The sequence below is a fragment of the Fringilla coelebs genome (assembly GCF_963513975.1).
Source record: "Fringilla coelebs genome assembly, chromosome: 1".
NCBI lineage: Eukaryota > Metazoa > Chordata > Aves > Passeriformes > Fringillidae > Fringilla > Fringilla coelebs.
The window spans coordinates 52,422,785-52,533,505 of NC_140028.1; the positions used below are offsets into that span (position 1 = coordinate 52,422,785).

General features: G+C 39.3%; 3 protein-coding genes across 6 annotated transcripts; all 3 read left to right on the forward strand.

Moving 5' to 3' along the window:
* The first annotated feature begins 4,467 nt into the window (after positions 1-4,467).
* On the forward strand, positions 4,468-19,389 carry NDUFV2 (NADH:ubiquinone oxidoreductase core subunit V2). The gene is given in 10 exon segments (XM_084207836.1): positions 4,468-4,508; positions 4,510-4,579; positions 4,582-4,647; positions 5,693-5,755; positions 11,465-11,527; positions 11,612-11,728; positions 13,319-13,487; positions 14,669-14,778; positions 15,515-15,591; positions 16,501-19,389. Coding segments are annotated over 10 exon segments (855 nt in total). The 5' UTR covers positions 4,468-4,482; the 3' UTR covers positions 16,595-19,389.
* Positions 19,390-22,367: 2,978 nt separating this feature from the next.
* On the forward strand, positions 22,368-81,800 carry ANKRD12 (ankyrin repeat domain 12). Of its 3 annotated transcripts, XM_084225246.1 has the most exons (13): positions 22,368-22,632; positions 33,835-33,870; positions 41,569-41,706; positions 48,032-48,179; positions 55,679-55,825; positions 56,861-57,061; positions 60,280-60,422; positions 61,975-62,122; positions 64,523-69,219; positions 75,299-75,397; positions 77,515-77,658; positions 80,137-80,232; positions 80,555-81,800. In XM_084225246.1, exons 3-13 carry the CDS (start codon positions 41,620-41,622, stop codon positions 80,738-80,740), a joined length of 6,096 nt encoding a protein of 2,031 aa, XP_084081372.1. In that variant the 5' UTR covers positions 22,368-22,632; positions 33,835-33,870; positions 41,569-41,619; the 3' UTR covers positions 80,741-81,800. The 3 variants fall into 3 exon arrangements, with proteins under 3 accessions (XP_084081372.1, XP_084081371.1, XP_084081373.1); XM_084225245.1 differs by lacking the exon at positions 33,835-33,870; XM_084225247.1 differs by lacking the exons at positions 33,835-33,870; positions 80,137-80,232; positions 80,555-81,800 and adding an exon at positions 77,896-80,122.
* Positions 81,801-83,927: 2,127 nt separating this feature from the next.
* TWSG1 (twisted gastrulation BMP signaling modulator 1) lies at positions 83,928-106,918 on the forward strand. 2 transcript variants are annotated; one of them, XM_084216609.1, is made up of 5 exons: positions 83,928-84,052; positions 86,033-86,198; positions 93,177-93,276; positions 96,870-97,136; positions 104,708-106,918. In XM_084216609.1, exons 2-5 carry the CDS (start codon positions 86,076-86,078, stop codon positions 104,887-104,889), a joined length of 672 nt encoding a protein of 223 aa, XP_084072735.1. In that variant the 5' UTR covers positions 83,928-84,052; positions 86,033-86,075; the 3' UTR covers positions 104,890-106,918. The 2 variants fall into 2 exon arrangements, with proteins under 2 accessions (XP_084072735.1, XP_084072736.1); XM_084216610.1 differs by having other exon boundaries at positions 83,987-84,052; positions 86,071-86,198.
* Positions 106,919-110,721: the final 3,803 nt, after the last annotated feature.

Genomic DNA, 110,721 nt, shown 5'->3' on the forward strand with positions numbered 1-110,721 from the left:
AGATTGCCTCAGTAAATTCTGAGCGTGGGATGCTACAGGCTGTAACCTCCTCACTGGCTGCATTAGGTCAGCACCCTGAAGCCCACATTACAAATCCAGAGCCATGCCACAGGGACTACTGTGAGGCACGGAGCCTGTGAAAGCAACATTCAGACTCCTATCTCTGCCAACACAAGATGTGAGCTTCACAGGCACTGTGGGAGGAAGATATAAATAATAAATGAGCTATATAATGACAGCTAGCTGTACCTAATTATAGTTCTAGTTGCCCTTTTGAATAAAGAAAGTTCAAAGCTGCTGGAAAAAGAGGCTGATACCTTTTCTGAATGGTGTTTGAACTTCAGAGATTATTAACATGAAAAAGTGAGGAGATGCCAATGGAAGCCACACCAGCCTGTCATAGCCTTGGTGAAGAGAGAAGCAATGTCTCTAACACCAGTTTATTTACACATCAAAACATCCTTCATCTTAAATTAATATTTAGCCTGAATACAGAAGCAAAGCAAGAATTAAAATTAAATTGTGTACATTATCTGGAAGATGTTCTTCCTTACAGCTTTTGCTACCTGACTTGGGAGACTAATCCAGGAAAGTAGCTCTGCAGGCTCTGTACACAGGGAGCACAGGGGTCAGTTAACTCCAGAAAGAGTGCAGGTGTCCAGCCTGGGCATTTAAGTATCTAATGCTAAAGTGTGTGAATGTATTTACCTCCTCATTCCTCTCTATTCATTCAGAAGAATTTGTTCCTAGTGCCCTTCCTATGCTTCAAATCAGGGATTATGAATGTCCGATCACTACGAATTGAATTTTTCTCACATTAGGAGAAAAACACAGCCCATGGAATAGGATGCCCATGGAATTGGTGGGCTTGTGTTCTTTTCCAGCTCTTGGTGACTTCTTGTGGCTTACTGGGAGTCAGTACACATTTTCCTTACATTTTTCTATCTCTAAAATAAATTCAATAATTCCTAATCACATTTGAAAAGAAATCTTCATCTTTGGGTAACAAAGTTTTAATTACATACTATGATTATTTTATTGCCAGCACAAGTATCTATCTTTATGGGTACATTTAAGTTATCATTACATATTTCTAAATAATTTGAGTAGTGGCTTGAATTAGGATTCTTTTTAAACTTTAAGTGCATTTACACTTTCATACAGAATATGAAATGTACTTTCACATAAAAATTAAATTTAAACTGCTGCAGCATATTGAAACAACTGCATTTGTAGAAAGTCCAAATACAATTTCAAAGGACTGGTAAAAGTGCACAATGCCTTTGGGCAAATAGTTAACAAAAGTAATTATGGGTTGTTTTTATTCCATGTTCTATGCGCCTTCTCATTTTCTTTTCAGTCTCTGTTCTCTTGTAGTTATTTCTCTAAAGAAAAACGTACTGTGAAAGTGGTTCCATGTGCAATCTCTACACTACCCATACAGTCATCTTTTGTTGAAGGAGTTCCTCTGTGATGCTAATAAATACCCATTTTAATTTTTACAGTTCTTGGGTGAGTGTGTTAAGCAAGCAGGTACTTTGCCTCTACTTTGCTTACAGAAATGGGTCTCAGGTCATATTTTACACAATTTTTTCTCTTAGTACATATAATTTTTTGATTAATTAAAGCTAATCTATCAAAAGGATAATAACATTCATTAATCTGAAACACTCCTGGGTAAAGAGGTCAGTTTTCTGTACAGCACGGCAACATGAAGATTGCAACTGAGAATGCTTTGTTTTCCAATGTTTTATGGTCTTAATTATTTAATATCATCTCCCGTGTTTGTCCCTGGTGTTTTTACACTTCCTAAAATAGATCTCTGTACTGGTTAAATCTGAACATACTAATGCATAATTTTTTATATTTTTTTAAAGACCAGAGAGATCTTAATAGCCTTTATTTTTTCTCTTTTACATAGCTGACAGCAGAGCTCATTAAAGTTATTTTAATGGGATAAAAAGCCTCTGATACCATTTGATAGATTTTCAGTTCTCTCCAGATGACTTGCTTTCAAAAGAATCTCTTTGAATGGCTTGCCAACATTCACAGTCCCCACACTGCAAATTACGTACTATTTATATTACTTAATGTTAGAGCATGTATTTGTGGAGGCCCCATCCCTGGAGGTGTTCCAGGCCAGGCTGGATGGGGCTCTGAGCAACCTGGCCTAGTGAAAGGTGCTTCTGCTTATTGAAAGGGGGGTTAGAACTAGATGATCTTTAAGGTCTAACTGTGCTATGATTCTATGATTCTAAAATAATAAAAAACTAGCATTTTCATGTATGATTGGATAATATTACTTGTATTGCTATGGCTGAAAGTACTACTTTTGAATGTCAGAAAATATACAGTGAATGCCCATACATATGTACATGAATAATAAGTTAAAGATTAATGAAAGCTGATTTATTTTCGTATTTCAAAATGGAGAGTAATGTAACTGCCATTGAATATCCCTACTATTATTTACATTTAAGTAAAAAGCTTGAAAGCAATTATTTGGCATGATGCATACTAATAAAGAAATCAAATGGAAATTAATTATTTGATTGTGAGTGAAAAAATGAGGTTTATGAGCAAGTAAACAGTGAAAACAAATCAATGAAAATATCAAATACTGGTAGCAGTACTTATATTACAAATGCTGATAGTGTCTGTCAGCATTGAGGAAATGATGAATAAGCAGCAGGAACACAACCACTGACCACAGTGAACCCAAGTGTGAAGAGCAGTAATCTAATCAGAGCTAGTACCACATCCTGCCTGATCCCCAGTGCAACTGAAAAGTATTCTGTTAAAAGGACTTTAATTACAATAACAGCTCCCAAGTATATCTGTGCACATATGTACATACTCCTGTAGGTATACATACAATTATCTGAAAGAGTAATAAATATCCTAAAATGTCCTAAAACATGCAATGTTTCATGTTTTGGGTTTTCCCTAGAGCTATCTGTTGAGATGTACTGTGGCACTTGTGTCCCCATACACACAGGTTTCTTTACAGGAAACATTTTTGTCCCAACAAGTGCCCTGACGGATCATTTTGTCAGTAAAAATTCATGCCATAATCGTGAAATCTTTTTAATACAATTCAGTTTGCTGAAATTCATGCCATAATAATGAAATCTTTTTAATACAATTCAGTTTGCTGTAGCAGAGCTAATCCTGCCTTTTTGAAAACTTATACAAAACAAAAGAGGCGCTCTCAACATAAGTAAGGAGATGAAAAAGGAAGTCAATGCTTTGGATGAAGGAAAACACTGTAAGGAAAACTGAATTTTTGTTCTGCTGTGTACTTATTAAAAGTAATCGTTACTCACAATCAACTTGCAAATCATCAGAGTTTTAGTAAAAAAATAAAATATGCATGGACAGATTTTCAATGTGAAACTAATGAAATTGATTATCTACCCCACTGAAAGACAGAGTAGATGAGAGGGTGGGGACTGCAGGGGAGATTCCTCCTCAGAGGGAAGGAGGATATCGTAAGAGATGTTGGAACATCAGGTGATGCTTTGCCAATCTGGAATGCTGAGTACTCATTGGAATAAAAAACTTCCTCTTTGGCTCCTATTCGAAAAAACGTGAATTTATTTGACAGACAGAAACTGACAATCTCCACACATATTACAGTTATATAACTGGGACAGTTATAAAGACGAATTCTAATAATAACTGAGAAAAATAAAGCATGGAAGAAGGCCTTTGAACCTATCCTTTGTTTGCAATTAACTTTTATAAGTCTTAAGTTGATTTAGGGAGCATTTGAATTAAATCTTTAAGGATGTTGCTTTTTGACAGGAACTTTCTGCTTGTAGTTAAGCCTTAAAGAGTTTTGCAATAATAACTTTTTCAAGTATAATTTTAGAATATTGCCTGTAGTACGGATCTTTGGAAAATATAGCTTTAGAATAAACAAAAAGGAAACATGCAGCTTGAGAAAGGAAGATGGACATCAACTCAAGGACTAGTAGTCTCGACCAAGGGAAGGTGGACATCACTGTTATGAGATTTATAGTCCTTGCAATCAAAAGGTGGAGCCACATCTGGAAGCTGGACTTCACCAGATGAAATACTCCGTCCTTCTTTCAGAAACTGGGATACTCCTTTGGGGATGTACATCCTGAGAAAAACTAAATCACAGTAGTGTATAGAATTGCGATGTAAAAATTGGAAATAGAAACTGCTGATGAGTAAAAAAACTGGAATAGAAACTGCTGAGAAAGCTTATGAGTACCCCTATAAATAAATACCTGTAAACCCCAACTATCGTGTGCAGTTGGAGGGAAAACTGCCTCCACTGTCCCCAGCGCTGTTTTGCTCATACTTTACCATATTAACTAATAAATTGATTGCTGCTTGAATATTGGCCTAGTCAAGCTTCTTATTTATAACCCGCTCCGGCCGGGATCCCCGCAGGCCGGGACAGCCTCCGCTCCCAGAGCGGGCACGCGCGCTGCGGGCGCGCCCCGGCGCATGCGCGCTGCGGCTCTCCTTGGCGCGGCGGCGGAGGGCGAGCCCGGGCCTCAAGGAGAGGGAGCGGGACCGGGACAAGGAGGAGCAGCAGGAGCAGCAGGAGCGGGGATCGCCGCTGCCGCCATGCTCCTGTGCGCTGTTCTGCGCGCCGCGGCCGCACGCTCGGTAAGGGCTCCCTGCCTCCGCCGGCCGGGAGTGGGAGAGGCCGCGGGACAGCGAGGAGGCCGCGGTGGGGCGGGGGGGAGTGGGCCTGGGGGTAGGGCGGTGCCTGGAATCCGAGTCTGTGGACCGCGGACCCGCAGTGCCGGCTTTTCTGCAAAGATGGCCTGGTCAGCTCAGTCTTTCTAGCAGCGGATCACGCAGGTGCACCCACAGTGAAGTGTCACGGGACGGTTGCAGCCTTTCCCTGTCATATGACCTGTCCCATCCCTGGGAGCCTTCAGTGCCAGGTTGGATGGGACTCTGAGCAGCCTGGTCCAGTGGAAGGTGTCCCCGCCCATGGAACAACGTGATCTTTAGGTCCCTTCCACTGTAAGGCATTCTGTGATTCTACATTAGAAAGCTCAGAATTGCTGAACAATTAAGTATTAAAATACACATAATTTAATATAAAATTAATTTTTAATAGAATAAGTACTTGCAGTAAAATGATCAAATCTTACTAATACCGGCCAGAATCTAGAAATCTTGATCTGTTCTGGCATGTCAGAGACCACAGAGAATAGGTGAACAGAACTTGCATATGGGTCTGTGTTCTGTTCATTCTTCAGGTTTGTGTTTACATTTGCCCTCCTGTGTCTGTTCTCAGCCTTTGGTTCGATAAAAGCTGAAGAAGCCTGCAGATGCTTACTGGAGAAGAACTTCAGTAGCAGTGGTGGTTTCTGCAAACTTTATAGCAGATAGCATGTAAAGTCAGAAATTGGGAAATTCTTCATGAAATGTTGGATAAGAATTTGTGTTTAGGGCGCTTAAATTAAGCAGTAGCAGAGTCAAATCCTTTCATTTCTACATTGTTACTGGTCAAGGCCAGAGTGGAGAGATTTGCTCTCCTGATAGTACAGTAGAGCCCTTAACAGTCTCTCCTAGACTTATTGTAAATTATTAGTGATGGCAGGAGAATTTGTGGCTTACGGTTAGAATGGAAATCAGACTGGTTCTGAAAGCAGCCACTAGCAGTATGTGCATTATTAACCCTGTGCTTTACTTGTAGGCAAGACAGATCCGATACTTGCATGGAACAGCAGAGCGCAATGCCACTGGAGCCTTATTTGTGGTAAATAATCTGTTTTACTGTAAGGGGGATGGGTCAGAAGGGTTTGGCATGGGCTTCTTCAAATCTGCCTGACAGCTTCTGATGGGCAGAATTTTGCTATAGAAACCTACTGGCATTTACAAAGAGGGTTTTTTTAAAATAGAACCTACTATTAGAGTTGTAATGGAGTTTTATTTTAGGTTTTATTTTAATTTCTGGCTCTTGTGTTTCTTACCTTAAATAGTGAAAATGCTCCGTAATTTGTATGTGATTGCAGATGAGACTTTGCTAAAACTTTATTTCATTATAAACCAGTTCTTGTTTCCTTTATTTATTTTAGTTGAGTTTGTAATTGAATCTCATTAAACTTTTTGCAGGTGCAGTTTCTTGCTTTCTGAAATTTGCTGCAGAATTACCTGTGGGTTCAGGTCCTAGCTGTGTTTACAGGAATTGAGGCGTACAGTTCTTGTTCATGTTCTCTGTGATACAGCAGGTCGTACAATGAGTTGTAATTGAGGCCATTAAGCCCTGTCATAAAAGGCATAAACAGTCGTAGTAATTGAAAAAAAGTTAAAAGCTCTTGAATTTAAGTGTGTGAAGCAGCTGTGTTGTCTGTCTACCTCTGAAGAGAACCTGAAGCATCTCAAGAGAGTGTGTATTTTGTGCCATTCTGCTCCATTCAGAGCTTTAGCTGGTCTGCAGTTTAACAGCTGAATAATTTGGCATTTTCCCAAAACTTGGTAAAAATCAGCCCTTTACTAGAGAGTTGACCACTGTTGAAAACAGGTGCTCAGGATTTTTGGACACGTTGTTGTTATTTCATTTCTGCAGCTGTCTCTACAGCTTTAATCATAAAATGAAGTTAATAGGATCTCAGTATATGGTTTGTGTGCTTTTCCAGAAATCTGAATTAGAATTGGTGATTTACAGGGTGAGAGCTGGTGCTGAAGGAGTAGAGGAAATGCTGTAGTCTGGCAATTTAGGAAACTTCAAGTGTAGTTGGAGGTTGGTGAAGACAGGCAAAAGATGTCTTTGGCACCCTAATGGCTGTTATGTCTGACATATAACATAGCTAGATAGCTTTGTAAATTCAAGATTTATGTAATTGTTTAAATTATTTGCTGCAGGGAGGAGCCTGATAACAGTGAAAGGCAAGTAGAAAAGCTGAGTGCTTTGCAATGTTTATTTAATAGCATCGTTGATGACTTATTCCACAGCAGAATTTTTGCTAAAGGAGCATAAGAACTTGGTTTTTCCTTGCTGTTTTTTTCTCAGTTGTTGTTTTTTAATAAGGTAATATTTGTTCTTCTCTGAAGTAAAAGGTAATGGGAAGAAGACAGTTGGATGTCACTATATGTGTGTTTAATTGTTTGCCCTAACTAAATTCCAGATGCTACTTAAAATGGCATATTTCAAGGGAAACTTGTCCTACTAGTTTGAGACAAAGGCATTCTTTTCATCAACACCAGGTGCTCCTATACAATCAGAAAATTGGACTCGCCCTGGATTTCTGTAGAGGAAAAAAAAATTTTTAAGGTTTTGTTTGTTTGTTGTTTTTTTAATTACAAGCAGAAGTATCAACAGTTTGTTTAAAAATTGCTTGTGCAGGACTAATGGGAGTAACTCAAACCTGTTGTGGTGGTCCTCTTAGTATGTCAGTTTACACACATGGGTGTAAACTGACATACTAAGAGGACCACCACATGGGCTTGTTTTACAAAGCTTATTGCTGCTGCTTCTTGCACTTTTCATGTATAAATTCTGTATGTGAGGAAGGTAAATGCATGCAGAGTATTTGTGTTGTAACAGCAGAGGACAGGCTAGCAAGGGACCTGGTTATCACAAAATCTAGTATTAAAAGGCATTTCTGATTGACGTAACTGTGCTTCCCTTTGCAAACATGTTACATGTTAACAGAAACACACAGAAATAAATAAGAGAACTTCTGCTGAAATGCCTTGGTATTCTGAAACACCCAGAAAGAGCCTTTTTCTCAGTCATTAAACTGAATGCTATCACAGGCAGCTACATCACACTTCCAGTGAGAGGATATCAAGTACAAAATTAGGTAGATTGTTTGCCCATAGGAATGTAAGAGTGATGCTCCAAATCTCTACATTCTCATGGCTAGGGAAGGCCTGATTCCAAAGACATTTATTATGATTACCTTTCTTCATTGAAACATGAATTCTCTGTACTTGACTTTTACCTGATTTTAGCCTTCTTATCTAAAACTTAGCTCTTCTACTTTATTGTTTTCAATACACAGACTGAGTTTCTTTAACATATCAACAGCCCTGATGTGGGCTTTGTCATAGGGCTGCACAGGGGGTTCAGCACAAAAGGCTGAAGAATTGCTGTATTCAAGTTTTAGTTACTTGTGAAGTTGGTCAGTGAGATACTTGTGTTGAGACCACTTCCACCATTCTTTAAGTAAGAGGGGTTTATATCTTGAGTTCTGTTGGAGTAGTGAATGAAGGGTACTTTCCCTTTAGAGCAGGAGTAATACATATTTTTTCAGTGCTGATTTAATATGAGTTCTGAGCAGGTTGTTGCCCTAAACATTGCCCCTGCAGACCACCTAGTTCTCTCATTTTGGTTTACAGTGCTTTGGACTGGTGTTTACCACAGGCATAGGTCAAGTTTCAGGACAACATTTTTGCAGTATACGTGGAAATTAAATTATTCTAACTATTCTCTTGTAATTCTTCTGTGTTCTTTAATAATTTTCTGAGTCAAGAAAGACAGATGATCGGATCACTGGGAAAAAAGAAAGCATAATAATAAAATGGCCCAGGTCGATGTAGCAAAAGAATATGAGGTGACCATTCAGCAGCCTTAGTGGCTTCCATGGGAGTGCACTGGCATCTGTGGCTTGGGTAGCCTTTGCAGTGAAGGTGTTCCTACTTAAATAGGCTTTGTTCTGCAATAGAAATGTGATACAGTCAATGTATGAATGGAATGAAAACTTCATGTAAGACTTTGGGAAATTGGGAAGAGACTTGGAAAATGAGAAGAGACTTGGAAAAAGACTTGCATGAGGGGAGAGTGCAAAGAGAACAGAGCCGGGCTCATTTCAGTGGTGCCAGGTGACAAGACCAGAGGCAATGGCCTCAGAAAACATCAGGAAACACATTTTCACTATGAGGGTAACAGAGCACTTGCACAGGTTGCCCAGAAAGGTTGTGGAGTCTCAATTATTGGATAGATTCAGAAGAAGCACCTAGACACAGTCCTGGGCAAGCAGGTCTGGGTGTCCCTGCTTCAGCAGGGGAGTTTGACCCAGATGACTTTCCAGAGGTTCCTTCCAACTTCAACCACTCTGTAATTTAAAATAGCACTCTTTACAATACTGAGTTCTTATTTCTGATCTTGCTCTCTAGAATCTTTATCATAAAAAAAGTGGAAATGCACCCATGTCATTTAGGAGCATGTCGGTGTGTGCAAGTCTCAGATAAATGGCACATTGTCAGACAAATGTAAGACTAAAGAACATAGGAATTCCTAACTGCTCAGGAGTCCTAGAACTGTGTAAGCTCTTGATGAAAACTATCAAACTTTCCATGGCTTAGAATTAGATGAAACCCTTTCAGGAAAAGGGAAAATATAAAAGGTGGCATGGCTTATTTATTTCTCACTTCTGCTATAGCCTTTACAATATATTGTGAAACCTTGCTACAAATACTCCTGTGTTTTCCAGTATAAAGTCTTTATTATTCCTCTTCACATGTAGGGCATTTAAGGATATCAGTTTAGAGGTGATACACTGAAAAGAACAGCTGCTCCAGATAAAGAGGGAATTTTGAATAAATCAAATACATTTATTTGCAAAAGTAATTGAGATGAAGTACAGTTGCTAACTATCAAATAGCTATGGAAGGCAAAATAATAGCAAAATAGGAATGTAGATTTGAGAAGGAAAAGCTAAGTTATGGAAATACTTATCATGAGTTATGGAATTGATCTGTGCAGTTAAGACATGGAAAAGTCTGTAAGGGAAAAAAATAATAAAAGTTGTCCAGTATTTCCAATCAGTCTTCTCTCCATCGGCCTCTTTTTGAGAGCTTTTTAAACTCTTTTTTTACCAATAAAATTGGTAGAAGACACTCACCAAGACTAAATATGAGTCATCAAATCCTTTATTTGGAAGGGTCAGTCTGAAATGATGGGAATCATGTTTCTAAAAGCTCTTTTATGTTGTAAAACACACAATAAGCAAGAAATTAACACTAAATAAAATATTAGTGTGTTCAAAGGGCATCATTCATCTTTCTGTAATTCCTGTTTTTATAGGAAAGTCATCCTTGGTGAAGTATTTGTCAAAGGTAGTTTTATATTGGACTTGAAATGGTGGTGAGGGCACAATGCTTTCAAACTGATGGTGGCAGTCACATTGTCTGCTTTGGGATATAGACAGGATAAGCAAAGGTAATCCCTGGACAGACAAACAGATGTAATTGAAGTATTTGCCCTTTCATTATTTCCATATTAAAATTTCTAAATCTGAGAGCAGCTGTGGACCACACATGTTCTAAGTTCTTCACTGATGATGCAAACTTCAGTATGCAGGTGTCTTGGCAATGCTAAGGTTTTCATTAAATCCTTTGCTGCTTAGTAAGAAGAGTGTAGTGTGGCAACTGCAAAATCACCCTCAGTTACTGGAGGAAATGATGCAAGTGGAAGTCAGTGGAGGGGGCTACTTTGTTCTAAATACACTTCTCAAGCCTTTTATTATTGGCTAGTTGTGGATTACTTTTAACATCAAGCCTCAAGTATAGCTTGTATTTTCCCATAAACTTACCCTTTGATTTGCAATTTTCTCAATTTGAAAACCATATGAAGTTTGGAATTAAATTTAACTATAGGTATTTGAAATAAACCAAAATGAGCTGCTTAGAGACAGCTAAAAATTCTGTGCAGGAATATATTCTGGTGGAAAAGAACTCTCATTAGAACTAAGATTTTACTACAGGAAAATGTTACCTTTTTCAAGACCTCCAAATTTGTATTTTCTGAATATAGAAGAAATAATTAAAATTTTATGTTTCCCTAGAAGACCACCTTAAAAACAACTTATTAGAATACCTTATTTTGGAAATACTAATTCAGAATTCTGCTTCTTACATTTTGATTCAGAATTGTATGTAAAATGAAAATGTTGAAATCCATTACAAATCAGAATAATATATTAAAATGAATTAATTATGTGTTTGAATGTGCAGATGTTTTAATTCTACAGGAAACTTCTTGATGAATTGTGGAGCTTTTATAAAATTAATGTTTCTTGGTAAGGGGAAAAATGAACTGTTGTTTTAGTCTCTTGTTTATTAAGGTATTAACCAGAGTGTTCTTACTCTGCCTATTGTAAATTTGAACTTAATTGTCAAACTGTATTATTAACAGTGTTAAAAGTATGTATTTTGATAACAACACCATACATTTTCTCAATATATAATTTCATGTATTTCTCAGTAAATCATTTCTTTAATAGGAAGTAATGGGAATAGGTAATGATTTTCAAGAGTGATGAAATAATTATCAGTATTTTTTATAACTTTTCCAAATATATTTAATCACTTTAGTACTACGACATTTTTATGTGGAATACATGGTTTTTATTCAAGCAGCTCAACTGTAACTGTGTAATGAGAAGGTATTTTACAGCAGTAAATATGTCCTGAATAATTTTCTAACAACCCATTTTTACACATTTTTCTTCTTTTCTTGAAGCATAGAGATAGTCCTGAAAACAATCCAGATACTCCATTTGACTTCACACCTGAAAACCTAAAGGTATGCAGACAAAAAAAAAGTTCAATACACAGACTTCATCTTTAGAGCAGTACTGATTTGTTTTCCTTCTTTCCTTTAAACAAGCGAATAGAAGCGATCATAAACAACTACCCAGAGGGACACAAGTCAGCAGCTGTCATGGCAGTACTGGATTTGGCCCAAAGACAGCATGGATGGCTGCCCATATCAGCTATGAACAAGGTATTTAGTACTTGATTATCTTTCAAGCATAATTTTATTGTTTTCTTTAAATATCTTACGAGAATATTAACATTAATTAATGAAAGCTTACTAAAATGGGAGTTTACATTTGTATTGTGACAATTCCCTATGAGACTACATTTTTTAAAATAAAAGGGAAAACTAATGCAGAAAAACTCAGGGCTCTGTTTATATAATATTAGCCCATTGCTAGAAACTACAGGCAGAACAGATAAAAAATTAGATAAAACCTATTCAGATAGGCTCTTCTCCCAGAGTGATTGTAGAATTAGGAACAGACACTTGATTTTGTTCACTGCTGAATGTGGGGGTAGAAAAAAGGTAATGTCATTGGAGTTTTCTTCCTCCCAGATTAATGGCATTTCACACATTGCCTGGATTATACTTAATCTCTAGATCTGTAAGGACTCTGCAGAGCAGTGTTAGTGTAGTAGATGTCAGGAGTGTTGAGTAACACCTCACAGCAAGTGCCTGGAAGACTTGTCAGGTTAATTATTAAAATTGTTTCAAAATAACTAGGCAAACAACTACACTGCTCCAAAGTGAGAGGCAGCATGACAGTACCCAAATACCAAGAAATTAAAAAAACTGGTTTATATTCAAATGAATAAATCTGTTGTACTTTGTGTTACCATCTGGCATGCCATCAATTTTAAAGTGTAAAGTTTTAAATTCAATTTACGGTGAGGATTGTGAGCATTAGAGGAATGACTGAAGGAGGTAAATGAGCATTTAAAGAAAGGCAACTTATGTCTGTTACAGTTTCTACAGCATAAAATAAAGCCTCAAAGCTCCATTAATGCTGGCAGTGTATATTAGTTTATTTCAGTTTCAGGTTGATATTATGTTTAAAATGATCCTAAGGCTTTTAAATGAACAGATATTTTCCATGATTTGTTATTTGCCTGCTAGAGAAACTGGAATGTAAAACAGTTACACTATTGAAACCAGAGCTAGTTCTCAACTTGAGCAGTTTGCCAGGGTTCCATGTTAATGAGATCAGGGATGCTTGCACTAGAACTGGCTCCATGGAGATCATGCTCCACTCCCTACTTATTAGCTGGGACAAGAATCTGCAGATGTAGCCTGGTGTGTCATAGAACCTGAGGGAGACCTGCTCTGTATGAATTAGATAAGTACAGTACCAGCTTAAAGGTATTCCTTACCAAAAGGCTTCCATGGATTAGTGTGAGCAGGCTTGTACATGTTGGTTCATTGACACCGCCCAAGTGCAGTGTGAGCTGGAGCTGACAAGGAAAGCCCAAATCCAGCTGACTCCTTGCATCCCCTTGTGTCTGAGGAGATCCTGGAGGGGAGCTGACTCGAGCTCCTCGCTGTGCTGATCCAAAGCTTACTGGAGTTTGTGCTCAAGCAGGGCAGTGCCAGTCAGGTGTCCAGTCAGGTGTCCAGTCTTGGCACTTGGAATACATTTGTGCTTTGAAACCCACCCCCACCCTCCTACGTACCTGTTACTGCAAACAGGACAGGTGACTTCATTGAAATGGTTTGCTAAATGCCTTTACTGCTGCCCTCTGAGAATTCAGTGTAGCATGTTTTTGCCTGTCACAGGTTGCTGAAGTTTTAGAAATGCCTCCCATGAGAGTCTATGAAGTAGCAACCTTCTACACCATGTACAATCGCAAACCTGTTGGGAAATACCATATTCAGGTCTGCACCACCACGCCATGCATGCTGCGAGACTCTGACAGCATTTTAGAAGCCATTAAGAAGAAACTTGGTATGACACAAGTTTGTAATAGACTTCTTGTAATTTTTTTACCTTCGTTTAATGATACTGAAGTAAAATTCTTCATATAGTGGAAGAAAAAAAACTGGCCTTGTTCAGCTTCATAAGGTTCACATGGGCCCACCTCTATCCTGTCAAGGTCCCTCTGGATGAAAACATTAATTTTTGAATTCTCCATGGGAAAAGTCAATTGAGAATGGTGCATCATGGGTTGCAAGGAGTACTCAGGGGTTTTGTGTGTGGGTTGGGGTTTCTTCCTCCCTTTTGGGTGGTTATGGGGAGAAGAGAGGGTAAGATCAGCAACTGACAACTCTTCCCCTTCTACGAAAAGCTGTGTTAACTTTTTCTAAGAACCAGTGATAAGAGCTGTGGAACAGCTGCCAATTATCTGTCATTTCATATACTCTGTTGTCTGAAAAAGGCATATTTAGATGAAATGTCTTGTTACTGCGTAGAGCTTAATTTCACTGAAACTCTCAGCTTGAGAAATCAAGTCAGTAAGAATGATTCTGTAGTTTCTACTGAGACAGGCCTTACAACTTTGATTATGTCCAACCCCATCCTACTAGTAAATGGAGGAAAACTGCTTTTCAGCTTTCTTCCTTCCATAGAGTATTTTATAGAGATCAGATTCTGAGATGTTACTTGGACTAACTCACTTCTGGGGAAGGTCTGTATCTCTAGCAGTAGAACAGTAACATGCCATGGTTCGGTAAATCATCTTTTGTGTATAAACTTGAAAGTTGTTTATGAATTTGTAGCTAACAATGCTTGGATGTTGGATAATTTGGGAATATTCAACACTGTATATTAATGCATTTCCTATCAGCACATAACAGCTATGTGTCCCTATTTTTCCATTTTATTGTACTGATGACTAAAAATGTTCTTGAGTAGATCTGTTGTGTTTCTTAGAATTGTCATTTCATGGTTATTTTTCAGTGATTCATACCTGTAAATAAGGTCTCAAAAATGTATCTGAAAATTGACTTAATGGTTTATTAGAAACTTCTGTTTAATGGAAACATTTTGGACTCATTTAAGGGGCTTTAACTTTGCAAATGCTTTTAAGGCCCAACTACAAGTAATGCAATGTTTATGGAGTACTAAGATTCATGCTTTATTACTCTTGTTCATAACCACTACTGAGCCTAATTAATTTATTGGTTTAGGTATTAAAGTTGGGGAAACAACACCTGATAAGCTCTTCACGCTGATAGAAGTGGAATGTTTAGGTGCTTGTGTAAATGCACCAATGGTACAAATAAATGACAACTACTATGTAAGTACTGCATACCCTTTTTTAAAAGATTAAGCTTCTTTGCTGGCTTACCTGTATCTTCCAGTTGTTCCAGATTGTGAAGTTCTGGTCAGTTTTCCAATTCCTATTGACAGGAAGAACTAATTTCCTGCAGCATCTTTTAGTTTCTTGGCCTCTTGCTAGAACATTTCATTTGTATATGTGTATTTTTCATTTCGGTTACTGTCTTGATTATACAAGAGGAGTGATGCATTTTTGTGATTGTGGTCTGCTTGTAAATCTGGAATTTTTAAATAGGTATTTGATAAGGTTTTGAAAGCATTTTAAAGCAGTTTGTTGCAAAGTATGCACTAATTTAAGAAGTGTTGTCTTGAACTGTACCCAAAATCTTTTTGTTGCAGCTGACACCATTCTGCATGACACACATTATGTGTCATGGCATGTGTGTAGTGGCTAGGCAGAGATCTACCTCCCTAATACGAGGAAGCTGAAAACACAAAGCCTTGGCCTGCATCAACATTGTTTGTTTTAACATAATTTCTGCAACTACACATGAAATAAAGTATCAACATTAAAATGTCAGTAGACTTTTCCATTTTCTTCATTCTTTAAGCCACGTGTGTTAATGGATGGGATCAAAATTTCCTGTGCTAGGGTCACACTGATCTGATAAATCTGAAGTGCTGCATTTAGCGTAACTGATGACTCTCTCAGTTTTGTCAGTGATCTAATTTTGGTTTTTTTTTTTTTTTTACAGGAAGATTTGACCCCCAAAGATATTGAAGAAATAATTGATGAGCTGAAGGCTGGCAAAGCTCCCAAACCAGGCCCAAGGTAAGCTATATTTATAACAAGCTATAACATATAATTGCCTGTATTTATAAATTATATATTGTATTGGTCACCTACATGCAGGGTGATTCTTCTTCTGAGAAACTAAATTACTTATCCAGTGTTTTGAGTTCACAGCCTACTGCTAAAAAGCATTAATTAATTTACTGAACAGAAGTGCATGCATTCAAAGCCAAAACAAACTGGAAAGAACTGAGAATTTGCATGTTCTTGGTGACTGACCAGAGGAGCATGGAATGTGAAAACATAAATTCTGATTTTGTCTTAGTACTTAATAGGTGAATGATGTCACCTGTTGGAATTTTTGTCTAGATCATTTAAACCAACAAATTTCCTGTTGGTTGGCTGGTTGGTTAGTTGTTGGTTTTTTCCTGATTTCTGACAAAAACCAAAGATTGTAAGTTAGTGAGAAGTGTGTTACTGCTGAACTTATCTGTTATTTCCCACTGTTTTTTGTTAGCCCACCTACATTTGTGTCAATGGGGAAATTAATTTGACTTCGGTGTTACTTATTTCTGTTGTTTCCATAAAGATGTTTTGAGTACAAGAACAAAAATCTTAAAACAGTTACAGTTTCAAAAAAACACAGGGAAGCGCCTATAACAAAACTGTGATTGATAAAATTTGATGCTGCCTGCCAACCTATAAATGAATATAAAAGACAACAAGTGGTCCTAGCTTGCATTTCAGTTAAGATTTTTTTTGTCACTACTTGGATTTGGAACCCTTTCACTTTAACAGCTACATCACACTTTTTCTGAAGGTTGAATGTGAGCAAAACAAAAAATAGTGGCTGCAGCCTTAAGTCAGATTATGACTGTCTTCTATCCAACAAACAGAATCTGAGTTTTTATCAATACCAGCAATGAATAAACTGCTTTCATTTTTCAGGAGTGGACGTTTTTCTTGTGAGCCAGCTGGTGGCCTTACTTCCCTGACTGAACCACCCAAAGGACCAGGTTTTGGAGTTCGAGATGATCTCTAAGGATTTTTGTAATATAAGATGAACTGTCTGAAAAGAATAAAGTATCTTCAATCTCAGTAAAATTATGTACATTCTAATGTTTTGCTTTTAAAAAAATAACAGCAGTTAGACTTTATAACTTACTGTGGTTTTAACTACAGCCCAGTTAAATCACAATTCCAGATTATAAGAAAAGAGGTTCTGTAGACTTGTAAAGTGACTCCCTGAGCATAATTACTTATGGTCAATGAGAGATGAAAAGTTGCATCTTTTGACCTGTCATTGAAAATTCCAGCTTTTTCTAAAGCTCTTTAAAGAAGCAACAAAACTAAATTACAAATCTGGCAAATGCACAAGGAACGGAACTGAAAGGAGATCATCTGACAAAAATTCATCATGTTACTTTTATTGGCAATTTATAATCAAACAAACATACACAAACAAGAAAGGTTATCTGAGCTGTGTTGTATAAAAAAATCTTGTAGGTTCAGTTAAAAGTGGTTCTTCTTAAAGCTTAGTTCTTGTTAATATCATTCTGTAATCAGGAAAAATGTAAAGTCCCAAAAAGCAGCAGTAGTCTACTAAAAGTATTAATAGCAACAGAAACCAACTAACTTCCTTTGCAAGTTTATTTAGTACAGACAAGGTATGGACTTGGGGGAAGACAGAATATACGAGAAGAGTTCAACATGTGCTTAAGGATAATAATATCTGACACTGGATCTTTGATTCACAGATCCTTCTTTGACCTTATTACTGTGCACCAGCTACCTACAAGAACTAACCTGTGTGAAACTGAGGAATTTCTTTCAGTATAAAAAAGCTGAAGATAATTTTTAAAAAAATTGACTGCATAGTGACATACCTATGCTTATAAAACTGGGCATATGCTTTAGCTATATAGGCATATGCTATAGCTATATTTAGAAATAGCTATAATTTCCATGCAAATTAGGAAATGTGGACACATCAGTCACCTAAGACCATATTGTGTCTCTCTTCTCAAATCTTCCATGGAACTTGTATTACAATTGATGAGATAGATGAAGCTTAACTATATAATTTATAATTTTATTCTACATTATATTTAGTTTGTTTTGATAGTCTGATTAATAGTACTTCACCAAACTTCTCCCTCTTCAGCATTAAATTGTGTTTTTACAGATTACCTGCATACTGGCTATGTCATGTAGTCTATTCATGCACCACCTTTATTTCAGCACACTCTGTGAAGTTCCTTCACACGCTATTAAAAAAGCAGTATTAGTGTTGGTAGTTCTGGGAACATAATATATCTGTAAATCATTTGTATGAGAAAATTGCTATCTCTTCCATATTACTCTATTTATAAAATGAAATAATTGAATTGCCTACATATGGAAAAGAAAATTCAATAAATACATACAACTCATGAGTGAAGCAGTTTCCAAACAAGCATGAAAAAAAATCTTGTGTAGAAGCAGTACAGAACATAGTGCACAGGAGAAAATAGTACATGGATTGAAATCTTATCTGTCATTTAAAGCCTCTGAATGCTCTTCTGAAAGGTCACTCCATGTTTGTAATAGCCTCAGGCCTTGTAGCAGGCCAGGCATCTGGCACTATGTGGCACTTCTCTAGAGACATGAGATGAGGCAGACGGCATCTCACATCTTGATGCAAAGACAGACTCATTTCATCAGTATCCCAGTGACTTTGCTGTTTGTTCCATTTTAACAGCAAAACTGTTTTCTAGTTTATACAGCCTTACCTTATTCTAACCTTTGAAGTACATGTTAAATACAAGTGAGGATGTTGCATGTGTTGTGGAACTGTACTGTGCTACAGTTATTCATGGTTTTGTATGTAACAGTGAAATCCCATGGGATTGCATAATTGCGTTGAAGGGAAACATAGTTTTGGACATGCCAAGGTTGAAACATCCAACTATACAAAAACAAAGCTCTAGAATGCCCGACTCCACCCATTTTTAAAGCTGGACAAAATTAGTAGCCTTATCCCACTTTTCTCCCCAATGTATTGCATCTGCACGTGGCAATTTTGATGTCTGTCTCAGGAGCAGAACATGGACCTCCACAGTTCCCATATTTTGGAGATTGTTAGTGATGTTCCACAAACAAGCTGTCAGTCATTTTGATGCAATATGTGAGAATCTGCCAATCACTTGACTAGAATAGGATAATTTACATTATCCCTACTGCATGGTACAAATCTGATACATCAGTCTTCAAACTGAGTACTGGAGGGACAGCTACAGGACTGTGAAATGATTGTAGACAAGAAAATAACTATTACTCTTCTCTCTCATCTTACCCTCTTCATTCATCAATCATTAATATGAGGCTTTATGATCCTGGTTTCTCCTCAAAAAAGTTTGGGCAATCCTTGCATTAAATGGTTAAAAAAAATCATATCTTTCATTATTTCAGATTTTGTTGAAATTTGAACATTTCAAACATCTCATGTAGAAATACATATTCTGCATTATTTGTTACATGTAGCTGTTTGCTATATACAATAAATTATTTTCACAATGGTAACTTATGCAGGATTGTGATGAGAATTAGCAAGGTGATCATTATGAAAGAGTTCCAGAATAGTGCAAGAATTGATGCATCCCAGTTCTCTGTTCTGTTTCTGAATAGCTGTAGATAATACCTTGTGCTTGCTTTTACTAGTATTAAAAATGTGTATTTTACTATATACATGTGCAGTAGGGCATTTTTGTTAACAAATATTAACAGGACAGAATTTTCATTATCCTCAGTAGCAGCAGATCACGAATATTAATTCTAGGCAGTAGCACTAACCTGTCAAATACACACTTCCAATTCTGCAGTTTTCAAGTGGTTAATATCCTGGATTATAAGAGTACTGGGTGGTGAGTTAAACAAAAAATGAGTCGACTACTGCTCCAGTCCACACGCTCCTGAAACTGTTACTCCAGCACCAACAGATTCTGTATTTTCAGTGGTCATGTTTGCCTCTTCTAAATGAGGCAAAAATTAAAGAACTCACATATTAAGTCTCTAAAAGGGGAAGATAACAAAGTAAAAGAAACTGGGGAAGAAAAAAAGAAAAAAGACTACCTTGAGAAGATTTTAAAATAAGTAGTCTCGAGAAAGGAAATGTGATTTAAGACACAGAAGTACAAGACACCAAAAGAATCCACTGGACTGTGAGAGTGGGAGGTGATGATTCTTTTCTTTGGTGAAGACAGAAGGAAGTATGGAGTAATAGGAAATGCTAGATACCCAATGAAGTGTGTGATGTTGGATAACAGAAAGTATTTCCATGACCACCACGCACTGCTAGAAAAATGTTATCTGGAACAGTGTTCTGTCATTCAATAGGGAGAAGCAGTGAAATCCCATTTCACCTGTGCAGGATGTTTGCTGGCCCCACGGGCTGACCTGCCAGTTACCTGCTAGAGGCTGGTGCACACGCTTTCACCTGTGTGGCATCCTGCAAGTTCTTATGTCAGATGTTGGTACTGCAGTCTGAAATTTTCAGTCCTTCAGTTACTAGACTGAATTCAGCAATGACACAGTTCAACCAGACGCTGGACCTGTTTGTCCTAAGACCAGCAGTTCACAGGGCTGGTGACACAGGATGGGAGGGCAGATCAAGGGCAGTCCTATGCACACCAACACAGGGCAGCTACAAAAACATCTTGCAGCTGTGCTAGATGTAACAGGGAGGGGCTGCTGGAAACAAGGGCAAGAAATTAATGTAGGGGTAGCAACTAGCAGTCAACTGACTGATACATTTCATTAGTCCAAACAGTAGCTCTTACAAAAGGCTTAAGGGAACAGTATTTTTTCCAGTTACTGACAGATATTATGATCAGATCTTAACATCTCCTGCTGCAGATATTGCTCATGAGACTCCTTCCCCAATACCTCAGCTGCTGGTTATGAACACCTAACACACACCAAATTTCTGGAATTCCACACTACTCATGCACAAGGACCAAAATGCAGTACCACAATGCAGGCCATACCTGTATCCTGTCATGTTTTACAGTGTGGAACCATGTGTAATACCATGAAAAGAGAAATTACTCTGCCTTTGCAAATTGCTCTTACTCCACTTACGCTGACATTCCATAGGCTGCCCGCTACTCAATGAGTTTTCCACTTCTAGAGACAGCCTCTGCCATTAACCAAACACAAAAGAATATGAAGGCCTTTGTGACACGGTCACTCAGCTGACAGAGCTGTTCCTGGCTACCAGACAATACCCACTGTACACTAACAGAATCAAATTAAAGTGAAGGCAGGTGCTTTACAACACAAATTATCTGTACCAGCATTTGTACAGGAAGATTGTGAAAGCAAATGAGAGAAGTTTGTCTGAACAGTAAACCGTGGAACATGGGAATATGAGAGATTTTTGATGCTATCTTCTATCCATGCTGGTACATCATGGGGGGCAGATCAGAATATACGGTAAGTCCACATAGTAGGTGTCCTCAAAGTTATCTTTTGATACTGAAAAAACCTGACTTTTCTGATGAATAAGAAATATTAAGGAATTTCTATCCAGTAACAGAATAAAGCAATTCAGGAGCAGAGTGACCACGGCAATTAAAACTATGCTAAAGGGCTTTGTTTAAAGCTGCCATGTCAAAATACCACACCTAGCAGCCCTTCAGCACCTCCCAGAAGCGAACTGGGAGCATTACTCGAGAAGCCGTAAGTACAGCACCAGACGTGTTCTTTCAGTCCTGCCACATACTACTGTTGTCACAAGCAGATGCAAAACCTTTCACGAGAGCAGATGAATGACCCTCTTCCAAAGGTGCATCTAGGGCTGCATCGTCAGTCAACACCGTAACCCCTTAGATATGACGTCTGGCTCATTTGTGCAAGCAGGGCACCCCCAAAATAAACAGTCTGGAAACCTAGAAGTTGTCTCGTTCTGCAGCGGCGGGCGAATGGGAATTGTGCCTGTGTGGGGGGTGGGGGGACGCAGCACTGCCCGGACCCCCAGGGGCGGCGGGATCAGCATCCCACAACCTTTCGCGAAAGCGAACGGCCACCCCGGGCTTTCCGGCACCGCGCCACACGCACCTGCGTCCGGGGGCTTCTCCCAAAAACTGCGGGGCCTTTAGCCGCAGCCCGTCCGAACAACTAGCGCCCGGAGACGGGCCAGAAGACAGCATGGAACGGGATGGGCAGCGCCCGCCGCGCACGCGCACAGCGCCGGATAGGTAAAACTCACTGCGCCATCACCGCCGGAAAAACCCCTCCCCGGGGAGGGGGCGGCAGCGCCACGACGGAGCGAGGCGAAGCGGGACGCGCTGGTGGCTCTAGGTCGGCTCCCGTCCCGCGGCACGGACCGGAAAAGCTCTCGTCCGCCACCTCGCCCCGTGACCAGCCGGGCTCGCCGCCGCCATTTCCAGAAGGTTCCAGCGGCCGCAGCCCAAGAGGATGCGCGGCTACCCCCAGCAACCCCCCCCGTCGCGCATGCGCAATGCTCGCGCCCTAGTCCTCGTCCCAGCCCCGTCCGTGTGTGGCATCCCGCGAGCCCGTTATTTCCCGTCGCCCTGCGGGCGTCCGCGCCCGTCTCCTTCGGGATGCGGACGGCACTGGGAATGGCGAGAAGCGCTGCGCTGCCCACCCCGCCCCGAGCGCTCTGTCGTTGGCAGCGGCACCGCTCGCCCGCGTCCCGTGCCCTGCGCGAGGCCCACGTGGGCGGCGCGCGGCCAATGGGAGCGCCGCTGGGAGGGGGGCGGGGGGAGCCGAGCGGCGGCGCGGGGTGTGAGGAAAGGAGGGAGGGAGAGAGGGAAGAAGGGAGAGAGAGGGACAGAAGGAAGGAAGGGAGGAAGGCAGGCGAAGGAAAGGAAGGAAGAAAGAAAGAAAGGAAGGAAGGAAGGAAGAAAGAAAAGAAGAAGAGCGGGCGGGGTGTTTGCAATCCCCGGAGCCGCGGCTGAGCCTCAGCCCCTGGGCACTGCGGGCGGCACTCGCTGCCCTGCCCGATTCCCCGCGGCCGCGCCGTCCACAGAGACAGCAGGAGGAGGAGGACGCGTCCCGCTGCCGTGCTCCCGGGAGAAGGTAAGGACTGGAGCGCACCTTCCCGGCGCGCGGCGGGGACCCCCGGCCCCACCCGGTGCCCGCGGGGTGCCGCCCCCTTGTCCCCGAGCCCGGGGAGCGCCCACCCGGTGCCCGCCTCAGCGGTGTCACCGCTGCCGCCGTGTCCCCCCGGGCAGCGGGCACCGCGCCTCCCCGCCCTGCTCCGTCCGGCCGCGCTGTCAGCCCGTCAGCGCCGCGGTGGGGGCCATGGCCGCCGCTGTCACAGCCTGGCCCGCCGAGCCTGGCCTCTGCCCCGCCGCCCGGCGTGAGGGGCCCGCCGCCTACGGCAGGTTTCCGCGGGAGGCAGGGCCGGGAATGTGCGGGGAAGGTAGTGAGGCGGCACGGGCGAGCGGGGCGCGGGTGCCGAGCGCGGCATGGCAGTGTACACACACATAGCACACAGACACACACGCACATAACGCACACGCCCCGCCTCCGTGTCGGGAATTTCGGCTGTTCCCTGCAGCCTCGGGAGTTGCTCCGTCGGTGCCGGCCCCGCCGAGGCTGCCTGGCAGCTCGGCAGGATAACGCGTTCCCTGCCTTCCCTGCCAGCGCCAGGCAGCCGCCGATGTGGATGAAGCGCGGCAACTCGCGCTGAACAGGTGACAGCAGGCAACAAAGGAAGGGCAAGGAATGAGAGAATGCCAGGCTCAGTTGCTCAGTTCTTCCTTATAATTTCTGTCAGACTCTCGAGGTACCAGTGATAATATTCAGTCTTGTTTGGTTGGGTTTTTTGTTTTGGTGGAGGGTTTTTGGGTTGGTTTTTTTTTTTTTTTTTTTTTGTCTTTTTTTTCCCCCTAAAGAATGTATGCAATAAGAAATTAAAGGATGCTTTTTTTTTTTTTACTTTAAATTCCCAAATAAAATAAATATTTTGCATAATCATAGAATCAATTAGGTTGTAAAAGACCTCTGAGATCGTTGAGTCCAACCTGTGACCAAACACTATCATGTCAAGTAGACCATGGCACTAAGTGCTGTGTCTTGTCTTTCTTTAAACACCTCCAGAGGTGTTGATTCCACCACCTCCCTGAGCAGCACATTCCAATATCAGTATTATTATTTAATATCGATATTATCGGGTAGAGCCCCTGTGGAAATTGCCTGGACGCTGTCACTGTGTTCCACACCTTTCTTCTGCAGCCCATGTGATATGGAAGAAAGGGAATACTGTGCCCCTCAATTACAAGGTAACTGATGGAATAAAAAAAATCTTGATTGGAGAAAAGTAAGTGAGTGAGTGGTGATGCTTACAGGAGCAAAAAGCTATTGGACAGATGTGGAGCAGTCCAAATGTACTTATGTTCCAGGAAAAAATTGTCTAATTTTGGAATGCTAGGAAAGGGTGAGATCATCATGTCTATAAGAAATGATTAGCTATTATTAAAATAATTCATTTTGACAAATTATTGACAAGCCTTGATTTGGAGGTTGGGGGCACTTCCTTCTCTCTAATTTTGAAACAGCAAGGGTGTGGGTGTTTTTCAGTATGCAAGTTGATGGTAGCTTGGTTGTCCTCAAGTCTTGGTTACTTTAGGTAGAGACATGGTGAGCTGCTGTGTAGGTGCTGTGTAGCTGCAAGGAGCCTGGGCTTTCTTTTCCTTCTTCTGCAGTAATCCTTTGCTATAGTTCGCTGGGTAAAAGTCCCCAGAGCAACAGATCTTCAGCAGTATCTGAGATGTCAAGGTGTTTCAACTGTTCTTTTTATTTGAGGTTTGTGCAGGTGTTGGTATCTCTTGCTTTTGTTCATTCTTTGAGGTGGAAATTCAGACTCCCTGCTGACCTTGTGACTTGATCAGCTGGGGACCTTAATCTCACCCTCTGTGGATTTTGTAGGTTTCTCTCAAGCTTGAAAATGCTCTGTTCAAATAAAATTGTAGGGTTTGAGGTACAGCAGAATATTTCTCTGGGAAGGTAGTGGTGAACCCATTGACTGTCTATGTCTTTTTACATTCCACCTTCCCCTTAATAGTTCTAATTTACTGTTTTGCAAGCTAAAATGTCAAGGAGGACCAGTGTTTTTCTTGGCACTCGGAGGACGATGATGGCTTTCTTGTGGCAAAGTTAGTTTTTCAGTGTGTGGTGTGTGAATCCCTTTTCCTATTTCCATGCTTTTCTGTAGTAATCACTTAGTGTGGGCAGTTGATCAGAGAGCCTTTGGTTCTTTCACAAAGATGACAGCTCAATCTTTCAATTATAAATATTTCTGCCTTTCTATTGCCATCTCTTTGTGTGTTCCTCTCCCACCCAGAGGATTATTCAAAATTGTTTGTGAACTCAGAATACTACAGACATTAAAACTTAGGACAGATGTTGTGTAAGAAAGCAAGCCCCATGCCACAAACTGAAGTCTGTGTGCAGTTTCTTCCAGCAGGCTCGCACAATTGGTGACTTCTTAGACGAAAGGGTCTTTGAATAAGCAGGCTAAATGAGTGCTTGTGTGAAGCTTCTGTGTTTGCTTGGCATTAGTTGCAGGAGGTACTGCTACGTTACCACTTAACCATGGGATTAAAAACATAAACTGAAAGTTGAATATGTTTACAAATCAGTGGTCACCAGTCATTCTCAAAGAATAGTTTCTTTGCACCCTTAGATGTCTGTTTAAATTGCTAGAAACTCCAAAAGCTGTTGCAGCTTTAACTTAACTAGGTGCAACATCCTGGGCATCCTTTTTAGCGGAAATGTAGGCACCTAGAAATGACTGAGCTAGAACTTCTTCCTCAGTATTCAGAACTTCTTCCTCAGTATTGGGCATACAGGCAGGAAAAAAAATTGTATTTGTTGAACTGATTTAACACGTTTAGACCATCTTAGGCTGATGAAACTGCCGGAGAGACTGGTGCAGTAGGTCCTCTTTAAAGCTGGAAAAAACAATTGATCACAAAATATGTAATGATTAACCTGCTACCACACTGTTAATATACACACTCAGAACAACCTACTTTTGGCATTTTTTGGATCTTACCTTACAAAGTGATGGGCTGGGCATGACTGTTTGGTGTTTCTTCTTTTCTGTGTTCTCTTGCAGATGGATTATTATAAATGTTGATTGGTCATTTAGTCTCCAAATCAAACTATTTTTTTAACTACATCATTAGACTCTACTTAGACTCTAGTGACAGATGGTATGAAATAAATATTAGCACAAACTCAGTCTTGCATTTTGTGTTATTACACTGAATGATTTTATTAACAGAATAACAGAAGTCAGAGCTCTGCTAACATCTTTAGGGGTTTTTTTTGTCAGTTCATTATTATTCCAGAACATAGAAAAGTCTTAAAAGTTCTTCTGTAAGCTTACAGAGGCAGTTGAAGACCTTTATTGCCACCTTGCTTAAAGACTAAATATTCATGTAGAGACATGAAGCCCTTGAGAGTATGACTTTGCCTTAGTTTATTTTAGATTATTTCCCTGGTCTGAGGAAGGATCTTTATGTCGGCTGCAACTGCTTTTGTCTTTCGCAAGCAACATATCAATAAATGCTCCTCAGTTCCATGGCTTCTACACAGAGTGCTCTAGGTAGTGATAATGTCACAATTGGGTTGATTTCACACTGGTTTATGTTAAGAAAAGCCATTAGCAACATTAGAGACACAATTAGGGGCTATATTAAAGGCAAAAAGTATAAATGCACTCTGAGGAAGTAAACTTTGTATATTTTCTTCTCTGGTCATCTGCTTTCTACCCTTGAGTAGCTTGCTGGAGATAGCTAGAGAGTATTGGAACAACTCTTTCCTTGCCTTATATCTTACATTCACAAAAAGCATCAGGTGGAAAGCAGTTTTTCTCCTCCTCTCTGGGCTTCGGAATGTATTCAGTGCAACAAACCCCAGATAACCCTTACACATTTCCAAGTGTTCTGTGGTAGATCTTAAAAAGTTCCATTGTTTGATGACAGCAGAAATGAGCTTATGTGTAAAGATACGGTTTCCCTTCTCTTTCTAAGCCTTTTGCATTACTCCTACTTAAGAGGTATCTGGCTATAAAACCTTTCAAGCTCTGTTGGCCAGATAATTTTCTTAGCTGGTTTGTGGAAATGTCTTCCTTTTGTTTGTTTCCTTCTATATTGTGTGCAAGAAACAACTAACTGACAGAAACCCATCTTTTGTGGTGCTCTGTACTCTTCAGCAACCTACTAATCTGGGTTCTTACTACTAGTTTAACAATTAAGGGAAAATGGGCCTTTCATTAGTGTTGTTCTCTTTCATGTGTGGGTAATGCTAATCTATTCATCTTTTGACTTCAAGAAGAAACAGGTGTCTTGACACCCGTTTTACCTTTTTTAAGCAAATTTTTAAAAAATCTTGGTTTTTGTCTTGAAAATAAATTGTTCTTTGCTTTCCAGTCCCTTCGATTCTCCAGATGACATACTAAAACTTCAGTGAAAGTCAACTGCTGTACTCACTGTAGTTTTACAGCCCTAAATAGCTATACTTGTCTGCAAACAGTATTCTTCTGGTTCTCTGTTTCCACTCCATCTGTTCCCTTGCTATCTCTTTTCCCCCGAAGAAAGATTACTTCTGTAAAGGAGCTGGCAGATTATTTTGTTGTTATTTTTGCGAGATTTGGTGATGGCCAAGAGGTGGCAATAAAGCCTGTTGAATATGTTGCATGTCTTCACGATTTAGCCAGGACAAAAACTTCTGTTATCCATTTTGGAACCCATGAGTAAGCCAAGATTGCTTTCTGTCCTGCATCTACTGCTTTAGATTCTTCCTATGAATGGTAGCACTTCAGCTACCTGCTTTTCCTGTCCTGAATCTTGCTATAACTCAAGGACTGTGAGTAGGTGTTGGCACTTGATCTGTTCTTAGCCTGTGAAGGGCCTTTGTGTGTGTTTTAAGTCATGTTCTTTCTGGCAGTGCTGCAGATAAATTGTGGATTTTCTTGGTTTTAGATTGACAGATTATCATTAGTTTACGGAGATTTAAATAGAAATTATTGAGGCTGTAGTATTAATGTATGCCATAGTTATGAAGGCTCTTGTCTTGGAGACCTGTAGGTTTCCAGAGGGAAAGTAGTTTCCTCTGGAAGGATTGAAAATTGGTTGGCAGTAGTTTGCTTATTTTATGTTTTTATGTTATCAGTCAAAGCACTGATAAAGAGGCTTTTAAGTTTTATTCTAGTAGATTCTGCATATGCAATAATCTTTCTTAATTGAAAAATATTTATTTAGCTACATCTTTAAGTAATAACCTGTAGATCAAACCTGACATTTACAACTCCACTTCTCCATGTGGTTTAAAGAGTCTATCATATTAAGCTAAACTGTGCAGGTGTTTCCTTTGAACCCATAGCTCATCCTAAAAAAGACTCAAGAGGAAGCACCTGTGAACATTCAAATTTATATACTTGTAGATTAAATGGATTTTGCAATAAGTGTTTTTGGCTCCTAAGAGCCAGAGTTTTTGGGCCAGCATATTCTTTTATTTCCCTGGAATAGAATTCTTCTTTGTAGAATCTCCTTTATTTTGAGAGACTATTGAGAATAAAGGGCAATCCCTTCAGGCACTCTGGAAACTTATCTATGTCTGATTCTAAGAGGTGAGGTTGTTTTTACATATAAATGTTTATTTTGATACCTAGGTCTTTTCCTCGGTAGGAATATATTTGCATTTTACACAGTTGTCCTGATACGGTTGGAGTATGGCACCCATACTCACAAGATGCACCAGTTCTTCTGGCCAGCTATGTGAGGATTTGTTAGAATAAGTGCTGTCCTGACTACGTAGCATGAGTTTTTGGAGAATGTAGAAGACGCAAACCTTGTCCTATGCTGAATGTGTCAGCAGGAGGAGAGAACAGCCCGTAGCCATCCTGCTGCCGAGGTAAAGAACATCAGCTTTTCTGATTCATGGGACAGAATCATGGACCAGCTGAGGTCAGAAGGCCCCTCTGACCATGTCATCTAGTCCCTCCCAGGCTCCCTGCAGGCTCAGCTAGAGCAGTGTGCTTATGGTCATGACCAGTTGAACTTGGAATTTGGCCCAATAGTGCAAGGAAAATATTATGTTCTAATTTTAGTTAGTCTGTTGAGATTCCTTACTGAACTTATTGTTGAAGGCTTGATAAATTTTCAGCTGTTGTAGTTAATGTGTTTTTCCTGTTTTTCCTAATTTAATTTTTAATAGTCAGAGGATGCATTCTTCTTGTACTGCCTGTGTGTGGTAGTCTTGTAAAGCTGTGGTACGTTCTACCAAGTTCTGCCATACAGATTCTTAATTAAGTGATTAAAAAAATATTTCAATTACTGATTAGCTGGTTGCATAAGTAAGACTTCTTTGGTCGTTATTTCTCCTGTTAAAAATGCAGTTTCTGATATTTCTTTTTAAAGAAAGACAAATGCATCTATGTCTTCTTTACATTACTTGTGCTATAACGTAATGGAAAAAGTCTCTTCCGGTGCTTGACTCTGAGTGAGCTTGTGAGTGAGAAACTGAAAGTGAAACAGTCTTATTTTCTGTTGCTGAAGGAGAAATACAAAAAGTAGCTGAAGTATAATCAGCAATAAGACAATTTATTCAGAAATAATTTGAATATTGAGAACATTTGTAAAGGAACTTAGTCCTTTTTTTGATCCTTTGGAATTCTTTAAAGAAGAAAAACAATTCTTTATTCAGCCATTCTATTTGGTTTTTTCCAATGATTCCTTGCAGAGCAGTCAGTCTGTATATGAACAATAATGGTAGTATCCTCCATGAAAAGACAAAGGGTTAATCTGAGAATAGAGAAATGCACTTGAGAATAATGCAATACTGACAAGTGTCCTTCAGATTAATCTTGAATTCTGGCAGTAGTTCAGTTCCTTACTGGCCCACATGAAGGAATGCTGTAGAAATGGTAGAAGTGGTTCAGAAGGAATGATGCCGTTGTCACTATGTGGGAACCACTCCTGCCACACTGAAATGAGGGTTGATGTCTGACTTCTGAAAGGAAGATTTGTCACAATTCTGGGCAAGGCAGTGCTTGTTTGTTTGTTTGTTTGTTGATAATGCCAGGAGATAACCAGAGATAACCCTATTCCTAAACGTTCACTTCTTACATCTTATCCTTCCCATTTTGTGGTAGGGAATGTGTGTCTATATGCATAAAGAGAAGCTTCAACATGAGTCTCTCAGAATCAGGGAGGAGTTTCTGCTTTTAAGTAATTCCTAACCATTCTTTAATGAAAATATCATCAGGTACAAGTTCCACAAACCTCCAGCTTTTGTACTTTAAGCTGTTCAATTTAAAATCAGTTTTTCCATAAAATGTAAATACTTTCCATGCAGCACTTTTCTTGGTTACTGAGAGGAAATGATATGATTGAATGGATAGTGGTAATAGAATGGTCTGCCTTTTTTTGCAAGATAATACTGGCTTATTGATAAAGATTCTGCCATTCCTGTGCAGTCTGGGATGCCATTGCAATATCAAACATCCTACTGTTTTAGGCCTTTCTAGAACAAGTCGCCTTTTTCCAAGCCTGTTGTGAAAGTTTCTAATTACTTAAGACTATGATTTTGCAAGTTCATTTGTAATATATGTATCCAGTCTACATGCTTCACTATTAAGCAAGCCCACAGCCCTTCAAAAACTCTGAAATAATGGAGAATGCCATCATCTCAAACTGGTAGAACTGCTGTTCTGAAAGTTTGTCCTGAATATAGACATCTGTACTATTTTTGTATAAATCAGAAAGTACTTATTGTAAAGAGAATTCCTTGACCCTGTGTGTTCCTTTTACTAAACAATATTTAGGATTTCAGACTTGTGAAACTGTTTCTGTTCAAAAATTTAAAAAAGAAATCATGATATTAGATCTTACTTTCTTGTTCCTTCAGGTACCTTCTCATCAGTGCCTTCCTTTTCCAACTCTCTGTTTATATAAAGTCTTTCTAAGGGATCCCTGTTGCAAAGCAGCATCTTCCCTGTTCACATTTTTTCAGGGTTGTGCCATCCTGCCTGTTCAGGCCGTGTTTGTCAACACTGTTTTTTCACCCTAAATAATGTTATGTAAACAGATTAATTCCTAAGCATTTATTTTCTTTAAGTAAGGAAGGAGTTCAGCATCCTAGAAGGGAGCTGTACAAGAGTTATCTGGGAAAAGAATTCATTTCCTCCCTCCTTCTTTTGCTTTCTGCCTTTTGTCAGCACCTTACAGGGCTTTGTTGGCGGTTTCTTGGTGTCTTCTTTTGGATGGGTCTTGATACAGAAGGGTTTATGAAAGTTTAGGGTCTATGAATCTAAATAATAATTTGAGAGTGTCCCATGCTTTGAAAATTACCTTTTTGGATACTTGGTCTTCAATGCTGCTATGAGATGTTAAAGCAGAGACTACCACACTTTTTTTTTTTGTTTGTTTGTTTTAGTACTTTGCTGTTCAGTTATCCATGTGGAAGAATTTTAAAGGTCATTTATAGATATTTGGGATCCTTCTTCTTTTCCTCTGTCATGCTCTGCTAGTAGTTTTTAGGTCTTACATGCCAAACAATATTTAGTTGGCTAACATAGCACCTGCAAGGATATTTTGACAAAATGTTAGTTTTTATGTGTTTTTTGCAGTGTCTTGGAAAGACATAAACAGTAATTAATTCCATATGAGTTTAGAAGTGTGATACCAACAAACTGCTTTGATTTTTTTTTTTCTTTTTTTTTTTTTTTTTTTTAAATCTTGATGAGTGGAGTGACATCTGCAGTGGGAGGATCTCAGAATCTGTTTGAGACTGGAAACTTCAGAGAAAGTAGAGGAAGGAAAATGGGAGGAGTGTGTTGCAAAAGAAGTAAAACGAGTGCTTCTTGTCTGTATTTGCATGACTTCTTGCTGTTTTCTACAGTGTGGCTAACCTTTACCTTCTGTTGTGCCAGAAATGCTGTCTGCTCTGTATTAGAGCAGCACTGCTCATTTGCCTCGCTGCACACAGCAGAACTGCGCCATGAATTGATGGGGTTTTGGATGATATTCCACTTTAAATGATAAACTGTATGAATGTCTGGGGATAAATACATTTGTGCAGTCTAGGTTACTGCTCTAAGAAGAGTCCTCTGGCAAAAGCTGAAAGAAGTTCTGTAACTTATAAGAAGGTTACAGGAAGAGAGGGTCTCATGTTGAAGGAAGTTGAACACTGACCCTGAAAATTACCTGTTTTCTGTCTGTTTTGGAGTTTGTGTGAGCTATGGACTTTCTAGGAGCACATGCTAAGTGTTTTCCTCACATGGGCATATCTGCTTTGAGACTGTTTGACCTTTTTCCTTCTGCAGAAAGAGTGGTTGCTTGCAGAAGTTGAAAATTAAGTCAATAGTAGCTATCTAACCAAGTATTGACTACTATCTAATGCAAAAGAATCTCAAAAATAAAGTCTTGGATGTTACAAATGTGGTAGTTTGGTCAAACTCACTTAATTTTTTCTTCCCTTCATTCTTTCTGTCAACCAAATTTGCCATCTGTAAAACAAAGGAAATAATGCATTTTCCTCTTCCAGCAATATTGTGAAAAGAAATTAATATTCATGAAGGGAGATAGAGCACTCCTGGTTTGATTTATGAATAGTAATTTCTTTAGAGTTGTCTGGGATAGATGCTGCTTTTTATTTAGGATGTTGCTTTGGTTGTATTTTTTTTTAAGGTATGGTAGATGTTTTTGTCCCTTTAAGAAGGTAGAAATCAAGACTGAAATAGCAGGAACCATGTTATGAGTGAGAAATAGATTATCTTTCTCTAGGAGCAGGTTTAGCCACTTGCTGCAGCTGTTTGTGGTTGTTGGTTCCTCAGAACTTCACCAGGTTGTCAGCATGTTGGTTTCATTCTCACAAGTAGATTTTGGAATTTTAGTTGAGAATTTGTGAAGCAAGTTGATTTATATTTAATATTATGTAGTTGCAAGAAAACCTTTGGGAAGATATGCAGGCACCTTTAAACTTGAAGCTTGTTCATGTAGCACATCTCTAAGACATACTGGGGTGTGGTGTTTTCAATCAGTGAATAGGATTTTGGAAATTAAATCTTGGGCCAGAGTTTTTTCTTCTTCCACAGTGAGCTGCTTGTGAAGTGCTGCTGCATGATTTATAGGCGCCTACAGTTAGGAAGTTTCCATACTTCTTTTACTGTGTTTTCCTGCTCAAGTTTACAGAGACCAGGTTGAGTTTGTTAAGTTCAACTGAAGTTGAAAATGTCTGACTGACTAGATAACTGAGACTTAAATGGACCTCTAAATGTCTCTTCCCCTCAACTATTCTTTAATTCTACGTACAATTAAGTTCTTGTATTCTCTGATAAATATGTGTTTAGTTAAAATAAAAAAGGAGAAAAATCTTACTAAAGGTTGATTAGAAAGCTATAAATTCAGTCACACTTTTTATTAGAGAATGTTTGTTATAAGGAAGTTAACACATCTAGCTGCTACTACTACCAGAGAAATCAACTGAAGTGTGTTGTGAAATCTGTGGAACTTGACACTTGAAACCAAGCACAGGTAAACTCAGGCTCTTAAAATAGGGATTATCTGTAGGAGCCCAAGAAACTGTATAGGCAAGTGCAACAAAAGCATTGCAAAGGTTTTGTTTGTTTTCTGTGTAGGAAAGAGTTGTATGTCCTCTCTTTTTTTTTTTTTCTGTTCCTATTAGAAATTCCTAGACTATGAGATACATTCCTTATTTTGGTAGGAAGTAGTGGTGAGTTCCAGCTGAAGTATTGGAAAATCTTTCTTGCTGCCTGAGTGTTGGCTGTTTTTTAGGGCCTTCATCCTATCCCTGTATAGTGTAGTCTGGCATGCTATGAGTAGGTACTTCAGAGCATATTAAAAGCTGTTCTGGAGATTGTGAGTAGTCACTGCCCTTGCCTGTCTTACTGTTACACTTTATGTTACAAAGGACACCTTTATAAAATGGAGTTCACATAAGTAGTTTATTTTGCTTATTGCAGAAAGATTTGTGCAATTCTAATGTTTGAGTCTCAGTATCTCAGCATTTCAAGTTCAAATGTAGGAATGCTCTCTGATAGGACAATGAGTCTGTTCCGTCTGTTAGCTAGTATCTGAGGAGTCTCCAAAATATATATACACACACATATATATATATGTGTGTGTGTGTGTCTATATATATACACACACATATATATATACAACATAGTTCATGGCACATATTTCTGAAATGTATGTTTATAAGAACAATGCTTTGTTTTCTTCTATTTTTTTTTTTATATATCAGCTAAAATCTGGTAGGACAAACTGCTGCAGGGGAGAGGTAAGGCACTGTTTCTAAGATTGCACAATAGGTATAGCAAAAGAGTAGAACTAATCCCAGCATTGCATGGTCTAGCCACAAAGTTGTCTCAAGTATTGTGCAAATCTTGAAGAAAAAATGTAATAAAAAAGAATTTCTCACTTCTGAACCAAGAATGTTTTGTCATATTTTTATCATCAAATGCTGTAAAATCTGCCAAATTTGTGACTCATGTCCATGCTGGGTACTGCATTTGCACTTAATACAGCAACAGACTGTTGCCTTAGGCACATTAGTTCGAGACTGTGTTGGAGCTTAGTTCTTTCATCATAACCCTGACACCGGAATGTGCATGCACTGAACCGTCGCAATTGTGTGAAAAGACCTTGTGAATATTTTCCAAATAAAAATGTTCTTGTCACCTTTCATCTGCAAAAGCCACTGCATGTATCATTCAGACAGTGTTCTCACTACAATACTAAATTACTGTGCTACCTAAAGCCAGTAGTGGTTAGTAATTTATTTGCTGGTTACTGCCAGAGAACTGAATTGTGAGTACAATGAGACCCCATGGAGCGCAGGGCAAAAAGAGCCTGGTAAAATGTTCTGTTCGTTGTATTTGAAGGTATTATAGTGTGTACCACATATAGGAAGTAGTGATGGTAAAAATACAATCTCAAATAGTACAGTGTACACAAATAGCCTTTTATTTAATCTTTTCTTATGCAGAATGTGGTTTCCTTTGAGCTTGTAGAGAATAATATGGTTCTAGCCTGCAGCAGGAGGTAGGCTTGCCAGTAGGGATGTATTGCAGTGTATATTTAGTCCATTATAGCTGCATATATCTAATGTATTATCAGCTTTTTAGAAAAAATGGTTTACTGTCTAGATTTTGAAAAAAAAATATTCAACTTTGACTCTAGCACCAGGGGAGTTAAAATGTTCCCTATTCCTACTTAGCAGTAATATGTGTTGGACTACAGCAGTGCCCTGAGTTGCTAAGTGATTGAGAGGAAGTCTTTTTTGGGGGATCCATGTAACACAAGAACCTTAAACTATTTCTGCTCAAATAAAGCCTTTAATGACCTTTTCATTGTCTTCATTGTAAAGATCAAATAAATTGCTCTAATGATTATAGAATAGCTGTGTTGATATCGTTTTCTTCAATTAAGACATTGGTAAAAATATTTTTCTGGCTGCAGTCACTGAAATTTTGACCTTTCAGAACACTGTTTTGTATAATGTTCTGATGAGATTTTAAAGTGATTGCTCTCGGCAGTTTCCCATCCTTTACCATCATTTCAACATTTTCATGAGACATCAGCCATGTTTGAGACTTCATTTCTGCAAGTATATCTGTCGAAGGAGGTAGTGGAAAATGGACCACAAGGATAAGCTGGTCATTCTCAATTTAAACAAAAGGGATATGGAACGCTCATGCTTTTTTACAAGGCATAGGAATGACAAGACTAAAGGCTTCTGGTTTGTGTTCTGTAACACAGAAAAAAAAGTATTATGGGGAAAAAATATTTGTGTGTTGATCATGGAGTCCCCTGTGCTTTCCTCCCAGAGACAATCCCTTCTCAGCATTGTCCTGTCAAGTCTCTCTCTCCACTGCCTCCTTGTCACAGGCACATTCTGTCATTTGGCTAATCTGAAGCCTTAGACATATTTCTGTGTGGGAGATATCAGGTTAAAATACGAACAGATGTTCTTTTTGTAGATGTGGTGCGACCCAGAAAAGCCTGGCCCTGTTCTACTGGACTTCACTGCCCTCTTACTGTGTGTTGTGACTTGAATGGTCTCTTTCCTCACAATAGCAAATTGCTGCTCTTGTGCCTCTTAGCACACCCCCAGCCTCTAACTGAAATATCCTTTATAATTTCTTGTTCTGTCTCAAGCCCTTTTTTCTTACTGGACATTGTAGGTGAAAAGGAAGATGCTGATCCGATTACATGGTAATTTACCAGGAGCCATTTCATTGTGTAGCAGTTGGCTCTGGTTGAGTAACTGTGTGCAGAAGGACTGAGTTCCATAAGAAAATAATTGGCAGTGTTGTTACATGTCCCATCACACATTTCATTTAGCATTAATAATTAGTTAACCTCTCTTTTGGAAGAAATCACTTCTCTGAGCTGTTTGCTGAAGGATGCTTTTGTTGTGAAATAAAATACTGAAGTTGTTTGCACTTTCCTGATAAGAAGAAAAAAGAACACAGAGTGTTAAACTTAGTTAAATGAACATCTTTTTGCTAAAACTCTGCTTCTTACAGGATTTGAAAATACCAGTTTTCTCTAGCTTTTTGATCCTTTGTACTATACCCATTCCCTTTCTCCCAGTGTGTTAACCTCATCTGTCTTTGACACACTCCCACCAGAATGCAGATAACATTTGGTATGGCTAGGCGTGAGCTACCTACGTACTTCTTAATTAGCCAGTGTGTGCATACGGGTTGGCCAGCTGGCTTTCTCTGAGGAGAATATGTAATGTTGGCTTTTGCCTGCCTTTCCCTCAGTTCAGCTGTTCTTAGCCATCTCTCTTGTTCTCATCAACAAACTCTTTTTTTCCCTTGGGTAGACTCTTAATAGCTTTGAGATCCAGATCATACCAGTCATTTCAAAATAAACTTGGAAGAGATGAATTTCTAGGGCTGGGAACAAGGAGATTGCTAAGAGAAAATCAGGTTGATATCAGTGACTATCCTCTCTCCTCGCTGTAGTTTAGTTTGCTATGTGTAGTGTTTTCAGAACTTGATTCCTCCTGGTTTAAGGTGAGAGGTGTTTAGGAATTTATTAAATGTGCTCCAGCCTTTAATGTGCATTTAGTACGTGGAACTGCAGTAGAACTAGTCCAGAGCAAATCTGCTAAATATTACTAGTGTAAATTTGGAGTTTTGTTACCAGCTGTTCTACTCTGCAGATCTGCTCTTGATAATTCTTTACTTCGTGCTAATTTAGATGTAGCCGTAGTTGTCATTTTCAGTAGTTTAATTTTATTATAACATTCTGAAGCATTCCTGTCAGCTGTTTATAGCAGAAATTTGGTATAATTGATTCACTGTTTTCCAGTCTAGAGTAAATCCTTATTGAGAGAGGGATTTTCTTTGTTTGTTTGATTTTGGTTTTGTTTTTCTTCTTCCCTGCAGATGAAGCAGAGGTAGTTGAGAAGATTGCCTTACTCTAGACCCCTGCTTTTCAAATGCAGATGCTTTCTAGAGCAGGAGGGTACATACAGTATCTTGGAAATGAACTCATCAATTCCCATAGAAGGTTAATCTTGTGCCCCCTTGCTTTGATGTAGTACCAGCAGGCAGCTAACCTCCAAGATCAGCTTGAAGGCTGATCAGACCTATAGCAGGGCTACCAAAGAAAACCTTCCCAAAGCATCCTCTAACATTTTGTTGTAGGTGTTAAAGAGAACACAGTCTGAAGCAGAAAGGAAACAAGTAGTTCAGTGAGCACCAAAACTAATGATGCTTAATTTCTTAGCAATTTGTGTCTTGTGATTGACTGACTCTGGTAATGTGCAGGTCTCAGCTGAAACTTCCCCCCTCCCATAACTAAGAGAAAAAAGAAAGTTGTTCACAAAGGCCATCTCATGTGGAGTTTTCTTCCAGGCAGTATGTCATGAAGCTCACATTGAAGCCTTCCCATGCAAAAAACGGTGATGGATTATTATTGTATAATACTGGCCACCTTTTCCCATGAATATATTTGAAAATTTCTGCTGCTGCCAAATTAAAAGAAAATCCATCTATCCATCTACAGGCTTGGAAGTCATTAGTGAATCATACATATGGATCTAACACAAACACATGGCCCTTAATTTCTCAGAAGAACAGACTGAAAGATGTAAAGGAGGGAATGACAGTGGCAGCAGCACCATTGTAGTACTGCTTGAATTCCCTGGTTTTTTACATAGGTAAGGACAAGCTGTTTCATCAGTGCTAGATGTAAGCTTATACAAATTAATATAGTGACTTGTTGGCATTAGAGATTTATTATATCACTAATTTTCTGTAGCTAATTATATCTGAAATTCTGGGGATTGGTGGGATTTTTTTTTATGTCCAGGATTTTTTATATGAAATAGTCTTAGTGTTTTATGTCACTGCCCATAGATCTGTCTAAATACTTACCTTTGTTACTGCAAGGAGAAAATAGAATAGAATTTTTAGTTCCTTAGTTGAAAAATGGCTGAGAGAAGAGTTCAACAGTATTTCCAGTAGTATGACTAATGATTGCTAATGAATGTGCAGGAAAGATGTCCAAACATAAAATAAGAATATATGATTTTGTTACATACAGAGAAGTTTCTTTAGTAGGAAGCAAATTCTGTTTTATTGAAAAGCTTGAAATCAGTCTGTCTGAGAGAAAGCACAGCTGTGCCTGTGTGTCAGATAAAAAGCGAGGACACTGCTTGTTGTGACAAAGGAAAATAATTTGAATGTAAAGAGTTTAACTTTTAATTTAGGGTTTTGATTATTCAAAGTATGCCATCAAAATTGTCTAATAAACCAGTAATTGCATTAAGAAATGGCTGTGAGGAAAACTCAAAGCAGACTGATAGGTTTCCCTGGAAGACCCTGTTAACATTCTCTATTTTCACTATGAATGCAAATATTTGTGTTTAGAACTTGAGTTGAAATGGCATTGAACTCCAGACAAATGGAAATAAAAGTTGAAGTGTCAGTAAAATCACTTCTTCCACAGAAAATTTTATTGTTATATACACTATGTAATCACCAGTTGAATAGTTTGCCTAATTTCTGGGCCACCATAGGGATATTTTAATAATTTTTTTGAGTATCTACTCTTCATGAAAAGTATTTTTTCTCAAATATGTGATGCATTTCTGTCTGTTTTAAATTTTGCACAGCCATTGTGCAACAGCAGTCTGGTACTTGGAACACTTTATGGAAATAGTGCTGTTTGTTAGTCTTAGAGCATGGTGGTTCTGCTTTGGTAATCCAGTATGTGACACTCAGTTTTAGCGAACTTCCAAAGCAGTTTTTTTTCCAAAACATATTTGACTTGGGTCAAGAATTTCATGAATTCATGTTTGCTTTTGATCACAAAATCAATGGGTCAGGTTGCAAGGGAGCACAGTGGGCCATCCCAGAGCACACGGCAGAGGATTGTGTCTGGAGGGTTTTTGAATACCTCCAGTGAGGGAGACTCTGTGACCTCTCTGGGTTAACTGTCCCAGTGCTTGGTCACCTGCACAGTAAAGTTCTTCTCATGTTCAGATGGAGCTTCCTGCACATGTGCTTCTGCCTGTTGATCATTTGGTAAAGAAAATGGAAACATCCTATGCTTTCTGTTTTCATTTACTTCTATTTGTATATTAAGTTAACTGTATTATTAAAATACCTTTAATTGAAATCTATTTTGAAAGTTTTTTCATAGTCGTCTTGCCCCTATACAATACTTGAGGCTGGGTTTTTTTGTTCTACCATTTTAAAAAATAAACTGTTGCTGTCCAGGTGAGACATGCAAGAGGGAGGCCTTTTGTGAAGGGCAGCTCCTATTGGTGAGGCAAATGAGACCAAGGAGCAAAACCTAAGCTAATAAATTTTACTAAGCTCTTTAGGTTTGACTTCTTGCTGTCATACACCAGGGAATGGCATATGAAACCAGGAAAGGAAGAGAAGCAAAGCAGGAATGGAGGTAGTTTCAGGGAGCCAGGTAGCAATTAAAAGGAAGGAAAGGAAACAGCAGCATATGCAATGAAAAATAGTCTGATTAAAATAATAGGGAAAACTTTGACCCATTGATTTTTTTTGAGTAGTTGTAATCGTGATATATACAATGGGAATTGTTACAAGTGCAACTTAGAGAGGATTTGAGAGGCTAAATGAGCAAAAGCAGATTTATGATTTGTCCCTTTTTAAACCCATGGGAACAGATATTTGCTACTATGGTAATACATTATGTTTGGTCTAATCAGCACAGTAGTATTCTGTGAAGATAGTAACTTGTTGCTTCTTTTAGGATTCAGGAAAGTTTTTTGTAAATTGCAGGAAACTCTGTAGTTTTCTTTCTCTTCTTTGAACTGATAACCATTTTTTGTTCCTGCAGATGTTACAAAAAGCAACTAAAAACAAAAGGCTGATAACCATGTGCTTTGATCTTCATTAAAATTGAACAATAACTCTCTGTATCAGTAAGACTGCATAAATCCTGTAAACACTCCATAAATGAAGGGAATATACTAATGTTTCTTTTGTCTTAAGTTAGAGTAGAACAGTATGAGTTTCACAATATTGTATCATTGTGGAGACAAGATTCTGGTTATAGAATGTGAGATTGTTTCTAATTAATCTCTTCCTGTTTTTCATATGCTTGTGGTTAGTGTTAAAAAAAACCACACACAAAAAAAAAAAGCAACAAAACTTCCTCAGGTGTAGGGGAAAGGGAGTAAAACAGCAGACCTTAGTGCAACATTTCCTACTTCTCTGTCTCAAGGGTTTAGTTTTTTGAACTTTTCTTCCCCTCCTATTCTGGAAGATTAAGAAAGTAAGTAGCATGTTACATTGTAGTATGCAACAGTATTAATCTTAAACAAGTAGTCAAATTTTCCATGGTTTAAGCTTTGTGGGGGATGGATGTGTGGGCAGGATGTAGAAATTTGTTTGAATATCAATGTCTCATGTGTCAGGTGTTGTGTGCAAAATGGTTTTTTCAAAGTCATCTGCACCAGATTTGTTGTCAGTTAACTGTGTCAAACCAAAATAGTGACCATGGTCCTAAAACAGCAACAAATTCTCTACGTGATGATCCCAAAACCTTAATGGTAAAGCAACAGTAGAAGTGTTGCACCTGAAATGATGACTTGATCAGGCATAAAATTATGACAACTCAGTAAGATTGTGATCACATAAATACTTGAAACAAAATACATCAACTCAAAAAGACCCATAAAAAGTCACCAGCTCTAAAGTGCTGTCAAATGCAGTTTTACCTTTTGTGTGACCTTTCCTCTCAGCCATTCTTACTGAAGGGATGGCTCTTCCTGCTGTGGAAGAGGCGAGTCTGACCTCTTCCCTCATGTGAATCTGTAATGACACTTGTTTAGTATACCATGGAGATGAAACACTACACAGCTCTTGGAGCTTTATATAGATATATATCTGGCTCTAGTAGTGGCTTATGTAATTGATTTGATAGACAGTGGAAATTAAGGTTTCTAGTTCCAGGTTTAAGCTTTAGAAGATTTTTCTTCTAAAGGGCATCTCTTGATCCAGAAAGAATCATAAATCACAAGACTTGACTTTTTTTTCCCATACTACTTTGAATATACAGTATTTCAGTTTCCCAAGCTAGGAAGCCTTATTTCTCTTTCCAGTGTTGCTAGAAATCTTGTTCATCTTTTTAAGCCTCAGGACATTTAACATGAAATAAGATATTGAACCTATGCACCTGTTGAAATAGCCAAAAATGTTCAGTCTTCCAAAAAGTAAACTAGAGAGATGAGGTAGCTTAGCAGCTGACTTGGTGCTTTTTTCATGACAACGTCCCCAGCAACAGCTGTGTTAGACCTTTTGGGGTTTTGCCCCAAGGTTTGAGCTGCATGTGAGGAAGATGCTTGAAGCCAGGTGTCGTTATTAGTCGTCTTTTTTGGGGTACTATTCAGCTCTGCTACCATCTGCAGTAACATTTGTCCTGAAATGACACTGCCGTGTGTATATTTATGTAATGTTGTTTGTTTGTTTTTCAGACACAGGATGAACCCACTGATACAAGATACAACTAGCTAAACAGCTATAAAATGCCCAAATTTGGGTCTACAAAAACAGTTCAAGTTGAAAATTCTGACAGCAATAGCACCATGGTGGAAAAAACAACTGCGAGAAAGGTAAAATTTATATTAATGCCCATTTAATTTCAGTAAAATGAAGCATGTTTCATGATCTTTGTTGCTATAATTGGAAGAAATAAATATGAATCTATGTTGTGATATCTTCAGTATTGAAAAAAGTTATGCATTTTTACATTGATTTAACTGTAAGTTAAACTGTGGGACAGATTTCTACTTTTATTTTAACTTGTAAGTTTATTTAAAAAGAGGCTGGATGCTTTGGTTTTATTTGATATAAGTTAGTATATGGTCTTCATATCTTAGCTAATTTGAAGTCTTCATATACTCACAAGAACAACAATCCATATTTTATTTTATTTTACGGTGTATTAGTCTCTGTAACAAACACACAAAACAGGTGTGAAGGCCTGTGACAGAGCACAGACCAAAGAAAAACAGCAGTTTCCAATATTCCTTTACAACAAAGGGACTTACTGCCTCTGTGAGGAAGGACTTAAAAGCCAAATGCTGCACAAAGCTTTAGAGTAGCCCCTGTACAAGGGAGTCCCACCTAAAAATTGTGCAGTCAATTTTTGAGTGTTGGAGAATGAAGGAATATGGCAAGTCTAGTCATGTTGAAGGGTGGTTTGTTGTTTATAAATGGGAAGTATCCCATGATTTTCAGAGTTCTGGAGGCAAGTTTCAAATCCCCCAGTTTTCCAGTTTGTCTGCCTGGTACACTTGTACAATAGACCACGCATTTATCTGTGCTACTAATGAATAACAGAAGCTGGAGTAATCCTGTGCATTAAAAATGATGAGTGGCATGTATATTGCCCTAAGGAAAGAGAATCTGTTTGTTTCCCAACAATCTATAAAACTGTCTTCTCTAGAAAAAGATTTTGTGTGTGTGCGTGGTCATACTTACTCTTGTGTCAAAATCTGCATTCTCTGCAAGACCATTTGATGATGAATGAATATAAGGCAGGAGGAGGTTAAAAAACAGGAAAAGATTAGAAGATTCAGCATCTACTTGTAACTTTTTATCTTCCAAAAACATGAATAGAAACCTTTAGACCTTTGAGTCTTTTTCTAGTTTGTTTCATTGGTCCCAGTAAAATGAGGCAAAGGTAATTGTTTCTGCTGACTCTGATGAACTACTTAGATAAGACGAGGAAGATAACAGAATAAAATAGGGAAAGGAAATCAGCTTACTAGTAAAGGGATGAAATAATGTTGGGTTTTCTTTTTTTTTTTTTTTCCCTATTTATTCTGGTCTTTATTTGGGATATGGTCAAGTTAATTGAAGTGTCATTCAATAATTTAGGGAAAGAGTGGGGAATGGAAGTTCGACAAAGGCTGTGAATGTGGAATCCCAGTGATCGACTGATGAAGCTGATACCAAAAAGTAACAGTGCTTGCACTGTTCTGTCCAGTGTTGCTCACTGTCCACCCTGGTACAGTGGACAGCTTGAGATTAGAATAATGTAGGGTTTGGTATTGCATGATATAAAACAATGTGTAATATAAGATCCTAAATAAAAACAGAGAATTAATATTACTAATGGAGAGTAGAAGTGTTTCAGTTAATATTCCTGTAGTCAGGTTTTTAGCATAATAGACACAGTTGTTGTATTTTGAGAAGAACTGGATACATGGTTATGTTAAATAGTCACTTAAACTGTCACATACCTATTCTCTAACAGATGGACAGTTGTCAGAAGTGTTCAGCTGGCCTTTGACTAATCTGTACTCTTCAGAGTGGATTAGGAAATATAGAGAAAATACTGCCAAAATGTCATAATTTAGATTCAGCCAAAAAAATTATTTAAAATCAGGCAGGCAATAAGCTAAGAGTAAAGTGTGAGTTTGAACAACACAAAGTCATGAAGGTAAATATGTACTACATACATGGGCATAGAGCTCTGAAGTAAAGATTGACCAGACCAAATCAACAGTGATAGTTTTAATGAAATTTCTTCAAAAGGTAGTGGAAATATCTGAAAACAAATAAGGATTTTTCTCAGTGCATAAACCTCTGCAGCCATGAATTTAAAAGTTATAGTTCTTAAATCATTAGAAGTATGGAAAATGTTAGGGATTCATTAGCTAATGTAATTGGTGTTAGGAAGTGCTAAGGCCTAGTGTGAAATAATGTTCATAAAAAACAGTGCCTCTTACAAGTGACAAGTAATGCTAAAGGATACCATCCATAAAAAAATCCTCATTCACAAAATAAAAGCTGTAGCGACCTAAATGGCATAAGACTACTCCAATGGTTAGCCTAAGATAAAAGAAAAAACACTTGCAGGGTTTTATTTCCATTTAATAGTTTTTACACTGTTTAGCTGGTTCTAATTGTGCACTCTTAGATGTTGACAGAGAAATGTAGTGAATTTACTGTTGTTATGATTAGACATAATCTTTCATATTTGTCCAGAAATTAATGCTTATTGTGCAGTCCTAACAACCAGTGAATAGCTATGTGAACACAATAGCTGTATGAACACATGTGAACTATGTGTTCAGGTCTTCTGACAACTCAAAAAAACCCATTAGAAATAACATTGCTGTTAATAAGCTGAGTTTATATAATGTATCCATTAGGGTACATATATTTTTATTACAGGTGCTTATCTGGCAAGCATAAAAAAATAATACAAGTGTATACGGCAGCTAGACCATCTAATATTTGCATGAGATATTTTGTTACCATACGAACATGATGAAATCTTAATTTATCTGAATTTATACTTCACATGGCCAAACTAAGGAAGTAAACTGTGTCTCTTCCAAAGGAGAAGCACATTTGGAGTTTGTAAGAATTAATTCTCTCCTTGGAAGACTCCAGCAATAGTGCCCAAAACCATTTAGTACCATACAGAATATGCTTCAGTATGTAATTATCTTTGATAGGCAGAAAAAGAATGCTTGTTCTCCCAGGGCTTAGTACATCTGCTAGATTATATGGCTCTCTGTTGTCTCCTTTTGTGTCTTGTCATTGATTGTTGCAGTACCAGACAATAGAGCTGGAATGGGATATCAAGAAATTGTCCAGACTGCTGTTTGTTAGCCTTCTGAGACAGTTCCTCTTGAACAGATTAAAAATGTGTTCCTCATCATAGCACACTAGTATGGTTTTGTTGACAGAGAAAATTTTTCCTTGTTGCTACATCCTCCAGTGAGGCATGCATTAAATGTTGAGACATGAAGATCCAGTTCATCCATTTGCCCCAGAGTAGAATAAGCTGTACTCAGTTCCTGACAGATGTTTGCCAGACCTTTTCTTTAAAGGCTTGCCGGATGGAAATTCCTGTCTCCTTGGGCAGTTTATTCTGATACTTAATTATGCTGACTGGCATAGAGTTAGATACTTAGTAGAAGGATAAATAACATTTGCTAGTCTCCTGGTGCAGTCTAAAGCCATTAAATGTTCTCTAGCTGTCGTGGACATGGAAAGTATGTAGTGCTTTTCACTTTGCAGCAGTAGTTTAGTTTTCTGAACATCAACATCTCTTCAGTGTTTTATCTGATTAGCAGTTTTCACTTGAGATTAATCGACCTCTTTAGAATGTCTACAGGATTTACAGATTATTTTATTAAAAATGTCAACTTCGTTTTAGGTTGCTTATATGGGTCACATTAAAGTAATGCAACAGACCTGTTGATGCTGAGTTTTGAACCTTGCCTTGGACCCTGGGAAAGAGATGTCCATGCTGTTACAGTGACTAGGAACAATTGGAACAGTGAATGCTCACTCTTGAAAATGGAATGCCTGGTCTAACCTGCAGGGTTTCTACTTTCTCTTCCTCCTTCTACTTCCTTTACTTGGAGTTGAATCCAGGATGCCATTAAGAGTTTTCTGTCTTCTAACACAGCATTTTGTGATGGTACAGTTAATTATTTTTATCAGTTTGTAGGACCTTGGTTTTATCATGGCTTTTCCTATTTTGTTTTGTATTAAGACTGCTTTTCCAATCAGTCACTTTACATTTGCCTTGCCAGGGTTCTTTGCTTCTTCCTCTCTTTCAGTTGTGATGATGTCTGCATATCTTATTGTATCTCTATTTCAGCATTGTCACCAAAAATAATAAATAGCATCAATTTCATACAGACTTCTAAAACACCCTGTTGATTGCGTCTTTTGGATTGGAAAGGCCACCACTGAATGTTGAATGCTTATTTCCACATTAGCTAAGGAACAAAACAATCTCCTTTTTTTTTTTCAGTTTCTGTGTATCCTATGTATAGCCTTTTTTAAAATTTTCAATGTGTTTTTATTTATCTGAAAGTATGCACTTTGAACTGTCTCTCCTCCTAATTAGAGTATCACAAAATTAATTTTCAGTCATTATTCAAAAACTAGTGCATCATTCATAATATTTACCATAATACATATAGGCAATTTAAGAATTAATGTAAAGCTAGTAAATTACTTAAGCAGCTTGTGCCTCTTTGTGAGCACCTACTGATGTATTTTACTGAGGAGTGCCCTCAAAAAAGGAATTCTTTTTAGAGATTACCAACTGCAAAATGTTGTGTTTTTTTTTTTTTTTCCTACTGAACAAGTTGAAACCAAGATTTTCTCCTTAGGAATTCTAAATTATTTTTAGTTCATCCTTTCTATTGCATAGTACCAAACATAAGATAATATTCTAGAGAAAGAAATAAAAATTTTATGCCACTTCATATTGTGCGAAATTCACATACATACATAGGAGAAATAGTTGGCTTGTTTGAAATATGGGATGAGAAATCTCTTGGTGGGGTTGGGCTCAAATGGGAAACTTGTGTGTGTGGTGGAAGAGAGGGGGGAAGTCTTAATGGAGTTTGGATCTACTCTTGCCAACTTAGAGATGCATTTGGAAATGATGACTTGTGTTAGATGGATTAACTTCTTTCTTAACCAGTACTACAGGCACTGTATGTTCCAAGGGCCTAGGGGAGTCTTAAGGGGTTTGGGTTTTTAGATTTTTTTGTTCTAGCATGTAAAAAAAAATAAAAGGGGGAGGGTGTTGTTTCCTTTGGGGTTTTGAAGGAGAGTTGCCGTTGGTTTTGGTGTGTGGATTTTATTCTGCATTTTATTTTGGTTTTTTGGGTTTCTAAACTTGGAGTGAAGAAGACAGGTGTTCTCTGAGAGCAGCAACCTTTCTACCTCAGGAATTCTGTTGATACAGACTAATGCCTTCTTTGTCATTTCCTTTGAACAGATATTTGTCTTCTGAAGGTTGTAAGGTTTTTGCAGGTTCTTTTTCTAATCACTTCTTCCTAACTTTTTGGCAACATTTTAAACTCAGCGTGTCTGATGAAATCTTCCTACCTGAGTTTGGTTTCTTTGAAAAAAAAGGAAAGATGCCTTTGAGAACAGTACCTCTACTTTATTTTTTAGTTTTCTTCCAATTGGAATAAATCTTCAGAAGTACCATGGAGCAGCTTTTTGGTTTTCACTGATTGGCAAGGCAGTATATTATTCTTCTACCTTTAGGAAGTTAATCTATTAATAATTTCATCTGATCATATGTTAAGAATGCTATAAAGCTGTGGAGTTGTGATAGCTGACAGAATGGGTAGTTGTTTCTGCAGCATGTATTGTACGGAAAAGATGTCTCTGCACTGCAACTTGATTGGTAGCTAAGATGTTGGGTTTGCAGAGGGTTCTCTCAAGCAGTCTTTACACTAACCTGATTTTTTTTGCATTCTTTCCTCCTATATTAGTGAAGTAATCAAGTACAAGTTAATAGTGAGCCTGTTTAGGTTTTTCTCTGTTTATTTGAAATATGGGTTATAAGCCAAAATCTCTAGATTTATGCAACTCAAGAATCTAAATAGCTTGTACCTTTTTTCTTCTAAATTTGGTATCAGTTTAGAACATTTCTTCATAGATTTTTCTCGAATGAAACATTATACTGTTATTGTTGAAATAGAAGAGGAGTTCTGTATTGATGGATCACAGGGTGGGAGTGGAGGCAGAGGGAGGTAATTAGAGGGGTTTTTGGGGGGTTACAATTCACAATCTGAATTGCAATGTGAGCTTTTAATGTGCTTTTAGTGGGATTGTTATGGTCAGGGAAGGAAACTGGGGTGGTCTTCAAGACTTGGCAAATTCTTGTTCAGTTTAAGTTGCTCCTTTGCTAATTTGTTAAGCCTCTAATAGTGAACAGCATTTCTACAGTGATATGTCTGAAAGTAGAAATAACATAGAAGTTAGTAATTTAAGAAAGAAATGGCAATTGATTCTTTTGTTTATTGAATAAATTTTGTAATACACATACTTAAACACAAGCACATGCATTCTCACATATTAGTCTTTTCAGTCTGTATATATTATAAGACTATCCAACTTTATGCAAAAATTACTTAGTATACTTTTTATTTATATTAGAGCAAGGACAAGATTGCATCCTACAGCAAAACTCCAAAAGTGGATAGGAGTGATGTGGGGAAGGAGATGAAAGAAAAGTCTTCCATGAAACGTAAACTTCCTTTTACTATTAGTCCATCCAGAAATGAAGATCGCAATTCAGATGCAGGTAGAACCTTTTTATTTCCTTAACTAATTATTTGTTGGTAAAATGCATCCTAACTTAATTAATTGTATATTATGTTTTTGCATTGATTTTTTTTCCTCTTTAAAAAGAATACTAAGTATAAAAGTTGCTTGCCTCCTTCTGATCGTCGCCTCTCAGTCTGATAGGCTTTCATCCTGTCATTAGCAATAGCCAGCATGCCACCATAGTTGATCTGTATTCTCCAGTTGTTTCCTAACCTCATTCTTTCCTTCTGTTTCAGTAACAAATCTTTCTTTGTTTTGCCTTCCCTAGAGGTCCATTTGTTTAAATGAGTAAACAGATGAAAAACCATGTGAATGTCTTGATTTGAGACGCAGCTGTCAGCCTTTCATAGCCTTTTTTGGGGAGGGAGCGTTGGATAGATTGGTAGATGTACTGTCCTTCATAGAAAAGGTTGCTAAGGTGACAGAGCTAACTAAACTAGTCATGGAGAGCACACTTTCCTTTCAGTTCCTATCACCTGTATCTTCTCTGCAGAGGCTAAGTAGTTCCTCCCATCTTAAGCTTATTTATATCAGAACTGATTTCAAGGCTTCAAACTGCCATTCTTAACACAGTTGTTTCAAATCAAGATGGAGGGTGCTGGATACATTCCAAGAGGTACAGTTATAGCTGGGTTTACATAATTAATTATCTGTGTCATTGTGCAATAATAGTTCAGTAATAGTTAAGTTGATAACCAAACAGTATCCATGGCCAGCAGAACACATTGAAATTCCCCAAATTTCTCAAGGGCTCAGTGCTACAGTTTTTTAAACATTGCTTATTGTACATTTGAATATTTTCATGACCAGATAGTTCCCTTAATATGCGTAGATTTAAATGCAAGGCAGAAGTGTATACCTCAGTGTGAGTTTAATTTTTGTTCAGGGTTGATTTCATGCAGATTTGACTCCTTGATAATACATACATATTTTCATTACTATAAAGAGACAGTAGTATGAAATCCATATTTGAAATAGTCACATTACAAACAATGCTCTTGGCTTTAGTTCTGTTCCCAGAGGTTTTACAGCATTCTTGCACTATTTGCGGTACCATTTGATTTTGAAAAGACCATGTCTAAATTAGAAGTATGCTCCCAGCACCTGCTTTATTAAATTTTCTGCTTGATATTAGACCATAAATTTTTTTTCATAATGGAAGTAAATGTATTTAGATGTAACATTAAATATTTATTGGAAGTTTTCTCTGTTGAAAATCTTTTGTCCTGTCTCCCCGCCCCCATCAACTTTAAATAAGTTATTGTCCCAAGCATCTTGTAAAGTAGCAGAACTTTTTGTGGGTTTTTTGCTATAGCATCTATTGTTACAGTTGCCACAGACAAGATTATTTACTTCAGATGCTTAGACATGCTCAGAAAGACAGTGCTCACACTATAATTTTTTTTTGTCAGAAGTTGTAGCAGGGAGGTGAAATAGACAGTTCAAGTAGGGGCAAGAAATATTTAACACAAAAGTGGAAGGCACGTGGCTCTTAACTATGCTAGCAAACACCACAGCTTGGTCAACATTTAATTTCTGCTAAGGTATGGAGGCTAGAGCAACTGCCCTTTTGCAGGTGGGAAACTTGGTACATAAACCTTCCAGAAACTTCAGAGCAGGAGCACTGCTAGGATGAAAAACTGCTCCTGTAATGCAGATTCTGTGCCTAACCAATTAGATTAGACCACTGGGAATTAGACACTTACACTGGTGCCAGGTTTGTCACTGACATGGATTAGGACTGACATCAGTGATCATGAAATGCAGCGCTGCTTCTGGCACCAACCTAGCATTATACATGGAAAAGGTTTGCTGTCACTGAGCTAAACTGTAACCTCTGACAGAAGTGTCTCCCTGATAGCTGTGTACAGAGAATGGCAAACGCTGAGAAGGAAAAAAGTAAGTTTTTGAAAATTAGAGTGTAATTGGACACAGAGGGGGAAAAAGAAAAGGTAATGAAAAGCTTCCTATCAGCTTCAAGGTCTTTAAAAATATGTCTGAGTTAAAAAACCCTAAATGTTAAGTAGCTAGAGGTACTTAAAAATTTTTAGTTTAATAGTTTAATAAATGGTTTATCCCCAAGATGTATTATAGGGTTGCTAGCTGATTGTAGAAATTCCATAACAACTGGATTTCATCCTGTTTAGGCATGTAAATGAGTCAAAGAATGGTGATACCTAATTTTTAGAACGTTACATCATTAAAGGTTTCTTGGTTCTAGTTCCAGGGTTTTCTATAAATGAAAATTTTGTTCTTTTTTTTTTTTCTGATTTTTGTAAAAATTGCTCCTTTTTCTGGTGGGCTTTTTTTTTGTTTGTTTGTTTTGTTTCAGATTTTGTCTAAATATTGTAAGTGATAATGAACATGGATAGCCAAAATGAAAGTTGACATAACACAGAAATGTTTTATGGTTTTTTTCATTTGATTTCTGCAACACTGTACACAAAGTACATTTTACACCCAGTCAGTTTTGGCAAGACTAAAACCAAACAGCGTTTGTAGAGTCTAAAACAATTATAGCCCACTTCTTTATCGAATATTTTTTTCCTTAAGAAAATGCTGCAATAAATTCATATTCAGTGTTTTCAGATTGAGCCTTTTAGTTACTTTCTTAACAATTTGATACCCATGAAGATTGCAGCCTTGCATAAAGGCAGTCCTGCAATGCCAGTTGAGAAGGCTGCAGGAGCTGCCAAGTCTGTGCAGGTCTGAAGGATAATGTGAGTTCCAGGAGAGCTGTGGCCCTCTGAAGAGGCTCCTGGGAACAGGACGCACCTGGAAGGACACTCTGTCCCTGTCTTTATCAGCAGCATCCTGTTGTGTTTCTTCTGTTGTGCAGGGCTGTGACACTCCCCTGGCTGTGGTGGCTTCCCGAAACTGAGCTCTGTTGTGACATCCCCATTCTTGGTCAGAGCAACCACAAAAAAATAATACAATGTATACATCCTGCAGGCAAATTTATTTATACTTCAGTATAGCTTTAACCTATGTATAAGTAAATCTTAGGGAGTAGTCTACATGCAAGCTTTGATTTAAACTGCTGGATTGGATGATCAAAGCAGAATTATTTTTCATATATTTTAAAATAAATTCTCTAATTTTAAGTCTCAAAACTCAAAACCATAATTTGATTGAAAAGCCGTCAGTTATTTAGACTGCATAAACAGAGTTGCTTACATTTTCTTAATTTATTTAAGTAATCTGGTTAGTTTTAAGTAACCTCTGATGTGGTTATTGAAATAAGAACAATGGACAGGTGTTGATTTTGCAGAGGTCAGATTTGTTTGCTTTCTCCACCTTACTAGTCTGAAGAGAGAAATTAGAATTTTTCATAATAATTAAACATAACTGCAGATTCTAAAAATGTTTCAGTTGTAAAGAGAGTCTTGCTGCAGAGTTGATTATTCAGGAACAACGAGTTACGATTATACTGAATGTGGTAATTTGTTAATCTTTCTTGGAAATTATGTTATCCAGATTTACTGTTTATAGCAGGACCTTGGTTTTGTTTTCTGACCCCTTAATTTCAGTTTTTAAAGCAGTCCAAACCTGGCATAGTCATACTTCTTTTAGCATTTAGTTGTCATCCAGAAGAGCAAAACAGCTGACCTCTTCATGCTGCATGGGTACATCGCAGTAACACAGTTCCTGTGCTGATGCTTTCTGTAGTTAAAGAGGTTTGTGGGAGTGTTGAAGGGAGTGTTCACACACTGCTTGCTGGATTTGGGCCTATTGTTCAACTATAACTACTTCATTTGACGGTTGTTTGGGCTACAGGCAGGAAAGTGGAGGTGGTTTTGTGTGTTGTTTTCATTAAATAAATACGTGATAAACTTGATTAATTAGGTATCTTAATAGTACCTTGAAATCTCTCCATTGTTAAATGCACTGTGTGGTCTCTGCATCACATTCTATGCTTTCTCTTTCCCTGAGAGTAGGAAACACAGCCAGTCATGATGTGTTTCTCTTGGAAGTAACTTGGAAGTAACTTCAGTCAGGTTGCAGTGATCACGCAGAGCTCCATAAACTCTATCTCCGAACTTCATCATCTGCAGAAGTGGTCTTGACCTAGCAATGAACATATTATTCTTTGGTTGTATATCAGTCAATCTTATGACTTCATAACATTCAGTTCAAGCAGTTCATATTTTAATTTTGCATGGTCCTATTTTTTGATCCTGTTAATTTTTACAATTTAGACTATATGGGGAGTCTTTTACATAAAAACAGTGTATGATGAGCCTGGAAGTTTGAATTGGGGGTTTGGTTTTGTTTGGGTTTTTTTGGTTTGTTTTTTTTTTTTTTGCTTAATTTCCTTTATCCACTGAGGAGATTATTTTACCAAATGAAAAATTCTGTTAGTTTGGAATGATTTGTTTTGAGAAATCCACCTGTTACATTACTTAGTAGTTTAATTTTCCAATACATTAAAAATTACTTGAGTGGGTATTAGTAATTTATCCAATTGGGGTAAAAAAAGCAAGCAAACAAAAAAAAACAGATACATTATTGGCTGGCTTGGGACAAAATCTGTCATGTGTAAATTATCCTAAAACAATCACATGTGTCACTGATGTTCCTTTTGCCAGTACATTTTAGGTGTTGTGAGTGGATTTCATTGAGCCGTTGTGCAAATAAGTACTCAGATGCTCCTGAATTCCTGTTCCACATAACTTGAGTGTTTCAAAATAATTTTTCTTAGTGTTCATTGGAAAGCTTGTGTTGCCAAGGGAAAATCTTAAAGAGATATAGTCCAGAGGGGTGTGGCTGTGTATTATGAAGTTTATTTAATAAAGGTGTTGAACGTGAAGACACTGGAAGAGTTCTAGTTTTTATTTTTTTAATAAAAAGTGAAAAAATATCTTATTTTCTATTTCTAATGAACATAAGTTCATTTCTAACTGCTGAAGAACATCAGAAAGTGATGAGAATGTGAAAGTAATAGAAGATATTTGTATTCCATAGAATCTGAAAACAAAGTATAAAAAATGTAAAAAAAAGCCAAAACAACAAAAAAACCCCAAAGCAACTGATTGCATTTCATAGTCAGTTTTATACATTAAATTCTACCTAAAATTAATATCTTAAATTGATTCTTTTCCTTTATTAGGGAGGTTGTTGCTGTTCAGGTTGTAGAAATTTTCACAGTGGTGAAAGTTTTCTGTTACCCTAAGATGAAGAATAGCTAAGAAGTTGAAGTTCATAAATGTTAAGTTGGTCTCATCCTGTTTATGTATAGTGTGCTATGTGGTGGTATTCTTGGAACGTTGATTTATTTTTTGATGTATAAAACTTTCTATTTTATATGCCCTAGTCACTTTCTCCTGTTGTTTGTTGGTGATGTTGTTTTGTTTGGTTTGATTTTTGGAGTTTTTGTTTGTTTGGGGTTTTTTTTTTTGTTTGGTTTTGGTTGGTTTTTGGTTTTTGTTTTTTTTTTTTTTTTTTGCTTTCTTCCACCCCTCTTGTTAGAACCAGGTCATATCCATGAGATCTTGGGGGGATTGTCAGGTGCACCTGCTATATAATCTTGAGACTTTTTTTAGCTTTGTTGTTGATCATATTGATTTTTGTGTATTAAACTGTTTAGATTAACTGACAACATATACGAAGTCTAATATCCATTTTAATGAAATTGTGTTTCTTTTGAGCACTAAGTGCGTAATTACAGTATGACTTGGTGAGAACAGTTGTGTTCTTATTTGGTACTTTTAATTGGTAAGATCTAGCAATGCTTTGCAAAGGCTGTGTTGATAAAGCATAATAGAAGAATAATTTACCGCTGAAATGGAGCACTGAACATGAGGCAGGAATAAATTGTGCTGATTAAAAAAAAAAGCAAAACCCAAAAAACTCAGACAATCCTAATGTATAAAAGAGTAAAACTTAGATAATCAAAAACATTATTTTATTTATTTTGATACATTATTTTCTTGAGCTGAAAATAGCTATAGAATGGTAAGGAATAATTCAGAATGAAAATAAGTGTATTTTTCAAGGAAAGAATCATGAGCAGTAAATAGCATGTGCTAAGAAATAGCTGATCATGCTGGTCAATCTGAAATGTGCTATTTCAATGGAAGTATTAAATTAGTCAGTAAAGAGTATGCTGTACTTTATCTTTGCAGAAAGAACAGCATGTTTGCAGTGAAAAGTTTAAAGTACAATTTTATTGTTAAGGAGATGTTTATTGTATGCAGATGTTTTTACCAATAGGGCACAACACAAATCGTGCTGATTTGGATATTGAATTAATTTTTTAGATATTCAAGACTCTGAGTTGCCTGCAGTTTAGGAGTAAAAAAACCATCATTTTGATTCTGTAAAAGGGATCTTGTTTCCTTTTTACATGTTTTCTTTTTATGATGGATAAATGTATAGAGGTTTTTAAAATATATATACCTGGGTCAGTAGCTTTCCATTCTTAAATACTTTCACTGGCAATTGTTTAGCCCATAAAATCATGTATTTCTTATGGGTCAGTATGGAATTCAAGATAAGAACTGTTGATGTGCCTTCCAGCGCCTCAAGAGCATTGCTTTACTAGAGCTTGTGTCTGTAATCAGGCCTAGAAAGTGAGATGTAGAGAAGGCTGGGAAGGCACAAAATTAGTTGAGGGCAAAAAAAAGGTACAAGAAAGAAGGCAGAACTATAGAAAGTTAAAAGATAACTGGGAACTTCAAAGGAAGTTAAGATTCTAATTTTTACCTCTGCAGACGTTCAGTGAAGTTTTCCTCAGTGGAGTCCTCTGTTTTAAGGTTTTCTTCTTTTGCAGATGATAGGGTTTCTTGGTTTTGGTGGGAGTTTTGTTTTGTTTTATTTTTGATGTGTTTACTCAGATGTGTAATTTTAGCTCCTGGTTTAAAACTTGGAGATGAAATATTAAACAGCTTCCATAAATATTGATAAAAGGAAAGAAGTTATGTATATAAAATATCTGTATGTTTTTGAAGGATATGAATTCTGGAAAAGAAATTGCTTTAAGACAAAATACCAGGATGAGTTTGAGAGAAACAATCTTTTAACCAATTACTTAGCAGATACCAATATTAACTAGTCTTTTCCTAATTTTTACCATGGTGTCTTGAGAGAAGTAGGAGAGAGCATAGTCTCAGATCTGTATTCAATGTTGAAAGCTGACCAGCTGATTTTACAGAAATTTTAAGTTCTTGGCTTTAATCTCTGAGAATTGAAGTTGACATACACAGCATTCCTTCTATGAATTGGGTTTTTCATCTGTTAGAATTTTTTTGTCATCCTGCTTACAGCTTTAAGTGCTTTATCTCAGTAGCCTACTATCCTAATATGATTAGAGCAGGTAACCAACACTAATGCAATGCAGTAAGTTAGAGGTGCAATTTCTGTTTTTCATTACCTGTCACCAGTCACAAGTTTACAGGCCTTAAGAGGATGGTTTTATTTCTAGAAAAATATACTGATGGAACTGCAGTTTGAGTCTTGAAATGTTCCTATTTCTAGAGAAGGAAGGTCCGGAGAAAAAGAAAATGAAGAAGGATGCTGGGAATAAGAAATCAGCACCCGTTAGCATTCTTTTTGGTTACCCTCTGTCAGAGCGCAAACAGATGGCACTTCTCATGCAGATGACAGCAAGAGACAACAGCCCAGGTGATCTTACAGAGTTAACAGTTTTCTCCCTCCTGCCTGTTTAATTCTGTCCTAGTGAGAATATTCAGAACACTGATGTTTTTCAACAATCTTTTATTATTTTCAAATATTTTAAATCATTCATACTTCTGTTAAAATTTATTTCACTTGGATGATTAATCTGATAAAAAATTCTTGTTCTGCTATATTTATGTGAAAAGCTTTGCATTAGGATAGCTGTAAAAACTGAAAATTTAATTTCTTCCTTTGTTTATTTTTGCCTCTCAGACACTATTCCATATGGATTATTTAAAGCCTGAAATACTTTCCTTTTTTGATTTTTATTGAAGCTTAAGTATTATCTAATTTTCTCACTTTGGAGCAGGATTTTAATTTAGGAGGAAATGGGACCATTTCCTTCTGATTTAATGGGAGAGGGGAGACATCTTGTTCTTAATTCACCATTTGTCCTTGGTCTAGCTGCATTTTAAAAAATCTTTATGTATGTGTGTGTTCTACAGGTGTAAAGTTTTTACACAATTGCTATTTAAAAGCAAATGGCTGGGTTTCCTTAAGGAACTGTCCAGTCCACCCAGCTGTGGAACTTAAGGAACTATCCAGCTGTCCAGCTGTGTTGGTACAGCTGATGATTTGTATGTAGTATGATGCACAGACTGTAATTCTTTAAACTGGCATCCCACTACATAAAAATATAGTGGAATTTTGCTGGAGGAAGGGGAAGCAGGGTAGATACTGATCTGTGTGATCTCACCTTGTCTTGATTCAGGAGAATTTATACCAGAGTATGTGAACCTTATAGTTTGGATAGACTTCATCTTTCCTAGAAACTTGCTTAAAATAGTAAGATTTTGCAAAATGCCCTTTTTCACGTTGGAAATCAGCATTGTGCTGACGCCTGCGAAGGGTGAAATGTCTTTTATTTAAATACAATTATTCACTGGTCATTAAGATCTTTGAAAGCAAGTGTTGACAATCTTTTTGCTTCATCTCACTTTAATTAATTTAACAGTGACTATTTAAAAACTTGTTTTGTAGATTCCACCTTAAATCATTCCTTACAAACAACACCAACACAAAAGAAAACTCCAACTTCTTCTTCAAGACAAAAAGACAAAGTTAACAAGAGAAACGAACGAGGGGAAACTCCTCTTCATATGGCAGCAATTCGGGGGGATGTTAAACAGGTCAAGGAGCTAATCAGATTAGGTGCAAATGTTAATGTAAAAGATTTTGCAGGTAAGTTAATATGAGTACTCCTAGCTGTATAAATTCAAAGTAAGACTGAAGTTGTTAACAGAGGTTTCCTTTCAGTTCGTGTTGTATGCTAATGAAAAAGTATAACTTAATAGATATTGTTTTTCATTTCTAGTGGCAGTGGTAGTACTGGGGCACTGTAGTACATAGTGTATGATTAGAACAATGTTGTAATGCCAAGAGGTTTCAGTTGTGTCCAGGGCCTTGGTGTAGTAGGTATTGACAGGAATCTGTGCACACAGATTCTGTGTTCTTGCTGAACTTGGTAGGACTGTGCTGGGCAGAGTTAAATGGTGAGACTGTGGGCTATGTGAGGAGATGAAAAGTTTAGTAGTGGTGGAGGTGATGGTGCTGTGATGTGCAGTGTCTTCACTGGAAAAACTGATATGCAGCAAGGCAGAGGAGACTGGTGTGGTTGCACTTGTCATCTAGTTCTGCTGGATTAAGGAGAGCTTTGATATGTCAGTATTTGCTGTGATTTACATAATGGTTGATGAGCTTTGTTAAGTTGTAACATATACAATATTCTTATGTTAATGGGTCTGAATTATGTTCTCAGTGGGAGTGGTTGGGAGGAGTTGAGGTAGCAGGCCCCTGTGGAAGAAGCTAAGAACTATATAGCACAATTAGTTGTCAGCTCAAACTTGACTTCAAGAGAAGATATTAATGAGATGAAATGAAATCTTGACTTTTGGTAAGAAATAGATGGTAATTTCTTGGTTTGAAGAGGGTAGCTGAATTTGTATTTGAACATGAAGCTGCCCAGGACTGGCATGTAGAGGAAGAGAAGAAGACAAGCAGAAGTAGAACACTATGAGATCTTCAAAGAAGTTGAGAGGGGCTATGAGAACTTGTTGACAAGAGCAATTTTAGAAAAGGAGGGGGAGGTTCAGGGGAAGACAGGCCTATAGGGAGAATAATAGAAACACTTGAAGAAGAGATGTAGTGGGTTGACCTTGGCAGGCTGCCAGACGCCCACCCAGCTGCTCTCTCACTTCCCTTTTTCAACAAGGTGTAGGGGAGAAAATAAGATAGAAAAAAAGCCCTTGTGGGTCGTGTTAAACACCATTTAATAACAGCAAAAGCTGCCTGTGCAAGCAAAGGAGGAAGAGGAATTCATTCACTACTTCCCATCGTCAGGCAAATATTCAGTCCCTTCCCAGGAAGCAGGGCCTCAGCAGGTGTAACAGATGCTTGGAAAGAAAGACAAATGCCATTATGTACAAACTACCCTCCTTCCCTCTCCTTTCAGTGAGCTTTTATTGCCTGACATCCTGTGGTATGGAATACACATTTGGGTAGTTGTCCTGGCTTTGTCCCCTCCCAAACTCTAGTGCAGGAGGAGGGAGAGAGCCATGACACTTCACAAGCCCTGTTCAGCAGTAGCCAAAACACCAGTATGCTGTGAGTACTGGTGTAGCCCCCAAATACAATGCACATTACTGTATGGGTAGCTCTGAAGGAAGTTAACTTCACAGCTTCATCCCAGCCTGACCTAGGGCAGATATTTTGTTTTAAAGGTAGATGAAAGGAAAAGGACAATGACTGAGAACTGGTTCTGAGAATCAGTTGGATATAAGTTGTTGGAGATTTAGTTCAAAATTCTGGAGGAGTTGTTTGGGATCAAGTAAGATATTTTTTTATTGGTGATCCAAAGTGAGAAGCAGCGATGGCTGAACTTGAAAATACTGTGCAGAGGGAGAAGTCAAGAAGAGGGGGAGGATTGAAGCAGTGAGTCATGAGTGGAGAAAAGTAGGAATTTAGGATGCAGTGTAGTCTAGAGAATTAGAGGGTTTTTAGCTAAGGATTTGGCAGAACTAAAGGAGCAGAAAATGAATTAGTAATGGAGGAAGTAACCCTGCTCATGGGATATCTGCCAGAATGATACTGCCATGTGAGAACAAGAGTAAAGGAAACAGATACTGACAGCAAGCCAGCACTAGAGTTGGCAGGCTGGACATTGTGAAAGGATGGAAAAGCAAAGCAGTACAATATGGAGAAAAATAAATTATGAAGGTAATTAACACAGAGAATAAAAGACAGGGATCAGAGGGCTGAGAGCAGATGAGTGTTATCATGTTGGGTGAGTGTGAAAAGGACAAATGGCAAGAAAATGGAAAGATGGAGGTGATAGCCAGACAGTGCTGGAAGTGAGTAACCCAAGTGATGATTGAAGAGGAAATTTAGTGTATGAAGAACAGAAAGAAGTGCTTTGCTTTAGAATAACTTAGAACCTTTTTTCTTTTTTCCCCTTTTGCTTTTTTCCTTTTTTTTTTTTTTTTTTTTTTTTTTAGCTGCTTTTAAAATTTAAATGAGTGGCAGCTTGGAAGTTGAGTGAAGGCTGAAGGTGAGAAATCCCGTTACTGAGGGATTAGATAAGTTAGGGGTTTCTTGTACTTCCACTTCATGGATGTACAAGACTGCTACTGATTAGATGCAAAGCTCATGTGATTAAACTCTTTTACTGGCTATGTTGGAAACAAAAGTTGAATGCCTCCCCAGAACTGGGCTTTGAGAAGGCATCAACAGCAGTTCAGGTCAGCTATGAAGTGGAAGTCATCGAGCTGGGGAGAGGAAATTGAGGTAAGGAATATAGTATGTGTGGGTTGTCATCTTCAGTTGACACTCTGCTACAGAAAATGAGCACTGAACTTGAGGAAATCAAAATTGCAAAAAATGACTGGTGTTCTGGGAAATACCAGAATAAGTTCTCTGCCACTGTTTATTAAAAGCTTGTTATCTAGCTGCTAATGTTGTCAATGATTCCTAGTACATGTTCAGTAACTCTAAAGGAGCACTGGTTATGGCAATTTGCTACACTTAGCATTTCCAATAGTGTGGTTTTCAGAGGGTTTTCATGTATTATAATATTATTTTTGTATGTATTTACCAGTGTTCAAATGTTTACTAGTCAAAGAATCTCTTACATATTTAGCCTGGGGATTTTGTGCCAGATTTTGTCTTCTACTATTTGATTTGTGATTCCAGCATTCAGTTTAATCTCAGAAAAACTTGGAATTTGCTGTGAGGTTTAAAGCTGATAAAGCGTGTGTTGTTCATCAGACGGATGGCATTGCTGTTCTGCCAAGTACTGTGTGTGAGAGTGCTTTGAAGTGTTCAGAGGCAATAGAGAGCTATAGCACAGGAATGAAAAACCAACTCTTTGATCTTTGTCTTAAACCTACCGTTCTTCACTCTAGGTTGGACACCACTGCATGAAGCTTGTAATGTTGGTTACTACGATGTTGCTAAAGTTCTGATAGCAGCAGGAGCAGATGTGAACACACAGGGTCTGGATGATGATACCCCACTTCATGATTCTGCTAGCAGTGGACATAGAAACGTGAGTGTTCTGGGAGAGTTGGGAAGGGGATAAATATGTGGTTTGAAATGCTGACGCGTCAGAACAAATCCTAACTGTCCTCATTGCAGTCATATGGTCTTGTAGTTCTACTTCTGCTGTTTTGGGAGCATCTTAAAGTTGTTCTGATTGTTTCATCTGACTTCTATTGCCAGATATTTTCTACTAGTATCTGTTTTCTTAAATATTTATAAGTTTCATCTTTACTTTCTTAGTAAATAAGGCACTTAAGTGACTTTTTAAAAGAAACTTACTGTATAGAATTCTCAAAAGAAAAATGTCTCCTTAAAGTATACTGTGGATTCGTGTGTACTGTACATATATGTTTATAAATATTTGAAAGTATATATCCTGTATTTCTTTCTAAATATTTTAATGTCATTGAAGGAGGGAATTGGTGTATTTATATCTATATTCATATTATTTGTTAATTTACTAATCAGCACTTTGTGGAGAGGATAATGGAGCTCTGTTGGTACTTCATATTAACTTTCAATTTTGTTCTTGCTTTCTACAAATAAGATGCAGAAATTACACTGCTTTCCCTTTATATCTCCTTTATTTCATTACTGTGTATGTGATCTGTTGTATAAAGCTAGAGTACATCCTTAAATCAAGTACACCTTGCAAACAATATGTTCAGTTTGAAAGGTTTTTCTGGAAAAGCTAGAAAAATTAATTATCATAGTCTTTTGGGAATTTTTTTATTAGCTGTTTAATAACTGCTTTTTATAGATGTGTAAACAAAGGTCTTGAGTCTTTAGATCAAGCTTTCATAGAGAATGGGACCTCTTGCTTATCTGGTATCAGTACAGATGCCTGTGGCCATCTCACTGACATTATGTACCAGAATAATTCTGAAGCTTCCTGTTAAGGTATCACTGTCTGCTGAATTTTTGCATTCTTTATATATAGGAAAAAAAAGTAACTAATACTGGACACTGCTAATGCAGTGGCTTGGATTCACTGTAATATTAACAAATGGTTGCCTTTGATGATGGAGAAGTTAATGATTTTGATTTATTGCATGTAGTTGCAGGTGGAGTGCTTTGTTCCTTCAGTAAGATACTTGGATCTCTCTCAGGGCTTTTTGGAACTGCTGGGGAAACCAGTAGTACTGTGATTTGTTAAAGTTTATCTGTTCCTTATTGAAGTGGAATAAAATTTGGAGCAAGAGGGTGAATCAAGTGCAGAGGAGTAAAGAGCATGGTAGGTGGGGAACCAGATAACATGTGTGAAGAAATGCTTGAAGAGCAAGAACAAACGCCCCTGTTTCTTTCTTTTATAATGATGCTGTGTAACAGAGGGCAGCTGTCTCTAGTCTTCCCCTTCACCTCCTTTACAGAGCAGACTCTATACACTACCTGGACTTTGCATTTTAGTCGCTGAAGTCTTTCTTTCCAGTCTCAGTATCATGGATAGGACTTAGGATTGCATATCGTGTTACTCACATTTTGTGTGCAACAGAGGATTTTTATGCTGGTCAAGTAACATGTTTTGGATAACCTCAAAGTTAATTGATTTAATGCTGCAGATTGTGAAGCTGTTGCTTCGACATGGTGGAAATCCATTTCAAGCCAATAAGCACGGGGAAAGACCTGTTGATGTTGCTGAAACTGAAGAATTGGAAATGCTATTGAAAAGAGAGGTGCCCATCTCTGATGATGAGGACAGTTGCTCAGGTAAAAGTAGCTATTTAATTGCCTAGTTAACGCATCTTTTCACCTAAGTTTAAGTGGCCTTAATCTTTTGTATAGTGTTAGCTATTAAGGCTTGCTGCAGGTAACAATTGATATTGCTACAGTTGTCTTTCACTTATATTTTTAGAGGTAGTTTGTTAAATTTCTCAATTGAATTATCTGAAATGTGTATTCTGATTTTTTTCTTTTTTTTACTTTTCTCTCTGTCTTTAATAAGCCGTTCCCACTTTGCAGATCAACTCAATATCAGAACGATGATTTTACCAGAAAAGATATAGAGGAAAATACTGTATTTGTTATGATACAGTGTCTTTCTGAGATGGTTTGTTTCATGGTGAAAAATATCCCCAAAGTCACATACTTCCCATCTTTAGTAGATTAATCAGGAGTCAGTGTTTCACATGGGTGTAACATAGTTACTCAGTGTAGAAAAGTTCCTGGCAGTGGGTGAGACCAGGTAAGTAAATTGCTGAAGTGGAGGCAGTAGTTCTTGGTCCCTCCTGTGTTTCTGCAGATTGAGGAGTATGTAACACCTCTTGGAGCACTTTCTTGGAGAAAGAATTGTTGCCTCCTCAGAAGCAAAAGATTCTTGATCATGAATAACTTACTTGAGTGCCAGACCGGAACTTTTCATTTGGCTTTCACAGAATATTCAACAATTCAGAATCTTTTAGGTAAAAGAAATGAGGTGGATTGAAAACTGGCTGAACATCTAGGCCAGAATGGTGGTGATTAGTGGCACAAAGTTTATTTGGAGACCAGTAACTGCCTCTGTACTTTGGATCAGTACTGTGTCTACTCCTGTTTAACACCTTCATTAATGGTTGGCGCAGAGTGTTCCATCAGGAAGTTTCCTAATGACACGGAACTGGGGATTCTGAGGAGTGAGTGGTGCATCAGAGAGTTGTGCTGCCATCCAGAGGAATCTTACTGTGTTGGAGAAATGGGCTTGTGGGAATCTCATGTAGTTCAGCAAGGGCAGGTGCAAAGTCCTGCAGCTGGGGAGGAACAAACATTCAAGCAGCAGTGCAGGTTGGGATCTGACCAGCTGGAAAAGCAGCTTTGCAGAAATGGCCCTGGGCGTCCTGGTGGCCACCAAGTTGATAATGAGCCAGCAAAGTGCCCTTGTTGCAAAGAAGGCCAGTGGTGTCCCAGGCTGCAGTAGGAGGAATGTTGCCAGCTGGTTGAGGGAGGTGATCCTCCCCCTCTGCTCAGCACTGGTGAGCCCACAGCTGCAGTGCTGGGTCCAGTTCTGGGCTCCCCAGTACAGGAGAGACATTGAACCATGGAGAGAGTCCAGGGAAGGGCCAGGAACATGGCAAAGAGTCTGGAAAAGCAAAGGCTATGGGGTATCCTGTTGATGCATAAAAATACCTGAGGGGAGGTTGCGAAGACGACAGAGCTGGGCTGTTGTCACTTGTGCACAGTGACAGGACCAGAGGCAGTGGGTACACAGTGAAACACAGGAAGTTCCCTCTGAACAGCAGGAAATTTTTTTTCACTGTGAGGATGACCAAGCAGTGGCACAGGTTGTCGAGGGAGGCTGTAGAATCTCTGTCCTTGGAGATAATTCAAAAGCTTTCTGGGCATTGTCCTGGGGAGCTGGCTCTGGGTGTCCCTGCATGAGCAGAGTGGGTTGAACAAGATGATCTCCAGAGGTCTCTTCCAACCTCAACCATTCTGTGGTCTGTGAAAAGCACATGAAGAAGAACATCGTGTCTCATGATTTGTAGAAGTCGGTTTCTCTTTCCCAGACAAATACATTAAACGCAACACTCTAGGAATGTTTTCTAGTCAAAGTTTCAGTATACTTCAAGGAAAAAAGTTATATTGGCCCATGTTCTGATGTAGTGTTAACTTTCTTGGCATTAGAATAACCTGAAATACAGTGCGTGGTCCTTCTGTTCTAAGGGACAGTTGTGACATCACTTCACAGAATCAACTTCAGCTTAGTGAAAGCATTGATCTTAAGACAAATATTTTTACATATGTGCAATAGAAATTTGTTACTATTTAGCAACTGGTTCCTCAACAGTCTGTGCAGGGTATTGTCCTTTAGAAAGAGTCAGGTTATACAGGAATTGTGCACAATGGGTGAGGTTTTCAAAATTTAAACTGCATTACTTTCATTAGATATAAATGTTATTTAGTATTTTTCCATGCCTAAGTGAGAGCTGTAAAGGGAGGGGAGAACTTTGATTTCATGACCTTTTGTTTTCTCTTAAAAAGCTCAATTCTAGTGAGAAGTTTTGCTGTGTGTTTAAGATAGGTTTTATTCTTTTTTCATTTGTGAAGATGTGACTGCTGAACTGAACTCTTTTGTCCTGAAGTGTGACAAGTGTTCTATCAGTATTCAATTCATTTTCACTTTCCTTACTCTAGATTCTGAAGAAGCTCCATCTGTAAATCCTTCAAGTGTAGATGGGAATGTTGATTCAGAAGCAGAAAAGGACTCAGTCGCCAACAAGAGCAAACAAACAGTCCCTAGTAAGGCACCACTTCCATCTGCTCTAGATGAGTATGAGTTCAAAGATGATGATGAAGACGAAATGAAAAAAATGATTGATGACAAACATATTCTTAGAAAAGACACAAGGAAAGAAGATGAGACTGAAGTTGAAAAGACCAGTTTATTTGTGAAACAAGAAAAAGTTGTCTTTTCAAAATCATTCAAAAACAAAAAGCAGAAACCCTCTAGAGTTCTGTATTCAAGTTCTGAAAGTTCAGATGAAGAAATGATTCAGGACAAGAAAATGGTCTCTCCTTGCTCTGTTTCAGAGACATCAAATTCTGATGTCAGGGTGAAGAAGGAATATATAGTTACAAACGAGCACAAGCAAAAGGGCAAAGTTAAAAGGAAAGTAAAAAATCAAAGCAAAAATAAAGAGAATCAAGAAGTAAAGCAAGAAAAAGAAAATGCTAGAGTAACAAATATAGCTACTTCTGGGTTAGATTCTTTAGATAAAGCTAGAGAGGAAGAAACCTTTAAGAAGTCTTTCACCTCAAAAGAAGATTCTTCTTTACATCTGTTTCATATCACTGCTGGAAAATCTCCAAAGCATCCCTGTGGGTTAAGTGAAAAGCAGTCAACACCATTAAAGCAAGAAAACACCAAAACTTGCTTATCACCAGGAGGTTCTGAAATAACATTGCAGTCCGAATTAGTTCGGTATGATCACAACACTGATTCTGATTATCTAGTAGAAAGTTCTAGTGGCAAATCTTGCAAGCACAAAGAAAAAAGCAAGCATCATCAAAAGGATTTTCACTTGGAATTTGGTGAAAAATCTAGTCCTAAAATTAAAGAGGAAGATAATAGCTCAACATTGGATAATTCAGAATATACTTTGAGAAAAATTGACAAGGAAGGTAAAACACTTAAAAAACATAAATTAAAGCACAAAGAAAGAGAAAAGGAAAAGCACAAAAAGGAACAGGATGGGGAGAGAGAAAAACACAAACATAAAGATAATGTTAAAGAGGTTCAAAGAAGTATTGAGTTTGACAGAGAATTTTGGAAAGAGAACTTTTTCAAAAGTGATGAAAATGATGATACGCCGATAAATACGGAACATGAATCTCTTTCTTCAGACAGAAAATCAAAGCTAGAAAAAACTGTGGCAAAAGAAGATAAGTTAGTTAAGGAGAGACAGTTCCAGAAAGAGAGGAGTATTAAAGATGAGAGAGAAAAAGAGAAGAGCAAAAAGGAAAATGATAAGTTTCTCAAGGATGAAAAAATAAAAGATATAAAAGAAGAAAAAGAAGTTATACTTGCAGATAAAGAAATTGAATTGTTCTGTTTTGGTGTTAAAGATGAGGCAGCCAGCGTTCATATAGTAGAAAGAGAAACAGATACTGAAAAGCAGGAAAAGAATTTAAAGGAAAATAAAGAGAAGACAGAAAAGCGGTTCTCAGTCAAAGAAAAAGATTTTGAAAAGGTAGAAAGAAAACATGGAGAAAAAGAGAAAAAATTAAAGCATGAATACAAAATGGAGAAAGATAAAGCAGAAGTAAATGAAAATACAGAGAAAGTAAAGGAGAAGTCCAGTTTTCAGCAAGCAGAAAGGTGCCATAAGGAAAATGATAAAGTAAAAAGCATGGGTGCTCTTAAAAAAGTTGATGACAAGGAAAGAAATAAAGAAAAAACGGATAAGAAGCATGATAAAGAAAAGGCTGATAAAGACAGACATTGGGCTGAAAGCAAAGAAAAACACTGTACTGAAAGAAAAGTCAAACAATCTGAAAAAGAATATGAATATACTAAATCAGAAAAAAATAGAACTAAAGAAAAGGAATTTGAAAAAAAAGACAAATCCAAAGACAAGGAGACCTCATCATTCGCAAGCTCAAAACACATGCAGGAGGAAAGGAGATGCACTATTACTGAAAGTAATAAAACAGTTCATGACAAACCATCATCTTTGAAAGAAAAACCAAAAGATGATTTGTTGAAAACTCCAGATGGTAGAGAGAAAGATAAAAAAGATAAAGATATAGACAGATACAAAGAGAGGGACAAGCATAAAGATAAACTGCATCAAAGTAGTTTGCTGAAACTAAAACTTGAGCATGAGAAACTTAAGCCTAAACCAGCTCCTGCTTCGAAGGATGCTCGGCCTAAAGAAAAAAGATTAGTCAATGATGACTTAATGCAAACTAGTTTTGAAAGAATGCTTAGCCTTAAAGATCTAGAAATAGAGCAGTGGCATAGAAAGCATAAAGAAAAAATAAAACAGAAAGAGAAGGAACGTTTGAGAAACCGCACTTGCTCAGAACATAACAAAATGAAGGAAAAACCCAAACACTCATTAGCTGAAGTAAAAGGCAAAGAACTGATTCGTTCAAAAAGTTCAGAGTTGCCAGATGTTTGTATGAAGGAAAAACAGCAGAAAGATGCTACAAGTAATAGATCGCAGTCGGTAGATACGAGAAGTGTCAATGTTGCAAAGGCTTCATTGGCTTTAGATAATTTTAATAGATCCCCCAAATCAGAAAGTGAAAAGATGGGGCTGAGCTCCAGGTCCGTGTCCATGGTTTCTGTTGCGAGCTCTGAGGATTCTTGCCATACCACAGTAACTACTCCAAGGCCTGTAATCGAATATGATTCGGACTTTATGGCAGAAGGTTCTGATTCCCAAATGTCTTTTTCACAGTCACCATTTTTGGCAAGTGCCAAATCACCAGCCCTTGTGGAAAAAGAGGCCGATGGTCTTGCTGAGTTGCCAGATCGCATTAAGCCACCTTTCACGAACAGACTCCCACAAATGTATGTTAGATCAGCATCTGCTGAAGATGTTAAGTTGGTTTTGAATGAGTGTAGGCCTGTTATAGAGGTTCGAAGATGCAGCATGCCTGCTGCAGTTTCTGAGCACAGCAAACAGCCTCGGACATCAGAAGAAAACAACCAGAACGCTCTGCCGTCAGTTCAGACTTACAATAGCACTTCTCCTAAACCAGAGCTACTGTGCAGCATGCTTGAAAGAGATTTTCAAAGCAGTGTGGCTGTTCTGCAGTCAAACTTCACATCATCTCCAAACAGAGCTGTTAGCAACAAGCAGGCAACAACAGGGACAAGTACCATTAAAGATACTGCTCAGATGAGCCCTTCAGAAGACTCTAACATGCATTTAGAACCATGTAGTCAAAGTGGTGTGACTCAGCAAACCAAGCAGTGGGATGTGCCTTTTGACAGACTTAACTCATTAAACAATGACTTTAACAGCTCAGGCTGTGGTGTCCCAGAGCAAGATGCTAAAAGCATTATAGCAGTGCATAATTCTGAGAGCAGGACATTAAAAGAGCAACAAGTATCTGAATTTTTGCCTCAGCACCCTGAAATTAAGGGAAGTTCTAGTTCTCAAGAATCTGCGTCAATTTTGCCTTCACAGTCGCCTTGTTCTTTACCTATCCAGCCACTTCCAGTTGTGTCAAAACTTGTTTCTTTACCAGGCATTATTAGTCAAGATTCATCATTAGTACAGCAGCAAAATCTAGTTCAGACTGCAACTTCTGCTTTGGAAACAGATGCTACTAGTACCAGAGAGCTGGAAAACGCTTTCTTCCCTTCAAACTTGAGGAAGTCTGATGCACCCATGGCTGTATATTCTGAGAGCTCTGCAAAAGATGTTTCACAGAGCTATGAAAAGGTGAATGATTTACCAGTGGTACCGTTAGAGAAGGATACTGCTGAAAGTGATAGCAGTTCACAGTTAAACATGAATTCATACTCATTCAGTAAAGTTGTTTGTAAGAATGCCCTGAGTGAAGAGGATGGTAACACAGCAGATACTTCAGATACTAGAAATGAAAAAGACCAACAAGAAAAGTTGGTCTCTGTGCCTGTTGTTGATAGTAAAGCCAATGCTGATCCCTGTGAACTAAGTTCAGGAATGTCACAGGGAATTACAAATGAATTGGTTAATAAAAGCCCCTGCACTGCAGACAGGGAAAACGTGTTGGCAGATGATCCCCCACAGTACTCCTCTATATCCAATTTGGAAAATAGTTCACAACAGATTACACAGGAAGAGGTGCATAAATACAGCCAGATAGTTAAAGTGGAAGAAGAAGTTGCTGAGGATCAGAAGATGGAACAGCAAGAAGTACCTCAAAGAATCACGAGGAACAGAGCAAATTTGCTTGCTAACCAGGGCAAGCAGAATCCTCTTGGCTGTACACAAACATCAGAAAAAGAGTCTGAATCATCAGCATCTATGAAAGCAAGAATTAGATTAACTGAAGATGATGATGCTCAGGTACATCATCCACGTAAAAGGAAGGTGTCACGCGTGCCTCAGCCTGTGCAAGCGAACCCTTCTTTACTGCAGGCCAAGGAGAAAACCCAGCAGTCACTGGCAGCTATTGTTGACTCTTTGAAACTTGAAGAGATTCAGCCATACAGTTCTGAGAGAGCAAACCCCTATTTTGAATACTTGCACATAAGGAAGAAAATAGAAGAGAAGCGTAAATTGCTGTGTAGTGTTATTCCTCAGGCACCTCAATATTACGATGAGTATGTGACCTTCAATGGCTCCTACCTGCTGGATGGCAATCCCCTGAGCAAGATATGCATCCCAACTGTAAGTAACGTGGTCTTTCAATATGCAGTGCTATGAAAGGCATGTTCTGGTTTTATTTTTTTAACTTCCATGTTCTTCCTAACTTGCTTCTGAATATTCTGCTGGAAGCAGTAAGTTGACATATGTCAAACTAATGTTGATGAATAGCATCATATGTAAAAGCCCCATTCACTGGAAATACAAACAGTGGTTTCACAGTCGCTGTAAGACAAACCATATATGACACCAGTCAAGGGTACACAGACAAATACTATATTTCAAAGTATGTAAAGCCTGCTCTTTCAGAAGTGAAGTAAATTATTGAGAGCTTCTCTGAATTTCTGCTGTCAATAATTTCATTAAAACTGATTAGTCAAAGCTGTTTCATTTGGAAGGGGGTGGACGTGCAGTGCTTCAAAATACCAAGTCCATTGCCAAATACTTGAAGCAGGAGAGTGCCTGCCAGCTATCTCAAAAGCAGCAGATGTAATCTGCTGTGTCCTGGCTTTTGTAATCCATGAATCTAAAGTGTTCATAATTTTATTAAATAATGTCAAGGGTTTTTTTCCTTTTTACTGAAGAACATCTGTAATTCAAAGATACTTGTTTAGGTCTAAGCTCTCCATTTTTGAATGGTCAAGTTATTATGTCAGCTCATCTAAGATAATTCACCCTTACTTGAGAGTAAAAAGCTTTAGCTTTTTCTGGTAGAGTTGAGGATTTTTTTGATGAAGCAATGAATAGAAGCTTAATGTGTAAATTTAAAAATGTTTGCTTCATTACGCAGCTAGTCTTAATTCCCTACACAGGCTGTTTGTTCTCATTTTTTGGGAATTACTAGGCCAGTTACAGTCTAAGGAAGGATGTGGGTAAGACCTTTTGCAAGGTCTGTACGTGAACCAGGGTGTATGGTAAGTTTCACCATGATGTACCAGGCTGTCAGCCTTCCCAAGTCTACAAGTCTTTCTCAGTAGCTGTTGCAGCTTCTGTAACATCTTTATCACTGGAGGCACAGATTTCTTCTTTTTTTTTTAAAGCTGCCGCTAGTCAAGTACATACTGTTTCCAAGCTACAGCTTACTGCTTTGGCATCACACTTGAATGCTTAATTTGGGATAAGAGGAAAGTAGAGAAGCATGGAATATATTTTTCCTTGGCCCATCTCCTACCTGAGCAATAGAATTCAACTCCCGATTGTGAATGGCAGTGTGTGTGTAGACACCATAAGGAGGGCAAAGCTTTTGATATTAAAGCACTGCCTTATAATTACTTCCTGTCTCTATTGCTGTGTATAATAGGAACTCTGCAGGTAATGAAAATAAATTTAGTTATTGGAGAGCAAAATCTCAGGTAACAGGTTCAGTAAATACCAGAGATGGATGTGTGCTTCCTATTCTCAATGGCTTTTAATTAATCGTTGAAAAGAAAAGCCTCTTTTAAAAAAGTTGATAAAAATGTAAGTATGTAATTGAAGAATTACAGTTACTGATTTTTGTCTCATTTAGATTTCTGGTTTGCTTCCTTACGCATACATGTTCTGATGGTAATGATGTTTTAAACAGTTAATTGTTTTGTATATACTTTCATGCTTCTGGTAATATCCTACAGATGTAGAGAGAACAGATGGAACTTTTTATTTCAAGTTCCTAGAAGCAAAAAGGAAGAAGATAAATTTTGAGAAGCCAAAATAAATTATTAGGAAATCGGTGATTATTTTAATTAGAATTAAAGTGTAAGAAAAAGCATGAGTTTTGCTCTAAATAAGAAGATACTCTAAGCAATTCAGTTTTGTTTGTCTGAAAAAATCTCAATGCAGCTAAGTGCTTTATTTAATTACTGTCACTTGGGCAAATGTACAATTTTGATAAAACTTCTTGGGTTTCCTTTCAGAAAAAAAATATTGTTTAAAAAATTAATAATATTTCAGATTTAATGTATTGGCAGAATTTGCTTGTGTACACAGTGTAATAATGATTATATTTTGTCATCTGAAAATCACAATCCTAATAATTCCTGTTACATATACCATAAACAGGAGAATTGCTAAACCGAGGATCATTTCATTCTCAGAAATGAGTGTTTGTTTCTTGTACACATTGTCCAACAAAGTGAAAATAAAGACTAGGCTTAGTCTCTCTGAAATATTAATAGTGTATTTTTATGCCTATAATGTAGGATTTAGTAAGCAACTGTAAAAATACCTTTTTTGTCATGTTTGTTTTGCAGTTTTTTCCCTCAATTCTCTTATGATTCTCTGTTAACCAAATTTTTGTCTCATCAATTTACATTAAGAGAAAGTAGATACTCTTTCTTTAACTATTCCTGTGTTACAGGTATCCTTTGTGTGGAGACCGTATATTTAGCTCTGACACTCTGAGACTCAGAATGGTTGGTGTATGGAACAGTGTGTTTATTGTTCTCTGCATTGGAATCTTAATGATGCACTGTAGTTTATCTGATGAACTTCAAACATGCTGTAGGTGGGAACCAGGAGATGGTTTGCTAAAACCTTGTTTCCACAGCCTTGTTTATATATTGTAATTTACAGCCTGGATCACCTAAGGCTGTGAGGATATTCATGTATGAATTATGGCTTCCCTCTCACCAGTACAAATACAAAACATAAGGTGGGAGACATCAAGTCAGTTCAAAATAGAAGGAAACAAATCTGAATCATCTAACAGAGAAATTTCAATTGTACTTGGCTCTGTTGCCTTTCAGATTGTTCCAAGTTCTACAGGGTTCAGTCTTTATCTGTATTGTCTCCTGAGAGGAGGTGCCAGGATGATTCATTGCCAGCCTCCAGTGGCTATCTTGTAGATGTGTTTCTAGTAAAGGGGATTCTGTCCAGTCTCCCTGGCGTTGCTGTAGAAACTCAAGTAGTAAGATCTAATTTTAGGGGTGTTACCAGAAACTTGTTTTCAAAATGCATGAAATAGAGCATTAGAGCAGGCCAGTTGTTTGGGTGACATAAAAGAGAGAAGGTTTGTAGCAGGCAAAATAGGTATTGAAAGTTTATAGAGTGAAGAGTTGATGCTGTAGTTGTTTTGAAGCATGCAAGGCCTGCAGGAAGGTTGCTGTTGGATTTTGGTGTGTTGGAGATGGGAAAGGCATGCCTTGAATATGAGCTCTGGCCAATCAGACCTGCTCTAATGGCTGGCTCCAAGTGAGGTGCAGGAGAGGCACAAGGCCGAGATCTGCCTGGCTTTTCTGGGTCATTTCTCAGACTGGGAAAAGGGAATTCTGTGAAGCAGGCAGGGCACCTTTGTTTTCCTCTCTTCTCTATGGAGTCTGGGCCCATAAAATAGTTTGATTCTTTGGTTGTGCAAAAACAGAGGGCACCTTTTTTTTGTGGTGTTCAGTTTCATGCGCTGTTCTTGCAAGTCCAACTTATGTGTTTGTATTTTCCCTACACATTTTTTTGTGTTCTCTTTAGTAATAGTTTCTTTGACTAGGAGGTCCAAGAGGCTCCTCTGGCTGTTCCTGCCTCAGAGCCTGTAAGTCAGACTTTCTGGTCTCAAAGAAACCGATTTCCTTTGTCTGAATCCAGTGCTGGTTCACAAGCTGGGATTTCCAGCAGGTGGTGTGCAACTGGCCCGAATCCTGTGTTCAGACTCCTAAGGATCTGAGGCTCACTCTTCCCAAGTTTCCAAGAAGAGAGGAAAAAACAGATAATTCCATAAAAGACTGTAACCAAACCTAATATTTAGCTGTACATTTTGGCAGGTGGCGCTGGGCTGGGTGGAAGTGAAGAGTTTATGAATGTATCCAGTGGCAGTAGGGATCTCTGGGATCATGGAGACCTGTCAGTGTCACACAGGTCTGAACATAATCTGTGTTCAGGGCTGAGCATAATCTGCTGAAACAGAGTTCTACATGTTTAAATAAAAAGTCCACACAGCTCTGCTGTCAGGATGATCAGCTCCTTGTCAGGTTATTTCTACGGTGTTGATTCTTACTTCTGTTGCACAATTAAACTGTCTGTAAATTTAAGGGAATAACATTTCAAAATATTTGAAATGTAGTGACATTGCAAGGGTGAATGGCTTCAAACTGAGAGAGGGCAGTTTAGATTAGGTAGTAGGAAAAAATTCTTCACTGTGAGAGTGGTGAGACACTGGAGCAGGTTGCCAAGAGAAACTGTGGATGCCTCATCCCTGGAAGTCTTTAGTGCCAGATTGGATGGGGCCTTGAGTAACCTGGTCTAGTGGGTGGCATCCCTGCACATGGCAGGGGGCTTGGAACTCGATGACCCCTGAGGTACCTTCCTACCCAGACCATTCTGTGATTCTGTGAAATTGTTCAAATGATATATGGATGCTTGCTAGCTCTGAAATTTTTATTTCTGGAAAATCCAGGTGCATAAATCCAAAGCTTATTTAGATACGCTGTCTTGCTTCTTATCTGTGTGCTTTTCTGTAAGCAAAAATAATGGAGATTTTGGGAGATGTTTTGGTTTTATTAAAATTAAAGCTTGATATTATTTATGAGCATCTTGTCTTATTTTATTGAAAGACTGTGGCAGCACTATTGTACTGTACCATGAATGCAAAGTCTTCAGGAAAAACTGGACTATAGGGGGGTGTATTTGTTTTTAATACTGTTGTTTTACACAAAATGGCATATGCCATAAACATTATTGGTTTGAGAACCAAACTGTTTTCACTAAGAAAAATGAAGTGTATCTTGTTCTTTACTTTGAAATGTGAAGGAGTTGAATGTCGTTTTATACAATATAATAATTTAAGGAATGAACTGCAATCAGTTATTCAGATTATGTGCTATTAATTCCAGAGGCATTGGCTAACTTCCAGTTGGGGGAAAAATTGTCCTGAAATAATGTTCCAATATAATGCTAATTCAAGCATTTCTGGTAGATAAATCACTTTGTTGCCGGAATGTATAGGTGCAAGATTAATACTAATAATCTAGTTTAACCTACAGTGTGTCTGTATTTCCATAATGGATTTATTACTTCTTGACAGTTGAAGGATCTATTTTATTGAAAAGAGTTATTTGTCTTTCTGCTTGTGTTAGGGTATGAGGCAGGGTATAGTAACTGCAAGTATGTATTTGAGCTGTGGTTTTTGAGTATCAGTGGTAGTAGGCAGTTTTTCATGTAGTTTCAATGGGTCTTTCTAAAGCAGTATCAGTGCTCTTACATCTGTCAGGTGTTAAAACCCATGCTGATCTGTCAGATGGAATTAGCATAAAGGAAAATAAATTTTGTGTGGAGCTTTAAAACTTCCAAGAAGTTTATTAGTTACTTCTGAAAAAGCATCTGATTTCTGCAGTTGCCAGGAGGGTTCCAGGTGCCTTGTCAGTGTTTTTCATACAGCTCAGACCAGACAGTAATTCTGGCTGTTTACTGTAATTGACTGAAGATGCAAAATGTTTATAGTATAGCAAATCATTAACAGCATTCATATGTCACTCAAGTCTGTTTGATTTTTTTAAATTATTTTCTTTATAAGGAATAAGTTTTTTAAAAACTTATATAAATAACTGAGAGGAATAATCACTTTTTCAAGCTACTGTCTGGGTCTCTAGTCTACTTTTTGTGCTTTCTTGTGTTCTGTGTGATTGCACGATTAGGAGTATGGTTGGTTATCTTTTGTGCAGTACAAAATACTGTTGTATGAATATATCAAGTGGGTTGGGGTTTTTTTAGCAATACTTTTCTTTTTTTAACTTCTTTCTAGCATTTTGCTAGGACGCTTTTATCTTCTCAAAATGAACAGCTGTGCTTTAAAGAATCTTCAGAACAGGAAGCAAGTTGTATTCTTACTATATTCCACAGTATAGCCTTTTAAAAAGAACAGCTATGGAATGCTGATAATGACTGGTTAAAAGCTCTAAACAGCTTGAAATGCTGTTTTCACTTGGGTTTATTAATTTTATGGTATGGAATCCTTAAAACTTTTTACTGCAAACACTGCAAACACATTGAATTCACATAATTAATGGGAAGTAAAAAGTAAAATTCTTTTTCTTTAAAAATGCCTTATTGTTTCTTGTGTATTTTTTTAATAGATCACATAAGCGATGCTAAACACGTGAAATACACATTCACTACATTATTTATAAAACTTTTTCCACAGATTACACCGCCTCCATCACTGTCGGACCCACTTAAGGAACTATTTAAACAACAGGAGGTTGTAAGGATGAAACTACGCTTACAGCACAGTATTGAAAGGGTGAGACTAATGTATTTTTTATGTTCTGGATTTAAGCTTTAGGATTTTTTCAATGAACAATGTTTAGAAGCAATCTTCTTTCTATCCAAATTTAATTAATTAATTAATTGGAGAAACTTCGAAGCGGGGCTGGGGGGAAAATGGTTTGAACAGCTGTTTGCAGAACCTTCAAGTTGGTAAGGCAACAGTTTTTTCCTGTTAATTGCTTTGAGTTGTGTCCCAGATTTATCCTAGAGGCAGTGGGAAGGAAGCTTCATACCGTAGTTTTGAAAGCTAATGATGGCTGTAGACTTCAAAACCAAATTGACTGAAGGTAGAGTAAATTCTGTATTGAGAGGAGACACGTGTAGCTCTAAGACTGAAACATGTTTGGCAATATTCTGCTCAGAAACTGCCTAACATTATATTAGAACTACATCTGTAGGCATCACTGATTTTGAGCACAGAAATAGAGAAACTATTCCTGGTTTAGGGGTATTCTTTAGTTTTAGGTTGCCCCTTTTCCTTGGTAACCTAGCTTTACATGCCAGTGTCATGAGCCAGATAGCTTGTGGGCACAGGCAGGGTCTCTTTCTGACATGGATGCATCATAAGGATTTCCACATAGTTACACAAGGAGCTGCCACATCAAACTCAGTGGGATACTTTTTCAAATGACAATTTCAATGTGACTTAACAAACCCAGCTGAGGGAGGGGTTTTACTTGAATTTAGTATTTCAGTGAAGAATATAAAAATAAGCAGCCCGGAAATTGTAAACTTGGTTCAAGTTCTGAGTGAAAATAAATCAGTTGCAACTAAAAATATTGTGGCCAGCAGGGCAAGGGAGGGGATTCTGTCCCTCTGCTCTGGTGAGACATCCCCCCCTTAGAGTACTGCATCCAGCCCTGGGGTCCCCAGAAGAAGGAGGACATAAACCAGTTGGAGTGAGTCCAGAGCAGGGCCAGGAAACTGATGAGAGGGCTGGAGCACCTCTCTTACGGAGAACAGACTGAGAAAGCTGGGGCTGTTCAGCCTGGAGAAGAGAAGGCTCCTAGGAGACTTCACTGGGACTTTTCAGTGTTTAAAGGGGCATATATAAAAGAGGGAAAGTGACTTTTAACACAGCCAAATAGTGGTGAAACAAAGGGAGGTACAGTTGTAAACCAAAAGAAAAGAAATTTAGATATTAAGAAAAATTCTTTATTGTGAGGTGGTGAGGCACTGGAACAGGTTGCCCAGAGAAGCTGTGGATGCCCCATCCCTGGTAGTGTTCAGTGCCCAGCTGTGTGGAGCCCTGACCAAAGTGGTCTTGTGGAGGGTGTTGTAGATAGACAGCTGGGGGTTGTAGATAGATAATCTTTAAGATCCATCCCAGCAGAGACTCTATGAGTCTAACCAAAGGAAAGGTCCTTTTCCTGCTTTCTGAAAAACAGGACATATATTATAATATTATAATGGGCCTTCTTTTATTTTGATAAAAATTAGAGCCATTTTACAGTAGAGCAGTAAATACATACAAACATCCTTCTGTGTTTTAAAAAATTGTGCCTATTCCTAGTTATTTTGTTCATATAGGCTGTTCTTCAAATGAAATCCACTTTATACAACTGTAAGTCACGTTTTGTCAAGTGAGTTGTATTTTTCTTGTCTCAGTTTTGGAAAGAATATTTATGCAGATGTGAATTTAGGGAATTACCGCATTTTGTTTTTAAAAAAAATTATCCTGCAAATTATCCTGTCTTTCTGCTTCAGTTTGCTTGGCCACTGTGCCTGGAATAAAAGGCTTCATAGAGTTAACATTCACAAATGTGTATCCTAAGCCTATGTTCCTCCTACGTTTCATCTTTGACCACCCTCATTAACCAGGACTTGCCTCAGTAAATGGAAACATTCAGCCATCAGTGGAGGCTGGGGCTGAGGAGGTGTTTTCAGTTCTGACATCCATGGGACACTCTTTGCATCATCAAATTGAAATTTTGTATTTGATTAGAAGAACAACCCCTCCTACTTTCAGCAGCCTATTTCTCACAGTGTTCAAAAGTATGAGCCCTGAAAAGATAAGTTTAAATTAGTGTACATTTTTATTAATGTTTACCTTACTAAATGTATATATATATATATTGATATCTTAATTAGGAAAAGCTTATTGTCTCTAATGAGCAAGAGGTTTTACGTGTTCACTACCGAGCAGCCAGGACCTTGGCTAATCAAACTCTGCCCTTCAGTGCCTGCACTGTGCTGCTGGATGCTGAGGTGTACAACGTGCCTCTGGATGCTCAGGTAAAGATTTGTCCTTCACAGCTTCAGACAAAAAGATCTTGCTAGCCTGGCTCAAGCATTCAGAGAGAATTCTGTTTCCATAGCAAAATTGTCGTTGATTTGCCTGGAATTAAGATTATGCCCACTATAGGTTGTTATTTATATTAGGGTCAATTGGGTGTAGAGTAATGGGAGGATATGGGTGTATGTATGTGTTTTTTCTGTTTTCTGCCATGTCTGGTTTTCTTTCACATCCAGGAATTATGAGATGGATAAAGTAAGAAAATTCTTCGGGTGATTTTGTTATAAAAAACAGATTTCAGTCATAAACAGAACATGGTTTTGAAGCTTATGAATATAGCTTAAACAAGAGCAAAGAAATTATCAGCATAGAAGATGACATCTATCAGTAATCCAGATAATTGGAATGCAGTAGTGTGTGAAGTGATGAAATTGGTTTATGAACTCTGGAGATGTTTTGTGGACGTGTCCACATTATACTTTCCTCCTCTGTACAAGGCAGTCACTAGAACTGTACCATAAAAAACAGATGACCAACGGTGAAATGTTGAATGATGGAATAACCTTTTCCAAAATTACTTCAGGCTCCATATGACTTACCTGTGCCCCGTTATTTACATGTTCAGTGTGAGTATTTAGTCATGATTAAAACATAAATAAATAAATAAAATAAGAAATGTGCTTCACAATCTGTGTATGTTCTATGGACTGTCACTCAAAAGTTGGCTGCAGCTGTATCTCTAAGAGAAAATAATCTCATGGTGTTGGTATTTTATGGACAGTTTTTCCAATTAACAAACACAGAACCAGCATTTGACACCTGTTACAGTGGCTGTGAGAAGCACATAATGCAAGGAGGAAATGTTGATGTTTGGGTGTAATAAAAGTGTTGGTGCATTGGATATTGGACATTTTAAAATGAAACACATACGTTTCCAACATATGGGAGATTTTACATTAGTTCTGCAGCCCTTTATAGAGTTATTGCAGCTTCCAGTGTTTCTTCAGTCAGTTACTACATTTTTTCCCCAGTCTTTAAAGGACTAGAGCTATGCCCTATAAGGTGATTCAGAAGGAGATAGCAGTTTATGGAGACTGTATTGTTGTCTCATTTTAAGCTTCACAGAGATAAATTTTTAAAGCATCATTTCCTTCGTACTTCTAACTGATAGGGCAAAAATTTTTCTCTTCCAAAATTCAGAATATCCTTTGCTTTATTTCTGCTCCAATTCATAGGCCTTGAGCTTTTTAGAGATGAGGAATACGTGAGTTGTGCACATAACTGCATTTTTGTAGTTAACATTTTTCAATTTAAGTAAGCTGATTCCATATTTGAATTTTATGAAACAGAAGGAATCTTTGTTGGGGGAGAGGTTGAGGTGTGCCCCACAAGTACTGTCTTTTTTTTACCACCTATATAATAACAAGAGCAGTAATAAAATGCCTCTCCTACCCCCTCACTGCTTCAATAACTTTGTGTTTCAGTCTGTGGTAATTTTTCTTAGGAAATTGCATTGCATATAATGTTCAGCAAATTATGAAATACATTTTTTATATAATTGAAATCAATGTTTTATACTACCAGATTGATGGTTTGATTAAAATTTGTTTAATGGGAATAATGTAGATGCATAAGAAAATATTGTCTTGTAATGCATCCTGCAATTTTCCTGTTACCTCATTAGCAAATACAAATTTTGTTCTCTAGAAAGGTCAGTCTTTGCACATTTGGTTGGGCTTCTTTTTGTTCCTTCTGCTACAGTGTACAAATTCCTGCAGTGTCTTCTTTTCCTCTGAAAGAGGAACAGCAACTTCTTGTATTTAGTGGTTATCATTTAAATGTTAGATTGGCATAGTCTGGCTTTAGGACCAGGCATGGAGTATATCTGTTTTTTCACAGTGGACAGATGTGACATTCCAAATGCTTTTGAAAAAGTTGGAATTAAAAATAAAACTCTTTCATTAAGCAGGACGTAATACAGGTCTGCTCAATTTTTTAATCTCCTTTTGGGGATTGTGATGGCGAAAATATTTTTTAATTGCTTTCAATACTTGTGTAGTCAGTTAAATGAGGCTGCTTAATTTTTCCTTTATAAATGTTTTTGCTTTTCCCTGAGGGATATGGATTTGATACTGAATTTTAAAGAGAAAAAAGAAAGACACTAATTTTGTGGAAGGATCTTTTATTAGTTAAGACTTTAAGATGTAAGTCCTTAAGCCTCCCATTCTAAATTTCAAAACCAGAGCACAGTAAATAGCTTGAGGAAATCTGAAAATACCCATTTTTAGTGGGCTGCTGGCCCACAGGGGAAGTGTTGGTCAACATTTATATTTTCATACACCTTTGTACTTTGAATCTGTTTTTCCATAGGAAGCAGTGTTTGTGGGATTGTTTACTGTTTGTCCCACAGAGTAGGTTTTGTGTTTTAATGTTTCAGATTGAATTATCAGGTTTGAGTAAATTTTTATTTTTTGCAGACTGATGACAGCAAAACGTCGGTGAGGGATCGATTCAATGCAAGACAGTTCATGTCATGGCTGCAGGATGTTGATGATAAATTTGACAAATTAAAGGTACACTTCTTGATTTTTCCACTTTAAAAAAAAAACAACAAAATTAATGTCAACATGAAGATGAGATGAATAAAGAGTAGATTTGTGTGCAGTGTCATGGGCTTCTGTGGAGGCAACACAAAGGAAATTCTTATCAGTGTAGAAAAAAAACTAACTTTTGTTTCCCTGTAGTGTAATGGAATGTTCTTCAAATTTCTAAATATATAGGGGGGAATTATTTACTATCACCAGAGAGGCTCTTAGAGATATTTCCTGTGTTTAAACTTGCTGCAATAATATTTTTTCAAATATTTTAATAACTTCTTTCTCGATTTTAAACCAGACGTGCCTTTTGATGAGGCAGCAGCACGAAGCAGCGGCACTGAACGCGGTGCAGAGACTGGAGTGGCAGCTTAAACTGCAAGAGCTTGATCCTGCTACTTACAAATCTATCAGCATTTATGAAATTCAGGAGTTCTATGTTCCTCTTGTTGATGTAAATGATGACTTTGAATTGACACCCATATGACAGCCAACACCACCTGGCTCATCCCTCCTCGTGGACAGCTGGAGACTGAGGTGCAGTGGTGCGCAAAGGTATTTTTTCTTTTGAGACAGAGCACTTAATTCTGTGGAATACTACCTTTCTCCATAATTCAGGTGTTCCTACAGAGAAGTGTGGCACAGACACTTGTTCAAACACAGAAGATGGATGCTGATTTTATTTAAATTCAGATCCCAGTAACTGCTGTTATCTGTTTTAAAATTGCCTGTAGCTTTAGGGCTTGTTGCTGAAAAAGATGACAAAACCTGGTGAGTTTACAGCGCTGGAAGCTGTTAATAACTAAAACATCCACCAAAAAGCAAACGACACTTAAAATCTGCTATAAAGCTTTGTATTATGAAACTTCAGTAACAGTTGAACTCCCACAGAAAAATGATGAGAAAGCCTGTGGAAGAAAGTGTAAGACTTGGGAAAAGAATCAATCTTATTATGTTTTGTAAATTATTGTACAGATTTCTTTTTGGAAAAAGATGTAATATTGTCTTCATTTTTAAATAATTTATTTTATACATATTGTGCAAATGTAAATAGTCCTGTAATTAATGTTCAAACCTGTATAAAATAGATATTTTAACTGTAAAACTGTTTTTGTCTAATGTTTTATTGGACCAAAGTTGTCGTTTTTATTAAGTGTAGTGTGTTCCTGGTTGGCAGTTCCTTTTTGTATGGCATGCCTTTGATTTAGCTGCTCGTTTCATCACCATAACTGTAAGAGGATTGAACTGTATTGCATGCTCCACAGGACTCTGAACTCCTTCCCTTCAATAACTGATACCTAAACTGTTGTAATATTTACAGAATCATACTTCATATTAGTCTGCTGTTGTAATGCCATACCTATGACTTCATATCCTGAAAATATTTTTGTGTAAAACAAAAAAACCCTTTTGCTCTTATATGGTGGTCTCGTAATAGAGCCTATTTTTTCCAACAAAATGCCTTTGAATTAAAATTCTTAAATTGTATATTGTCTATTTTAATATTAATCTATGGAAGGGATATGTAAATAGTTGTAAATATAATACTTAATAAATTTTATTGGTCATGTTATTAGTTGGAATTCCTTAGTATTGGAACACTTGATACATCAAACCTTAGCATTCCTGGAATATATAAGGAGACTCAATGGAAAAGTTAAAAAACATTCTCCATGTTGTGAAATTTAATGCTTTTTTTTCTTAGTACTGTTAATGAGCAGACAGTTAATTATTTATTAGTAGGAGGTTACAGATATTCATGAAAAAGATTTGTTACCCTCCAGGCCGTAAATTATTCAAGAATGCTTGAGATCTGATGTCTGTGAAATTATTTCTGAAGGAAGTGAGACTTGGGCAGGACAGCTGGTTACTCAGAATAAGAGATTTAAAATCCTTGGTTCTGAACTGATTTTTAATGAGTAGGTGAGCTACCACAGAGAACTTATTCCTTGTGCTTGTGTGAATGTCCAGGGGGCATTTCCTGGGGCACAGGGCAAACAGGCAGTGAACAAGAGACTCTGTGGACCGCAGACTCCTTCCCTCTGCACATCACTGCTGGTGCCAGTTTGGAATAAATAGTAACTCAAGCACAGTAAAGCCAATTAATATATAGTTTCTGCCCTGTAACTCTTTTTTTTTTTTTTTTCCCACTTCAAATATGTTAAGTACCTGTGGAAGGAGAAGTTGTTCCTGCTTTTATTACAGGAATATCTTCCTGACCTCATTCAAAATTGAAACTATTGAGGAAAAAGCAGGTTTCTTCTCAGAGTTAAATACACTTCTGAGCATAGCTGTAAAATCTTAAAATGCTACAGAAATCTGTTTTATCTGCTTGAAAAGATGAGGGAAAATGGATAAAGCTGCAAGGTGCTAACTAGTAAGTGGGTACAAGTTACTTCTATCAGTTACTTGCTAGAGTAGTAAAAAGTAACAGATGTGATTGGAAGTGGCAGAAATACAAGATAGCAGTAATTAAGAGGTTAGCAAAAAGAACAGAAAATAAACTGGGTTGCAGAAGTCTTGGCTGTGTTAGAAAAGAAGAGTGTGACAAAAATACTTGGTGTGCAGGAGATAACAAAAATATTTTGGCAGTATCTTGTAAGGAGATCTGAAGACAGATGTTTCTTAGCATTAGTCTGGGTCTTCTTTATAAGGAGAAACAGTTTCCCAGTCTGTGCAACAGAGTTTTTGCAATTGCAACTTCATAGTAAGTTTTATTGCTCCAAATGTTTCAATCCCATAGATACTGATCTCTTGGCTTCTCTGATTTGAATCCAAGGTTTGTTCCTTTTTGGTTTTTTTCCTTTTTTTCTTTCCCCGAGTTTACTCTGTGGGATGACACCTCAGGTGTTGTCTAAGGACACCGGCCTGTGGATTTACCTCAGCAGAGTGCCGGGGGCTAGGAAGAAGGGATGAGACGAAATACGGTAGTAACGCGTTGGAGCGATGGCCCCGTTTCCCTCGCCAGGGTCTAGATGCCTCCTGGGAAGCCCGAGAGCTACTCTCAGTTTCTGGGTACCCAGCCAGGATCGTCTTGTGTTTTTCTTCTAGGGACCAAACTTGTTACCTTGGTCCCTTGGAGCTTGGCACGTGGGAGGATAAAGCTGCCGTCCAGACGCATTTTAGAGGTCCTGGGGAAGGTTGTCCGGAAGCCCAGGGTCCCTTCCCAATGCGGCCCCTGCCCTTCCCCGGGCACCTGCACCTTCTCAGCCATCGGGAAGTTCATCGCGTTCCCCGCTGGCGCTTCCAGGGGCGCTGCCCCCCGGTCCCTTTTCTCCCGCCTCACTCCGGCACGGGAGCGCTGCCCCGGGCACCCTCTGCTCCCCGCAGCGGCCGCTCGGCGCGACCCCCGCGCCCCGCTGTTCCCGCCCCGACTTCCCGGGCTGCTTGCCTGCCCACAGAACCCCGAGTTTCGCACTCGGGTTGCGGTGGGATATTCCCTCGTCCACCCCTGAAGAAGCCCCTCCGGAGGCAGTGGCCTGGCCGTCCCGTCCCGCTAGGCACGGTGCGGCGGCAGCTCCCGTCCGCCGGCCCCTGCCTGCGCCTCCTCCTTCTCCTCCCGCCCCGCTCCGCGCAGCCGCCGCCCGCCGGGGCGGAGGGTCCCGGGGGGAGGGTCCCGGCGCCTGACGGTGCCCCGAGGCGGGGCGATGATGCGAGGCCGCCGCCTCCGCGCTGCCTGCGGCCGAGGGGGGAGCAGTGGGACGAGGCGCGGGGTTGCTGCCGCCGCCGCCGCCGTCGCCGCCTCCGGAGCAGCGAGAGCCGCCTGCGGAGCGCGGGGTGCCCGGCCCGGGGCCGCCCGGTGAGCGCCGCCGGGGGAGTGCGCGGGGGGCGGCAGGGATGGAGCCGGTGGCTGGGGAGGACGAGGTGAAGAAGGCGGCAGAGCCGTGGCTGCTTCTTTGTGGCAGGAAAGTTTCGGTGCGGCTCGGCGCGGCCGCCCTGCTGCCTGCGTGCCTGCCCGAGGAGGAGGAGGAGGAGACCCGCTTCCCGTGCGGGGCCCCGCCTGCCCCGGGCCACTTCGGCGGGAGGGTGTTCTCCCACATCTCCCTCCTTGTCACCCGCCTCCCGGCCGCTGGCAGTGCCATCTTTGGGGCCCGGGCCTCTCGGGAGCTGCGGCGGGGACGGGCAGCCGAGAGCGAGTCGATCGGCCGGAGGGGTTTTTTGAGGAGTTTTCCGCCCGGTGCGATCACAGCGGAGCGGGGGAGCGATGCTGAGCCGATGCCGCCGGGGTGGGCTGCGGGAGAGGAGGGGCGGCGGGCGGGGGTCCCGCTCCGGAGGGACGCCGCGCCGGATAAAAGTCTGGGAAAGCAGCGGTCGGTGAATCGGAACTGGAGCGGCGGGGGGGAGGCCGGGAAAGGGGCACCCGGACCCCGGTGCGCACCCGAGGGGTGTCCGTAGAGACGGCATCGCCCGGCCCCGCTGCTCGGGACCCTTTATGTAACGCAGCCCCGCGCCCGAGCCGTGCGGGAGCACGCCTGGATCGCTCCCCTCGGCAGGCAGCGTGCTCGCCTCCGCTCCCGCGCCCGGGATGCGGCACCCGCCGGGTCCGGGCCGGCGGCTGTAGCTGCTGGAAGGAAGCGTCCTGGGCTTCGGATGGCAGGGAAGGAAAGCGGTGAGGGAAAAGATCCCGTGTTCTCCCGTGTCCCCGGGTCTTGCAGGGGGGTCTCCCCAGCAAAACTTGTACAGATGGCGGCGTGCCCAGCACAGCGAGATTCGGAGGCATTTAACAACCATTGTAAGAAGGACTAATCGGACGCAGACTTTGAATGTCCCGGATCGTGCCTTATTTTTCCACTTTTTTGCTCATTGAGGGTGTTGGGTTTTGTAGTTCATAAAACAGAAAAACATTTCTAGATACCAAAAGAAAGCAATCCAGTGCTCCATTAGCATTCTTTCTCTCTTAGGAGAACAATACAGGCTCACTGTAAGCTTGCCCAAACATGGGCTGCCTTTTATTATATATTGGTACAGTGCCTGGTGCAATAGGTCCTCTTTTGGCCGCGCTCACATGCAAAGCGCAACTAAAAACTGAGTGGCACGCTGCTAATCGTGATATATCTATGGCAAATACCACCTGCCGACAGGCTGGGTTTTCACGGAGGGAGAAAGGTGGAATGCTTTGAACAAACCCGGTTCCTGTCTGTTTGATGTAGCAGATGCTTGTCGTCTCTGGTTGACCTCAGACACTTGCCTGGCTTTTGAAAGTTACATTGTTCAAAGTGTCTGGTACTTTTTTTTTTTTAATGTTGGTGTCTGTATATTTTTAAAAAAGAAGTTAAAAACTTTGTGATTGGGTTGATAGCCTGTGTGACATCTAAGAGTCCATGTGAAAATAGCTGTCTGTCTGCATTAAAGATAACAGGGGCGACTTACCTCGTTGTAAAAGGTTGCTGTGTGTCCTTGGCCCTACAGACCTGTGTGTACCTTAGCCTGAGGAGATACTACACAAAACTCATTGTTCTGCTTTGGGCATTTACAAAATTAGGTCTCCTTTGGTAGGTTTTCTCATCTGAGGCAGTTTTTATCGTAGGATGTCATATTTGATGCTGCAAACTTGAGATTGCTCACCTCAAGTTTATTGCAGTTTTAATCCAAAGGTGCAATAGCAGAAAGCTTTGAACGAACAAGTTAGCTGGAGGAGGAGGGGTTGGGTTTGCTGTGAAGTACCCCAGTTTGCATTTTTTAAAAATATTCATATTTATTGAAGGAATTGAAAGGGGGGAATGGAATGGAATTTAACTTGTGTTCCAGCAGCCTTTTCAGTCGCTGGTTCTTGTTTCAGTGCTGCTTGAAGTACTTGTGAAAATTGCTCACCTGCAGGAACCATGAGGTCACAGTACATCACGGCACCCACAGTCACTGTCCTTCTGTTCCTGCTGTGGATCCCATCATCAACAGGCTGCAACAAGGCTCTCTGTGCCAGCGACGTCAGCAAATGCCTGATACAGGTACAAGTCCTGCGTCCTCCATCTGCTTTTGAGTGCACTGAAAACAGCCCTGAAACTGCCTCCTGAAATGATACAAATAGCTGGTATTTTATGTTAAGTAGTGTCTCTGTAAAGAGGTTGGTTTGATCTCCTACCCATATAAGTGCAGATTTGCAACCATTTTATAGACAGAGAATACCAAGTGCATATTTATATGGGCATGCTTTTTTGGGGTTTTTTAATTGAAACTTTTTCAAGCCATGGATTATGTCTGTCTGAGATGCTGCCCTTAACTTTCAATTTGTCCAGTTCCTTAAGTCTCAAGCAGGGGGTCAGGGGTTGATGCCTGATGCTCTCCATAGCATCAGCTTTGTACAGTGAATTAAAAGATGCCCAAAAAACAAACCAAATACTTAAAAGCTGAACTGGTAGGAAATGGATGTTAAATTCATGATGCTGCTTTAGACTTACTGCGTGTCTGTACAGTGAAAGAAAGAGAGCAGGTTGCTCTCTTTCTTAACTCTTTTCTTAGAGCAGGAGTTAAGAGATGTGGTGGGCAGCAGAACAAAAGGGCCTTTTCTAGCAAAATGACAAGCAGTTCTGGTAGCTACCAAGTATTTTTTTAGTCATGGTAAACAGAGCATGCTTCTTGACTCCAGACTGAGAAAAGAGGCTTCATGTGGTCAGCTGCAGCTTTTTTAAAAGCAACTGTTTCCTACTGCCTCTTTGTAGATTGGAAAGGCAATAGCAGAGAGCGCCAACGTCATATGGCAGTAAGATGTGAGTGTGCTTACTGTAAATGCATGGTCACAGCCTTGAAAAGAGATGCAGAAGTGGCCTCAAGCATTTCCATGTTTACTTCATTTTGCTGACTTCTGTCTAAAATTTGTCTGGGTTACAAATAAAACACTTGCCAGATTCACAAATCCTTCCTGTGGAATGAAGACTGACTGTAGGCTATACCATCTTCTTCTGGGTTCTGCACTGCCTTTGCTTTAAAAGAAAAAAAAAACAAATTGCTGCTTCTTCCAGCCCCACCACAATCTGTGGAGTTGTTAAATAGGGGAGCAAGAATGAGGCTTCTGATTTTTACCTTTTCAAGCAGAACTCCAGTGGTTTCACTGGCATATTGGACATTGTGCACTGTGACAAACTGATGCACTTAAAAGCCCCTTCTCTTGCATTTTTTAAAATCTACTCCAGGATTGAAACCTGTAAGAAGTAGCATGCTAATTGTGGCATTAGATGTACGTGGCCCTTAAATAGTTAATCCAGTGGTACAGATTTGTTGATTCAGGGGAAAATTATTGGTCCAGGTGCTGGATTTCAGTTGATCTGATGCTTGTTTCTCTGTAAGCAAAGGGGACAACAGGGAAGATGTGTCTCCTTTTCTGGTGCCACTGATGGAGTCCACAACCTGTGAAAAAACAGATATCTCCTCCTTGAAAAATCATCTCTTATTGAGTCAAGTTTGAGACAGCAAGCATTTAAACTTTATTTTTATGAGCTAGTTTGAATAGAGCACAGCCTAGGAGGGGGTGGAGTTAATGCTACAGGAGTCCTTACTCAGCTGGCAATAAATGGCTGAGGTTCAGCAGTGCATGGAAATGGCTCATACAACTGTGCTTTCCTTGGATTATGTTGGCATCTCTGTAGCAACACAGCCCTGTGCATACAGAGAAACCACTGAACTGCTTTACTTGGGGTAGGTGTGTTCTCTCTTACTTTGTACAGGTGATGTGGACTCCCTTTTAAAAGAATTTACCTAAAATCAAAATCGTATGCAATTCTCTGAGACCCTAAAGTGGCCTAGGCCACGTGAGTTATGTGCAGTTGCAAGGGAATGACACTGCTTACCTTCACCATCTGGCTGCTGTCTTCCTGCACACAGGCCTGACTTACCAGTCAGTATTCATTCTTTATAGAAGAACAGATCAGGTCAGACTAGTCTGATTGTGGACAGGAAGATATCCTAAAGCTTTGACTTAAAGCAATTGTCATCTTTCTTCTTGGCTTTTTCATTTGTTTTAAAACTTCAGTGCTTTTGTGGCAGAAGTGCTGCACTGGTATATGGAATGGATAGACATGCAAGTAGAGTATATCTGTGTACATTTTTCCCCTCTAAACTCTTCTGGAGGAATCTGAACTTAATAATAAAATACCATGTTGAGGGAGGTTGCTTGACTATCGCATGATATTTTTCTCTCACTGACTTTTATCACTGTTGAAGTTCAGCAAAATCCCTCTCTTGAAACCCAGATAATGTCACTCAGAGACAACTGGGGGAGCAAACAGATTGTGAGTGTTTGTCATTTGCATCTGTGTGCAGAAAGAGAGGCTGCCTGTCCTGGAGACAGAGGGACAAGAGACCTGCTCTCTCAAAAAGCATACGGTTAACATAAATATTTTTGCCAGCATGGCTAGAAGTCAGTACAGTCATTACTGCCACTCCTTAGGAGCTCCTCTGCTTAAGGGTGGTCCCTACATAAATATTTATTTTGTTAGATCCAGAACAGTGCATGAGATCAACAACTCCCATGGATTCAGCTTTCCCTTTGCATCCTGGGCTCTAGCTTTATTGGTGCTCCTCTTTTTCCATAAGCAAAGGCCTGGAAGAAAATAGCTTGAGGCATCTCTCTGCATAAGCCCCGCCTTCGCTAAGAAACTTCGTGGCTTCCTGTAGCTGTTGAGAGAGCTGTGGGTAAGACTTGGGAGTGTAGAGAGTGAGTCCACAAAATTAGTTTGGCCCTTCAAGGCTCTGGCCGCAGCTCCTTCCCATGTCCCTGGGACTGGGGACTGGAGTCCATGAGCCACCGTTGCCGTGCATTCCAGGTGGAGCCCTGGGTGCGCACGGAGCGTGTGCTGCAGTGTTTATGGAGCACATCTGCTGTTGACTTGGCCCTGTGGGTTGTTTTGATGTTTCCATGTGCGGAGGAGATGAAAAGGCCAGTTACGCTCGCTGGGCGGGGGGGAGGGCATATTGTGTCCTTGCAACATGGAGGAAATCCTTGAAGGCAGAAACCTCGAGGATGAGACGTTCCCACAATTGTTCATAGCAAAAGGGTTTGAGGCAAGTCCCAGGTTGGCTCTTGAGGTGCAGAGCTCCTGGCAGGAGTCAGGCTCCGGTGGAATGTCAGTGTTGGGCTGGAAGCTGAGCTTTGCTATCTCATCTGCAACAGTGCTTTAAACTGTTGCTGTGCATAGGAAACGAATGGTGTTACACTTCAGGCATGGTTTTACGATCCTTCCAAAGAGAGGTTGTTTTGTGGAGAAAACAAGATTTTCTCTCCTGAACTCTACAGACCTGCAGCCACCTCAGCTGGTGCGGTATCATTCCAATTAAAATCTCTTTTCATCTGTCTTTTTTGCCTCCTGTTAATCTTGTGTACAAACTCGTCAGCCTGAAATTATTTCCAAGACATTTTAGCCCTGTGGTATGAAATAAATGCCACTCCTTAACTTCAGGGCTTCAGCATCTAAAAATTACTTCCAGTGTGTGTTGTAGCTGCAGTACGTAACCCGGTTGGGTTAACAAAACAGTTCTGGTTGGTTCACTTCCAGGAGATTTTCTGTTATTAAACTGTTCTAGGGAAGAAAGCTCTCTTTCACTCCCCCTTCCAGTTTGCAGAGAGATTTCCAATGCCTTCAGGTCCTGCTTCTCCCTGCACCAAGAAAATATTCTCTGGTATTTCAGGAAAGCTTTGGAAAAAACTCAGATGTTAAACATCTTCTAAAAATTTTTGTTTGCTCTCTGGAGCAGGAGTATCTTTGTTGTACAAACATACCTACTTCCTACTTAATTCTGTATTTTTAAATGGTGAGGCTTATTTCTTGCTTAGCAAAATAGATTCTCCAATGCACCTTCAGTAGTTCAGCTTGGGAAGTTGCCAGGTTGACTGATGAGTAATATTTTCTTCCACTGATGCCTCACCACCCCCAGATAACAACAAGGAACGTTCCTTATTCTGCCTTGCTTTCACCCACGTCTCAGGCAAGCATTCTTTTAAAAACATGTATCCTCTACCAGTATCCAGTGTGGATGAGTCAGGCAGGAGGACTCAAAACTGGTTAAGGAAACCATGGATGTGCAAACAGGTATGGGGAATAACATACAGTTATTGCCCCAAAGTGGCAGAAGTCATTATCATTAATTAGGTTGTTCTTCTTTTCTTCCTCTCCCTCCAACTTTAAAATAAAGAAATAATAATAAACAAACAAACAAACAAAACCCCCAAATAGCAACAAAAAAAACCCCTTAAATATTGCACTGCTTATGAGCCCTTCCTGTAAAAACAAACTTGTTACAATACTGGTAGGTGTAATGGTGCTAGCCCCAAGTCAGTGCTTGCACACATAGATGCTAGGCAGAATTTTTTCTTAACAGGTTGCAAGCACAGAATTTAAGGTTACATTTAATTCTCTCAGAGTACTCTGCCATAAAACCGAAACAACTTTAGTGAACTTTCTGGCTTCTATTCATGCATTACATTTAATAGTTTAGTGAGCTCTGCCTCCTCCCACATGCTGGCCTGTTGGTGTCTTTAAAATGTAAAAGCTGTTTGCCCGGTTTTACTGTTGAAGAATAAATTGGATATTTTTAATTCTAAACTCGTGGTTATTTTTAAAGTTGTTCTATTCAGGCTTTTTATTCTAAAGGCTGACAAAATCTGTTTATCAAATGGTAAGATAAATATTTTAGAAATGCATCATAACTCACGTCCGTCATCTTTCTGAGTGTGTGGTGTCTCCTGTGGTGGAAAAATGTACATATTTTGTTAATCAGCCTGTTTTCATCTTTTACTTGGAAACGGCACAGTTTGTGCAGAAACAGTGACAGGTGCCATTCATAAATTTCAAGGATGAAAAAGTAATAAATCTTACTAGCTTTCCACTCCGTAAATAAAAATTCAATACTTGCAAGGGCTGCCTATTGCAGAAATGTGTGTGGAGCAGGGGTTCACTCTCCATCAGTCAGTGGGGCAAATTGGTCACAATAAACTCTACAGGTGACAGTGTTTCTCACCATTATGTATCACAACCAATAGTTGGTGAATTTTGTTTCTTTGCTGGATTCAAGATGACTTGTGATCTGGGATGAAGTGAATAGAAAATAAGGAATCAGTGGATTTATACTGCATTAGTACATTGTTGCTTGTCTGCAGCACATTCTAGGGCTTGCTCAGTCTTAGTGCAGGCCTGGGACCCTTGCAGCTCCGTTTGCTGTGTTCTGGAGGCCTGTCCCTGTACAGACTTTGCTCTGGCCTCCCTCTCTGAAGTGCACTCCTTGGTCTTTGTGTACCCACGTGAGTTGGTGTGAGCGAGGGGCAGCCACTGTGCAGCTCAACAGGCTGTGGATATTTGCAGTGGCCACTTTTGCAGAGTAAAGAGAGGAGTCATACACCATCAGGTGCAAGACTGCACTTTGCTGTGCCTCGCAAATGTGTTCCTGACATTTGCTATAAAAATGTCTCTTTCTCCCCTACCTTGTTCTTCTTAACAATAGCAAGCAAAGAATTATTTTTAAAATGGAATTTTGTCCAATTTGAGCTTTTCCCAAGGTGCTTCAGAAAGAAACCTCACTTTGCAGGTGACATTGGTGCCTGCCACCAATGTAAGGAGAGATGCCTCTGACCCAGCTGGGGTGGAACCATGGGTGGAGATTCCAGGATAGGAGAATTTCAAACCGAACCACCTTCCTGCCCTTCTCACCTGTCCATGAGCGTCTCCTGCAGTGTGTCCCTCCTCTGCCTCTGGATAATTGGATCAAAGAGTGGGGATGGGCATCATTTTCCCCCTGGCCTGGTGTGTAACAGATTTGCCGATGGCCCTTCCAGTAAAGCCGGGGGTGGAACGATCCCGTGGTCAGTGTTTCCAGTAATGGGATTTGTTTTCTCCCCAGTTGTGTGTAATGTGAGAGTTAGACAGACGTCATCAAAGCCAAATTCTTAGACAGGACAACCAAAGGGACTTCTTGGCTTGTCTGTGTTTTGCGCTATGATGTAATTCAAGGCTGTGAATTATTGTCATGCAGCCACAGTCTTTTGGCCAAACTGGAGTTCCTAGTATAGATTTGAGTTAGAGGGAAGGAGACTGCCTGGTTTTTAGATTTTCTTCATCCCTGTCGGCTTTTTCCATGCTTTGGGTCCACAAGTGTGTGTCTCCAGCAGGACTGCTAGACCAGAGATTTTGGGTTTAGGTAGTACGAAGAGAAATATTTGTCTTTATGTTTCCACGCCTTTTCCATCTTTTTAGGTTATTAATGGTTAAAGAAAAGTACTTGTGTAGGTCATTGAACTTTCTAGAGGCTCTAGAAGTCTCGTAGGTATCTCAAGGTGTCAATTTGGAGGGAGCATAAGATGGTTTTCATAATAGCAAAAATGAATCATCTAGACCTGGGGCAGGTGGGAAGGGGGGAACATCTGGTCACTAATGTTGCAAACAGAGAGCAATGTGTAACAAGTGTTTGGAGATGCAGAAAATCAGATGACTTAAATGGGTAAGTTCCTCTTAGAATCTGGGGATAGGTGTGATGGTAGACATCATGCAAGTCTTGAGTGAGCACATGTGGCTTATAGTAGCTTTCTTTTTTAGTTAAATTATAATGTACGGTCACTATTTTTATATAAAGAAGCATCCGTCTCCAAGTTTCCTGTTGTGATGGGAAAACATTCAAAGAACTTGTAGATTTAGGCATGCACATGCACAGAAGTGCGCACACCTTTCCCATGAATAGGATTTTTTGTCTTTTAAATGCTTGCTTCAGATTTCTCTTCAGAATGTCACCTTTAAAGAAAAAAAAAAAAACAAACTTGCAAAAGATCCTTTTGTAAACTTGGATCGGTTTTTGGCTGGAGTTGTTTCACCGTTTACTCACTGTATTAGAGTACTAAGCTTTTTTAATGCCCTAATTTGAGTTGTGGCTTGAGGAAAAATCACTCTGCTGTGTAGTTATTTTACATCTGGGATTGCTGCAGTGTAATGAGTGTCTGTTGATTCCAGGAGCTGTGTCAGTGCCGCCCTGGGGAAGGGAACTGTTCCTGCTGTAAGGAGTGCATGCTCTGCCTGGGCACACTTTGGGATGAGTGCTGTGACTGTGTTGGTAAGTTTGCACTTTTGGGGGACTTCCTGCTTTTTTTACATTGCTTTCTCCTGCCACATGCTGAGCTCACAGTCTTAAAATAGAAGTAAAACACTGTGACAAAATCTGTGCTTTAAGAGCCTTACAGCTTGGTGTGTGGGTATGGAATAAATTACTGTGGAGACCCAAACATCTGAAAGCTGTGTCTGCTCTATGGAGCTGGGAGTGGCAGTAGTCCAGGTATTGCTTGTTAAATGTCATCATAGCTGATTATTAATTTTGTCTCTCAAATATAAAACTCCTGTTTGAATTGTCATCTTGAGGTAACTCCTCAGTGCCTGCTTTGTGGGGTTGGGTGCTGTGTTTCTGTTTCTGAAGGTTTCTACCTGTAAAGGGTGCATGGGACACCTTTAGGATTGAGTTAGAACTACTAATAAATATGCATGGCCCAGTGTTTCCACTATTCTTTTATTTACAAAAAGAGCTCTTTGTGAAGGGTGAGAAAGAAGCAGACAAGGTCTTACTGTAGGACTAGATGAGTCTTAAAAAGAACACGTTGCTGCTGACAGGTGATGTTCAGAGCGCCCAGATCTTTGCAAGTGAGTGCGGTCTAAGCTTAAGAATTCTAGTTCTGTTTCTTGTTTTATATGTAACAAAATCTTCATCTTCCTGTGGTTGTTGTAAGTCTCCTTGTGCCACCATCCAAAATCCTGGCTTCCATGAAAGGGATGCATCTTGAGTCTTGTACCTGCTCTCAGCTTTTCTAGGTCAGTTTTCTCTGAATTCACGAAGGTGATTAGGTGTCAGAATGCCCATTTTCAGTGCAGGTTATTTCCCTAGTTTAGAACATGGTGTAGAAAGCAAGGCATAGTGTACTGATCTCTAGGGAGAAGAAGGACCTACCTCTTGGGATTGTGAAGTCCACACACGAGCTTCTTTTCATAAATCTGCAGGTGACTCACTGTTCTGCTGCTCTTTCCCATAGTGTTTTCCTGGAGAGGAGTCAACAAGGTTTTGGGTTCAGTTTCCCAGTACTGAGTAAACTAAAATTTCTCCTGATGGCTCTTCAGGTCTCTCAGACCTTTTTGGATTCTATGGCACAGTCCTATTCTTCTTCTCTTCAGTGTAGAATTATCCTTGCTGTAGCCATATTCAAAGGAGGAAACAGGAATACATGCCATACCTGACTCCCTAGACACAGTTCTTTGCTGATACCTGAGCTGATATTTTAAGTTTCTTTATAAGCTGATCATGTCTAATGTAAAAGCAGATAGATTGTTATGTCTTAAAGATCAAGTCTGCCTTGAGGGCAGGAATTACCTCTATCCTCCACCACTAACTGTACTAGTGCTCTGTTGATGCCCGCATGTTTTGTGTATGTTCTCTCCCTTCTCTGACAGGGAAAAAACTGGAGGAGGGAGAACAGCAACAAGTCCTCCATCCTCTTTGAGTTAAGCTCTTCTAGTCCCTTGTGTAAAGGCTTATCTGCTTCCATCATTTTATAGCCCATTTCTGCATCTTCTCATCCATTCCAAAGCAGTAATGTAGACATATTTGATCCTTACAGGTTGCTCATAAGTTAAATTTTTAAATTTTCTTTGTAACAAAAGCTGCTATTTTGTAATATTTACTATATAAAAATATTATTATAATTCAAATGCTTTTAAAAACAGTAAGAGTGAAGGATCTTTGTGGATGAGCATTTACCCATTAAACTATAAGCAATGATTTTTTGGTACCATCTTAAGGTAATATTTTCAAACTGCATTGATATGCACACAAACTTGTATAGATTCTGCAGGATTTTGGTAAACAATCTTGATGTTATTTTTTCTCCCCCTTGTGCATCCTTTTTATCAGTGAAATTTATTTTCAGAATCCTACCTGGCAGAGGTCTGGTCTGACAGGTCTAGAAAGGCCCACAGGTTTCTGTTTCACAACATTAATACAATGACGTCAACTAAAGCATACATCCCTTGATGTATCTGTACAAAACTCTTACCTGGTTTGGTATCTTCTTAACTGATTTTCATGTGGTTATCCTCTATTGCAATTGTATGGTTAATACAGTGCTTGTTAAAGCATTGCTAATATTAGTGCTTATTAAAGGGTGATAAGGAAGGGATAGAAATTTTCTATTAAAGCAGTGAGTCTAGAAAGGTCTGAGAAGAACAAACCTAATTGAGAGGAGCAGGAAAACAATCATTTGCAGCAGGGTATTTGTGTAAGTGGAATTGTATTTTACTATGACCTGATGTTGTTTGGCAAATAGGTTTATTTTTTTTCCTGCTCTGTACTTGGCTCACCTTTTTATAGGAGCAGACTGTCATGGAGTGCTCCTATTACCAAATGCTGGTAATGCTAACCACTTGCTTAAGATTTGCTGAATCTCATGCTAATCACCATGGACAAACTTCCCTCTGCTTTGTTCACTATGGTAATCCATCTACTTAGGTTGAGAAGATTAGGGGTTTATATAAGGCTCCAGTTAAACACAATTATTTGTGAAGCCAGAGTCCTAGTGGATCTGTGGGGCAGGAGATACTTCTCTGGTTGTATGAGGCAGGTAGACTTTGAACAATCATGTCTCATATCACTTTAATATTTCAGGAAGTGGTGTGCTTTGCAGCTGTAGCTGTCTAAACCTGTGTCTGTAAAACTACCCAAAATTATATCCAGATGCACATGAGGAAAATGGATTTGCCTGTCTCTTGACAGGTGGCTTCTAACAGTGTTTTATCACTCCTGAGTTTAAAATACATATGCAGATACAAATTTTCTTTTTAATCTTGGTAGTTTCCACAGATTGGATTTAAATTGAAATACCCTTTGGTTTAATTGCTAGTAATAAATATTAGTGTTTAAATGGTTAACAAAAACTGGAATCAGCATTGCATATCACAAAAACATTTTGTAGGAATTGGCAAAGTGAAAAAAGATTACAAGGTTTCAAAAAAGATACTGCAAAAGATGTTGAAAAATAAGGAAGAGGTAACCTAGAAATTAGTGTTTTGCCTGTTGTGGCCCCTCCAGCTAAGTAGCAAAATGAGGTTCATCTTGGCTGTCTCTACACGAGTAAAGTAATTCAGACTCATGCTCTGTGCTGATAGTGATCTTTGTATCTCCGGCAGATGACTAAGATCTAGTGCACTGCTGCAGCAGATGAGATGGAATACTTGAATTGTGATCAAAAGTTTCACGTACCTCAGACTTATCAAGATAGTCCCTTTCTTCAGTCCTAATCTTGCATTCCAGGTTTATGCTATCGATCATACTCGCTTCTCCCTGGGAAAACAAACCTTCTACTGAACCCTCCATTTTCTAAGCTGTAACACTGACAGGGAAGAAAAGTGCTGTTTAGATGAGGTTTTGCTTTCCACAAGTCACAGGTGTGTTTTGTAGAAGTCTGAACGATCCAAAACCTGCTGTTATGGAAAACTTGTCCTGCTGTATTTGATAGCATTTCTGCTATTGGGCTGAGAGTGGGATAGATACAAAAGAGTTCTGTTCTCTTCAGCAAAAAAAAAAAGCCATTTTAATTCTCCAAATATTCCTACCTGTTTCAAGAAGAGCTTAGGGAGTTCTGTGTCATTTACTGTTTGTTTCCTCTGCAGGTATGTGCAATCCTCGCAATTACAGTGACACACCTCCGACATCCAAGAGCACTGTCGAGGAGTTGCATGAACCAATTCCTTCCCTTTTCCGGGCACTGACAGAAGGGGATACTCAGCTAAACTGGAATATTGTTTCCTTCCCTGTGGCAGAAGAACTGTCACACCATGAGAACCTCGTCTCCTTTTTAGAAACAGTGAACCAGCCACAGCATCAGAACGTCTCTGTTCCGAACAACAATGTCCACACACCTTACTCCAGTGACAAAGGTAATGAGTGTAGTGTCTAAATCCCTAGCACCTCCTCTTGTCTCTTCCAGGAGTCTTCTCAGTGCATGTCCCATACTTCTCTATGCTCGCTTCCTCTTTTCCCATAAGAATATGTGAAAGGTTCAGCCTAATTTTGAGCATGACATAACAGAAAGAGTGAGGCAAAGGTATTGAGGAACGTGGAAGATGGTGTTAAAATGACTGATGTTCTTAGGAGACACTGAACCACGTGAGTTTGTCTCTATAGTTACTCCTGTGGCATGAGGCAGTTTGTTCATGCTGTTTCATGTGCACTGGCACCGTGTGTTCTCTCACCTAGAAACAGTTACCTGTAGCTTAGGAGACAGGACAGACCAGAAGCTGAATCCAAATTACATATAGGTGCAGAAGTAGGCAACTGAAACATGGCTTAAGAGGTCTGAGAAAGCCATGTGCCATAAACTCTTGTATCTGCAACAGTTGTTTACTTATTTCATGTGAGCTGGTGTAACTTGAAATCTTTAGCGGGATGTTTTGTATGAAATCCCGGATTAATAGTAAACCTAAGCAAGATTAGAAGGATTCATCAAGGAAGGATGTGACAGACTGTCTTCAAAATAAGTAACTTGGTGGTAGGGGTTCAACTTACAGATTCATTCCTCCTATTTCATATTAAGTTTTTTATATTCTTTCCTTCAGTTTAGAGGAAAGACTTCAGGATACTGTTTGCTGTGGTTGGGTGGGGGAAAGATGAGAAGTTTGAGTTAGTGTCGACAGTGGTATAAAAAAAACACTGTCTGTTTCTTGGTTTCCATACTAAACCTGAAACACTTTTCCCTGCAAATCATTACATCAGACTTTAAAGAATCTCATAAACAGTTCATAGTGGAATTGCTGCTTAATAGGGGAAAAAGAGCATCTGATTTATTAGTGCAATTAATGCTTTGCTTCCTTCCCAATGTACACTTTAAATATTTGTAACCCCATATGTTGCTGTTGTGATGGCCCTTTTATCTTATCAATAAAAGATACCCTAATTGATGGACATGCTGCTTTTCCATACCAGTGTGAACCAATGACCTAGTTGTGTTTCTGAGTAGGACTGCTGCTGATTAAATGGAACCATAATGGCAACTTTTCTAATTTCCTTTGGCTAAGGCACATTAGAAAAATAAATTAATTCCAGAACTAGGAAACCAGATGGGCAGAAAGCATCTCATTCATATGTCTTTGATGTTATTAAAATGCTTGCTTGCTGTTATGAGAATAATGTACAAAGTCATGTAAAATGGAAAGCCGCAAAAAGCCCTGTGTACAAAGACTACAGTACTTACAATTATAAATTAAACTCAGGGGAAAAAAATTATGTTTAGCACAGCCTTGAATGTATCCCACTGTACTTAGGTACTGCAATCCAGATGGCTGTTCCCTGACAGTCCTTTACTACCGTACCAACAGGATGGGCTAATGATAGTTTTGGGTTAAACTTAGAATTTGAATTGCATCTCAAGGGTGTGGAGCAGTTTTGAGTTCAACAACACAGACAAATACATAACACTGCCATTTTTTTCTTAGTCAAAAGTCCCCTTCATTTCTTTTACTAGGAACATATTAGAGATTAGGCTGAGAGAGCTCTTACTGGAATGATGACAGTCCAAAAACAACAGTTAGATTTGGAAATAGTTACCAAATACCACTGGCTTTCAGGCCTCAGCAGACACTTAAAACAGAAATAAATGTCAGAGCCTGTTCTTGTAATAATTTGCCGTGCCTTCTCCATCTTCGTGACCAGTGAAGAACTGGAAAAGATAGAAAATTACTTTCCACATCCTCTTCCTATACTTTTAAGTATCTAAATACGTAAGCCTGCCAAAGAGTCTCTTTTCTTGGTCACAGTATAGATCACTTTGTAGTGCTCTGCTTTCTTGAAAGTCATATTCAATTTGCTTATAAAAATATTGATGACTTGAGTTTTGAGAACAGAGGAGGTGGAAAGAAAAATTAGTGTCTGGCCTTGGTCAGTTGATGTTTATTATGGTGGAAGCAGGACAGCTGGACATCCAACAGCTGGGTGTTGTGTGAGCCATGGGGTAGCATTGTTTCTAATACTGTTCTGCTGAATTCATTGGAAAAGCCATAATCAAAAGGTGGAGGGGCAGTAGGTTGGGACTGAAGAGCCTTGTGAGCATGGGCACAGTGAGGCAGCTGAGGAAGTTCCTGGAGCTTGATGGCTTCTACCCATGCAAAGTTCAGTCACACAATCGGGTCACTGCTTCAACAAGCTGGCAAGTGTTAGAGCTACTGAAAGAGAGGGGGGTTTGTGAAGGTGTATGTGTGTACTCAGTGGCGGTAAACACAAGCTTAGCCTGCAGTGGGAGAAACAGACCATGTCTTGACCCTTTCCTTCTCCCCAGAAATGCTGCTAGGCTTGAGGGCAGGTCTTGCAAATGGAGATACCCTTACGGTGACTTGCTAAGCCATTGTCTTTGGGGCTGTGACAATCAGGGATTTAAAAGAATATTCCTGTGAGCAGGAACACAGATGCTTTATGTTCCCTTTACAGTCCTGTGCCTCCTCCATTTTGTGGTTCTTCTGTGGCTCCTTGCTTGCTTCCCTCCAACATGGTGTGCTGGCAGCAGCCAATGGCATGGCCTGTTAAGGGAGAGGGGCTAATGAGAGGCAGATTTTGTAGGGGGACAGTGGTCTCTGTGCTGTCTTCTGGAATACATTCCAAAATTTGGAAAGGCTCTGCTTACAAATACCCCTTGTCATGTAGTGTAACACAGCTCTGATTTCAGCTTTACTGCGTGTTCTCGCAGGGATCGCCGTTAAGCTGGCCCAGGGTGCCAGACTCGCTTGATGCAGTTTGGGGTGAGTGCCAGGAAAAGCAGCACCAGCCACAGGAACCATGAGCTTTGTGCCTGAGTGGCCTGGAGCCACCACCAGGGAGGGTAGCTGTGGATCCGGGAGGAGGTGGGGTGCGGTGGGATATAAAGCATTCCTTTCTCGCCCCAGCCTACTCTGAACCCCGCCACCAGACCTTGAACTTCGCGGTTATTTTCCTAATGAGTGTCTTCCCTTTCCTCCTGTGAACTGACTTGTAACGTTTAGCTGCCAAAGCTATGCATGCGCTGCTGGAGCTGCTGTAGTTCTTTGTATCAGTTGTTTCTGGCACTTGAGCCTCTACTTCAGAGAGGATTGCAGTGGTTATTAATCTGGAGCTACATTTGTTCATTCTCTTTGCTTTACTTCTAGATGATACCCTCAGAGCTCTGAACTGCAAGTTCAGAGATTTAAATAAGCTTAGTTGTTTCAGATGATGACAGGATGTTGGCGAGAGGGAAAAGGGAACTAGATAATTTTTTGGCAATTGATAAAACAAAATCTATGTTGTAGTTAAGGGCTTATGACTTACACTGGTCTGCAATTCTGCTCCCCTCCAGTGCAACAGGGAGAGGAGAGCTATAATTCCAGTGAAGAGACATTTACCTCTGTAGGTAGTCTAGGAAGATTATTAAAAAAAAACAACCTTTCTTTTTATAAATTGATTGACATAAAATTGACTTGTCCAAAAGTAGTAGATTATGTAAATGGATTGTTCATAATCAGTTGCAGGTTAATCTCCTTGTTCTTGTTTTCCCCTCTTCTCGCTACTGCACTAGACTAGTGTTTTTCCTAGTGGAAGGTGTATCCCTGCCAACAAAAGGGGGTTTGGAACTAGATGATCTTTAAGACCCCTTCCAACCCAGGCTGTTCTATGATAAAACAGTATGACTGCTGGATGAACAGTTACTTTTTAAAAGAACTTTTAGACCTACCAATAAAGTGGCCAGCAGACAGCTGAAGTTACACAGCACATATAACTTCAAAGATCCCATACAGCAAATTATCATTAACTGGGAAGGTTCTCTGAGTTGCTAAATTTTTCTATATTACACCAGTTAAGATCGTTTTATAGCAAAGCCTGGTAGTTTCTTCTGTTCACTTTTAATTTAGACTTGATTATTGTTTCTCCTGCATGACCTTCACTGAGTACGAAGTGTGAGGGGGCAAAAGGTGAGAAATTAATGTTCTGGGGAAAAAAATTTACTGCTGCATCCTTCGCCTTCCCTGCATCTGCAGTCTGTCATCCTTAGGGTGTGAAATTTGGCAAAATGCAAATGAGAAAGTTGTTACTGCACTAAGTAATATTCTTTTTATCTACACTGAGGGAGCCAAGTGATGACTCGGTAATTAGCTTTGTGAAACAGTTTAAGTACTCTCCCAGGTCCCAGCTGAGCCTGTAGGTATGTATTTTTTCCCCCTGCGTAACTCTCTTTTTGCAGTAGACTGCAGTCTATAGACTGCAAAAAGAGAGTTACGCAGGGGAAAAAAGGATTTAGTGCTTGAGGGGAAGAAATCTCCTGCTTTCAGTAATTCAGCCTCCACATGAGCACAGAGGCATTGCTGAGAGATCACGAGTGCCCTGTGACAAACAAAGCGCACCCTGGGAGATCTGACTTGTTCAGACCTGGCAAGTCTTTCAGTGAGCAAGACGTCAGAAACAATTTGGTAACATATACGCAGAGCACATCCTCCAGATGCTTACAAGAGATGCTTGGGACCAGATGGATCTACTGCTGGCTTTGGCCTGCCACATGCAGTCTGCTCTCTCCTCTTTGCAGCATTTTTGTGCTTGCCCTCAAGAACCTAATCCTCTTGACTTGTGTGCGGGTGGAAATAAACTTCCTTCTCTACTCTCCAGTCAGTCAAGATTAACGTCCTTGGCTGTCACTGCCACCATAATAAGGTTGAATTTTGGCTTTGGTCCTGGGAGAGTGATTCAGGAGACCAGTCTGCAGTCTCACAGGAGCTGACTGATGCCACCTAGTTTTGCCAGAGTTATAGGCCAGGTGCTGCTGCTTGTCTGGCCTCCTTTATCCAGAGAGATGTCTCCCTGTTCAGTGTCATCGATCTTTACATCCTAGAAATCACAGGCTCTCCTTCCCCAGGAAGTTTATTTCATTTCTGCAGGTATTAGCTGATAGGCTTCAGCAGGACTTGTGAAGCAGTACTAACATCGCTGAGGCTGTCAGAGATGAGGTTAACATGAGGGTGAGCACAGATGTCTCCTTATGCAGAAGGGACTGAACATTCTCTGGTATGAAGACAGTCTGTAAGTGCTGGGAGCAGTTAGCGCACCTCAGAGTGTGCACAGCTTTCCTGACAACTTCCCTGACCTACCTTAGGCTTTCCTTTGTGTGTTGCAAGTTGCAGTGCCATGATCAACAGATAGTGACCACTTCCGGCAACCCCTTGGATGGCTGCTTCCTTTGAAGAGCTGTTTCACTCCAATCTGGAGATAGCCATGAATCATTTTGCCCTCTCAGACTTATCCAGAGATTAAATCAGTCAGCTGGAGATGGCATCCCAAAAGGTGATTTTGCAGGAAGAAATCTTTCAAGATTAGCCAGGATTGCCTATTTCAAGGGAGAGGTTCTATGCCTCCAACTGACACCTTCTAAGACTATGGAATTTAAGACCAAACTTAATGTAGTAACACTTCAGTAGAAAACTACTAAAAAGGAATCAAAGAGCTCAATACAGATTTAGAAAAAGGACATCAAGAGTATCAGTAATGTGCAACAGAGGCTTCTATAAGGCTCTTGTGCTTGAACCCCAGCACTGACTTGGAAGACTGATGGGAATGAGAATACTGTCTGGAGACTTGTTCCTACTTTCTCATCCCTACCCTACCTCTAAAAACTTCCTGTGAGGAGTGAAGGGAACAGATACCTGGGTCTATCTGGGCCTTCTAGGAATGGATGGTGTGTGCTTCTTCTTCTTGGGACTATGGCAATCTGAACTTTTTGTCACTGGTGAAATGCTGCAATGTCCTTGTGCATTCCCCATAGAAATTGGAGCTCTGTCTGGCCTCTGCCTCTTGCCTTTTAGGCTGTGGTGGCTGCATCTCCCTACTACTTTTCAGCTTTGGCTGAACACTTCAGGTGTACACCTATCACTCTGCACATGGTACCACACTTCTGTTCAGCTCCTTCCTCTTCCTCTCTGGGAATCAAACATCCTTATTGAAGCTGTAGATATGTTGGTTGTTTTCAGGCAGAGATTTTGTTCTCTGAGAACTCTATTCCTCTGGTTGCTTTGCCTCAGGATATATTATAAGGGCTTATAGAAATAGAAGTGCCAAGAATAGGACAGGACTTACACAGCCACAGTGGACTTTGTTGATGTTTCCAGCAGTACTTCAGGTAGTGCAAGATTTTTTTGGCAACTGCAGCACAGCTTTTCTGGGAACAGAAACTGCTTCAGCTCTGGGTCTGCCTCTCCTACAGAGGATCGCTATTGCCTGTTGCACTGTATCTGGTGTCTGCAAGGCATGTACATCAGTTTGGAGCCTGACCAAGGCAGTGACTACTCTGTTACTTTCAGTGGACTGGCAGCACATCCTCTGACCTTCTTGCAGCTGTTTTGGTAGTAGCATAATAATTTGACAGTGATCAAAATCAGTCACTAAAAGAAACCAAACCAAACCCGCTGTCTTGATTTACTATTTAAGTTTGTATTACTTGTTTCTAATCCACATTGGAATGTAGATCAGTGGGTTTGTCCCAGATGCACCATGAGTAGTAATAGGCTAGAAAGCCCTTTGACATCTCCTGCTCACAAGCTGGTCTGATCTGCATGAGGGAGACATTCCTGTTTGCAGACAGCTGCCAGTTGTTCTTTCCCCAAAGTCTGCCAAATTATGCTCTGAGTAAATGTTATGTAATCATGGTCCTTTGAAGGGTGAACAAAGTTTTATGGTATAATCACCTGGTCAGTACAGAAGAAAGATGGTGGAATCTGCCAGCTTGGAGAATTGGAAGTGGACTGAAGGGGGGATGGTTTTATTTTATAGTTGTGGTAAATGCCTTAGCTCTATTTTGATGTTGCAGCACCAAACTTCATGGCATTTCAAGTAATTGCATGGGTGTTAGAAGCACAAAGTCAACACATAGACAGAAGGGTTGTTTTAAGATTAGTAGTAAGCTGGTGGTGTTGCTAATAAAAAAAGGAAAAGTGTGCAGTTTCATGCTGATGAAAAAAAGGATTATTTAGGTCTGTGATTTAACCTGGCTAAAGATCATTGTGGAGTTGGGGGTGGGGGGGGGGGAAGAAACATTTACAACCACATAATGGTTTTTGATGGTTTTTAAAAATAACTTCTATAAACCTGAAGTTTTTTGTGGTAGCATATTACCTTCAGAGGACACATTCCTGCTTGCAATTTTGGCATAGCTCATCCTTACGTTCTTGTAACTAGGGAACAAAACTTAAAAACATTCTTGCCTGTGAATATAGAAGTAAATTAATCCAGGAGGAGATCAGACAACAGGTTGAGTTGTAGATGCTGAAAATTCGAAGTTGATAGATTTTACCTTGTCTCTCTGCCTTGCCTCTCTGCTTTTACTGTCACCTTTTTTTCCTTATGCCTCATAGTCCTGTAAGTTTGCAATCATACTTCTAAAGCTGCTCATTTAACTAATTTCTAACTAACCTTTAAAAACACTTTAAGATCTTTTAAACCAATTTTTTTTCCCCTCTTGGTTTAGAACACATGTGTACTGTGGTGTATTTTGATGACTGCATGTCAATACATCAGTGCAAGATCTCTTGTGAGTCCATGGGAGCTTCCAAATACCGATGGTTTCACAACGCCTGCTGTGAGTGCATTGGGCCAGAGTGCATCGACTATGGCAGTAAAACTGTCAAATGTATGAACTGCATGTTCTGAAGCAGGAAAATTGTAATATACCAATACTGAGGCCAAAGTAATCTCTCTCGGTTAAAGAGAAGGGGATTGCAAATTCTGCGTTTTGGTGGAGTGCCTGCTGGTTGCAATTAAATGTACCTGGTTGAAAAGAGGATGTACAAAATCAGAGAACTTTTTTTCTTTTTTTTCTTTTTTTTTTAAATTCATATAAGCGAGACTAATTAATAGATGTTTAAATACTATGTTTTAAACTCGTTTTTCTCTATTTCTGCTCAAATGGTACAGTCATGCTCATCATTACTGTTCTGATTCTTTTCCTTTGATTTGAAAGTATTGGCTATATTGGCTTTCAGAATGTAGTACTCTATCTTGTAGTTTACAGTAGGGCATCTTTTAGAATGCGGTGATGAGATTTCCATTATCTAAATTCAACAAATAAATAAGTGGCTGCTAGGTTGGAGGGAGGGTGGATGTTGTTTAGGGGCTGGGTTTTTGGGATTTGGTTTCTGGTTTTGTTTTTTAACTTTATTACCTTCCAATTTTTAAGGTTAGCTTTTATTGTGGAAGTGATATTTGGAGAAAAATTAAAATTCATGCTTTCTCTTCAAGTTCAAATAATGGGCTGTCATGGATAAAATCCTAACTTCTTAGAAGGGCTGCCCAGCAAAACACCATGTATGGGATACTTTTCCTCCAAGTTTCATTTGCCCTGCTTTCTTTTCATTGGGGCCTACGATGCATAATTTATGCATTACACAAATTCATCTTTTCAGTCTTCTCTTAGATCCCAAAATAAAGCTGTTTGTTGCGGTTGCATTTCCCACCTTTTGCACTGTTCTCTAGGCTTGTTACACTCGGAACATTTAGTCCAGTAAAGGAAATATGTAAGGCTATGATGGATTAACTAAAGGAATAAAGAATGAAATGACGGGAACAAGCAAGTGGTACAGGTCTACCAGCCGAGCAGCTGGCAGCAAGCATGTTCCCATTTAGTAATTTCCTGTGAATATTTATTCCAAAACATTTTTATTATTATGAAATTTCTTTTTTTCCCCCATAAATTTTTGTCAGTGAAGAAGAGAATATGTGTCTGAAAAGGAAAAGTTAAAGTGCTCTGAGTTTAGAACATTGTGCATTTTTCTAAGTAAGAGTTTTTATATGTTGACAGCTACATAGCAGCTACTATGACCAATTTAAGGTGTCCACTGATAATGGTACTAAGTACAAGAATAAAGTGTATTAGTAGTTAATGGTCAGCTTTTTGTATTTATAATAATGTGGGTTTTAACTCCTTCAATTTTTTATGCATATATGCATATGCAAACACAAAAAAGAACTTGACTATTCATTTTTCTCTCATTAACCTCAGCTAGAGGGATTAAACTGTTTTCTAGTTACACCTGTCTATCTGTACCATGTACACATGAAAGCAGTCATATTACATTTATTTTGTTGAAAAATTTTCCTGAATGTTTTTTCCAATTTTTTTTTCTCATGATACAGTTCTTTCAATAAGATGGAATAATAATAATAATGATGATAATAATAATAAAAAAATCTACTCCTGTTAAATAATGTTGCATTCTTCAGCATCTTTCTCAGCTATAAAAATGTACTTGAAAGATGAATGTTATTGTTTTGAACTAGTGGATTATGGAATGTTTTCATACTTTAAACTTACAGTAAAATGATAAAAGATCATAGACAAAAATAGAAAAACCTGTATTATAATGGAGGAGTTGTTCTTCCTATATTTTACAACTCATGTTATATTTTCTTCTGCTAGAATTTCTTAAAATAAATGGAGAGGAAGAATATGTTAAGAGTAGCTGTGACTGTTTGTAGCTGGAGGGTGATGCATCCATGTTCCTGACCAAGACAGGAGACATGTAGCAATCAAGCAAGCAGGAGGTCATTAGTGTGCTTCAGATTTTTGGAGTCTTAAATTATTGGAAATATGAGGGTAGCTCAGAATCATCTTGGGGGAGGAAGAAGGCTGATGTTTCTGGTCAGGCACCTGCTGCCCCATGGATTTGTGACACTATCTCCATTTACATCCTCAGAATTTTGCTGTGAGGTCAAATCAAGTGGGGGAGGGAGGGATGGGGGAGCGGCCTAAGAGGTGTCCAGGAAATACTGTGGGGAATGGCATAAAAATGTAAACACAGTTGTCTGTAGTGGCCTGAGAGAAGGTAGTGCACACCTTCTGGGGCTTGCCTTACTTTTTGTAATTCCTGATGCTGTCTAGTGTTTGCTGAAAGTGTTGTGTGTACACAAATGTCATGCAGCAACACCCAGTGTATTTTATGATGATGAGTGTTTTAAGAGGTATTTTAATAAAAAGACATTACTGGTTCTTGTGTGTTCTTTCTCAAGAGTTTCTCAGGGAAACATTACCAGGAAGCATATTACAAAAGTTACTGATCTAGATGGATAGAATAATACTAAGAATTACCTCTCCAGCAGTTTTTTTCCATACCTAAAAGTGTTGCTTTGAAGTATTTTTCTGTTCTTAAATGATAAATACTCAGAATGCTCTTTCTGAAAAACCTAACAATTTTAGAAAGGGGTTTATTTAGTCTTATTAATTTTGTAGGAAAAATTATAATTTATTTTGGGGTCTCTTATTTCACCCTACGTCTGGATAACCAGCAAACTATCAGCTACATCAACACATGTTTTTAAAACTTCTTTCACTTAGGAATGTTCTCAGGTAGAGCATTGGCCACTTTTATTGCTATCCTTTGGGATAGAATTGTAAATCACTGAACGTAAAGGGAAGCAAAAAGGGAATTCATATAGTAAGAAATTATACAAATCCCTAGTGTATTGGGGATCTGACTGAAAAGGGGTGGAGGGCCTTTTGTTATTTTTTCTTTAAAAGTAAAAGGTTTTGTTTAGTTCCTTTGGGGTTTGGGTTTTTGTTCAGGTTTTTAGAGTTTGTTTTTCTTTACAGATACTTGAGTAAAAAGCTCATAACGTGACATTGCTTTCCTGTCATTTCTTAAGGTTCTTGGCTTGCTTTTAGTATGCTTAATGTACTTCACATCTAATTCCAAAAAAATAAATATAAGAACACCTGCCTGTATCTTTAATAATATGTCTATGGTCACTCCAGTGTCCCTCCCAAGATTATGGCTATTCTGATACTTGGCTCCCAAGCCCCTCATCCTGCTGGCTGGAGTGACTTGAAGTTTGCTGGCGATTGCACAGTGACACACAGACCCACCCAACACGGATACGCTGCGGTCTCTCCAGCCCCGTGACCCATGGCACCCTGTCCCACAGCTGGCACTTCCACCTTCATGGGCAAAGCCTGGAGACTCATAGCCTGGGAGGAGTTTAATGAGAAGAGAGGACAGACTGTGCTGATGGGGTACCTGCAGAGCACAGCCAAACAACAACCTAACATTTTCCTGTTGGATGGTAATGTCTGTTGGGCTTGGCAAAAGGAACACCTTTACCAAGATTTCTTACATTCCCTTGGCATGGGATCTTTCACCAAATCACCAGTACTCGCATGGGAAAACACAGATACAAAATATTCCTAGAAACAGAAGAAACATGATTCAGACAAGTGCATCTAGGATGTAAAGGTGGCCAAGGCTCAAGTTTTCTTATACCCCTTTCATTGCTTAAGTATCTATAAATTTTCTTCCTACCGCAGAGAACTTGGGATTATTTGGCTTTGAGCAACCTGTTCTAGGGGAAGGTGTTCCTGCCCAGGGCAGAGGGGTTGGAAATAGATGGTCTTTAAGGGCCCTTCCATCCCAAAGCATTCTGTGATTCTTGGCTCCATAATACTGCTCACAGGAGTCACTTAGGCAGAGTTCAGCATCATACACCTTTATTGGCTCTGTTCTCCTGCTCTGTGGCAATTTCTATACTTTCTCCCCCAAAAACATTAACTAATTTACTACTTCCAGGTTTTCCAGTTTTATCTTCAGGCTCTCATTGTTTCACTTGTTTGTTTCAGTATGTGACCAGCTAGTTTCTTTCCTAAGCTTAATCTTTTTATGTTTGCTGTCTATTACTTTATTGCTAAGGAGAATTAGACAGCATGTCTAAAGTTATCCCAGAATGGTACAGCCCATGAAGACTCCCATCTGTCCAAGACAAACTAAACTCCAGAACTGGCTTTCTTGAAGTAATAGTAGGAGGAAGGAATTATTCATTAACACAGCTATGCCTTTTCCCTTTTCTTTCCCTTTCTGTAACTCCCCTCCATTATTATTTTATTACTTTTATGAAGCTCAGGTACATCAGTGAGACTGATTTTCCAAGCAGAGAGCTTGCCACCTCAGAATTCTTAAAGCAGTAAGAGTTTACTGAGTGAGTGTGGGGCAAGCTGAGGATGTAAGAAAGTGCCTCAGTCCATGTAAGTTAGCCACAGACCACAATGAATTTTGCAAGTCAGAAATCATCCAAATCTGTTTCACATGGCAGTAAATTGGTACAGTCAGCACTGCACACAATCACTTGTTTGTCCTCAAAATCTGGGAGAAAATTCATTCTGGGTTCATTAGCTGATGAGCCCATTGTGCATGAACTTTTGTTGGCAGTGGCCTCTAATAATACACATTCTTCAGGGCTGAGAGCCTCTGGCCACTGTCACTTCAAGCGGAGATCCTCATGGGCAACCATCTCCAATTACTAGGGGATGTTACAGAGCTAACCCTTCTCTCTTCTTCTGCCAGGAGTAAGGCGGCCTTTATACATAACAAAAAAAGAAACACATTAGCTGTGATGTTTAGTTAAATAGCCTGGTGAGCCCTTGCTGTTACACTGTTTCTTCTGGAGCGGAGGAGGGAGACTGGAAGTTGCGAGGTTATGTAATATATGGGGAAGACAATAGCCCTGTGCTCCAACACTAATCGGAGTGTTTACAACCCTCCCTTTTGTAGCTTCCACTGAATAGCACAAATTCCTGTGGGGGACCTTTTACATTACCGCAGGAGGTGGCACAAAGAGCTCATTCGACAGGGACTAAGCAGCATTGAGTCTCAAGTGAATAAATGGAGCAGGTGGCATGCTGCCACAGTATTAATGTGTCCAATAGGCCGGGGATTATGCTTGAGGCTGTGGGAATGAATCGGTCCTGCTTCTGACTGCAACAAATTCCCCTGTTGATGAGCAATCCTGAAAGGGGTTCAAATTACGCAGGTGCTCAACGTAACAGAAACTTGCATTGTAAGAGGCAAAATAACCCCCCACAACATTCCTTTTAACTTCACTGTAAACAGGATGCATCTTGAGATGGGGATGTGTTCCTTGGCACGGGTCACCTTAAGCAGCATCCAGAGCCTTTCTTCATTTCCCTCGCATTCCAGAAAGCGGTAGAGAGAAGCGGGTAATTCCTCTCAGGAGATCAGATTTGTTATGTGGGATGAAGCCAAAGCCAGTGGCTGTTCTAATGTGAATGGAGGAAGAGGAATTCTGTCAGCAGTAACATCACATGGAAGGTGGCTCAGGTGCTCCCACCTGTGGGGCTGTGTCAGCTCCCTCACTGAGACTGTTGGCTTGTGGTGTTTGCTGACCTCCCACTCCGACTAGAGTAATCTCACAACTCCTCTGGCCATACCCATCTTTAATCGCTGCCAAAAGAATCTCAAAATCACAGAATTGGTCAGGTTGGAAGGCACCACAGTGGGTCACCTGGTCCAACCTCTCTGCTCAAGAAGGATCATTCCAGAGCACACATCTGTGTCCAGATGGTGCTTGAATATCTCCAGCAAGGGAGACTCCACAACCTCTCTGGGCAACCTGTTCTAAGCGGAACTTCCTGTGAATCAGTTTCTGCCTGTTGCCTCTTACCCTGTTGCTTGACACCAGTGAGAAGAGCCTGGCTCTATC

What these genes read in the sequence shown, in the direction of transcription:
- TWSG1 (XM_084216609.1), top strand. Translation starts at nt 86,076, where the DNA reads ATGAGGTCACAGTACATCACGGCACCCACAGTCACTGTCCTTCTGTTC. An exon ending in TCAGCAAATGCCTGATACAG is followed by an intron (nt 86,199 to 93,176) that starts GTACAAGTCCTG and finishes TGTTGATTCCAG; the next exon opens with GAGCTGTGTCAGTGCCGCCC. An exon ending in ACCTTACTCCAGTGACAAAG is followed by an intron (nt 97,137 to 104,707) that starts GTAATGAGTGTA and finishes CTCTTGGTTTAG; the next exon opens with AACACATGTGTACTGTGGTG.
- ANKRD12 (XM_084225246.1), top strand. Translation starts at nt 41,620, where the DNA reads ATGCCCAAATTTGGGTCTACAAAAACAGTTCAAGTTGAAAATTCTGAC. An exon ending in ACGTGCCTCTGGATGCTCAG is followed by an intron (nt 77,659 to 80,136) that starts GTAAAGATTTGT and finishes TATTTTTTGCAG; the next exon opens with ACTGATGACAGCAAAACGTC. An exon ending in ATAAATTTGACAAATTAAAG is followed by an intron (nt 80,233 to 80,554) that starts GTACACTTCTTG and finishes ATTTTAAACCAG; the next exon opens with ACGTGCCTTTTGATGAGGCA.